Below are 144179 nucleotides of genomic sequence, written 5' to 3'. Positions count from 1 at the left end.
ATTGTGCTAATTGGTGTATTTGATGTATACTCCCTTTCTATTGTACAGCGCTGTGGAATGCATGTGTATAATATTAATAATAATAAGTAACACAGGTATAGGATCCCATTATCCAGAAAACTCCGAATTGTGGCCATCTTCCATGGAGTACATTAGAAGCAAATAAGTCTAAATTTTTACAAATATTTATGCTGTACTAATAAGACAGTATAGGGGTTTTATATTTTGTAGGGAAGCATCTGTCATTACTGTAATACGGATCATTTTTTCTTTTTATGTAGAATAGCACCACCTTCTGGCAGTTTGTGAGAAGACATTCAGTTTGAGAGAGGACTCCTTTCAGTTTCTAGTCTGAATGAGCCAATCCTATCGCAGCCTCTCTGGGTGAGGGGAGAAAGTGGGTGCAATCGGGGAGCCTGGCCCTGAGGATGGAGGCGTAACTGGACTCACTGCAGATCCAAGCCAGCCTATTACATCTGGTCAGGAAAAGTCATATTTTACCAATTATGGTCTCTAAGTGCAGCACCAGGCTCTAAATAGCAACTAAAATAGTATACACCAGATATATCAACAAACTCCATGTCATTGGGGGAGATAATGAACCACTCTAGGTGTAATTAAAGCCCTATCATATTAATAATAGAAGGATTGGATCATTATTTCCCTAAAGGCATGGTATTAGTTGGAATCTTGCCTTTACCCCAGGCCTCATGAATACAGAGGTACCAAACAGAGACAGCAATGTATTCACAGGGGGTGCAGGTTTCTAGTCTGCACTGTTAATTTCTGCCAGCCATACCTTCATCTGTACTTATAATCTCCAATAGTGATGGGCGAAAAGTTTCGCCAGGCATGGATTCGCGGCGAATTTCCGCGTTTCGCCATTGGCGGATTGTTTCGCGAAACGGATGAAAAATTTCGCCGCGGAAAAATTCGCCGCACGTCCAAAAATTGTCGCCGGCGTTAAAAAAGAATAGTCGCGGGCGACAAAATAATAGCCGCGGGCGACGAAACAATAGCGCGTGACAAAATAATAGCCGCGGGCGACGAAACAAGAGCCGCGCGACAAAACAAGAGCGGCGGGCGACGAAACAAGAGCCACGCGCGACGAAACAATAGCCGCGCGCGACGAAACAATAGCCGTGCGACAAAATAATAGCTGCGGGCGACGAAATAATAGCCGCGGGCGACTAAACAAGAGTCGCGCGACGAAACAAGAGCCGCGGGCGACGAAACAAGAGCCACGTGACAAAACAATAGCCGCGGGCGACGAAACAAGAGCCGCGCGCGACGAAATAATAGCCGCGCAACAAAACAATAGACGCGGGAGACAAAACAATAGCCGCGCGACAAAATAATAGCCGCGGGCACTAATTTTTTTTGTCGCACGACATTTTCGCCGTTTCGCGAATTTTTCGCCGTTTCGCGGATCTTTTCAAAGATTCGCGAATTTTTCGGCGAAGCGAAACGGAACAGATTCGCTCATCACTAATCTCCAACATTTGGCCTACAGTCTTCTGGGAACTAGAGCTCCAGGCATTCTGGGAATTGTATTTTATAGCAAGTGGAGAGATGGGGGGGTCAGACAGGCCTTTTCTGTACAGGTAAACAAAGAATAATAAAGAATAAGCAGACAATAACTATACATCAATGTTTAGTCTGAGTGATATTGATTTCAGTTTATTTACATTCATATGAATACAGCAGTCAATTTCTATTAAAAAGGAACTCCGGCTTCTGAACGAAAAATTGTTAAAGAGCCTCACCCAGCCCAGAAACCCCTAATATCCCTATCCCTGTAATCTGTTCCTTCAAACAGTAGGAATAAATACCATTTTTATATGCTGAAATCCAGCTGCAAAACTGTTCTTCTCTTTCTGCATCATAGCAGTTTTCGCATTTAAACCTAATGCACCAGGAGAAATAACTGCATTTGCTTTAACAATATCTTTTTTTTTTTATTATAAATTAACACTGAGAGATTATGTGTCAGCTACAGCTGTAATACAAGTAATGAGTCGCTTTGCAGCTTTTGTATTATTGTTTCTTTGTATTTATAACATTCAAGCAAATCGGCATCGAAACCCCAAAACATTGCAAGTAAAACAAATGCACAAACACCCCAGTAGCAGTGGGGGGGATAATAGCCTCTGGGAAGGGACTGGGGCTGTGGGATAGCAGGTATAGTAGGGAGAGATGGTGCCTATAGTAGCAGTGGGGGGGATAATAGCCTCTGGGAAGGGACTGGGGCTGTGGGATAGCAGGTATAGTAGGGAGAGATGGTGCCTATAGTAGCAGTGGGGGGATAATAGCCTCTGGGAAGGGACTGGGGCTGTGGGATAGCAGGTATAGTAGGGAGAGATGGTGCCTATAGTAGCAGTGGGGGGATAATAGCCTCTGGGAAGGGACTGGGGCTGTGGGATAGCAGGTATAGTAGGGAGAGATGGTGCCTATAGTAGCAGTGGGGGGGATAATAGCCTCTGGGAAGGGACTGGGGCTGTGGGATAGCAGGTATAGTAGGGAGAGATGGTGCCTATAGTAGCAGTGGGGGGATAATAGCCTCTGGGAAGGGACTGGGGCTGTGGGATAGCAGGTATAGTAGGGAGAGATGGTGCCTATAGTAGCAGTGGGGGGATAATAGCCTCTGGGAAGGGACTGGGGCTGTGGGATAGCAGGTATAGTAGGGAGAGATGGTGCCTATAGTAGCAGTGGGGGGATAATAGCCTCTGGGAAGGGACTGGGGCTGTGGGATAGCAGGTATAGTAGGGAGAGATGGTGCCTATAGTAGCAGTGGGGGGATAATAGCCTCTGGGAAGGGACTGGGGCTGTGGGATAGCAGGTATAGTAGGGAGAGATGGTGCCTATAGTAGCAGTGGGGGGGATAATAGCCTCTGGGAAGGGACTGGGGCTGTGGGATAGCAGGTATAGTAGGGAGAGATGGTGCCTATAGTAGCAGTGGGGGGGATAATAGCCTCTGGGAAGGGACTGGGGCTGTGGGATAGCAGGTATAGTAGGGAGAGATGGTGCCTATAGTAGCAGTGGGGGGGATAATAGCCTCTGGGAAGGGACTGGGGCTGTGGGATAGCAGGTATAGTAGGGAGAGATGGTGCCTATAGTAGCAGTGGGGGGATAATAGCCTCTGGGAAGGGACTGGGGCTGTGGGATAGCAGGTATAGTAGGGAGAGATGGTGCCTATAGTAGCAGTGGGGGATAATAGCCTCTGGGAAGGGACTGGGGCTGTGGGATAGCAGGTATAGTAGGGAGAGATGGTGCCTATAGTAGCAGTGGGGGGATAATAGCCTCTGGGAAGGGACTGGGGCTGTGGGATAGCAGGTATAGTAAGGAGAGATGGTGCCTATAGTAGCAGTGGGGGGATAATAGCCTCTGGGAAGGGACTGGGGCTGTGGGATAGCAGGTATAGTAGGGAGAGATGGTGCCTATAGTAGCAGTGGGGGGATAATAGCCTCTGGGAAGGGACTGGGGCTGTGGGATAGCAGGTATAGTAGGGAGAGATGGTGCCTATAGTAGCAGTGGGGGGATAATAGCCTCTGGGAAGGGACTGGGGCTGTGGGATAGCAGGTATAGTAGGGAGAGATGGTGCCTATAGTAGCAGGGGGGGATAATAGCCTCTGGGAAGGGACTGGGGCTGTAGGATAGCAGGTATAGTAGGGAGAGATGGTGCCTATAGTAGCAGTGGGGGGATAATAGCCTCTGGGAAGGGACTGCGGCTGTGGGATAGCAGGTATAGTAGGGAGAGATGGTGCCTATAGTAACAGTGGGGGGATAATAGCCTCTGGGAAGGGACTGGGGCTGTGGGATAGCAGGTATAGTAGGGAGAGATGGTGCCTATAGTAACAGTGGGGGGATAATAGCCTCTGGGAAGGGACTGCGGCTGTGGGATAGCGGGTATAGTAGGGAGAGATGGTGCCTATAGTAGCAATGGGGGGATAATAGCCTCTGGGAAGGGACTGGGGCTGTGGGATAGCAGGTATAGTAGGGAGAGATGGTGCCTATAGTAGCAGTGGGGGGATAATAGCCTCTGGGAAGGGACTGGGGCTGTGGGATAGCAGGTATAGTAGGGAGAGATGGTGCCTATAGTAGCAGTGAGGGGATAATAGCCTCTGGGAAGGGACTGGGGCTATGGGATAGCGGGTATAGTAGGGAGAGATGGTGCCTATAGTAGCAGTGGGGGGATAATAGCCTCTGGGAAGGGACTGGGGCTGTGGGATAGCAGGTATAGTAGGGAGAGATGGTGCCTATAGTAGCAGTGGGGGGATAATAGCCTCTGGGAAGGGACTGGGGCTGTGGGATAGCAGGTATAGTAGGGAGAGATGGTGCCTATAGTAGCAGCGCTTAAAACAACATTCTTCTCAGATTTGAACTCTTCATTACAGGTTCCTCTAAAGGGGCAACTTTCACCATCTTCTTTCCCAGTATACCTTTCTACACAGAGTCACCGGCTGTAAATACATGGTGGACATTTCACAAGAGAATATACTTGGATTGTCAGTCAAAACAGTTTCTGAAATAAAATATACAAACAAAATAACTCTTCTCCGTATGGATTTTTAGATGCCCCTGTAGCTTGGCACACCTCAGGAGGACCAAGTTGGCCACAGGGTGTAAAAATTCAAAAATACAAATTTTGAAAAGTTCTGCTGTCCCCATATAGTAGCCCTGCTCCATCCTGGCTTTTATGTATCTGTTCCTTCTGCTTTCAGATACTCAAGAGTCAATTCAAATTGTTAGGCAGTTAAGCCCAGATAGAAACTCATATTGTGCTGCTCTGAAGAGCCACAGGCAGAACATCTCATGGAGAAAAGGTGGTTGTGGTCTCCGTGTCCATGGCCAAAGAAGTTCTCTTGCTGGGCTTGGCTGAGGACCATTCTGAACATTTTTCCTGGCTCAGGCAACCGATATCCTTGAAGAGCTTGTACAGGTCATTCCTGAACTTAATTCCAATAATGGCATAGAGGAAGGGGTTGAGGCAGCACCGGAAGCAAGCCAGGCTATAGGTAACGTCGTCGGCAATGTCCAGATTCTTGCTTGTGTCACATTCAGTGCTGTTAGAGAAGGCCCTGATTAACATGACGCTATTGTACGGAAGCTGGAAAGCCACAAAGACGATGACGATGGCAATGATGACTTTTATCGCTTTGTATTTTTCGAAGTTGCGCGCTTGGAGCAGCTTCCTGATGATCATGCAATAACAGGAAACCATGATAAGGAGAGGTAGGAAAAAGCCGAAGAACATCTGGGAGATCTTCAACTTGGCGGTCAGGCTCTGAATGCTGTCAGAAAATATTATGCACATGTCTACCTTAGCGTTCTCCTTCACGCCGCTGTAAAGCAGCTCAGGAATGGAAAGCAGAAAGGCGAAGACCCAGATGCCAAGGCTGGACAGCTTGCTGATCAACACGGTCTTCGATCGGTGGCGGTGAGCCGATGGGGCTTGAACGATGGCAAAGTATCTTTCCATGCTGACGCACATGAGCAGGAACATCCCACTGAAGAAGCTCATCTTGTAGAGGCAGTAAATGATCTTGCACATCTCGTTGCCGAAAATCCAGGTCTTTGCTACGCTCACGGCCCAGAAGGGCAGGGTCAGTAGGAACACAATGTCCGCTATAGCCAGGTTTAGCATGTAGTAATCTGTTCCAGTTTTGAGCCGGTTAAAGTACAAATACCTGACCATCACCAGTCCATTGCCTGCCAGTCCCACCAGGCCAACGATTGCGTACATTGCGGGCAAGAAGGCCGAGCGAAAGTTACGGACTTCGACTTTTTCACAAACTGTCTGAAAGTCGCTATAATCCATGGTGGAGTATTCCACATTCTCCTCCGGGCTGAAGGTGTTGTCCCCTGCAGAGAGCTGGTCAACGACAAGAGAAAAGCTACATATGAGTATATTTCAAGTTAAAAATGGGATTAACCGTAACAAAATGCAAAAGGGGTGAAGACAGACTGAAAAGAAAGTTGTAGCATTAGCAGAAAACAGAAAAGACTCTTCCTTCAATGTTCAACAAGAAAATGGAGAATTCATCCAGTTAAGGTGGCCATACACGTTAGGATCCGCTCACCTGGTGAGGTCGCCAAGCGAGCAGATCTTCTCCCGATATCCCCACCTATGAGTGGGCGATATCGGGAAAATGTAGGCCTTGGGGCCAAACAATCGAATTCTAATGGCGGCAATGGCACAGTCGGCAACGAGCCAATGTGGTCCCCAATCTGACTAAATCTTTTAACCTGCCCGATCGATATCTGGCCAATTTTAGGCCAGATATCAGTTGGGTATGGCCGTCCAAGGGACCAATATTGGCAGCTACAATCAGCGCGTGTATGGCCACCGTTAGACGGGCATAGCCTACGTGGCTACTATCAATGTGCATAAAAAATCCACACATACTGTATGTCTAGATCAGGGAACCCCAACCTGTTTTACTTATGAGCCACATTCAGTTAATAAAAGTGTTGGGGAGCCACACAAGCATGAAAAATGATCTTTGGGGGTGCCAAATAAGGGCCGTAATTGGCTAATTGGTAGCCCCATATGGACCACTGGCCTGCAGGAGGTTCTGCTTGGAGTAAAACTGTGTCTCTTTGACTCCAAAGGTTGCGAGTCGCTGGTTGGGGATCACTGGTCTAGATAGTTACATAGTTACATAGGGTTGAAAAAAGACCATTGTCCATCAAGTTCAACCCATCCGAGTAAACTCAAAGTATGGCGCCCAAATGTTGCCAATATATAGTCTGGCCAAGCCAAGGCTGCTAATTTAAGAGTGTGTGTTACTCCTCAGAAGCAACGAAGGGGTAAAATATCTATAGAAAAAAAAGATAACTAGGGTTGGAAAAACAATGTGTGGTTAAGAAAGTATTGTAAAGGCAGAGGAAACTCTGCACTATTTAATATACTCACTGTGCTGTATCTGTGAGCAAACTGCACCAATAGACCACATCCTGCCTCACCTGGATACAGCTGCTCGGCTGATATTAGGGGTGGTGCACTGTTGGCTTTGCGCTTCCATATTGCACATTAACAGGGCCCATACTACTAGTATACTGTAGTTATAGTATGTTTTTACTAGTCCTAAAGTGATACTGTCGTGTTTTTGTTTTTGGGGTACTTTTTATTTCTAAATGACACTGTTACACAGCAAATAATTCCCTCTGCCATTTAACCTTTTATTTTTGAACCAACAAATGTATTTGTAGCTGTAATATTGGTGTGTAGGTGCCATCTCAGTGCATTGTGCCTGAGTCTGAGCTTTCAGCCAGCGCTACACATTAGAACTGCTTTCAGCTAACCTATTGTTTCTCCTACTCCCATGTAACTGGAGGAGTCCCAAGCCGGACTTGGATTTCTTACTATTGAGTGCTATTCTGATACCTACTGGGAGCTGCCATCTGTTAGCAGTCAGTAACCAATTAGTGACTTGAGGGGGGCCACATGGGACATAACAGCTCAGTTAGTTTGCATTTGAATCAGACCTGGGTGCTCACAAACTAACTGACAGTTATGTCCCATGTGCCCCCCCTAAAGTCACTGACTAACTAAGAGGTTAGAGAGTTGAAAGCAGGAAGTGGTGTTCTTACATAGTTAGTTACATAGTTACATAGGGTTGAAAAAAGACCTGTGTCCATCAAGTTCAACCCATCCAAGTAAATCCAGCACATCTAACCCACACCTACCAATCTATAGACTCACATACATAAACTATAAATACAACCACTAGTACTAACTGTAGATATTAGTATCACAATAGCCTTGGATATTCTGATTGATCAAGAACTCATCCAGGCCCCTCTTAAAGGCATTAACAGAATCTGCCATTGCCCCATCACTAGGAAGGGCATTCCCCAACCTCACTGCCCTCACCGTGAGGAACCCCCTACGCTGCTTCAAATGGAAGCTCCTTTCCTCTAATCTATAGGGGTGACCTCTGGTGCGTTGATTGTTTTTATGGGAAAAAAGAACATCCCCCAACTGCCTATAATCCCCTCTAATGTACTTGTACAGAGTAATCATGTCCCCTCGCAAGCGCCTCTTTTCCAGAGAAAACAACCCCAACCTCGACAGTCTAACCTCATAGTTTAACCCTTCCATCCCCTTTACCAGTTTAGTTGCACGTCTCTGCACTCTCTCCAGCTCATTAATATCCTTCTTAAGGACTGGAGCCCAAAACTGCCCCCCATACTCAGGGTGAGGCCTTACCAGGGACCTATAAAGGGGCAAAATTATGTTCTCATCCCTTGAGTCAATGCCCTTTTTATACAAGACAGCACTTTATTTGCTTTAGTAGCCACAGAATGACACTGCCTGGAATTAGACAACTTGTTATCAACAAAAACCCCTAGATCCTTCTCCATTAAGGAAACCCCCAACACACTACCATTCAGTAGATAGTTTGCGTTTATATTATTTCTACCAAAGTGCATAACTTTGCACTTATCAACATTGAACCTCATTTTCCAGTTTGCTGCCCAGTTATCTAATTTTGTCAAATCGCTCTGCAAAGCGGCAGCATCCTGCATGGAACTTATAGTTTTGCACAATTTAGTGTCATCAGCAAAAATAGAAACAGTACTGTCTATGCCCACCTCCAGGTCATTAATAAACAAGTTAAAAAGCAAAGGCCCAAGGACTGACCCCTGCGGTACCCACTAACCACACTGGTCCAATTAGAAAATGTTCCATTTACAACCACTCTTTGTACTCTATCCTTCAGCCAGTTCTCTATCCAATTACAAATATTATGTTCTAGGCCAATATTCCTTAATTTGATCATTAACCTTCTGTGAGGTACTGTATCAAACGCTTTAGCAAAGTCCAAGTAGATGACATCAACTGCCATTCCAGCATCAAGGTTCCTACTCACCTCCTCATAAAAGGCAACTAAATTAGTCTGGCAAGATCTGTTACGCATAAAACCATGTGGCACAAACTAATAGTATTGTGAACTGCAATGTATTCAAGTACCCTATCCCTTATTACCCCTTCCAAAAGTTTTCCTACTACTGATGTCAGACTAACAGGCCTATAGTTTTCAGGCTGAGAACGGGATCCCTTTTTAAATAACGGCACCACATTAGCAATCCGCCAGTCTCTTGGCACCATGCCAGACCTCAATGAATCCTGAAAAATTAAGTGAAGAGGTTTGGCAATCACAGCGCTCAGCTCATTTAATACCCTGGGATGAATCCCATCCGGCCCTGGACCTTTGTTTACCTTTACATGTTCAAGTCTCTTTTGAATTTCCTCCCGAGTGACCCATGCGCCAGTAGCTAAATTACTAGAACTGGGCATATTACAAGGGAAGCCTTCATTATCTGGCTCCTCAGATGTATAGACAGATGAAAAATAAGAGTTCAAAATTTCAGCTTTTTCCCCGTTCTCATCAACCAACTTACCCCCCCGTGATAATAAAGTTCCCACCCCTTCTTGCTTCATTTTTTTACTATTCACATAATTAAAAAATAATTTTGGATTCTTTTTACTCCTAGCTGCAATATCCCTTTCCATCTCTATTTTAGCTTGCCTGATAGCTTTTTTGCTGCTTTATTTGCTTCCTTGTACCTGATGAAAGTTTCCGCTGTCCCAGCTAACTTGAATGCCCTAAAAGCACGTTTTTTCTTACCAACCTCGACAATAACACTTTTATTCAGCCATAAGGGTTTTGCTTTGCGATGCCTCTCCTTGCTTACTAGGGGGATATACTGCTGTGTATACCTACAAAGCAATGTTTTAAAGATGTTCCATTTTCCTTCTGTGTCTAACCCCATGAAAAGCCTTTCCCAGTTGACACATTGCAGAGATGCCCTTATACTGGCAAAGTCTGCACGTCTAAAATTGAGCGTTTAGTTACTCCCTTATAGAGCTGTCTCTGTAGCATTATCTCAAAGGAGACCATGTTGTGATCACTGTTCCCCAAATGCTCCCCCACACAAATGTTAGAGATAAGTTCATTATTATTAGAAATCACCAGGTCCAAAATAGCGTCATTCCTAGTGGGTTCTTGAACTGCCTGAAATAAAAAGTTGTCATTTAGCATATTTACAAACCTACTAGCTTTTTCTGACTTAGCCACCCCATTACTCCAGTCAATGTCCGGATCATTAAAGTCCCCCATAACAACAACTTGACCCAGTTTTGAAGCCTCCTCCATTTGCAACAATAGCTGGGCCTCATCCCCCTCATCTATACGGGGTGGTTTATAACATACACCAATGATCATTTTCTTTGTGACCTTCAGCCCTACTGAAATTTCTACCCAAAGAGATTCGACATTTTCATTGGTAATGTCTTTATTACATGGCTTTAAATCTGACTTTACGTAAAGACAAACCCCTCCACCCTTTTTAATCTCTCTGTCCCTCCTAAAAAGTGTATAACCATTTAAATTCACAGCCCAGTCGCATTTATCATCCCACCAGGTCTCAGTGATACCTATTAAATCATAATTTTCAATACATGCAATAGCTTGCAGCTCCCCTAATTTACCCGACAAGCTACACGCATTACCCAGCATGCAGCGGAGATTATTACTTCTCCCTCTGATGTTTACATTAGCTAAGGGAGAATTAGAGCTAAGGCAATTATGAGACTGCTTTCCTTGTAACGGAAGCTCCTTATCTGATAAACTATATGCCCCCCTTACTCCTCCCCCACAACCCTTTGCTAGTCCCCCTACCCCGTCTACACTAATTTTCCCATGGAATTCTAGCTCACCCACCCCCCCCTTGTCTAGTTTAAACACTCCTCCAACCTCTTAACCATTCTCTCCCCTAGCACAGCAGACCCCCTTCCATTGAGGTGCAATCCGTCAGGGCTGTATAGATTGTACCCCAAGGAAAAGTCAGCCCAGTGCTCTAGGAACCCAAACCCTTCCTTCCTACACCAAGACTTTAGCCACGCATTTAGCTCCCTAAGCTCCCGCTGTCTCCCTAAACTTGCACGTGGCACCGGCAGAATTTCCGAAAAAATGACATTGGAGGACCTTTGCCTAATCTTAGAGCCTAGATCCCTGAACTCACTCTTTAAAGTCCCCCACCTACCGTTCATTTTGTCGTTAGTACCGATATGTACCAAGACAGCCGGGTCATGCCCAGCCCCTCCCAATAATGTGTCAACCCGATCAACCACATGCCGAACCCTGGCACCAGGAAGACAGCAAACTGTCCGGTTGAAGCGATCCGCTCGACAGATTACCCTGTCCACTTTCCTAATGATCGAATCCCCTATAACCACCATCTGTTTAGGCCTAGCTCTGCTCTCCTCCCCACCACTACTAGAGAAACTGGTCTCCCGGCTGTTAGAGAGATCAGCCTCACCTAGAACCGCCAATCCAGAGTTCACACTCCCATCTTCTTCACACAATCTGGCAAATCTGTTGGGATGCGCAAACCCTGGAGCAGCCTCCCTTTTCCTTTTCCCCACACTAGATTTTCTAACTGTCACCCAGCTTACTGCCCTATCATCCTTTTGCTGCTCCCCTCCCCCCCCTACTATCTGACCCCACTAGTTCTTGTTCAGTTAACAAGAGACCCCTCTCAAGATTGTTGATTGAACGCAGTGTTGCGACGTGTTCCTCTAGGACTCTAACGCGAGCCTCTAAAGTGGCAATTCGCTCACATCCACAACAGAGGTATGCACTTTGGAACTGTTGTTCCACAACTGCATACATGTGGCAGGCTGTGCACTGTGTCAGACCTTCAATGTTGCTGCCACTCATTCTCCCAGTTACAAGAACAGTTAAACAAAAATAGGTGTAAGGACTTGTAGTAAATACCTTGTTTTACCTTGTTTTTAACTCCCTTAGTGTTTAACTCCCTGAGTTTATAACTCCACTTACAGAGTCCCCACTAACTCCTGAGTTTATAACTCCACTTACAGAGCCCCCACTAACTCCTGAGTTTATAACTCCACTTACAGAGCCCCCACTTAAAGAGCAAACACTTACAGAGCACCTACCACCAGAGCAAGCTCCACTGGAGTGCCTGTGGTTCTATTTATGCAGTCTGTAAAGGTGAACTAATCAAACCCCACCCTCCTCAAGCTGAGGGTAATTACAAGGGAATGTAACCTGCTGTAAGCCTATGGATCCCACAAACTTTGTAAATTAGCTCCAAAAACAACAATTACTTATGAAAAAAAAAAAATAAAACCCAACAGTAAAAAAACACAATGTTTTTGATAAAGTTAGTAAAGAATACTTATCCCTTTTTAGTTGAAATGAAAGCAAGTTGATTCAACCAGCCACCAGCCTGTTAGTAAGCAGCTCACTGGAGTGCCTGTGGTTCTATTTATGCAGTCTGTAAAGGTGAACTAATCAAACCCCACCCTCCTCAAGCTGGCTATTATGTTAGACATCTGCCCACTCCAGCCTTTATAGATGACATTTTTGCCTAACTAACTATATTACAAATATTTTTTATTTTGCACAGTCTGTCTATTTTGTTATTTTGTCCAGTTTCATTTTTACACTGAACTGTTGCTTTAAGCACATCACTCCATGTTCCAGGACAAACAACTGGCGCCAAAGGGCAATTCCAAAGGTGGGTGGGATTTCCCTACATTATGTAATTGTCACAATAAACACAGGGGATCCCCCTGCTTGGAATTGCCCTTTCTAATTGTTTGGGGACCCATAAGTGCACGGCAAGTACCGGCATGTTCAGTGTTGTACCAACCAAGCTTGACCAATTGCCACGTCATAGCCCCGCCCCCACAACATAACTGCTCCGCCTAGTGACATGATGTCCCGCCCCACTGCCCAGGGTTAGCCATGGCAAAAGGTGGCAACCCTATTCGGATCAGATCTGGGCAGGGTCAGACTGGGGGGTGCAGGGCCCACTGGGGCTGCCGCCCCAGGTGCCCTGCAGGTTCCCCAGCCGGCAACATCCCCCACACCCCGCAGGGCCCCCACTGAGCATCCCTTACTCCCCACAGGGGCCCCCTAGCCCACCAAAGGGTCCCCTACCCGATGTCCTCCCCTGAGCATCCATAAGTTTAACGTATCAGGGAAAGAACGGTCGGCAGGGGGAGCGCCAGCAAGGGACGGGCCTGGGGTTGGGTCTGGGTCAGCAGGACCCACCTGTTTTTTCCCGGGGTCCCTCCACTCCAAGTCCAACCCTGGGTCTGGGTCAGCAGGACCCACCTGTTCTTTCCTGGGGTCCCTCTGGCCCAAGTCCAACCCTGGGTCTGGGTCAGCAGGGCCCACCTGTTTTTTCCCGGGGTCCCTCCGGCCCAAGTCCAACCCTGGGTCTGGGTCAGCAGGGCCCACCTGTTTTTTCCCGGGGTCCCTCCGGCCCAAGTCCAACCCTGGGTCTGGGTCAGCAGGGCCCACCTGTTTTTTCCCGGGGTCCCTCCGGCCCAAGTCCAACCCTGGGTCTGGGTCAGCAGGACCCACCTGTTCTTTCCTGGGGTCCCTCTGGCCCAAGTCCAACCCTGGGTCTGGGTCAGCAGGACCCACCTGTTTTTTCCTGGGGTCCCTCTGGCCCAAGTCCAAACCTGGGTCTGGGTCAGCAGGACCCACCTGTTTTTTCCCGGGGTCCCTCTGGCCCAAGTCCAACCCTGGGTCTGGGTCAGCAGGACCCACCTGTTTTTTCCCGGGGTCCCTCTGGCCCAAGTCCAACCCTGGGTCTGGGTCAGCAGGACCCACCTGTTTTTTCCCGGGGTCCCTCTGGCCCAAGTCCAACCCTGGGCATGTGGGATCCGGACCTGCTTAGTTGTCAAGGTTACAGCATGATATGACCAGCATGGACCAATGAACTAGCGCCATCGCATGCCCAGCCGCTCCCTCAGAGCCCTTATTTGCATGTCTCCGCCGCAATCTGATTGCAGTTACACCGGGGCACTGATTCTGCGGTTAAAGCCGGTTGCTCGGGGCACGGTGCGTTTTTCTTAGAATTGTTATTTTTTTTCCATCTTTACTGTACGAGTGCAGAACAGAAGCCTTTGTGTCTTTTATCTGCAAAACAAAGCCGTCGCTGCTCAAGATCTGCCCTTTGTGTTACGGGTGAGCGGCGCATCTTCACCAAACCCAACACCGCATCCTGTCTCACCGGCAAACTGTTCCTCAAGTGAAAGGGCGGAAGCCACAAACTGGCTGCACAGTTACTTGCATTAAGCACCTACTGTTGCATTGACTCGAGTGAGTCTTGAACACTACACGGTCATTTATCAACACTGGGCACAATTGCTTGTGGGCAGTAACCAATCACTGATTGGTTGCTATGGGTTACTGCCCATGGGCAATGTTGATAAATGAGCCCCAGAGCCCCGCAATGGGGAAAGCAGGCTCAGTAGCTGTTTGGGGGGTGCTGGGAATATAGAGAGGTCACTGACCAACCTTGGGACTGTTACTTAGGCCTACCAGCCATTAGACCAACCTGTAGCCCTGCACTTTATCATAGGGACCGTTCGTTTGCTACCCTGAAATATGATAAAAACCCCCATAAATGGGTGGTCCACCTTCAGGTAAGCTTTAATATGTTATAGAACTGTCTATTCTTAGCAACTTTTCTATTGGTCTTAATGTTTTATTTTTTATTGTTTTTGAATTATTTGCCTTCTTCTTCTACCTCCATCCTCTTGTGTCTTTGACTCTTAACTTGTTGCAACTGTACCTTGTATTTATTGTTATACTTTGTATTTATCTATTATTATCTTAATAACCCCCTGTTTGTATTAATGTATTCTACTGTATATAAAGATAAAGATATACATACATATACATAACTCTTTCCAGATTCCAAATGGGGGTCACTGACTCCAGCAACCATTGCTCCATGAGGCTACAGTTTTATTGTTACTGTTAAGGTGCCCATACACGGGCTGATTGGCGCTGCTAATATCAGTCCCCTAGAAAGATTTGGCAGCTATTCAGCCCGTGTATGGGCACTACCGACAGGCCTGCCCGACCGATGTCTGGCCTGAAATGAGGCAGATCTCAATCGTGCAGGTTAAAAAATTTAGTCGGATTGGGAACCGCATCGGCTCGTTGATGCAGTCCCCAAACCGACTGCGCCCATTGCCGCCATTATAATTCGATTGTTTGGCCCCAGGGCCAATTAGCCTAAATTCCCCCAATATTGCCCACCCGTGGGTGGGGATATGGGGAGAAGATCCGCTTGCTTGGCGACCTCGCCAAGCAAGCAGATCTTAAAGTGTATGGGGACCTTTACTTTTTATTCCTTATCTTTCTATTTAGGCCTAACACCCCTAAACCCGTAAGGCTCTGGCCTTGTCTAATTCTTTTAATCAGAGAAAATAAAAACGTACTATTTCATTCTATTGGAGGATTGGGCTGCTGTCCATTATTCTGATAGTGAAGTCTCTTTTTTTTTTACCTGTCAGCAACATTTAAATCTAAAAAAGGTTGGGGAGCAATTCAAGCATGGAAATGGTAGCCCCTATGGGGACTGGCAGCCTACAGGAGGCTCTGTTTGGCAGTACAACTGGTATTTATGCCTCCAAAACTTGCCCCCAACCCAGGAATTCAATAATAAGCAGCTGCTTTGAGGCCACAGGGAGCAACATCCAAGGGGTTGGGGGGCAACATGTTGCCCCTGAGCCACTGGTTGGGGATCACTGCCCTAATGTGTTACAATGGCTAGATGCCTTAAGGTGGCCATACACGTAGCAATTCTGATCTTACGTACAATCATTGGTTCCCACCCTCCACTGACGTTCAGGGGCTGAATATGGCGCCCAATCAAAATCTTTTAACCTGGCTGATCAATGAGTCGACCGATATCTGCAGCCTTCTGCGAAATCAATTGCCTCTTTGAGCCACCAACGTACGAAACAAGGTTTCATACGATAATATCGGTGTGTGTATGGCCAGCTTTAGATTAGCTGTGCACTGACCTCAAGATAGTGAAGTGAGGTAGGCCAGGTAGGGGGGACAGGCAGCTAATCCCCAAGGGCAAGTTCAGCCATCGGTCTAGTCTTGAACCCCATCCTACGGCTAGTAATAGCAAAAGGAAAATAGGAAATATTCCTTGTGTCTTATACAAGCTAGTATCCCGACTAAAGGAGGCCATACACGTTAAGATCCGCTCCGTGGCGAGGTCGCCAAGCCAGCGGATCTTCTCCCTGGCCCTGGAGCCAAACGACCGAATTAGAACACCGGTAATAGGCACAGTCGGTTTGGGGACCGCATCAACGAGCCGATGAGGTCCCCGATCCGACTAAATTTTTTAACCTGTCCGATCGATATCTGCCCGATTTCAGGCCTGTCGTTAGTCCCCATACATGGGCCGATAAGCTGCCGAATCTGTCTAAGGGACCCATATCGGCAGCTACAATTGGGCCGTGTATGGCCACCTTAAAATTGGCCATACACGGGCAAATTTCAGCTGCCAATTTGGGTCCAACAAGCTTATCTGCCTGTTTATGGGGTGCTCTGACAGGCCTCCCCGACCAATAAGTGGCCAAAATTTTTCCAGATCTCAATCGGACAGGCTTGATTTTTTTTATCAGTTTGGGGACTGAATTGGCTCATTGATGAGACCCTCAAACCGATTTTCCTATGCCCTTTATTGCCCGATGATTGCACCAACCCCAAAAAGGGCATATCAGGGGAAAGATTTGCCCCCTTAACCCTCATTTATAGAAAGAATAAATCTTGATTGCAATGGCTCGAACTGAAAATGTGTTGGTAAGTAGCCTCCGGTTTATAAGGACATTTTTATATTTATGTTTAAGTACAATCATACATTTAGGAAGGAGCAGTTTGTATTGTAACTATAATTGTCCTTTGACAAAGGATGTGCGGTTTTATTATCCTTCTATCTGGGTGTAGTCTTTCCTTCACACAAGACAGGGTATGAAGAACGTGCCAGAACGAAGGAGGCACAGGAGGTGGGGGAAGGAAGTGGTATATTGAATTATTATTGTGCCTTCATAACAAAGAGCCTGGGTTACAAAGGAAAAGGATATTCTGCTGTAATTGTAAGTGAGAAGTAGAAGGTAGATGTGAACGGGAGGTGAAGTAGGACAGTTGTGGTAAAGACAAAATCATTTCTATATCTGATATTCTAAACTGGCAACTCTACTCCCTACTCATGAATGGCCGGGGTGGGACCGACTTGCCCCAATTCCAGAGGGTTAGGCACTAGCCCAGGAGTCCCAGCCAAAGAAAATTCTAATCAGCCCTTTCTTTATCTGCCCATAAAAATATATAGTACAGGTATGGGACCTGTTATCCAGAATGTTTGGGATCTCTGGTTTTCCTGATAAGGGATCTTTCCATAATTTGGATCTCTCTTATGTCTAATAAAATCATTTAAACATTAATTAAACCCAATAAGGCTGTTCTGCCCCCAATAAGGGGTAATTATATCTTAGTTGGGATCAAGTACAGGTACTGTTTTATTATTACAGAGAAAAGGGAATCATTTAACCATGAAATAAACCCAATAGGGCTGTTCTGCCCCAATAAGGGGTAATTATATCTTAGTTGGGATCAAGTACAGGTACTGTTTTATTATTACAGAGAAAAGGGAATCATTTAACCATGAAATAAACCCAATAGGGCTGTTCTGCCCCCAATAAGGGGTAATTATATCTTAGTTGGGATCAAGTACAGGTACTGTTTTATTATTACAGAGAAAAGGGAATCATTTAACCATTAAATAAACCCAATAGGATTGTTCTGCCCCCAATAAGGGGTAATTATATCTTAGTTGGGATCAAGTACAGGTACTGTTTTATTATTACAGAGAAAAGGGAATCATTTAACCATGAAATAAACCCAATAGGGCTGTTCTGCCCCCAATAAGGGGTAATTATATCTTAGTTGGGATCAAGTACAGGTACTGTTTTATTATTACAGAGAAAAGGGAATCATTTAACCATTAAATAAACCCAATAGGGCTGTTCTGCCCCAATAAGGGGTAATTATATCTTAGTTGGGATCAAGTACAGGTACTGTTTTATTATTACAGAGAAAAGGGAATCATTTAACCATGAAATAAACCCAATAGGGCTGTTCTGCCCCAATAAGGGGTAATTATATCTTAGTTGGGATCAAGTACAGGTACTGTTTTATTATTACAGAGAAAAGGGAATCATTTAACCATTAAATAAACCCAATAGGGCTGTTCTGCCCCCAATAAGGGGTAATTATATCTTAGTTGGGATCAAGTACAGGTACTGTTTTATTATTACAGAGAAAAAGGCAATCATTTTTAAGAATCAAAATTATTTGCTTATGGGAAATTGCCTTTGTGTAATTCTGAGCTTTCTGGATAACAGGTTTCTGGATAACGGATCCTATACCTGTACTATCCTTCCAAGAAATGAAATCTTTGCTCTGTGGGCATAATTTGTGCAAACAGAGGTGACATGTCTTATACAGGCAACCAACTTTTAGAACTATAATTGGACTTATCATCTCCTGCTGTTACTTACCTTTAATACACCCATGGCGATAGAGAGGATGAGGAAGATGTGTATTCGGCCTACAGACAGAGAAGGAACATATATTATAGGCTGCACCATTATTAGCTCGCTGCTACAAAACCATAGCGTGCAAAGCAAGAGCCCCCCCTTCCCAGAATGCAGTGGGTTTGTATTATATTATTTAACTGAAATTGTCTATTTTTAACCCTTCTTTTCACCCAGCAGCTACACTGTAACATGTAAGATATAGAAAAAATTATAGTTACTACTAAGTTCTAGTTACTATGAGTGCGTTGCTCTTACCCCATTTTGCTTCATGTATTTCTATTTGCCAGAAGCCCTAGAAGCCACTCACACCGGCTTATTGGTTTCCATTAACGAAGTAAAGGCTCTCTATATATATTGAGGCTCCTGTAAAACTGCGTTATGAGCTTAGATATAGAGCCCTGCAACTGTCAGCTTAGTCTGCCATCTCCATCTGAATCTGACGCAGTCGGGCTGCGGTTCATATTAATGAAGTCTGTCCAACATAATGAATTAAAGGGAAACTCCACCCAAACACGAGCATTTTGAAAAGTCAATATAATTTCAAGCAACTTTGCAATATACATCAAATAAAAAATATGCAGCCTTTTCATGATTATTAATGTAATAATATGGTTTGGAACAGTTCCCTAAGCCCCACCCCCATTCCCCAAGCCCTGCCCCTGTTCCCTAAGCCCCACCCCCTGTTCCCCTGCTGATCCGGCTGACTACTTTGTGACTCAAATAAACTGTAACAGTAGCGCCTGTCCCTCAGCCTGCCTCCTCCCAATCCCACAATCCCCTGCTGCACACGTGATGTCAATAAGGAAAGGAACATCCCAGTGCAGTGCATTGTGGGTTATGTAGTTCCTGCATGCTGTCTGTAAGCTGGGGGGAAGTTGTTACAATTTGTAACATCAATGTTTTAGTCCCTCCTCCCCTGCCAGGATTACAAATGATGAAGAAAGAGAAGAACAGTTTTGCAGCTGGATTTGAGCATATAAACATGTGATTTATTCCTACTGTTTGAAGGATAGTTGGAGAAGTTGTGGCTATTGGTAACATCAAAGTTTTAGTCCCTTCTGCACTCTCAGGGGCAACACACAATGACATACACTATACTTTTGTACTAGGCTCCGCCCCTTCATGCTGTGCACCCCCACGCTTGGTTTTAGTGTTCTGCACCCCATGTCCCTCATAGACTTTAGACTTCTAATCTGTCATTCAGTAGCACGGCCGCTCTCTGTCGCCCACTATAGAAGGGTGAGAGACTTCAAGTCCCAGAATCCATCACTTCGCAATGGGAAAAGGTGAGCGATGGGTTGGATGACTCTGTGAGCCTAAGGGGAGCTGGGAAATGGTTTATGCAAGTCAGATACAGTATATACTATTATGTTTCCTTCCATTTGTGGAAGCAGGTATCTCTGTGTATTTATTTATAGCACGTTGGGGTCTGTTTATGCACCTGTTCCACAGCTGAATGGTTTCATACATATGGGGGTATATTTGCCTTTGAATTCAAATTTTAATTCTCCTTTTACTTTTGTCCACTGCTTCCTTTTACTAAGTGAAATTGTTATAGACTGTAATAGCAACACTGCTATCTGCTTATTATCTTTCTATCTATCTATCTGTCTGTCTGTCTGTCTGTCTATCATATCTATCTATCATCTATCTATCTATCTATCATCTATCTATCTATCTATCTATCTATCTATCTATCTATCTATCATCTATCTATCTATCTATCATCTATCTATCTATCTATCTATCTATCTATCATCTATCTATCTATCTATCTATCTATCTATCTATCTATCTATCTATCTATCTATCTATCTATCTATCTATCTATCTATCTATCTATCTATCTATCTATCTATCTATCTATCTATCTATCTATCTATCTATCTATCTATCTATCTATCTATCTATCTATCTATCTATCTATCTATCTATCTATCTATCTATCTATCTATCTATCTATCTATCTATCTATCTATCTATCTATCTATCTATCTATCTATCTATCTATCTATCTATCTCTATCTATCTATATCTATCTATCTATCATCTATCTATCTATCTATCATCTATCTATCTATCTATCTATCTATCTATCTATCTATCTATCTATCTATCTATCTATCTATCATCTATCTATCTATCTATTTATCTATCATCTATCTATCTATCTATCTATCTATCTATCTATCTATCTATCTATCTATCTATCTATCTATCTATCTATCTATCTATCTATCTATCTATCTATCTATCTATCATCTATCTATCTATCTATCTATCTATCATCTATCTATCTATCTATCTATCTATCTATCTATCTATCTATCTATCATCTATCTATCTATCTATCTATCTATCATCTATCTATCTATCATCTATCTATCTATCATCTATCTATCTGTCTATCTATCATCTATCTGTCTGTCTGTCTGTCTGTCTATCTATCTATCTATCTATCATCTATCTATCTATCTATCTATCTATCTATCATCTATCTATCTATCTATCATCTATCTATTTATCTATCTATCATCTATCTATCTATTTATCTATCATCTATCTATCTATCTATCTATCTATCTATCATCTATCTATCTATCTATCTATCTATCTATCATCTATCTATCTATCTATCTATCATCTATCTATCTATCTATCTATCTATCTATCTATCTATCTATCTATCTATCTATCATACTCTGCCTGCCCTTAGTTGCCTGTGTGTGCCATACTCTGCCTGCCCTTAGTTGCCTGTATGTACCATACTCTATGCTGCCTGTATGTGCCATACTCTGCCTGCCCTTAGTTGCCTGTATGTGCCATACTCTGCCTGCCCTTAGTTGCCTGTATGTGCCAAACTCTGCCTGCCCTTAGTTGCCTGTATGTGCCATACTCTGCCTACCCTATGCTGCCTGTATGTGCCATACTCTGCCTGCCCTTAGTTGCCTGTATGTGCCATACTCTATGCTGCCTGTATGTGCCATACTCTGCCTGCCCTTAGTTGCCTGTATGTGCCATACTCTGCCTACCCTATGCTGCCTGTATGTGCCATACTCTCCCTGCCTTATGCTGCCTGTATGTGTCATACACTGCCTGCCCTTAGTTGCCTGTATGTGCCAAACTCTGCCTGCCCTTAGTTGCCTGTGTTTGCCGTACTCTGCCTGCCCTATGCGCCTGTGTGTGCCATACTCTGCCTGTCCTATGCTGCCTGTATTTGCCATACTCTGCCTGCCCTTAGTTGCCTGTGTGTGCCATACTCTGCCTGTATGTGCCATACTCTATGCTGTCTGTATGTGCTATACTCTACCTGCCCTTAGTTGCCTGTGTGTGTCATACTCTGCCTACCCTATGCTGCCTGTATGTGCCATACTCTACCTGCCCTTAGTTGCCTGTATGTGCCATACTCTACCTGCCCTTAGTTGCCTGTATGTGCCATACTCTGCCTGCCCTATGCTGCCTGTATGTGCCATACAGTGACACAATGCTGGCACTGCTCCTACAGTCTGTCTAAGGTGTGAACAGATGAATAATGTGAGTGTTTACTGTCTGAGCCTGAGGTGTGAACAGTGCAAAAAATAAGAGGTGTGAACACCACAGGGGATTACATGTATAAACAATACAGGAGTTTACAGCCTGAATCTGAGGTGTGAACAATGAAGAGGGGCAGTTAATCTCAGTACTGATACCATTTAAAGCTTACACAAGGTAAGTACTCACAGCAGCCAGACAGGTGGGGGGCCGCCAGTTGGACAGCCCTAAAGGTATGGGACCTGTTATCCAGAATGCTTGTGAACTGGGGATGTTTCCATAATTTGGATCTCCATACCTTAAACGTACTAAAATCATTTAAACATTAAATAAACCCAATAGGGCTGTTCTGCCCCCAATAAGGGGTAATTATATCTTAGTTGGGATCAAGTACAGGTACTGTTTTATTATTACAGAGAAAAGGGAATCATTTAACCATGAAATAAACCCAATAGGGCTGTTCTGCCCCCAATAAGGGGTAATTATATCTTAGTTGGGATCAAGTACAGGTACTGTTTTATTATTACAGAGAAAAGGGAATCATTTAACCATGAAATAAACCCAATAGGGCTGTTCTGCCCCCAATAAGGGGTAATTATATCTTAGTTGGGATCACGTACAGGTACTGTTTTATTATTACAGAGAAAAGGGAATCATTTAACCATGAAATAAACCCAATAGGGCTGTTCTGCCCCCAATAAGGGGTAATTATATCTTAGTTGGGATCACGTACAGATACTGTTTTATTATTACAGAGAAAGGGAATCATTTAACCATTAAATAAACCCAATAGGGCTGTTCTGCCCCAATAAGGGGTAATTATATCTTAGTTGGGATCAAGTACAGATACTGTTTTATTATTACAGAGAAAAGGGAATCATTTAACCATGAAATAAACCCAATAGGGCTGTTCTGCCCCAATAAGGGGTAATTATATCTTAGTTGGGATCAAAGTACAGGTACTGTTTTATTATTACAGAGAAAAGGGAATCATTTAACCATGAAATAAACCCAATAGGGCTGTTCTGCCCCCAATAAGGGGTAATTATATCTTAGTTGGGATCAAGTACAGGTACTGTTTTATTATTACAGAGAAAAGGGAATCATTTAACCATTAAATAAACCCAATAGGGCTGTTCTGCCCCCAATAAGGGGTAATTATATCTTAGTTGGGATCAAGTACAGGTACTGTTTTATTATTACAGAGAAAAGGGAATCATTTAACCATTAAATAAACCCAATAGGGCTGTTCTGCCCCCAATAAGGGGTAATTATATCTTAGTTGGGATCAAGTACAGGTACTGTTTTATTATTACAGAGAAAAGGGAATCATTTAACCATTAAATAAACCCAATAGGGCTGTTCTGCCCCCAATAAGGGTAATTATATCTTAGTTGGGATCAAGTACAGGTACTGTTTTATTATTACAGAGAAAAGGGAATCATTTAACCATGAAATAAACCCAATAGGGCTGTTCTGCCCCAATAAGGGGTAATTATATCTTAGTTGGGATCAAGTACAGGTACTGTTTTATTATTACAGAGAAAAGGGAATCATTTAACCATGAAATAAACCCAATAGGACTGTTCTGCCCCCAATAAGGGGTAATTATATCTTAGTTGGGATCAAGTACAGGTACTGTTTTATTATTACAGAGAAAAGGGAATCATTTAACCATTAAATAAACCCAATAGGGCTGTTCTGCCCCCAATAAGGGGTAATTATATCTTAGTTGGGATCAAGTACAGGTACTGTTTTATTATTACAGAGAAAAGGGAATCATTTAACCATGAAATAAACCCAATAGGGCTGTTCTGCCCCAATAAGGGGTAATTATATCTTAGTTGGGATCAAGTACAGGTACTGTTTTTTTTATTACAGAGAGAAAGCTGGGAGGTGAAATTCCTGTAATTCAGAGCTTTCTGGATGATGGGTTTCTGGATAACAGATCCTATTCTTGTATATGTATAATGAGTGTTACACTCTGCTGATTAGTACCATATATTCCCCTGTATTGCTCACGTTCTGGATGATATCAGACAGAAACTGATAAATCTGCACGCTTCCCTTTCCCTCACATACCCACATAGAGACTCTCAGTGAGCGCTGTTTTCTCTTTAACCCCTGAGAACTTTCTGTTTCGCTGAGTGTATCACTTTTTTTCCATTCAAATAACCGAACTGTATCGTTTCAAACAAAAAAAATCTGCTTCTTGAGAAAAACATCTATTTTAGAATTCCCCCGACGCTCCCTGGTAATTTCACAAAGTCGTATGAGAGTCACATGATACTTGGGATTTGATCTGAGTTTTTAACCCTTGTGCTGACTTTATAATAATATAATAAAACAACAATAAAAAGTCCCTTAAATCTCAAATTTCCCCTTTGCCATAGTAAAGTCATCATGGGCAGCACTGATATACGTATTCTGGTCTCACACAGAAAAATGAACTCCAAAAGCAGAAATAGTTGGTTCCTGGAACCAGGTTGGAACTGGGCCAATTGATTGCCCCAGGCCCTAATTAATGAGCAATTTTAATACAGGTATGGGACCTGGTATCCAGAATGCTTGGGACCTGGCTTTCTGGATCAGCCTAAGGCTATTAAAAATCATTAAACGTGAAATAAACCCAATAGGGCTGTTCTGCCCCCAATAAGGGGTAATTATATCTTAGTTGGGATCAAGTACAGGTACTGTTTTATTATTACAGAGAAAGGGAATCATTTAACCATTAAATAAACCCAATAGGGCTGTTCTGCCCCCAATAAGGGGTAATTATATCTTAGTTGGGATCAAGTACAGGTACTGTTTTATTATTACAGAGAAAAGGGAATCATTTAACCATGAAATAAACCCAATAGGGCTGTTCTGCCCCAATAAGGGGTAATTATATCTTAGTTGGGATCAAGTACAGGTACTGTTTTATTATTACAGAGAAAAGGGAATCATTTAACCATTAAATAAACCCAATAGGGCTGTTCTGCCCCAATAAGGGGTAATTATATCTTAGTTGGGATCAAGTACAGGTACTGTTTATTATTACAGAGAAAAGGGAATCATTTAACCATGAAATAAACCCAATAGGGCTGTTCTGCCCCCAATAAGGGGTAATTATATCTTAGTTGGGATCAAGTACAGGTACTGTTTATTATTACAGAGAAAAGGGAATCATTTAACCATTAAATAAACCCAATAGGGCTGTTCTGCCCCAATAAGGGGTAATTATATCTTAGTTGGGATCAAGTACAGGTACTGTTTTATTATTACAGAGAAAAGGGAATCATTTAACCATGAAATAAACCCAATAGGGCTGTTCTGCCCCCAATAAGGGGTAATTATATCTTAGTTGGGATCAAGTACAGGTACTGTTTTATTTTATTTAATGGTACTAGAGGTTTGTTCTCATGTTATAGAATGGGCCATTCTAAGCAACTTTTCATTTGGTCTTCATTATTTATTTATTATAGTTTTTTAATTATTTGCCTTCTTCATCTACCTCTTTCCTGCTTTAAAATGGGGGTCACTGACCCCGGCAGCCAAAAACCTATCGCTCTGTAATGGCTACAATTTTATTGCTAATGTTACTTTTTATTAGTTATTTTTCTGTTCAGCCCCCTCTTCTATTCATATACCAGTTTCTCATTCAAACCACTCCCTGGTTGCTAATGTCATTTACACCCTAGCAACCAGATAACTGCTGAAATGTCAAACTGGAGAGTTCCCAAACAAAAAGTGAAATAATGAAAAAAAAACCCAAATGATAAAAAAATGAAGACCAATTGCAAATTGTCTCATAATATCACTCTCTACATGATACTAAAAGTTAACGCAAAGGTGAACAACCCTATTAATAAACAAAACAAAAAGGAATTAATTCCCCCCAAAACATAAAACCACAACTTACCTTGGGTTTGCATGTTGTTCAGCTTTAAAACTTTAACAGAGGAAAAAGGGGCGAGCAATTGTCTGTACGTGGTTGCACGTGGCCGGCTGAGTGATGTGTGGTCTGATGGGAAGGGGAAGAGTCATTTCTATACGCGCAGACAGATATCTATTATAGGCAAATGGTGGGACCTCCCTTTCTGTCAGGTGTTTCCTGGGGGACAATATTAAAGGAAAACCGCACCTAAAATGATGGCACTCCTGTGTTCGAGGGGCCGGCGTAGCGCAGGGGCTTCCGCAAATTAAAGCTATTAATCTTGGCATTTGTTGAGATGGTGTTTAAATAGACAAGACTTACAGCTCAGTTTAAAGGAACACTGTCACGGGAAAACGTTTGTTACAAAACCCATCAGTTAATAGAGCTTCCCCAGCAGAATCCTGCATTGTAATCTGTTTTTTCCATGGGGCTAGCCATATTCTTCATTTCCCAGGGTGCCACAGCCATGTGACCTGTGCCCTGATAAACTTCACTCACACTTTACTGCTGCGCTGCAAGTTGGAGTGATATCCCCCCCCCCCTCACCCCCAGCAGCCGATCAGCAGAACAATGGGAAGGGAGCAAGATAGCAGCTCCCAGTAGGTATCAGAATAGCACTCAATAGTAAGAAATCCAAGTCCGGCTTGGGACTCCTCCAGTTACATGGGAGTAGGAGAAACAATAGGTTAGCTGAAAGCAGTTCTAATGTGTAGCGCTGGCTGAAAGCTCAGACTCAGGCACACTTTACTGCTGCGCTGCAAGTTGGTGTAATATCCCCCCCCCCACCCCCAGCAGCCGATCAGCAGAACAATGGGAAGGGAGCAAGACAGCAGCTCCCAGTAGGTATCAGAATAGCACTCAATAGTAAGAAATCCAAGTCCGGCTTGGGACTCCTCCAGTTACATGGGAGTAGGAGAAACAATAGGTTAGCTGAAAGCAGTTCTAATGTGTAGCGCTGGCTGAAAGCTCAGACTCAGGCACAATGCACTGAGATGGCGCCTACACACCAATATTACAGCTACAAATACATTTATTGGTTCAAGAATAAAAGGTTAAATAAGAGGGAATTATTTGCTGTGTAACAGTGTCATTTAGAAATAAATAGTGCCCCATAGAAATTATGATGGAATCCCTTTAAATAAATACTGTAAATTAGGTGCACAGTTTACTCTCAAAGCAAATACTAGAGCAAGAACTTTATGTGCAATTTGACTGATTTGCACCAAAGTGTGAGCAGTGCCACTTTAAGGTACCAATGGGCCCAGGGCAAATAATCTATTGGTGGGTCTTCAATAAATGGACTACTCTCAAGCACTAAACTTAAATATAGATATAGGCAGGAAATAAAGGAAAAAGCTGATACTCAGTCAAGTGGGAACAAGAACCAGACAGGCTGCCCTGGGCCAACAGGATTGTATACAGATAAACTATAATTACAAATACAGCTATGGAGCCTGTTATCCTGAATGCTAGGGACCTAGATAAGAGATCTTTCCGTAATTTGGATCTCCATACCTTTTGGAGTTTCTCCGTACCTTTTTGAAGTTTGCTAAAAGTAATTTAAAAATGGGTTTATTTAAGGTTTGCATGATTCCCTTTTCTCTGTAATAATAAAACAGTACCTGTACTTGATCCCAACTAAGATATAATTACCCCTTATTGGGGCAGAACAGCCCTATTGGGTTTATTTCATGGTTAAATGATTCCCTTTTCTCTGTAATAATAAAACAGTACCTGTACTTGATCCCAACTAAGATATAATTACCCCTTATTGGGGCAGAACAGCCCTATTGGGTTTATTTCATGGTTAAATGATTCCCTTTTTTCTGTAATAATAAAACAGTACCTGTACTTGATCCCAACTAAGATATAATTACCCCTTATTGGGGGCAGAACAGCCCTATTGGGTTTATTTCATGGTTAAATGATTCCCTTTTTTCTGTAATAATAAAACAGTACCTGTACTTGATCCCAACTAAGATATAATTACCCCTTATTGGGGGCAGAACAGCCCTATTGTGTTTATTTCATGGTTAAATGATTCCCTTTTCTCTGTAATAATAAAACAGTACCTGTACTTGATCCCAACTAAGATATAATTACCCCTTATTGGGGGCAGAACAGCCCTATTGGGTTTATTTAATGGTTAAATGATTCCCTTTTCTCTGTAATAATAAAACAGTACCTGTACTTGATCCCAACTAAGATATAATTACCCCTTATTGGGGGCAGAACAGCCCTATTGGGTTTATTTAATGGTTAAATGATTCCCTTTTCTCTGTAATAATAAAACAGTACCTGGTACTTGATCCCAACTAAGATATAATTACCCCTTATTGGGGCAGAACAGCCCTATTGGGTTTATTTCATGTTTAAATGATTTTTTTAGTAGGCTTAAGGTATGGAAATTCAAATTATGAAAAGACCCCTTATCCAGAAACCCCCATTCACCATTTGATAAATATGTTTCTTAATATCCCATAGGAATGAATAATGGGTGAGTATTTCTGTTCTAAGCTCCAATCTCACATTTTGACAATTCTGCCCCCGTTGGTGTCTGGGTGACAATGATCGGCCCCATATCCAACATGGTGTCTAGCTCCAACCCCCGAGCCCTCCAGTTGTGTTACCTTTCTGCTGACTGAATAACAAGGGCTTCTTTAAAAATAATTGTTCCTTAAAATAATAATAATAATCATGTAGCTCTGATCTAATACTGTGGGGCTCTCCCTGGAGCATTAAAAAACAGAACTGTGAAAGTTTTGCCCTGTTGAAGTTTCAGAAGTTTCCTGAAATAAATGTCATTTCTGAGTGTATAGGGGCCAACAGGGGGAAGGACTTGTTTACTGGTGATGAAACGGTTAGTAAGGAGTTCGGCACAGCGGTGTAACCCTTTCATTCCTGATAGCCGAGCGGCTCCCAGTGTTATTATGGTGCTTATTTACAGGTTTCAGTTCTTATTTCAGGATCCTACGCAGATATTCTGCACTTGCTGATAGTTCTGCTAAGGACAGAAATCTACTTCAGCCATAATGTACCTTATGAGGTTCTTTCAGTGCAGCCATCGTGTAAGCCAGGGGTCCCCAAACTTTTATACCCCTGAGTCAAACTCACCTGTAAGTGAAGTTGGGGAGCAACACAAACATGCAGAAAGTTCCTGGTTGTGTCAAATATGACTTGTGATTGGCTATTGGCAGCCCCTATGGGAACTGGCAGCCTACAGAAGACTCAGTTTGGCAGTACAATTGGTTTTTATGCAACCGTATAATTACCCCTTATTGGGGGCAGAACAGCCCTTTTGGGTTTATTTAATGGTTAAATGATTCCCTTTTCTCTGTAATAATAAAACAGTAGCTGTACTTGATCCCAACTAAGATATAATTACCCCTTATTGGGGCAGAACAGCCCTATTGGGTTTATTTAATGGTTAAATGATTCCCTTTTCTCTGTAATAATAAAACAGTACCTGTACTTGATCCCAACTAAGATATAATTACCCCTTATTGGGGGCAGAACAGCCCTATTGGGTTTATTTCATGGTTAAATGATTCCCTTTTCTCTGTAATAATAAAACAGTACCTGTACTTGATCCCAACTAAGATATAATTACCCCTTATTGGGGCAGAACAGCCCTATTGGGTTTATTTAATGGTTAAATGATTCCCTTTTCTCTGTAATAATAAAACAGTACCTGTACTTGATCCCAACTAAGATATAATTACCCCTTATTGGGGGCAGAACAGTCCTATTGGGTTTATTTCATGGTTAAATGATTCCCTTTTCTCTGTAATAATAAAACAGTACCTGTACTTGATCCCAACTAAGATATAATTACCCCTTATTGGGGGCAGAACAGCCCTATTGGGTTTATTTCATGGTTAAATGATTCCCTTTTCTCTGTAATAATAAAACAGTACCTGTACTTGATCCCAACTAAGATATAATTACCCCTTATTGGGGGCAGAACAGCCCTATTGGGTTTATTTCATGGTTAAATGATTCCCTTTTCTCTGTAATAATAAAACAGTACCTGTACTTGATCCCAACTAAGTATAAATTACCCCTTATTGGGGCAGAACAGCCCTATTGGGTTTATTTAATGGTTAAATGATTCCCTTTTCTCTGTAATAATAAAACAGTACACTGTACTTGATCCAACTAAGATATAATTACCCCTTATTGGGGGCAGAACACCCTATTGGGTTTATTTCATGGTTAAATGATTCCCTTTTCTCTGTAATAATAAAACAGTACCTGTACTTGATCCCAACTAAGATATAATTACCCCTTATTGGGGGCAGAACAGTCCTATCGGGTTTAATTAATGTTTAAATAATTTTTAGTAGACCTTAAAGTATGGGGATCCAAATTATGGAAAGATCGCTTATCTGGAAAACCCTGGGTCCCGAGCATTCTGGCTAATAGGTCCCATACCTGTATTCTGTTTAAAGGGGTGGTCCATTTTTAAGTGAACCTTTAGAATGCCTTAGTCGTAGCAACTTTGATTTGGACATTATTATTTATTCTTTATAGTTTTTGATTTATTTGCCTTCCTCTTCTGCCTCTTTTCAGCTTTCAAATGGGGGTCACTGACCCCCCCGGCAGCCAAAAACTATTGCTCTGTGAGGCTACAATTTTATCATTATTGTTACTTTTTATTATTTACCCTCCTATTCAGTCCCTCTCCTATTCATATTCAGTCTCTCCTTTAGACACATGCCTGGTTTCTATGGCAAATTATACCCTAGTAACAAGACAGCTGCTAAAATACCAAACTTAATAACTGAAAAACCACCAAAAAAATATGTAAAATGAAGACCAAGGGCAAATAATCAATGTTTACATCATACTAACAGTGAATTTGAAGCTAAACTACCCTTTAATCAGTTTATTTTCCCCAAATGTAATGGGCTGCTTAATCCCTGGAGAGATTTGCCTCATCACATAGTATTTTACCTATATTTAGCAAGTATTTTATTTTAGAAACTTAAATTAGTGATCCAAAAAGGGGACTTTATTTACGCAGCTAAATGTACATAGCAGACACTCTCAGTAATTCATTAGGCGCCTCGGTGGAAATGCCAGTCCCATGACTGCCAGTCGTGCTTTCACTCATTCCCTTTACTATTTTAACTGATTCAGGGTTGGAATAAATATTATTAACTCATTCTGATGAGCACTAAGGACAGCCTCCTGGGCACACACCCACCCATTTCCTGTCAGCTGATCTCTGAGGGAGCACACAGCCCAGCACAAAATGGCGGCTCAAGGGAAAGATATAAAAGAGCAATATTTACTGATATATATATTCCAGTTTGGGGAGATTCTTTAATAGGACACTTAATATGATATAAACTGTCTGTTGGTTACATATTGATTTTGTGAGAAGGACAGAAGGGGATCAGTGTGCTGATTGGCAAGAGCTAATGAACATTACATAACCCCTTCTTGGCTGTAACCAAGCCAACAGCACGGCTAGATAGGTTTAGAGCATGGGGTACACACGACTGGATCCTCCAGGATAGGCCTTCGCTAGGTGGAAGGGCCAAATGGAACTGTGGTGTAGTGCAACTACAACCCACTGTAGCTGTGTGCAGTGCAGAGTAACAAATGGGCGCCAGAAGGTTCTTGCAGTTGAACAATAGAATCAGTTTATTGCCAGAGACAATCAGTAACAGACAGGGTTAGTGCAATATAGAAGTTAGAATAGTAATACTCTGAGGACAGCACAGAGAGAATACCCACTTGTTGCTCCCAACTCCTCTTGAGTCTGGGCAGGGTCAATGCCACCTGGTCAGTTAATCCACCCTTTGGAACAGTCAGCTTGGATACCACACTCCTCAGGTTGAACACCTCTAGCCCTCAGGGTCCCACAGCAACTCTGGATCAGGGTTCCAATACTGCCTGTCTCCTATGTCTAAACCGTGGCCCTACGCTAAGGCAACAGTGCCTGTATGGAAGGTACTTCCAGCTACTTTCCTTGGTGGAGCCAAAACTGCTCGTCCTTCCTTCCCTCTCTATCTGACTTTCCTAGAAAGTGCTCAACACAACTTACTATCTAACTGGTCCTTATTTATGGGGTCCCTGTCCCTCACTTCTGAGAGTAGATGAAGACTCTAGGGTGAAAGACTTTACTGGGGCCCTGTTGATCCCAAGCTCTTGCCCCCTTCTGATGCAAAAAAAACAAAGGACAGAGGGGCAAGGGGGGGGGGGGGTGTGCATCCCCTAGGCCACAACAGGGTAGCGCTAGAGGCTGAAATGCCCCTGATGGGGTTAAGCATGTTATTTTTCAGAGGTGAATATTGAGGCTGTAAGTCAGTGATCCCCAACCAGGGGCAACATGTTGCTCCCCAACCCCTTGGGTGTTGCTCTCAGTGCCCCCAAACCAGGGAGTTATTTTTGAATTCCTGACTTGGGGGCAAGTTTTGGTTGAATAAAAACAAGATGTCCTACCAAATAAAGCCCCTGTAAGCTGATAGGGTGCATAGAGGCCCCTAATAGCCAATCACAGCCCTTATTTGTCTCCTCCATGAACTTTTATGGTGCTTGTGTTGCTCTCCAAGTCTTTTTACTTTTGACTGTGGCTCCCGAGTAAGAAAGGTTGGGGGCCCCTGGTGTATATATAGTATATAAGTCAATGCATGATAATGATAAATGTATGCAACAGCGCTAGAATTGGACCAAATAAGGGTCATACGGGCCCCACACACTCTCCGAATGACCATTAAACTTGTAAATTGTAAATATGAAGAGTTAGTCATCTGCCCAAGGGGAAGTTATTGTTTCTCCTTCTTTAAGAAAAACATTCACAAAACAAGAAATTAGATCATAGGAAGTTTATGGAAATCCCTCCACTGTCCCCAAACACTGCCCCAAAAGAAAAGGCCCAAGAATCACTGGGGAATCCCCTCCGGTATCTTCTATCATGTAACACAGCCAAGGAACTGGGGGAAGATTATCATCCATTTAGTTTCTGTACTTCTGAGTATGAACAGGGAAAGGACCAGCAAATAGTGATGAGCGAATCTGTTCCGTTTCGCTTCGCCGAAAAATTCGCGAATCTTTCAAAAGATCCGCGAAATGGCGAAAATGTCTATTGTTTTGTCGCACGGCTATTGTTTCATCGCCGCGACTATTGTTTTGTCGCACGGCTATTGTTTCGTCGCACGCGGCTATTGTTTTGTCGCGCAGCTATTGTTTCGTCGCCCGCGGCTATTGTTTCGTCGCACGGCTATTGTTTCGTCGCACGCGGCTATTATTTTGTCGCGCGGCTATTATTTTGTCGCACGGCTATTGTTTTGTCGCCCGCGGCTATTGTTTTGTTGCACGGCTATTGTTTCGTCGCACGCGGCTATTGTTTCATCGCCCGCGACTATTGTTTTGTTGCGCGGCTATTGTTTCGTCGCCCGCGACTATTGTTTTGTTGCGCGGCTATTGTTTCGTCGCATGCGGCTATTATTTTGTCGCGCGGCTATTGTTTCGTCGCCCGCGGCTATTGTTTTGTCGCACGGCTATTGTTTCGTCGCACGCGGCTATTGTTTTGTCGCGCGGGTTACACAAGTGTAAACATTCCCCAAGGCCTCACATGCTTATGTGTAATAACCACCTACGCCAACTAACAAATCACGTGCCAAGTCATATTTATACATGTCATGCAATTGTGTGCCTCCTGTTGCATCGCACTATAGAGTGAAGCCCATTAAACTGTACCACATGATGAGCTTAAAACTTCAACTCCACTCCCCAGCATCCTGCAGCTCCCCACCCTAGCATTCATCCCAACATCCTCCAACTCCACTCCTCCGCATCCTGCAGCTCCCAAACCCTAGCATCCTCCTCAACATTCTCCAGCTCCACTCCCCAGCATCCTCCAGCTCCACTCCCCAGCATCCTGCAACTCCCCCCAGCATCCTGCAGCTCCCCCCCCAGCATCCTGCAGCTCCCCACCCTAGCATCCTCCCCAACATCATCTAGCTCTACTCCCCAGCATCCTGCAGCTCCCCCCCAGCATCCTCCAGCTCCACTCCCCAGCATCCTGCAGCTCCCCCCAGCATCCTCCAGCTCCACTCCCCAGCATCCTGCAGCTCCCCACCCTAGCATCCTCCCCAACATCCTCTAGCTCCACTCCCCAGCATCCTGCAGCTCCCCCCAGCGTCCTGCAGCTCCCCACCCTAGCATCCTCCCCAACATCCTCTAGCTCCACTCCCCAGCATTCTGCAGCTCCCCCCCCAGCATCCTCCAGCTCCACTCCCCAGCATCCTGCAGCTCCCCCCAGCATCCACCAGCTTGACCCCCAGCATCCTCCGGCTGCTTCTGTCCACCCGGCTCTCAGCTGCATCGTTTTATATGGTTGCGCCCCATGTGTGCTGACGTCACACGCACGCACAGGGCACAACCAATCAGGGCCCGTATTTCTTTTAAGGGGCCTGTGTTGGCGGGCCGGATTAAAAAGGCCAGCGGGCCGTAGTTTGCCCACCCCTGGCTTAAAGGAAAATTATACCCCAAACAATGTAGGTCTCTAGAAAATATATTGTATAAAACAGCTCCAATGTAAAAACCCTGCTTCATCTAAATAAACCCTGGGATCATAGGATTCACAGTGCACACAAACAAACCAAGGCACACATACATGTTTCGGTGGCCATACACGGGTAGATTTTAGCTGCCGATCCAGGTCCTTCAGACCAATTGGGCTGCTTATCTGCCCATGTATGGGCACCCCTGATGGGCCTACCTGACCGAGATCTGGCCTAATATTGGGCATATCAGGAGAAGAAACTTTTTTGGCAACCTTATGACCTTATGGCCACCTTTAGGTCACAACAGCCAATGAATGGACAGAGTTCTGCCTTTTACTCCCCACACTACTTCCTGTTACAGTTAGAGCTGCATTATTTCCTGTCAGCTGATCTCTGAGGGAGCACACAGCCCAGCACAAAATGGCGGCTCAAGGGAAAAGATGTAAAAGGGCAATATTTACTGATATATATATTCCAGTTTGGTAAGATTCTTTAATAGGTCACAAATATACACACACAGCTAAAAATACACAGTGTGCCTGATCTTTATCGTAATATCATTTCTAATCTTCAATATATACAAATATGGGCCTAACAGATTGACACAAAATCTGAAATTCTGGTGAACACTTGGCGTGAAATGCGTGTGATGAGTGAGATTGTGCTTCCAGATGCAGATAGTTGCCTTCCTGTCTAAAAAGAAGAATGCCGAGATGCACAGAAAACAAAAAGCCACTTAAAAGACCCGTAAATGTCACAGAGAAGTGAAAGCAGAGAGGTGAGCGACGCAGGTGGGGAGGAAAACAAAGGCAGGGTGGGGCGGCACTGAGAGGCTGTGCACATAATAATAGGATAGATTCTTATGGCAAAGGGCCGTCTTATTATATATATATAAATGGATTTGCATAGATATGACAAAGAATAATAAAACAGAATGTTCCTTCTCTGTATAGTTTAAAGCAACACTGCCATGGGAAAACAGGTTTGTTTCAAACCCCATCAGTTAATAGAGCTTCTCCAGCAGAATCCTGCATTGTAATCTGTTTTTCCCATGGGGCTAGCCATATTCTTCATTTCCCAGGGTGCCACAGCCATGTGACCTGTGCTCTGATAAATTTCAGTCACACTTTACTGCTGCGCTGCAAGTTGGAGTGATATCACCCCCCTCTCATCCCCAGCAGCCGATCAGCAGAACAATGGGAAGGGAGCAAGATAGCAGCTCCCAGTAGGTATCAGAATAGCACTCAATAGTAAGAAAATCAAGTCCGGTTTGGGACTCCTCCAGTTACATGGGAGTAGGAGAAACCATAGGTTAGCTGAAAGCAGTTCTAATGTGTAGCACTGGCTCCTTCTGAAAGCTCAGACTCAGGCACACTTTACTGCTGCGCTGCAAGTTGGAGTGATATCCCCCCCCCTTCACCCCCAGCAGCCGATCAGCAGAACAATGGGAAGGGAGCAAGATAGCAGCTCCCAGTAGGTATCAGAATAGCACTCAATAGTAAGAAATCCAAGTCCGGCTTGGGACTCCTCCAGTTACATGGGAGTAGGGGAAACAATAGGTTAGCTGAAAGCAGTTCTAATGTGTAGCGCTGGCTGAAAGCTCAGACTCAGGCACAAGGCACTGAGATGGCGCCTACACACCAATATTACAGCTACAAATACATTTGTTGGTTCAAGAATAAAAGGTTAAATGGCAGAGGGAATTATTTGCTGTGTAACAGATCTCTTACCTGTATAAGATCTAAAACCTTGTTATGAGCCAAGAGGGGACCTCATTAAAAGTTTGGCACTTGAACCAAAAAAGTCCAACAACCATGGATTAAATATATAAACTGAAAGAAACTAAAGACTGTTCTGGGACTTTCTCAGTGACTGATTGTTTTATCAATATAGATTGACTCCCAGAACATCCGGCTCCTTACTATATGGGGAAAACCAACCCAGAACACTTCTAAGATACGGGATAGCAGCAATGGACGCAAATGGAAGTAATTCACCATAAAAAGGGAAGGGAAAAAGAATACCCTTCTCTAGAGAAGCAATAGTTTTAGTAAGTAAATCCAGTTTGCGCTACAAAAAGGCCATTAGTCAAGCTCAGAAGACAGGGTTTTGGATTAGTGTGTTTTTTTGCCCGGCATTTATTCGATTTCCCACACAAATAGTAAATATTATTGCCAATAATATTCATGTATAGTCTGTAGAGCAGGGATCCCCTAACCTTTCTTACTCGTGAGCCATGGTCAAATGTAAAAAGACTTGGGGAGCAACTCAAGCACCATAAAAGTTCATGGAGGAGCCAAATAAGGGCTGTGATTGGCTATTAGGGGCCTCTATGCACCCTATCAGCTTACAGGGGCTTTATTTGGTAGTAAATCTTGTTTTTATTCAACCAAAACTTGCCCCCAAGTCAGGAATTCAAAAATAACCCCCTGGTTTGGGGGCACTGAGAGCAACATCCAAGGGGTTGGGGAGCAACATGTTACCCCTGAGCCACTGGTTGGGGATCCCTGCTGAAGAGGATTGGAGAGGTTTGTTTAGGTACGGAAGTAGGAAATGGATGGCAGGAATAATGGAGAAGGTTGGAGAGGGTGTTTGGAAATAAGGGACAATAAATGTATAGTTAGAAGGTTGTCAATGAGCTTTAATGACAAAACAATAAAACAGAAGGGATTAAGGTTTGAAGCCCTTTATACTCCAGGTCATAAAAGTACCTTACATGATATGTTCCATCCATATACCAACTTCTGTGTAGAGGAAGGCCTGGTCCTAGCAGTGGGGTGGGGGGTGGGGGTCATATATATCCTGAAATGTCGTTTTTTTTAATCAGGTACAATATCTGCCAGCTTTTTTATTATCTAGTACCCAATTTATCTTTGAAATGTTACATGAAAATCAGAGGAAATAGCCATATTTTGATGATTGGCTATAGTTACAGTGATCACAGTAAATATATAGGCTGTGATTAGTGTTTGAGGGAACTTGAAGATGTTAGACTCTAGTATAGAGTGCTTTGTTTAAGCCGATCCTACTTAAGGGCACCTGTCTCATATAGATAGTGAGTGGTTTAGCAGGGGGAGATGTTATCTGGCTTCCTCCCTATTGGGAACCCAAGCCAAAGCTGCTGGATTTGGATCTGATCCAGGATAGAAGCCTCCATTTTAATCCATCTCTTCATACAAGATCTAAATGATGAGTATCTGGGCTGCCCAATAATATTGTAGATATTGTGAACTGGTAACAGGAAAACAGGTTGAAGGGAGATATGTTTCCCCCAGGTTCATCTCCTACTCCCTGATGTATAGCGGTTCTGAGTGGGTTAATTCCCCAAGGGAGTCTCACCTGGGGAATAATTAGCGGGCTAGATCTGCCTGCAGTCAGAGAGAGTGAGGGGCTGAGACTGAAATTGGTGTGTGAGGGCCTGTGTCTGCCTGAAGCAGCTTGGAGTGTTTTCTCCCAAACAAAAGGACCTTCTCAAGGTACTGTGACTCTGTGGAGTTGTGCAGGTTTAGCCGGTAATCCCAGTAGGGAACAGGTAATAGAGAGGGAAAGCCCCCTATGTCTTAGTTAGAGCCCAAGTGTGGCAAGGGTTTTGTTTACTTTTGTTTTGCTTATGCTCCTGCTTGATACCAGGGTCGGTTACTGTACTTAATAAATGGACTTTGCTCACCTAATGAACTGTCTGTATGTCTGATCCAGGACTCCCTGTCCTCCTTTCATTCTTGTAGCCATCATGAGGGGCCAGGAGTATATGAATATATGTGTAAATGGAGAGTAACAACCAAATGTTTCAGGTAAGATTCCTTCCATGAAAACACAAAGGTGTATTTAACTCTTCAGATTTAGCATGGTTGATCTTTAGGTCGGAAAGGTGTCCAAAGTGTTAGTGAGGTTTAGACAGTTGTCTATCCTTGAGATGTCAACACACCTTTCTTCATTGTGAGTTCTGTTGTACAGTTGCTGACATGATGTATTTTCCTTTTGTGCAAATTTGCTTTTTAAGATGTGTCATGGTGGGACAGCTGAGCTGGAGTCAGACCACATATATGTGAAAAACAAATGTACATCACTTATTGGAACTGAGAATTTGTGACTTGGCAGAGTCACAGTCACATCAGAACCGTTGAGGGAATGACACTTATACTGAGAACATCTCACCGTTGAAGGCGAACTGATTCATTTGTAGAGTCAATGCTCTTCTCATCAGTTCACCAAAACCTGCCCATACACTGTCCTAAGATCAGAATACAGGTATAGGACCCATTATCCAGAATGCTCGGGACCAAGGGTATTCCGTAATTTGGATCTCCATACCTGAAGTCTACTAAAAATTCAATGAAACATTAAATAAACCCAATGGGATTGTTTTGCATCCAATAAGGGGTAATTATATCTTAGTTGGGATCAAGTACAGGTACTGTTTTATTATTACAGAGAAAAGGGAATCATTTAACCATGAAATAAACCCAATAGGGCTGTTCTGCCCCCAATAAGGGGTAATTATATCTTAGTTGGGATCAAGTACAGGTACTGTTTTATTATTACAGAGAAAAGGGAATCATTTAACCATGAAATAAACCCAATAGGGCTGTTCTGCCCCCAATAAGGGGTAATTATATCTTAGTTGGGATCAAGTACAGGTACTGTTTTATTATTACAGAGAAAAGGGAATCATTTAACCATTAAATAAACCCAATAGGGCTGTTCTGCCCCAATAAGGGGTAATTATATCTTAGTTGGGATCAAGTACAGGTACTGTTTTATTATTACAGAGAAAGGGAATCATTTAACCATTAAATAAACCCAATAGGACTGGTCTATGGGAGACAGGCTTTCCGTAATCTGGACCTTTCTGGATAACTGGTTTCCGGGTAAGGGATCCAATACCTCTACCTACAAGTATGGTTGATGTTTCTTTACTTTGACTTGAGAGCAAAAAAAATAAGGGCACAGATAATTTTTTGTGTAGAAATCTTCCTTCTCTCCATTTATACCGGTGATCCCCAACCAGTGGCTCAGGGGTAACATGTTGCCCCCCAGCCCCTTGGACGTTGCTCCCAGTGGCCCCAAAGCAGGTGTTTAATTTTGAATTCCTGGCTGGGAAGCAAGTTTTGGTTGCATAAAAACCAGGTGTACCCACAGATTGCCAGTCTGGACCTGCTCCTTGAGGTTTATGTAGAAACACAGGAAAAGGCTGCTCTGGTCCAGCAATATACTACTACCCCTATAGAATTCAATCTACTGAAGCTTTTAGATTTCGCTGGTGTAGCTCAGTTACACTTATAGAATATGGGCATTCTGACCACTGCTGGCACAGAATAGTAGCAGTCAATTTGTCCCTCTCCATCTGCCATGGCTGGTAATATAGTTAAATCAGATGGGCTACAAGCACACAAAGCGGTGATCTCCACTCAAAAAGGTTTATGAAGCAAGAATGTGAAAGCTGCTATGGTTTGATGGACCACGTTAGACCTTTCCTTACGAGTAAGTAAGACCATTTCTCTTTAGGTTTCTCATTGGTGATCTGGCCTCCACAATCCATGTTAGGCCCATAGATGGCCTTTGTGTATTATTAGCTCTGTGCTTCTTCAGCGAGGTCCAACCTAGTCAGTAAATAATCCTATATACTAGTAGAGAAACTAGGCTTAGAACAGGATCCCCAACCTTTTTACTCATGAGCCACACTAAAGCATGAAAAAAGTAATTTGGGGATGCCAAATAAGGGCTGGGATTGGCTATTTGGTAGCCCCATGTGGCCTGCAAGAGGCTCTGCTTGGAGTAAAATGGTGTCTCTGGGCTTCCAAAACTTGGGAAGCTACTTTGAGGCCACTGGAAGCAACATCAAAGATGGGGGGGGGAGCAATATCTTATTCACGAGCCACTGGTTGGGGTTCAATGGCTTAGAACATATAGAATGAGCTGGGGCTCATGAAAAAAAATCATATGTTTATGACCAATCAGATGCTTGCTTTCAGACAGGTAATGGAATACTAGAGCTTCTGCAAGCCCTACCACCTTGATACATTACAACATGCAAGTCTAAATTGGCTCAGAGGGAATGGTGCAAGGGCCCCTGCAGAGGATGAGTGAGACCTCAAATCATCGAAAACATGTTTTTCTGCCGGTGACATAATTTCTGTCACCACAAACATGAGATCTGAACAGCATTTCCCCAACATCAGCACGTTATAAACCATGGTAGAGGCTTTGTCAAACTAAATGGAACAATGTTTGCAGTAGTTTATTTTGCTTTGAGGCACAAGCGCCATTAGAACAGTAACTGCGGCTGGTTTAGGAGAAGGACATTGTTAGGGATCAGTGTGGGGCACCATCATGAGCTGGGATTGTCAGTCTCCCTGGTGGTCCCACCACGAGCTCCCAGGCAGCCACAGTGAAGCATTTTACTATATCACTATATGGTTTGAAGAAGAAATAGATTGATGAGCCAGAGGAAGGAGAAGAAAATTCTGGAGTCAGGGTCGGACTGGGCCAGCGGGACACCGGGAAAAAACCTGTGGGTCCCGTCGGCCCAGACCCAATCCCTATTGGCCTCCCCTGATTGTTACTACTTATGTGTGCTTGGGGGGGGAGAGGCAGGTGTATGTGTGCGGCAGAAGCCCCTGGGGGTGTAGTAGTCCCAATGGGCCCACACCCCCCAAGTCCGACCCTATCTAGAGTTACCACAATTAAAGCAAACCTATACCCGAACAATGTAGGCCTCTACAGTTGGTTAAGTATTCATTCTGAGGGTATAGTTTTCCTTTAATACATATTATTATAGAGATGGTGGGGCCTATGTGTGCCACCTATAAGGGTACAGTATGCTCTACTCTGCTGGGCAACACTGGGGTGCAATAAAGACAATACTGAGCAGATGTCTTTATACGTAGGCTCACCCTGAAAAATGATCATAGAATCCAATATAACACATTGCTGTACTGGCAGAAGAACTTCACTCGGTACCCCAGCGGCACAATGTTTAAATTGCTAAAAGTTGGCATACACACACCAATATTATCTCGTTTCATATTCAGTGCATGTATGGTGAGAGATGAGGCGACCGATATCAGCGAAATCCCTGGATATCAGTCTTGCCGATTGGACAGGATGGACCAATGGCCATGGGAAGGATCCTAAATGTAATGTGTGTGGGCGCCTTAAGAAAGAATATTTGTCATTCAAGCTCCAAAACCCAGCACAGGAGCCCTAGTATATGTATAGTATATGTGCACTGCTTATATTGGAGACATTATCCTAGTCATCTCTTCTATTCTAAGGAAGTCACACAAATGACAATCCTTCATCTTTAACCGTATATACTCGAGTATAAGCCGAGGTACCTAATTTTACCTAAGAAAACTGGAAAAGCCTATTGACTCGAGTATAAGCCTAGGGTTATTTAATCATTAAATCAATTTCAGAGCATGATTATTGAGCCAATTTGATATATTTCCACTCATATATACAATCAGGGGAGTCTTAAATAGTCACATTCAGTGTGTATACACTTATGGGGGAGGGACACTGGTGTTAGATACAGGGAATGGTCGTTATAATTAATACTATTGTACGGCCATGAAATAATTCATGGATAAATTGTGCACATAAACATAGTGCACTCGATCATTAGGAGAGAAGAGAAAAAGGGCTGCATTATTGAGTGGTGCAGGCTCAACGGATGCGGAACATACCTTTAATCCAATGCTGTTGCTGATTTAAGTCCCAGTGCGCAAGCCTCTCTCCTTGACCGCCACCCAACCGCTGATGCCGTCTATCAACAAGGAGGCCACCTGTTGCACTTCCATTTCAACTGCAGCCGCTTCTACTTCCCCAGCTAGACACCGGGGCTAAGGGCTCTCCCTCCACCCTCCCCATTACACACATAGATAACGGAGCAGCGAGCGCGTGACGTCACTTTGTCACACGCAAGGAGCCAGGAAGGAGCAGCGCACAGGGAATCAGGCAGCAGGGGTTCCTAGCTGGAGGGACTCGAGTATAAGCCGAGGGTTAATTTTTCAGCACATATACTCGTATATATATACAGTACATTCCTGTTTTTTACATGGCTGCATTCTAAAAACTAGAATCTAGTTTTAGGTCAAGACATGATAAGATGCACCCTAAGCTTAAATGGGTTAAAACAACAACAAAACAGAAAAAAAAGAAATGATGCAACCCCAGGAATCCTCAGATCTGAGCTCTGATCACAGCGTTGCTCTTGCTTCCTGACGACCCAACTTCCCATGATTTTATCTTGGCCTGATTTTAGAGCTGAAGTTCACACAAAGCCATTAACCTCATTTCATCTCTATAAAAAAAACGTGCGTAAAAATAGTTTATCAGTGAGAGAAGTGAAGCGGGTATTGCTACTTGTTTTTAGAAACAAGCATCTTAGGGTAACGCAGGCCGAGAATCAGCCCCTATGTTGGCTTTAGCCTTCCCCCTAGGTTGGCTTTAGCCTTTCCCCTATGTTGGCTTTAGCCTTTCCCCAACGTTGGCTTTTGCCTTTCCCCTACGTTGGCTTTAGTCTTTCCCCTATGTTGGCTTAAGCCTTTCCCCTACGTTGGCTTTAACCTTCCCCCTACGTTGGCTTTAGCCTTTCCCCTACGTTGGCTTTAGCCTTTCCCCTACGTTGGCTTTAGTCTTTCCCCACTTTGGCTTTTGCCTTTCCCCTACGTTTACGTTGGCTTTAGCCTTTCCCCTACGTTGGCTTTAGCCTTTCCCCTACGTTGGCTTTAGCCTTTCCCCTACGTTGGCTTTAGCCTTTCCCCACTTTGGCTTTTGCCTTTCCCCTACGTTTACGTTGGCTTTAGCCTTTCCCCTACGTTGGCTTTAGCCTTTCCCCTACGTTGGCTTTAGCCTTTCCCATACGTTGGCTTTTGCCTTTCCCCTACGTTGGCTTTAGCCTTTCCCCACTTTGGCTTTTGCCTTTCCCCTACGTTTACGTTGGCTTTAGCCTTTCCCCTACGTTGGCTTTAGCCTTTCCCCACTTTGGCTTTAGCCTTTCCCCTATGTTGGCTTTAGCCTTTCCCCACTTTGGCTTTTGCCTTTCCCCTACGTTTACGTTGGCTTTAGCCTTTCCCCTACGTTGGCTTTAGCCTTTCCCATACGTTGGCTTTAGCCTTTCCCCTACGTTGGCTTTAGCCTTTCCCCTACGTTGACTTTAGCCTTTCCCCTACGTTGGCTTTAGCCTTCCCCTACGTTGGCTTTAGCCTTTCCCCTACGTTGACTTTAGCCTTTCCCCTACGTTGGCTTTAGCCAAGGGGGTGGGTGATGATGTCTGTGTAGGCGTGGTAGGGCATGTGACATCATAAAGGGACAGGAAGCTATAGAGAGGATCGAGGCAAGATCGGGGAAGGGCAAGGGTAAGATCTGAGCAGGTTGAGGGCGGGCCAGGAGCAAAATTAAGGGATATTACAAAATGGGTAAAAATCCGAATCTGGCAATTCGCCAGCTAAAACGCCTCGAGATCGTGTAGAAGTCAATGGCAGATGTCTCTGCAGTCCCCCGGAGAATCCTTTTTTAGAGGTTTTTGAATTTTTGATGCTGTGTTTTTGTGCGACAATTCAAAAAAGTAGAGGTTTCAGTGATACAATTTAGAAAACGTACCTTTTTTTGCGCTAAAAATACAAAAAAGTTGTGCAAGCGTCAAAAAAGTCGCAGAAGATACACTCATTACGAAAAAAACGTGTTCGGACACATTCAGAGCGTTCATGGATTAGTAAATGTGCCCCTTTATGTATTAAGCTCTAAACTCACAGTTTGATAAATCTGCCCATCTAAACTCTCACCTTCCCCAGACAATTAGGTAACAGAGCGGATTTTATTTATCTGTAACGATCTGACTCGGCTTTGCTGTATCATTGTTCCTGTTGTATAAAAGTCATTGTTTGGGTGAATCTTAATATTTCCGCTCACACTGCCAAAGCCACAGCTGCTTTTTATTGTCCCTTGTACTGGGAAACTTCTCTGCAACCCGGGTAACTATAATCAGCCCACTAACCATGCTCGGTCTGCTGGTGGCTTTGCCTTCATTGCCTGATCTCACAGAGATATAACTGTCAGCTGATTTCGGTTATAGTTTGTCAGCTGCCCGACAAATACACGGGTTTCATAACAATGTAACATTTTGTCAACGTTTTTTTTTTAGATTTTAGCATTTAAAGAGCAACAGAATAAATGTTGTTACTCTTTGAACATGAACAGTTGCCGAGACCTTTGGGAGTATTTGACTGATGTACAGATATGGGATCCGTTATTTGGTAACCCGTTATCCAGTGACTTCTGAACAACAGAAAGACTCTCCCTTTTCTCTGTAATAATAAAACAGTACCTGTACTTGATCCCAACTAAGATATAATTACCCCTTATTGGGGCAGAACAGCCCTATTGGGTTTATTTAATGGTTAAATGATTCCCTTTTCTCTGTAATAATAAAACAGTACCTGTACTTGATCCCAACTAAGATATAATTACCCCTTATTGGGGGCAGAACAGCCCTATTGGGTTTATTTCATGGTTAAATGATTCCCTTTTCTCTGTAATAATAAAACAGTACCTGTACTTGATCCCAACTAAGATATAATTACCCTTATTGGGGGCAGAACAGCCCTATTGGGTTTATTTCATGGTTAAATGATTCCCTTTTCTCTGTAATAATAAAACAGTACCTGTACTTGATCCCAACTAAGATATAATTACCCCTTATTGGGGGCAGAACAGCCCTATTGGGTTTATTTCATGGTTAAATGATTCCCTTTTCTCTGTAATAATAAAACAGTACCTGTACTTGATCCCAACTAAGATATAATTACCCCTTATTGGGGGCAGAACAGCCCTATTGGGTTTATTTAATGGTTAAATGATTCCCTTTTCTCTGTAATAATAAAACAGCACCTGTACTTGATCCCAACTAAGATATAATTACCCCTTATTGGGGGCAGAACAGCCCTATTGGGTTTATTTAATGGTTAAATGATTCCCTTTTCTCTGTAATAATAAAACAGTACCTGTACTTGATCCCAACTAAGATATAATTACCCCTTATTGGGGGCAGAACAGCCCTATTGGGTTTATTTCATGGTTAAATGATTCCCTTTTCTCTGTAATAATAAAACAGTACCTGTACTTGATCCCAACTAAGATATAATTACCCCTTATTGGGGCAGAACAGCCCTATTGGGTTTATTTAATGGTTAAATGATTCCCTTTTCTCTGTAATAATAAAACAGTACCTGTACTTGATCCCAACTAAGATATAATTACCCCTTATTGGGGGCAGAACAGCCCTATTGGGTTTATTTCATGGTTAAATGATTCCCTTTTCTCTGTAATAATAAAACAGCACCTGTACTTGATCCCAACTAAGATATAATGAATCCTTGTTGGAGGTAAAGGTTTTACAAATTTTTGATGTTCAGGAATCCTCTTTGGTTTCCTCACTTGCATCTTTGAAAACAATAATTTGTTCAAGTTGATATTGAAAATGTGCCAAGGACTGGCTGTCACTAACTATTCTATTTCTTCATGTTTTTTTACAATGAAAAAAAGATATGAAAAATTCAAATATTAAAAGCCTCCATAGGGCTCCAAATTATGGAAAGATCCCTTATCTGGAAAAGCCCAGGCCCCAAACATTCTGGATAACAGGTCCCATACGTGTATAAGCAGCTATAGGTATTTTTGTTCATCTGCTCTTCACCCACAATGCAATAGCAACAGCAGGATTATATTTGTGTGACTGTATCCCCACCCTCCTGTATATACAGAGCTGTTGGGAGAGAAAGATTTATTATTGACACCTCAGAAACATTCACTGGAGAGAAAGCATTACCCCGGGTGAAAGGCCCCTCAGTACTTTGTTTATAAAGCTCTGTTTGTGCTTAATAATACACCTGCTTTGAGTGGGGGCAGATGTTTGATTTGACCCTGCGTTACTTCCTGTCAGCTGATCTCTGAGGGAGCACACAGCCCAGCACAAAATGGCGGCTCAAGGGAAAGGATGTAAAAGGGCAATATTTACTGATATATATATTCCAGTTTGGGGAGATTCTTTAATAGGCCCCTCCCCTAGCAGATAGTTGGTTGGGGCAATTGGTTCTGACCTCTATTCTTCTGCAATGTCCCTTGCACTCAGACACCCCCACTGCCCCCCACTCACTCATTTCCATGCTGTATCCCAGCTCTTTCCCCAAACCCTCACACATTTCCTTCCCTAGTCTCCATGCTGCCCCCTTCACTGCTTTCAGCTCCCGCACCTATGGCTGCACAGCAGCAGCAATGTGCTTTACTGCAGGGCTGTAATGGTGTAACACTGTTGTTTTGTGTGCACCTACATACTGTATTCTACAGATTATTTGCTCCTTTATGGATAATATCCGGGAGTAGAGATGTAGAGAACTGTTCGCCGGAGAACTAATTCGCACGAAAATCGGGTGTTCGCAAGTTCGCAAGTTCGCGAACTTTTAGCGAAGTTCGCAATTTTGGGTTCGCCTTAGCTGGAGCCAAATTTTGACCTCTCACCCCAGAGCCAGCAGATACATGGCAGCCAATCAGGCAGCTCTCCCTCCTGGACCACCCCCGGACCACTCCCTTCCATATATAAACCGAAGCCCAGCAGCCATTTTACATTCTGCCTGTGTGTGCTTGATGAGTTAGCATAGGGAGAGAGCTGTGCAGGGGTTTGAGGGACAGTTTAGGTAGCTTTGCTGACTAGTAATCTACTTTCTACTGCTCTGTATGTAGCTGCTGGGGGCAGCTGTCCTGCTGATCTCATCTGCTGTAACCCAATAGTCCTTGTAAGGACTGCTTTTATTTTCTGATTACTGTTACTCTTCTTTTCATTGTGTACTGCAGCTCCGTCTGTGTGTGTTGGAGACAGGTGTGCTGCTCATAGTAGTGCACTAAGCACCAACCACACATTCACATCATTTTTTTTCATTTGTGTTTTTTTACTTTGCTACTGTAATTTATAGAACCCAGTGCTATTAGTCTAGCTGTGTTGGGGACTGGTGTGCTGCTCCTAGTAGTTCACCCCCAGCACCAACCAGAGATCACTTTTTTTTTATTATTATTTTTTTTTTTTATTTATCTTACTGTTCTTTAATGTGTCCAGTGCTGTTTGCTGTTATTCATAGTAGTGCACCAAACACGTTACACATAGTAGTGCACCAAACACGTTACACATAGTAGTGCACCAAACACGTTACACATAGTAGTGACATTGCTTTGCAATAAAATCACCTGAGCGATGTTTTTCCACCAGCAATAATATATTCCGTATCCACTACTGCGGCGTTTTGTCTTTGCGTGTGAACCGGCTGTAACCTTTACACGACTTGATTGGCATGTAGGCGCCGGATGTTTTAAAGCAGTTTATTACACAAGTTTAGAAATGTAGAGTGATTTCTGCCTTTTACAGCACGAAACGCAACGCTGTGTCAACAACGTATTTTTCAGAGAAGTTTTTGCCCTTGATCCCCCTCCTGCATGCCACTGTCCAGGTCGTGGCACCCTTTAAACAACTTTAAAATCAGTTTTCTGGCCAGAAATGGCTTTTCTAGGTTTTAAAGTTCGCCTTCCCATTGAAGTCTATGGGGTTCGCAAAGTTCGCAAAAGTTCGCACTTTTCGGCGGAAGTTCGCAAACGGGTTCGCGAACTTTTTTTGTGAGGTTCGCTACATCTCTATCCGGGAGCACTTGTTGAATGGAATCTGAGCAGGGTATAAATATGCAGAGGGTCACGCTTTAGGGCAGGGGTACATGGGGAGATTAGTCGCCCCGAGACAAATCTTCATTGTTGCGGGAGACCAGTGTCGGACTGGCCCACAGGGGTACCAGGAAAATTCCCGGTGGGCCCAGGTGTCAGTGGGCCCTCCTGCTTGTAGCCATTTGGCCCAATTCATTACTTATTTTTCTATGGAAACAAAGCAACTAAATAAATAGAAGAACAGATTATAATAGTATATAAAGATAAAAAAAACGTAGAAAATATACATACACAGTAAGAAGTGGATGAAAAATAGTTTGGAGAGTGGGCCCACGGTCTAAGGTTTTCTGGTGGGACCCTGGGGTCCCAGTCCGACACTGCGGGCGACTAATCTCTCAGCAATGCTAGAATGTAAATCGCCAGTGGGATGGCATATGCGTCGCTGCGGTGTCCCGCAGTCGCCCGAATTTTCCCCCGAAGATAACTTCGGGCGACTGCGGGACATTGCTGTGAAGCAAATGCCATCCCACTGGCGATTTACATTCAAGCATTCCTGAGAGATTAGTCGCCCGTGACAATGAAGATTTGTCGCGGGGGGGACTAATCTCCCCGTGTACCATTGCCTTAAAGTTCTCCAGCCCTGGACTCAGATTAAGGGGTATATTTATTAACATTGGAGACAAACATCACCAGTGATGTCGCTCATAGCAACCAATCAGCAGTTAGATGTTAAAAGTAACCTACAAGTTAAAAAAACAAAAGCAAAGATATGATTGGTGGCTATGAGCAAGATCACCGGTAATGTTTGTCTCCAATGATAATAAATATGTCCCTAAGTCTCCCAGTCAGCTTGACAACTCAAACATTGTTTATACTTGTCCTTTTCAGTACATGTATGGGACCTGTTATCCATAAGGCTCAGGATATGGGGTTTTCCAGAAAAGGGGTCTTTTCATAATGTGGATCTCTATATCTTAAGTCTATTAAAAATGATTTAAAAATGAAATGGAAAAGGGAATCATTTAACCATGAAATAAACCCAATAGGGCTGTTCTGCCCCAATAAGGGGTAATTATATCTTAGTTGGGATCAAGTACAGGTACTGTTTTATTATTACAGAGAAAAGGGAATCATTTAACCATGAAATAAACCCAATAGGGCTGTTCTGCCCCAATAAGGGGTAATTATATCTTAGTTGGGATCAAGTACAGGTACTGTTTTTATTATTACAGAGAAAAGGGAATCATTTAACCATGAAATAAACCCAATAGGGCTGTTCTGCCCCCAATAAGGGGTAATTATATCTTAGTTGGGATCAAGTACAGGTACTGTTTTATTATTACAGAGAAAAGGGAATCATTTAACCATGAAATAAACCCAATAGGGCTGTTCTGCCCCCAATAAGGGGTAATTATATCTTAGTTGGGATCAAGTACAGGTACTGTTTTATTATTACAGAGAAAAGGGAATCATTTAACCATGAAATAAACCCAATAGGGCTGTTCTGCCCCCAATAAGGGGTAATTATATCTTAGTTGGGATCAAGTACAGGTACTGTTTTATTATTACAGAGAAAAGGGAATCATTTAACCATGAAATAAACCCAATAGGGCTGTTCTGCCCCAATAAGGGGTAATTATATCTTAGTTGGGATCAAGTACAGGTACTGTTTTATTATTACAGAGAAAAGGGAATCATTTAACCATGAAATAAACCCAATAGGGCTGTTCTGCCCCAATAAGGGGTAATTATATCTTAGTTGGGATCAAGTACAGGTACTGTTTTATTATTACAGAGAAAAGGGAATCATTTAACCATGAAATAAACCCAATAGGGCTGTTTCTGCCCCCAACTAGGGGTAATTTATATCTTAGTTGGGATCACGTACAGGCTACTGTTTTATTATTACAGAGAAAAGGGAATCATTTACACCATGACAATAAACCCAATAGGGCTGTTCTGGCCCCATAAGGGGTAAATTATATCTAGTTAGGGGATCAAGTACAGGTTACTGTTTTATTATTACAGAGAAAAGGGAATCATTTAACCATGAAATAAACCAATAGGGCTGTTCTGCCCCCAATAAGGGGTATTATATCTTAGTTGGGATCAAGTACAGGTACTGTTTTATTATTACAGAGAAAAGGGAATCATTTAACATGAAATAAACCCAATAGGGCTGTTCTGCCCCAATAAGGGGTAATTATATCTTAGTTGCGATCAAGTACAGGTACTGTTTATTATTACAGAGAAAAGGGAATCATTTAACCATGAAATAAACCCAATAGGGCTGTTCTGCCCCAATAAGGGGTAATTATATCTTAGTTGGGATCAAAGTACAGGTACTGTTTTATTATTACAGAGAAAAGGGAATCATTTAACCATGAAATAAACCCAATAGGGCTGTTCTGCCCCCAATAAGGGGTAATTATATCTTAGTTGGGATCAAGTACAGGTACTGTTTTATTATTACAGAGAAAAGGGAATCATTTAACCATGAAATAAACCCAATAGGGCTGTTCTGCCCCCAATAAGGGGTAATTATATCTTAGTTGGGATCAAGTACAGGTACTGTTTTATTATTACAGAGAAAAGGCAATCATTTAACCATGAAATAAACCCAATAGGGCTGTTCGGCCCCCAATAAGGGGTAATTATATCTTAGTTGGGATCAAGTACAGGTACTGTTTTATTATTACAGAGAAAAGGGAATCATTTAACCATGAAATAAACCCAATAGGGCTGTTCTGCCCCAATAAGGGGTAATTATATCTTAGTTGGGATCAAGTACAGGTACTGTTTTATTATTACAGAGAAAAGGGAATCATTTAACCATGAAATAAACCCAATAGGGCTGTTCTGCCCCAATAAGGGGTAATTATATCTTAGTTGGGATCAAGTACAGGTACTGTTTTATTATTACAGAGAAAAGGGAATCATTTAAACCATTAAATAAACCCAATAGGGCTGTTCTGCCCCAATAAGGGGTAATTATATCTTAGTTGGGATCAAGTACAGGTACTGTTTTATTATTACAGAGAAAAGGGAATCATTTAACCATGAAATAAACCCAATAGGGCTGTTCTGCCCCCAATAAGGGGTAATTATATCTTAGTTGGGATCAAGTACAGGTACTGTTTTATTATTACAGAGAAAAGGGAATCATTTAACCATGAAATAAAACCAATAGGGCTGTTCTGCCCCCAATAAGGGGTAATTGTATCTTAATTATATCTTACTTCCTGTTACAGTTAGAGCTGCATTATTTCCTGTCAGCTGATCTCTGAGGGAGCACACAGCCCAGCACAAAATGGCGGCTCAAGGGAAAGGGTGTAAAAGGGCAATATTTACTGATATATATATTCCAGTTTGGGGAGATTCTTTAATAGGCCCCTTAATATGATATAAACTGTCTGTTGGTTACGTATTCATTCTGGGGGTGTAGTTTTCCTTTAATGGAAGCTTATTTAGCCACCCCTCACTGAGCCCTATAATATGGGGGGACAGAGCATGTTAATTGGTTGAATACAGATCCTCTTGCACAACCGTCTGGGTTATGAAACACCTCGTTATGTTGGTGGTTTCGCCTGCAGTCTGTGCTGGAAACTGTCCAGCCTCGGGCTTTTCTTGCGGCCAGAGAGGTACTGCCCATATAAGCACCATGAGGTCATTACTCAGACCTTTAGTTTCACTTACAATTAGGGGGATTTTTGCAATTTACAAGTAACACAATCTTAAAGGGCTCCTGGCCCAGCCTGATGTTACAGTGTCAGTCTCCACATCATAAAATAGTTTTTAGCAAGTTAAATGCATTTTTTACAAATAATTCTGCCCTTTGTTTCACCCTTGGTTCCTTTTAATGCCTCTCCTTGCCCCATGTCTGTCAATTATTAACAGGGTTGGACTGGGGCTACTGCCCCAGGGGTGTCAACACCCCCCCAGGTTCCCCTACCATTGCCCCACACCCCCAGCAGCCCCACCCCCGGCACATGTACATTATATGATCAGGGGAGGGAAATCAGCAAAGAAGCGGAGGGGGGGGATATCGGGTCTGGGTCGGCCCAGTCCGACCCTGGTTATTAAGGTGGTAGTACATACAACGCCACCATAAGTTGCACCCCCTTCAGTTTCTTTGCAGGTTACTAGAGATTGTGGCATTCCTCAACAAGAATCAGTAATATCACATCCAGGTTAACCCAAGCTTGTGCTCCTACCTAGCTGAACACCTAAACCACAGACACCCCCAAAAGACAAAGTAAAACCTAAAGGAATCTATCATCAGTCTGTCTATCATCTATCTACTATCAATCAACATATCTATCTGTCTATCTATCATCTATCTATCTCTCTATCTATCTATCATCTATAGTATACAAGCTGTGCAAATGAAACATGTATGTGTTTAATATATAATTACAGTCGGAGTGGCGGCCCCGTTGGGAGAAAGTGAAGGGAGTGGGTTTCACCACAAGAGAATCTCTCGCATTCTCGCATGTTTAGTGTTAACCATTATCAGGGTCAGCGACATCCGCCCTCACTAACCCGACATTATTGTGTGGTAAATGAAAGTTACTCGATGAGTTCAGGAAATTTAGACACAACCAGACTGTCCCAGTTTCAATTATATGAAATGAGCAATAGGAACCCAGCAATGTATAAGCACATTGTATAAACAGCATGGTGGCTTGGCTACAGCCTCAGCGCTGAGTAAGGGAGCGCTGAGTAGGGAGCGCTGAGTAGGGAGCGCTTAGTAGGGAGCGCTGAGTAAGGGAGCGCTGAGTAAGGGAGCGCTGAGTAGGGAGCGCTGAGTAAGGGGGCGCTGAGTAAGGGAGCGCTGAGTAAGGGAGCGCTGAGTAAGGGAGCGCTGAGTAAGGGAGCGCCGAGTAGGGAGCGCCGAGTAGGGGGCGCCGAGTAGGGGGCGCCGAGTAGGGGGCGCCGAGTAGGGAGCGCTGAGTAGGGAGCACTGAGCAGCACTGAGTAGGGGGCGATGAGTAGGGGGCACTGAGCAGCACTGAGTAGGGGGCGATGAGTAGGGAGCACTGAGCAGCACTGAGTAGGGGGCGATGAGTAGGGCTTGAACTGGGAATGGCTTCTGCCTATTCATTTTGTTAGTAAAGAAATACCACTTCTACTCTTTACATTTTTCAGGGCTTAAAGATTATACTTAAAGGGGAACTCCACCCAAAACTGTAAAATGTAACAGTAGTTGCCTGCCTTCAGCCTGCCCCCTCCCAATCCCACAATTCCCTGCTGCACACGTGATGTCAATAAGGAAATGAACATCCCAGTGCAATGCATTGTGGGTTATGTAGTTCCTGCATGCTGTCTGTAAGCTGGGGAGAAGTTGTTACAATGTGTAACATCAGTGTTTAGTCCCTCCTCCCCTGCCAGGATTACAAATGATGCAGAAAGAGTAGAACAGTTTTGCAGCTGGATTTCAGCATATAAAAATGGTATTTATTCCTACTGTTTGAAGGAACAGATTACAGGGATAGGGATATTAGGGGGTTCTGGGCTGTGTGGGGGGTTCCCCATTTATTTACACGCTACATGCTTACTCACTTCTAAGAACAAAGTAGTTACATTACAGCGCATGTGGGGAAGGGAAGGATTTACAAGGATGTGGATGATTCGTTCAAACAAGCGATATTTACTGAGCAGTGTTACAGAATCGCGGCGAAATTTATTTTGTGAGCATTGAAAATTTCTGAAAATCTGTGCTAGTATTTTGCCATGACTTTTGTTTTGTGTTATAAAGAAAATGCCCATTGCCAAAAGCATATCGGGGAGGTTAGTCGCCTGCCGTAGTGAAGTTTCTTGCTCCCTTCCCATTGTTCTGCTGATCGGCTGCTGGGGGGGAGGGGGGGGGATATCACTCCAACTTGCAGCGCAGCAGTAAAGTGTGCCTGAGTCTGAGCTTTCAGAAGGAGCCAGGGCTACACATTAGAACTGCTTTCAGCTAACCTATTGTTTCTCCTACTCCCATGTAACTGGAGGAGTCCCAAGCCGGACTTGGATTTCTTACTATTGAGTGCTATTCTGATACCTACTGGGAGCTGCTATCTTGCTCCCTTCCCATTGTTCTGCTGATCGGCTGCTGGGGGAGGGATATCATTCCAACTTGCAGCGCAGCAGTAAAGTGTGCCTGAGTCTGAGCTTTCAGCCAGCGCTACACATTAGAACTGCTTTCAGCCAACCTATTGTTTCTCCTACTCACATGTAACTGGAGGAGTCCCAAGCCGGACTTGGATTTCTTACTATTGAGTGCTATTCTGATACCTACTGGGAGCTGCTATCTTGCTCCCTTCCCATTGTTCTGCTGATCGGCTGCTGGGGGTGAGGGGGGGGATATCACTCCAACTTGCAGCGCAGCAGTAAAGTGTGCCTGAGTCTGAGCTTTCAGCCAGCGCTACACATTAGAACTGCTTTCAGCTAACCTATTGTTTCTCCTACTCCCATGTAACTGGAGGAGTCCCAAGCCGGACTTGGATTTCTTACTATTGAGTGCTATTCTGATACCTACTGGGAGCTGCTATCTTCCTCCCTTCCCATTGTTCTGCTGATTGGCTGCTGGGAGGCGGGGCAGTGACGTTATTGGGGGGGCTATGATAAAGTGATTGGTGATTGGCCGATCACTACGTTAATCTCAGTGAGTCCTGAATTTGGAATACTGGGCAGGAGGTTTTGACCCAAATAAGCCTTCCGAAAATGGGCCGTCTGGACAGATGGCATGCCTATATAGAATGGCCAATTCTAAGCAACTTTTCAGTTGGTCTTCATTATTTATTTTTTTTATAGTTTTTAGCTTTTTGCTGCTGAGCAAAAAGCTAAATAACTGAAAAACCATAAAAAATGAAGACCAATTGCAAATTGTCTCAGACTATCGGTGTCTACATCATACTAAAAGTTTATCAAAAGGCGAACTGCCCCTTTAAAGCAGAAGGAACACTTTCTTTTTAATGTCCCTTTGAAGGAAAGCTATAGTCACGTGACTTTTAGAGCGACTTCTGGACCATTCCGCTTGTGGGACGGGGCCCCGGCGGGTCTCGTACTTCTGTCGCAATGAACAGTCATAAATGTCCTGTGGTTAATGAGCTCCAAATGATGATTTACAGAAAGGCTTCTTGCTCTTCTTCCTGAGAAATGAAATGTTATAGGATGTGGTCGGAGAAACATACAAATGCCACGTCTAATTGCCCCACTTACACTCGCTTTCTTTCTGAGCGTTTCCTGATGTATAAGCTCCTCCCAGTTTCTGCATCTCGTCATTTTAACCCCTCCATGGGCAGATTGTTCCAGTTGTTCCTCTGGGAGATACATGGAACCAGGGTCGGACTGGGCCAGCAGGACAACGATAAAAACCCTAGTGAGCCCCGGCTCTTATGGCTCCGCCCCTCATGGGCTCTACCAATCCAGACCTGCTCCCTGCTGCCCTCCCTGACCTGATTGGGACAGATTATGAAGGTGGCCATACATGGGTGATTGTAGCTGCCGATATTGGTCCCTTGGACTGATTCTGCCCATGTAGGGGCACTTACGACTGGCCTGCCTGACCGATATCTTGCCTGAAATTGGCCTGATATCGATCGGGCAGGTTAAAAGATTCAGTCGATGCGGCCCCTGAACCGACTGCGCCCTTAACAGTCATTCTAATACGATTGTTTGGCCCCAGGGCCACACGACCGAATTAGCCTAAATTCCACCGATATCGCCCACCCGTAGGTGGGGATATTGGGAGAAGATCCGTTCACTTGAGGACCTCGCCAAGCAAATGAATTGTTACGTGTATGGCCACATTAAGCAGCGGTGCCTCGGGGGTCAGGTTGATGCCGCCCCCCTGGCTCCCCCTGCATTTAGCTTTTTTACACCAGAGGGGGGCGCATCGCTAGAAGAGACAAAATTCCGATTTAAGGCAACTTTGTGCAACTTTGGGAAACCAAAGTGATGCATTGGCCTTTCCACCAGTGTCTCTCCAAGGAGCATCAGCCTTAGGTGCCCATACGCGGAGCAATAATGATCTTTTGGTTTGAGCTCAAACTGCGGGGCTATTTCCTGAGGGCAGGGATCCCCAACTAGTGGCTCAGGGGCAACATGTTGCTCACCAACCCCTTGGGTGCTGCTCCCAGTGGCCTCAGATTAGGAGCCATTTTTACATTTCTGGCTTGGGGGCAAGTGTTGGAAGCAAAGCTTTACCCCAAGCAGAGCCTCCTACAGGCCAACAGCCCACCAAATAGCCACACAGCCCCTATTTGGCACCTCAAGGAACTGTTTCCATGCTTGTGTGGCCCATCAACACTGGCTGACAAATAAAACCGGCTGGAGATCCCTGCCTTAGAGTGACACTAAATCTGTAGATCAAGGGACCCAGTATGAAGTAATGGTGAGACTTGAGCTCAATGCCTATTTGCTGCCCAAGAAGTCTCTGGAAGGGTGAGATCTGGGATAACTATTAGTGATGAGCGGGTTGAGAAATACTCGACCCGAACCCCAAAACCCGACCCGGCTTCCTCCCTCTATTTATAGACCCGCGCCCACTCCTGCAATGACATCACAAAAGGGGGCGGAGCATGGCGGCAAGCGCCTATACATTAGAGAGCCGGCAGTGTAAGGTTGCAGCGGGCGGCCGGGCGGAAAGGGTGAGCGGAACTCAACCTGAACCCGCCCATAACCTACAGTTGATGTGGTATATGGCCACACATCACAGCATCCAGCTGCTCAACCTGATTGGTCAGTTACATTCAAGGTCCATCATTGTATGGCCACCTTACATTGGTTATCATTAAGTGACTATTAGTCCAGTGGGTCACCTTCCGGTTAACTTTTAGTATGTTATATACTTAGCAGCTTTTCAATTGGTCTTCAATATTTATTCTGCATAGTTTTTCAATTATTCACCTTCTTCGTCTGCTTCTTTCCAGCTTTCAAATGGGGGTCACTGACCCAGGCAGCCAAATAACTATTGCTATGTGAGGCTCCAATTTTATTATTATTGTTACTTTTATTAATAATCTTTGTAATTAGCCCCCCCCCCCCATTCATATTCCTCTTTCAAATCTCAGGCTGGTCGCTAGCTTAAATTGGACCCTAGCAACCAGATTGCTGCTGAAATTCCAAATTGGAGAGCTGCTGAACAAAAAGCTAAATAGCTGCAAATAATACAAAAATGAAGACCAATTGCAAATTGTCTCAGTGTAGCCTTCTCTACATCATACTAAATGTAAAGGCGAACAACCTCTTTAATGGAAGAGAAAATTGGGGTCGATCCCAACTGGGGTCGATCCCAACCCAAATGTGTTGGGTATCGGCTACATATTCAATGGCTGCTCATCACCACTAGGTGGCGATCCTGCTTTACCAAAGTTGCAGGAGATCTGCCCTGAAATTAATTACCTTCCGGAAACATATTGCGCTTAATGAGTCTCTGAGTTTGTCAGATGTCTCTTATCCAAAATGTGCCTCCTGGGAGGAATTACAGATGCAACAAACAAGGCTAAATTACACCAATTTGCTGCTCATTTGCTTCATGCCAAGGGTTGGCACTGCCATGTTACCTGCCAGTCACTGTGACACCTGTGTGATTGATAGGGAAAAGATATATATTATATATATAGGAACTGTTTCTTTTCAGAAAAGGTAGAAACCTTATGTAAAGGGGTCACAGGCTGGAGCTGGGGAAGGGTTGGGGGGCTAATTTGCTTTTTCGTTGATCAATGGTGCAGGACTTTACACATGTTGCCCCAAAGGGGTGCCCCCCCCAAATCTGCTTCCATTCTTTTTAATGTGATGGGACTGCGCCAGTGGGAAACCGGGTACCAGTGGACCTGATCCCTGCCTACCCTCCCCCAATGGCCGGGGGGGGTGTTGAAGGGGCTGGATCCCGGGAAAAATCCCGGTGGGCCCCGGCGGCCCAGACCCGACCCTTGCCGGAGCTCCCCCTGCCCGACTGCTCCTGCCCCGATGCATTAAATGTACGCGCTCAGGGGAAGACGTCGGGTGGGAGACCCTGCGAGGGGGGGTTAGGGGACCCCTCCGGGGGGAGGGCTATGGGTGTGAACACCTGCAGGGCCCCAGGGGCGGGAGCCCCGGTGGGCCCTTCACCCCCCAGTCCAACCCTGTGGGTGGGCACAGGGGCCCCAGAGGGGGTGTGGGAGCCCCTGAGGTAGCAGCTCCAGTGGGTCATGGACACTGCAGAGCCAACCCTGGGTGCCATTCACATTAAGCTGATATTTAGGGGCTTCTCTAACAGGGCAGGAACAACACTACAGCCAGGCCCGGACTCAGGGCCGATTAAATAAATGGGCAAAAGGGGTATAAGATTCAACAGAAACATTCTGCAGAGGCAGTAGGCCCCTCATTGTAATCAGCAGGGACAGCTCTATAGCATGGCTATTTAAATGTTTTTGTCATTTATTTGCTCCCATGGCTGTGGTTCCAGGCTGGCACACCAGGGGGCGTAAGAGTAGACCATTTCTTTGCTGCCTGCCAAATTATATTGAAGTTCATGTGCTTTAGGGTTTTTCCTGCCACAAAGAAGAAACAATGCCCGTCAAAAGGTCCTGAGGAGAAAGCTGGCCAGTGGGGGCCCATCAATAAAATCTATGCCCAGGGCCCGCTTAGGCCCCTGCCCCAAAGTGGCAATCTGCCAGAGGGGCTGTAAGGTGCCACAGACAGTCACTATTTATTGGGCTGGGGGGGGGCTGTTTGTGCCTCTGGGTACTGGGAATGCCAGGGGGGCTGTAAGGTGCCACAGACAGTCACCTATTTATTGGGCTGGGGGGCTGTTTGTGCCTCTGGGTACTGGGATGCCAGGGGGCTGTAAGGTGCCACAGAAGTCACTATTTATTGGGCTGGGGGGGGGCTGTTTGTGCCTCTGGTACTGGAATGCCAGGGGGGCTTGTAAGGTGCCACAGACAGTCACTATTTTATTGGGCTGGGGGGGGGCTGTTGTGCCTCTGGGTACTGGGAATGCCAGGGGGGCTGTAAGGTGCCACAGACAGTCACTATTTTTGGGCTGGGGGGGGGCTGTTTGTGCCTCTGGGTACTGGAATGCAGGGGGACTGTAAGGTGCCACAGACAGTCACTATTTATTGGGCCTGGGGGGGGCTGTTTGTGCCTCTGGGTACTGGGAATGCAGGGGGACTGTAGGTGGCCACAGACAGTCACTATTTATTGGGCTGGGGGGGGCTTGTTTGTGCCTCTGGGTACTGGGAATGCCAGGGGGGCTGTAAGGTGCCACAGACAGTCACTATTTATTGGGCTGGGGGGGCTGTTTGTGCCTCTGGGTACTGGGAATGCCAGGGGGCTGTAGGTGCCACAGACAGTCACTATTTATTGGGCTGGGGGGGGCTGTTTGTGCCTCTGGGTACTGGAATGCCAGGGGGGCTGTAAGGTGCCACAGACAGTCCACTATTTATTGGGCTGGGGGGGGGCTGTTTGTGCCTCTGGGTACTGGGAATGCCAGGGGGGCTGTAAGGTGCCACAGACAGTCACTATTTATTGGGCTGGGGGGGGCACTTTTATTGGGCTGGGGGGCTACTGGGAATCTGTGGTGCCCTGTAAGGTGCCACAGACAGTGGGCTGGGGCTGTACCAGGGGGGCTGTAAGGTGCCACAGACAGTGGGCTGTAGGGCCCAGGGGGGCTACTGCTGCAGGGGACTGTAAGGTGCACAGACAGTCACTATTTTGGGTGGGGGGGCTGTTTGTGCCACTGGGAATGCCAGGGGGCTGTACACAGACAGTCACATTTATTGGGCTGGGGGGGCTGTTGTGCTCTGGGTACTGGGAATGCAGGGGGGCTGTAAGGTGCCACAGACAGTCACTATTTTATTGGGCTGGGGGGCTGTTTGGGCCTTGGGTACTGGAATGCCGGGGGGCTGTGAAGGTGCGACAGACATCACTATTTATTGGGCTGGGGGGGCTGTTTGTGACTCTGGGTACTGGGAATGCCAGGGGGGGCTGTAAGGTGCCACAGACAGCACTATATTGGGCTGGGGGGGGGCGTTTGTGCCTCTGGTACTGGGGAATGCCAGGGGGGCTGTAAGGTTGCTCCTATTTATTGGGCGGGGGGGCCTGTTTGTGCCTCTGGGTACTTCGGGCTACTGGGAATATGGGGCAGACAGTCATTATTGGGCTGGGGGGGCTGTTTTGTGCTCTGGGTTGGGAAATGCCAGGGTGTAAGGTGCCAGACAGTCACTATTAATTGGCTGGGGGGCTGCCTTCGGATGGGTGAGAGCAGTTTGGCTGTAGGCCTATAGCTATAGGTGCGGGTGCAGCGAGTGAGTATTGGACAGGCTGCAGCGGGCTTTAGCAGACAGGGGATGGGTGGGTAATGAGCCCCCTGGATGGTTTTTGTCATTTAGGAAATGGTTGGGCTATAAGCACACAAGGGTGCAAATGGGGAGCCGTGTATACAGTGAGAGCTGTAGTTGCAGTTATACAGGCCTCTATACAGGGCACCTTATCTCCACTAGGTGCAACTACAACTCTCAGTCTCTCCCTTTTTTTTGGCCTAATCCCCCAAAAATCCGCCCTCCAACACCATCGCACCGGCAGTCAACTCCCCGCCCACATTACTGCCCCCCCCCCCATAAGCAGGCTGGTATTTATATTTACAAAAGGTGGCAACCCTACCCGCATCCCCACCGGTCCGGTCTCTACTTGTCCCTCCCCAATTACACCCCAAGTACATACCTCTTGTATGTGTACCCCTCGTTCCATCCTCGTTCCCATAACTTTTAGTATGATGTATAGAGTAATATTCTGAAACAATTTGCAATTGGTCTCCATTTTTTAGTTGCAGTTCTTCAAATGATTTAGCTTTTTGTTCAGCAGCTCTTTGGAATTTTGGCAGCTGTCTGGTTGTTAGGGTTCAGTTTAACCTAGCAACCAGGCAGTGATTTGGAATTTTGGCAGCTGTCTGGTTGTTAGGGTCCAGTTTAACCTAGCAACCAGGCAGTGGTTTGGAATTTTGGCAGCTGCCTGGTTGTTAGGGTCCAGTTTAACCTAGCAACCAGGCAGTGGTTTGGAATTTTGGCATCTGTCTGGTTGTTAGGGTCCAGTTTAACCTAGCAACCAGGCAGTGGTTTAAAAGTGAGACAGTGAAATTAATAGAGGAGGGCCTAAACAAAAAGTTCTGTATTAAAAAGTAACAATAAAGTTGTAGCCTCGGGGTTTGAAAAGCTGGAAAGAGGCAGGAGAGAAAGGGAAATCATTCAAAACTATAAAAAGTAAAAAGAAGACCAATTGAAAAGTTGCTAAGAATAGGGCCATTCTGTAACATACTAGAAGCTAAACTGAAGCCCTGTTACAGTGACAGACACCCTTTTCCTCTATTTCCTGGGTTAAACCCCCCCCCCAGCAGGCTTGCCCCCCCACACGCTCAGCCCCCCCGGGTTACTTTATGTTCTTCCTGGTATAAGGTTTGAGGCAAAACCTCATGTGAAACTGAGAGGCGGCTGATTTCTGAATACTCGGCTGTTACGGCTCAGTAGAACATAAGAGAGGGTTCTAGGCTGTCTCTAATGCAAAAAGCAACTGTCAGAATCCCCACAGGTGATAGTGCTCGGGGCTGCTGCTGCGCTACACTGAGCGCTAACGCACAATAGCCCAAAATAGCATCCAGCTACTCAAACAGAAAAATGCTCCTATCAGGGTCGGGCAAGTCTGGATAAATAGGGAAAATATGGGAATAAATAGGGAAAATATCCCCCAGGATTCCCTACTTCCAAGTCAGTGCCCAAGTTTAGAGTCATTACGTACAAAACAACTACAAGATTCACTCAAGAGTGTCTGAATGAGGCCATTTAGTGTCAGGTAACCAGAGAAATCCGGGGACAGGAAGGGGCTACGGTGCAGGCACCAAACGGGGAAAATGTCGAAATGCCACGCCTACTTTTTGGCCACTCCCTCCCATTGCCATACACCCACTCAACATCAGAGCTACATATTGTAATCTCAATATATTTCCCTAGAAAAGCTCAAATAATTTTATACAAATTCCTTCCTTCAGTAACAGAAAAGCTGGTGCGGGGAGTTGGGAGGATGTGGGAGGGGTCGGGGACAACAGACCACTCCTTCCTGCCTCCTGTACTGGAATAGCAATGATGGGCTGGGGGGTGACTGTTGCCATGGGGACAGCTTTCAGAGGTGGGGACAGAAACGGGGTCAGTCCCCCTGAAATGGGGATGGTTGGTAGCCTTATGTTCGAGGCTATATTGGGATGTCCATAAGTATAAGATCTGGAGATAGGCGGGGCCTCAGCACCATAAAGCAGTGATTGAACATCTGATAGGAGTCCTAGAAAAGACCCAGTCACAGATGAGCATACAGGGGACTTTAGGGAGCAGCTTCTTCTCTCCCAGGAACTGGGTATGTTCTGTTCTAGATTGCCTACCTAGAACTCCCACCATGAGTTAATGCTTGTCCTTTTATTGTTCCCACTGATATTACCGCACTGGTTGCAGGAGTGTTTTAAAGGCAAAGGAAAGGTACAGGGAGGCAGTGTTGGACTACAGAGTCAGGGGCCCAGACTTAAAGGGCCCCCGTTGGAACATCAAGAGCCCCCCCCAATACTCTATGTAGGTTTTACCTTACTTGTAGCTGTGATCTGTTGAGGGGGGGGGCTATTCCTTTCCTTCTCCTTTAAAGGGGTTGTTCACCTTTGAGTTAACTTTTAATATGATGTAGAGAGTGATATTCTGAGACTATTTGCAATTGGTCTTCATTTTTTATTGTTTGTAGTTTTTTTTTTTTTTTTAGTTATTGGACTAGTTATTGAACTTCAGCAGCTCTATAGTTTATACATTCAGCAGCTACTGGGTTACTAGGGTCTAAATTATCTTGGCAACCAGGCAGTGGTTTGAATGAGAGACTGGTATATGAATAGGAGAGGGCCTGAATAATAAGCTACAAAAAGTAACAGTAACAATAAAACTGGAGCCTCACAGAGCAATAGTTTCTGGCTGCCGGGGTCAGTGACCCCCATTTGAAAGCTGGAAAGAGGGGAAAAAAAAAAAAAAAAGGTAGATAATTCAAAAACTATAAAAATAATGAATAAAGACCAATTGAAAAGTTGCTTAGAATTGGTCTTTCTATAACATACTAAAGTTAACTTAAAGGTGAACCGCCCCCTAAAGCATTTGATTGGTTAGATTCAGCACAGACTCCCAGCACCAGCGGGCAGTGATACCAGCTCAGTACCACGGAGTGCCCGGCTGCTGCTAGAGGGCTACAGGAAGGAGGACACTTGGGAAAGGCACAATAAAGGTCCCCATACATGGGCAGATCCGCTTGCTTGGCAATATCCCCACCTTATGGGTGGGCGATATTGGGAGAATCCAGGATAATTTGATAGTTTGGCCCTGGGGCAAAACGATTGAATTATAATGATGGGTATAGGAAAAGTCGGTCCGGGGACCACATCAACGAGCTGATTCGGTCCCCGATCCGACTAGATTTTCTAACCTGCCCGATCGAGATCTGGCCGATTTCAGGCCAGATATCGGTCGGACAGGCCCGCCGTTAGTGCCCATACACTGGGCTGACTAGCTGCCGAATCTGTCTAAGGGACCCATATCGGCAGCTACAGTCGGCCCATGTATGGGGACCTTAAGCCCTAGGTATAAGGTGAATGATGTGCAGCGCAAACCTCTCCGACTTGGCATTTCCCTCCAGCCCCGGCCACGGCCGCCACATTACAACATAGCTGGAAGCTGTAATAAATCAGCGAGCGAGGCACGGCTGCAGTAACGCGGTGTGCTAGTTCCCAGACGCTGGCGTGGGAGTTGTTTAGTCATTAAATGGAACAGGGCGTGTATACGTATTCCCTTACATTAATTAGAAAGGCTTCCCTGAATGTGTAACCCAACATAATGGGAAAATGATCCAGTAAAGCAATAAAGCTGCCAGCCCCGCCATGATGGATGTATCACTATACACTTCCATTCTCATTTATACGGCAGCCATAGCCATGGTAATACCCTAGCAAAACCAACTACTACAGCATGTGGGATCCCTTATCCGGAAACCAGTTATCCAGAAAGTTCCAAATTATAGATAGCCCACCTCCCATAGACTCCATTATAAGCAAATCATTCTAATTTTTAAAATTTTCCTTTTCCTTGTAATAATAAAACAGTACCTGTACTTGATCCCAACTAAGATATAATTACCCCTTATTGGGGGCAGAACAGCCCTATTGGGTTTATTTCATGGTTAAATGATTCCCTTTTCTCTGTAATAATAAAACAGTACCTGTACTTGATCCCAACTAAGATATAATTACCCCTTATTGGGGCAGAACAGCCCTATTGGGTTTATTTCATGGTTAAATGATTCCCTTTTCTCTGTAATAATAAAACAGTACCTGTACTTGATCCCAACTAAGATATAATTACCCCTTATTGGGGGCAGAACAGCCCTATTGGGTTTATTTCCTGGTTAAATGATTCCCTTTTCTCTGTAATAATAAAACAGTACCTGTACTTGATCCCAACTAAGATATAATTACCCCTTATTGGGGCAGAACAGCCCTATTGGGTTTATTGAATATTTAATTGATTTTTAGCAGACTTAAGTTATAGAGATCCAAATTATGGAAAGATCCCTTATCCGGAATACCCCGGGTCCCGAGCATTCTGGATAACAGGTCCCGTACTTGTACTACAGCTGGTGGGATCCATAGCCAGCCAGAATATGGAACCAAAGAGCTGACAATTACATCTGAGGGTCAGAGGCTCTTGGCTAGAGTGCATGACAGACACGGGGGATGTTTGATGGAATCATTTATTTGGAATTCATTTGCTACAAAATGTAAAAGTATTAAAAAAAAAAGTTAATTTTCTATTTCTCCGACCTATCCAGCTCCCAAGTTGATCTGCAGCGCTGGCAACTGCTTGACTGGGTAATACCATATGCCCCACCCCCCATAGGGCTGAAGGAAACCTCTCTCTGGGACTCCTAATTTTGCCGTGGGGAGTGAATAAAAGCCGAGGGGCCCAGGTTAAGCCCGTGTGTGTCCCCCCCCAACGCTAGCCGAATACATTTAGGAAAGCGTTTCCCCACTGCCCCCCATGCAGACACAGATTACAACACAACAAAACAGATGTAGGTGAATGGGGAGTGTTCAGTTCTTGCGGTCGGTCTCTTCCGCTACAGAGTCTGTGGTGGGTTCCTCCACGGTGCCGCTGTTGCTCTCCGACCCAGTGTTGCTGTCGCTTGTACCTTCATCTAGGGTGCTGTCCACCGCCTCCTGCCCGCTCTCCTTGTCGTCGGGGGTGGAGGTCCCCTCTTCGCCATTTTGTTGGCTCTCGCTGGTTTCCTCTGCTGGGGGCAGGGATGGGGTGTCTTCTGAAATGAAAATAAAAGACATTAAAATCTGACATTAGGTCGGCAAACTTCTCCATTGATTTGGCGCAGCTTTTTACACCATTTTTTCTGTGGATTTCATTTTATACAGCATAATAAATAGGCCCCTAAACCTGTGCTAGGGATGGCAGGGACAGGTAAGCAAGATGGTGGCACAGCAGCATAAGCTAGCGATTACATTCACTGGGAGGGGGTGGTACCAAAGATACTGGCACCTCCCCAAGGTAATTTGCCTTTTCCCTGTGCTATAATAATAATAATAATAAATAATAACATAATGACAAGTTACCCTTGGAGCATTCTCCTGATATGCAGGTTAGATCCAGACTTTAAAGGGGAACTAATGGTCCCCAAAGTACTTTCACTACCAACCTGCTACTGGGGGCAGCGTACCCTACAATAACGTATTCAAACAGGGCGATAATGATTCTTATTTCAGTATCAGGAATGGGTTGGACGTGAGAGTGAATGAAATAACTCTGCACCAATAACAGCTCAATGCCAGGAGCAACTCCCTGCACTGCTCAAACCAGAAACTCCCAGGCCCGTACCTGTCTCCATAGGGGCCTCCTCCTCTTCACTCTTTTCTTCTGGTTTTGCCACCTCTTGCTCTTGCTCTTCCTCAGCAGCCGCCACAGCTGCCACAGCTGCTGCCGCCGCCGCTGCTGCTGCCGCCACGGCTGCTGCGTTCTGACTGCGCTCTGCTTGTTCTGCGGCCTCCTTTTCCCGCTCCTCCTGGCGCTTCCTTGCCTGCTCTTCTGCCTGGGCTATCTCTGCCGCAATCTTATCCATATCCACCTCCACCTTTAAAGTACACAGCTTGGCAAGGAGACAGAGCAAACCCATGTTAATTTACACAGAACCCACAAAAACATTTCTCAGCAGCCCAAGACCAACTAATGTACCAAATCAGATTGTAAGCTTTTGTGCACAGGACCCTCTGAGGTCATTTTTATTCTTCTAAATTGCTTGGAATAGTTTAGAGATTTAGCGGTGACACTACAAAGTTACTTTTTATTCTCTTACAATATTTAGGCCCTCTTCTATCCATTTTCAACACACTGCCTGGTTGCTGGGTTAAATTGGCCCCTAGCAACCAGATAGCTGCTGTAATTTCAAACGAGGGCTGAATAAAAACCTCAAATAAAATAAAGACCAATTGCAAAATAGTTTCAGAACAGCAGAAAATCCTCCCTTTATACAGCCGGGCACCCCTGTAAGTACAGGGTTTGCACAAAGGCTAATATGCTGCCCCTATGTAAAAGGATTCAGAACCCACACTATAACCTTCTGTTATGGGTTATGCTAGATCACAATAAGGTTCCAAAGGTTCTGTATAAATAAACACTGAATACACCAAAAACAGAAGGAGTGCAAGTTATTTCTGAGAATGAAGAGGCTTAACTGCTGCATATATGGATAATTACCCGCTTCAGCTCATTGTTAAAGGACTCCGTGCTTTCTAAGAATTTCCTCTTCTTATCCTGGTGGCGATCCTCTATCTGTAACAATTCTGCCTCCAACTTCCGCTGGTGAGAAAAGAACAAAAAAAAAAAAATTGGAGCAAGTTTGTATCACAGTTTCAGACTTGTGTTACACTTTTTTTCCCCCAAAACCCATCAGTTAATAGAGCTTCTCCAGCAGAATCCTGCATTGTAATCTGTTTTTCCCATGGGGCTAGCCATATTCTTCATTTCCCAGGGTGATAAGTGATAAACTTCAGTCACACTTTACTGCTGCGCTGCAAGATGGAGTGATATCCCCCCCTCACCCCCAGCAGCCGATCAGCAGAACAATGGGAAGGGAGCAAGATAGCAGCTCCCAGTAGGTATCAGAATAGCACTCAATAGTAAGAAATCCAAGTCCGGCTTGGGACTCCTCCAGTTACATGGGAGTAGGAGAAATAGGTTATCTGAAAGCAGTTCTAATGTGTAGCGCTGGCTCCTTCTGAAAGCTCAGACTCAGGCACACTTTACTGCTGCGCTGCAAGTTGGAGTGATATCCCCCTCACCCCCAGCAGCCGATCAGCAGAACAATGGGAAGGGAGCAAGATAGCAGCTCCAGTAGGTATCAGAATAGCACTCAATAGTAAGAAATCCAAGTCCGGCTTGGGACTCCTCCAGTTACATGGGAGTAGGAGAAATAGGTTATCTGAAAGCAGTTCTAATGTGTAGCGCTGGCTCCTTCTGAAAGCTCAGACTCAGGCACACTTTACTGCTGCGCTGCAAGTTGGAGTGATATCCCCCCCTCACCCCCAGCAGCCGATCAGCAGAACAATGGGAAGGGAGCAAGATAGCAGCTCCCAGTAGGTATCAGAATAGCACTCAATAGTAAGAAATCCAAGTCCAGCTTGGGACTCCTCCAGTTACATGGGAGTAGGAGAAATATAGCTGAAAGCAGTTCTAATGTGTAGCGCTGGCTGAAAGCTCAGACTCAGGCACACTTTACTGCTGCGCTGCAAGTTGGAGTGATATTCCCCCCCCCCACAGTCCCTGCAAGCTAGAGGCAATGGTTTCTAAATGTATATTTATTTATTTATCAAGATATTTCTGAAATTAATAAGGATATACTAAAAACCTAGTTTTATTGGAGTCTTTGTTTTGTCCAGATGTTTGCAATTGCTGCGGCAGTTTATTTGCCCTCTGACAAAGGGACACACGGGCTGGTAACTGGGACTGTGGAAACAAACTCACAGGAGTGTTCTCATCTTGAAATGAGTTGCTTATTTTGGAGCAATGGGCTTTGGGTTAATTATGTGCACGCAGACTACACCCAAGGGAGCGGCTCGCTTCTGCCCTGTTTCTAGTTGTGACACAGAGTGGAGAGACAGGTTTACTAATAAAAGAAAGGGCATGCCTAATGTAACACCTGGAATTAGAGCCCTTCTACACCCAAAGGTTCTAAAGTAGGGGCCCCCCATCTGCTCAGCAGTACTGAAAGTAGGGGCACCCCATCTGCTCAGCAGTACTGAAAGTAGGGGCACCCCATCTGCTCAGCAGTACTGAAAGTAGGGGGCCCCCATCTGCTCAGCAGTACTGAAAGTAGGGGGCCCCCATCTGCTCAGCAGTACTGAAAGTAGGGGCCCCCATCTGCTCAGCAGTACTGAAAGTAGGGGGCCCCATCTGTTCGGCAGTACTGAAAGTAGGGGGCCCCATCTGTTCAGCAGTACTGAAAGTAGGGGGCCCCATCTGCTCAGCAGTACTGAAAGTAGGGGGCCCCATCTGTTCAGCAGTACTGAAAGTAGGGGCCCCCATCTGTTCAGCAGTACTGAAAGTAGGGGGCCCCATCTGTTCAGCAGTACTGAAAGTAGGGGGCCCCCATCTGTCAGCAGTACTGAAGTAGGGGCCCCCTCTGTTAGCAGTACTGAAAGTAGGGCCCCCAGCAGTATGAAAGTAGGGGGCATCTGTCCAGCAGTACTGAGGGGGGCCCCATCTGTTCAGCAGTACTGAAGTAGGGGCCCCATCTGTTCAGCAGTACTGAAAGTAGTACTGAAAGTAGGGGGCCCATCTGTTCAGCAGTGAAAGTAGGGGGCCCATCTGTACTGAAAGTAGGGGGCCCCATCATACTGAAAGTAGGGGGCCCTGTCTGTCAGCAGTATGAAAGTAGGGGCCCATGTTCAGCAGTACTGAAAGTAGGGGCCCCATCTGGCAGTACTGTAGGGGCCCCAGCAGCCAGCTGAAAGTACAAAGTAGGGCCCATCTGTTCAGCAGTACCCATCTGTTCAGCAGTACTGAAAGTAGGGGGCCCCATCTGTTCAGCAGTACTGAAAGTAGGGGGCCCCATCTGTTCAGCAGTACTGAAAGTAGGGGCCCCCCATCTGTTCAGCAGTACTGAAAGTAGGGGCCCCCCCATCTGTTCAGCAGTACTGACAGTGGGGGGCCCCACCTGTTCAGCACTAAATGCATTCACCTTCATTTAGCACCAAAGGCACGTAATGCAAAACTGCTTCCCCTGATATTAAAGGCCAAATCAAACAAACTGCAGTGAAACCAATAGAAATGTAATTTCCTTACCTGGTGCACCATGAGAGACTGAACTTGTCTTTTCAGAACCTGCATTCGAGCGGTCGTGACCACGGAGCGGACGTCGGGCACCACGCTCTCGCTGAGAATTTCACTGATGAGCCGGTGGTTCCTCTGGAAACGGGCAGCGGCGCTGTGCTTCATGGAGAAACCATCGTCATAATCTGGGGGGGACAGTAAGGGAGAAGTTCAGGGTCTGAAGCTGCAGGGGAATGTTAGTGAGAAATGGTTCAGCCCAAAAGGCTATGGGTCCAAAGCTCCCAGCTCAGTTAGCCGTCACTAGGGTAGTGCTTACCCTAGCAACTACAGTGGTTTGAAAGACAGATGGAAAGATTCTCATTAAAAGGCAGCGCTCACCCTAAAAACCAGAGAGAGAGATGTGCTCTGATAAATACACATCAAAGTGTTTGGTCTGTAATGATTGGGGGCATATATATGACCCCGGCCCCTCCCTAGTTCCTCCATAGCTGGTACAAACAAAATACATTCTATCATCTGGAAACCCATTGTTCAGGAAGCTCTGAATTACAGAAAGGCTCCACTATAATCAAATAATTCTAATTTTTTTTTAAATGATTTCCAATAAAACAGTACCTGTACTTGATCCCAACTAAGATATAATTACCCCTTATTGGGGGCAGAACAGCCCTATTGGGTTTATTTCATGGTTAAATGATTCCCTTTTCTCTGTAATAATAAAACAGTACCTGTACTTGATCCCAACTAAGATATAATTACCCCTTATTGGGGGCAGAACAGCCCTATTGGGTTTATTTAATGGTTAAATGATTCCATTTTCTCTGTAATAATAAAACAGTACCTGTACTTGATCCCAACTAAGATATAATTACCCCTTATTGGGGGCAGAACAGCCCTATTGGGTTTATTTAATGGTTAAATGATTCCCTTTTCTCTGTAATAATAAAACAGTACCTGTACTTGATCCCAACTAAGATATAATTACCCCTTATTGGGGGCAGAACAGCCCTATTGGGTTTATTTCATGGTTAAATGATTCCCTTTTCTCTGTAATAATAAAACAGTACCTGTACTTGATCCCAACTAAGATATAATTACCCCTTATTGGGGGCAGAACAGCCCTATTGGGGTTTATTTCATGGTTAAATGATTCCCTTTTCTCTGTAATAATAAAACAGTACCTGTACTTGATCCCAACTAAGATATAATTACCCCTTATTGGGGCAGAACAGCCCTATTGGGTTTATTTCATGGTTAAATGATTCCCTTTTCTCTGTAATAATAAAACAGTACCTGTACTTGATCCCAACTAAGATATAATTACCCCTTATTGGGGCAGAACAGCCCTATTGGGTTTATTTCATGGTTAAATGATTCCCTTTTCTCTGTAATAATAAAACAGTACCTGTACTTGATCCCAACTAAGATATAATTACCCCTTATTGGGGGCAGAACAGCCCTATTTAGATTTCTATTCAATATATAAAGGGTAAATAAAACGAAGGCAGTGAGGAACATTGCTAGGTTCCATACTGAGCCGGATCACGTTGCTGACACGGAGTTATAGTCAGACAAACAAGGACTATTAAGGACGCTGCAATTAAAGTGTTTGGTAACACGCAGGAACACGCTCTGCTTGAATAAAGATAACGCCTAGAAATTATACCTGTGTAATCACAACATTCCCGAGTCAAAATGTGCCAGCTGTTAGATTTACTCAGGGCGAGTGCCCGGCATTCTACTGGCGACAAAAATATGCGCTGCAACTCCCAGCTACTGACTCATGTGCCCCTCTGACAACTGAGGCTATTGGGGACTGCTTAGAGCTCTAACTGACAGGACTTTAACCCCCATATGTAATAAAAAGCACTAAGTTTGCCCAGAAGCAGTAACCCATAGCAACCAATAAGATGCTTGCTTTTAAACAGGTGACCCACAAATTCTACCTATTCTTAGATTGAGATTTATCTCTCCTTTATAATACAGACATTGGAGCGGTTATCCAGAAAGTTCAGGATTTGGGGTTTTGCAGATAAAGGATCTTTCGGTAATTTGGAACTCCATAACTTAAATCTTTTAAAAAAAATAATTTAACCATGAAATAAACCCAATAGGGCTGTTCTGCCCCCAATAAGGGGTAATTATATCTTAGTTGGGATCAAGTACAGGTACTGTTTTATTATTACAGAGAAAAGGGAATCATTTAACCATGAAATAAACCCAATAGGGCTCTTCTGCCCCAATAAGGGGTAATTATATCTTAGTTGGGATCAAGTACAGGTACTGTTTTATTATTACAGAGAAAAGGGAATCATTTAACCATGAAATAAACCCAATAGGACTGTTCTGCCCCAATAAGGGGTAATTATATCTTAGTTGGGATCAAGTACAGGTACTGTTTTATTATTACAGAGAAAATTCCATTTTTTTTTTTTTTTAATTAATTTCCTTTATTTGGTTAATATGGAGTCTATGGGAGACGGACTTCCCGTAATTTACAGCTTTCTGGATAATGGATCCCAAACCTGCACTCCCTTCCTAAACTAACTTTAGAAAAAATGGCTACACTTCGAAGCAAATTAACAGTGAATAAATTTAGTTACTTTATCCAATATATTTTAAAGGGCTGGAAAATCAAGAGACATCTGACAGGGACTTTGTGACTGCAGGAACTGCTTTCAGGCAATCAGAGAGCAATTTCTGGCTGTGCTTATAATGCACCAAAGAGCTGAAACTGCCCTACGTGAAGCCATAAGTCTCCATTATTTATTTGTTATAGTTTTTCAATTGTTTGCCGCCTTCTTCCAGCTCTTTAAATGGGGGTTGCTGACCCAATCCGTGAAAAAAAAAACAAAAAAAAAAAAAAACAATGCTCTGTGAGGCTACAGTTTTATTGTGATTTTTAACTTTCTTTTCTAATCAGTCCCTCTCCTAATCATATATATCAGTCTCTCATCCAAAGCAATCCCTGGTTGCTAAGGTAACTTGGACCCTAGCAACCAAATAGCTGCTGAAACTCCAAACTGGAGAGCTTCTGAACTGAAAATGAAATGAAATTACCTATTTAAAGTCACAACTGCTGGGGGCGACAAAAGTTAGCGCCCCCCAACCCACCCAGATACCCCAGGCCAGTGCCCGTTAGCAGAAAACCACACGTGCCAGGGCAGTTTTCTGTTAATAGGAGCCCCAGACCAGGGTATTAGGTAAGTGAATACAATCACTGGGGGGTGTCTCACTTGTGGCGGCCCCTAGTAATTGTGATTTTACTTCTCTTTCCTTCCCCTTTAAGCTCTTGCTTTATTCCTACAGATCAGAAACAGCAATATAATTGGGATGTGCTGAAAGCCCAACATTCCTGAGCAGCTACTGAGAGTTCTTCTGTTGGGCACAAGAGGGAGCTGTAACACGGTATTAGCCAGTCATAACTATATTAATGTACTTACAAACTATACTTAAGATTCTTGTTAAATTGCTGACATTTTGGCTGCGAGTTTGTTAAAGGGAAACTCCACCCAAACACAACTTTTTGAAAAGTAAATATAATTTCAAGCAACTTTGCAATAAACATTATAAAATATGCAGCCTTTTCTTGATGTTTAATGTAATAATCTGGTTTGGAGCAGTTCCCTAAGCCCCGCCCCCTGTTCCCTAAGCCCCGCCCCCTGTTCCCCTGCTGATCTGGCTGACTACTTTGTGACTCAAATAAACTGTAACAGTAGCACCTGTTCCTCAGCCTGCCTCCTCCCAATCCCACAATTCCCTGCTGCACACGTGATGTCAATAAAGAAAGGAACATCCCAGTGCAATGCATTGTGGGTTATGTAGTTCCTGCATGCTGTCTGTAAGCTGTGGGGAAGTTGTTACAATCTGTAACATCAGTGTTTTAGTCCCTCCTCCCCTGCCAGGATTACAAATGATGCAGAAAGAGAAGAACAGTTTTGCAGCTGGATTTCAGCATATAAAAATGGTATTTATTCCTACTGTTTGAAGGAACAGATTACAGGGATAGGGATATTAGGGGTTTCTGTGTTGTGTTCCGCTTAGAACAAACCTCTTTTAATAAAGAGGGAAAAACCCCTATCACATCCATGATAGTTTAGCCACTATAAAAGACACCTATTTTTGAGTCTTTGCCTCCCTGTTAGATGTCAGGCCGTCTGATATCCTACAGGTAGATTTGGTACACAAGCTTTATAGATAGACAAGGTCACTAACCGTCCGGATCCTCGGCCGGCTGGATGCTCATGTACGGCTCCCCCTTGTCCATGCGCGACTGCCTCTGGCGGCTTTCCTCCTCGAGGGCAGCTTCAGCCCGGCTTTTGGCATTGATGTAGGCAAGATAAGCAGGAGAGTTGTGGTAAGTCTTCATTGATTCGTTGTACTCAATCTAAAGAGGGGATAAAAACAAAAAAAAAAATAAAGAAATGATAAGCACCGAATATATAGTGATTATATCAGCATTTTCCTGCCTGACTGCAAATCAATACTTTCAAATGGCAATGAAATGCTCTATTCCTTCACCCCCTCTATACACCACAGTGCATGATTTTCAGGGAAAATATCTTTACTTTACTTTCTATTAGACAGACCTGAGCCTGAATGGGTGTGTTTGCATGTACACCATAGATTTAAAGGGGATTTAACCCCTATCCCAATTGTGCACCAATAACTGCCCCTATCCTGCAAACCCCTTAGTATTTGGAATGCTTTAAAAGAAAATACCTGTTAAAACTTGGCTTCCTGTCAATTGAACTAAGGAGATACGGTGAAGGAAGGAGCAGCATCAACTATGCGACGATTGATTGATCCAGCCTAGCCTTCTTTCTGTATAGGAAGGAGTCAGGCTAGACTCGATCAATCGATCGTCGCATAGTGGATGCTGCTCCTTCCTTCACCGTATCTCCTTAGTTCAATTGACAGGAAGCCAAGCTTTAGCAGGTATTTTCTTTTAAAGCATTCCAAATACTAAGGGGTTTGCAGGATAGGGCAGTTATTGGTGCAGGGTAGAATAGCCTTTTCACTTAAAAAATGTTAGTGTTACTTTTCCTTTGAAGCCGGGCACACATGCACCGATAATATCAAATGAAAGCTGTGTTACTTTTCCTTTGAAGCCGGCCACACATGCACGATAATATCAAATGAAAGCTGTGTTACTTTTCCTTTGAAGCCGGCCACACATGCACGATAATATCAAATGAAAGCTGTGTTACTTTTCCTTTGAAGCCGGCCACACATGCACGATAATATCAAATGAAAGCTGTGTTACTTTTCCTTTGAAGCCGGCCACACATGCACGATAATATCAAATGAAAGCTGTGTTACTTTTCCTTTGAAGCCGGCCACACATGCACGATAATATCAAATGAAAGCTGTGTTACTTTTCCTTTGAAGCCGGCCACACATGCACCGATAATATCAAATGAAAGCTGTGTTACTTTTCCTTTGAAGCCGGGCACACATGCACCGATAATATCAAATGAAAGCTGTGTTACTTTTCCTTTGAAGCCGGGCACACATGCACCGATAATATCAAATGAAAGCTTGTTTTGTATGATATTCGGGGCGTGTATGGCGGCTCAACGATGCAACCAATATCCCAAAAGGCTGCGGATATCGGTCGACTCGTCAATCGCCCAGGTTAAAAGATTTTGATTGGGCGCCCAAGCAAAATCTACATTCAGGGCTGAATCGGCAGAAGGAGGTAGAATTTCTATTGTTTCTACCTCCATATCCGACTATTCAGCCTGTGGAGGGAACAATCTTTTGTGCGACCAATGCTACGTGTGTGGCCACCTTAACTTGGTAAAAAATATTTACACACAGCCAGCACATGATGGATTCTTTAGCATTATATTAGCTTGCAGCTGGAGGGTTGTAGCAATGATTTGTGCCTAGTAGTAGCATGTAGGGTTAAGTGAGCCTGGTTATTTTCCTTTCAAACAATTGTGGGGCTTATGACTCCTGTCTGTCAGAGATCTAAGTACTGATTGTGCCATTTCCTGGCTATTAAACATCCCAACCACATTCCTGATGCATCAGGGCTACTACTGGTTAGTTACAGGCAACACACACCACCCGTGCCTTAATAGCATTTCTGCACTTTGGAATTAGTTATTAAAGCTTGATTGGGAGTCTATTTTTTTTTTTATTTTGAGTAAAAAATGATTCAGAAGTCACTATTGTACATCAGAAACATTTTCTGAACGGGGCAAATGCAGAAAGCACCAGTAAGCAAATGAAAAGTGGCCAATGCTAGCCACATATGCAACATTATAGAGCCAGTCTCTTGCCCCAACCTTGCCTGACTCTGTAAAAGAAAACTATCCCTGTAAGATGGAGCTGTAAAGTTGTTAGTCTAATTTCAGTTTTGTGCCGCTGCTTTCTGCAGTCCCCCCCATTGTGTGATTAAAGACATGCAAATGACTAGCAAAAATTCATTTTAAGAAAGAATGCGTCTCTAGAAGAGAAATAAAATAATTTAGGCTTAAAATTAAATGTGGGCCCTTACGGGGGGGGGGGGGGGTTATTTATACAGATTTCTTGCTGCAGTCATATTACAAGGCAACTACTGTAGTTGGTAATATGAAACATTTGAACCTTATTACATAGTGTCATGAATTTTAGAATTTGTCTTAAACAGTTGGGTCTGTCTTAGATTAAAAACTATGCGTTTGTAAGCCTAAATTATTTTGGAAAAATCTTTGCTGAAGTGGCACTGATGGAAACCTACAGTGTCATTATATAAATAAGCATACAGGTATGGGACCTGTTATCCAGAATGCTCGGGACCTGGGGACCAACAGGAGTGTTTTGCCTCCAATAAGGGGTAATTATATCTTAGCTGGGATCAAGTACAGGTACTGTTTTATTATTACAGAGAAAAGGGAATCATTTAACCATGAAATAAACCCAATAGGGCTGTTCTGCCCCCAATAAGGGGTAATTATATCTTAGTTGGGATCAAGTACAGGTACTGTTTTATTATTACAGAGAAAAGGGAATCATTTAACCATTAAATAAACCCAATAGGGCTGTTCTGCCCCCAATAAGGGGTAATTATATCTTAGTTGGGATCAATTACAGGTACTGTTTTATTATTACAGAGAAAAGGGAATCATTTAACCATTAAATAAACCCAATAGGGCTGTTCTGCCCCAATAAGGGGTAATTATATCTTAGTTGGGATCAAGTACAGGTACTGTTTTATTATTACAGAGAAAAGGGAATCATTTAACCATTAAATAAACCCAATAGGGCTGTTCTGCCCCCAATAAGGGGTAATTATATCTTAGTTGGGATCAAGTACAGGTACTGTTTTATTACTACAGAGAAAAGGGAATCATTTAACCATTAAATAAACCCAATAGGGCTGTTCTGCCCCAATAAGGGGTAATTATATCTTAGTTGGGATCAAGTACAGGTACTGTTTTATTATTACAGGGAAAAAGGAACATTTTAAAAATTAGAATGATTTGCTTATAATGGGACATGGCCCATGAAACTTTCTGGATAACGGATCCCATACCGGTAATTATTTTTCTATTCAGTCCTATTCATACACCAGTCTCTTTCAAACCACTACCTGGTTGCTAAGGTATCTGGATCCTAGCAAGCAGATAATTGCTGAAATTTGAAAATTGGAGAGTTGCTGAATAGTAAAATTAAATGAATTAAAAGAGCACAGAAAGAAAAGATTACTTCTCTCCATATCATATACTAAAGGCTGAACAACCCATTTAGGCTGAGCACACACAGCACTTTCAACTGTGTACGACTGAAAGAAAAAAAAAATTAACAGGTTGACAAATGATCCCCTGTCTATCGGGGTCACCGACCAATCAGAACCCCCCCGCAATTCAGTAGTGAGCTAATTAGTCTGCAACCTGATCCAAGCAATTCAGCTAGATTTAGTGTGAGCCAAGGTGGTTATAAAGCATATATCCTCTTACCTGAGATCATTTACAGCATAAATCTTCTTTTGTAGGGATCATTGCACCTCAGAAATATATTTAACCAACTTGTAAAAACATTTGCAATGGCTAAAAAATCTGATTATTTTCCCCATCACAAATGTGGCTGCATAAATACAGATGGCCCCCACCACTCACCCACGTTCTATTCATTCCTATGGGATTTTTAGGTGTGTTTTTATCAATTGGTGAAAGTTACAATTCACCATTTGATAAATTATTTTTCATAGGAATGAATAATGTGTGCGCTTTAATCTTTGCAACTGACTGAACTGCTGAAGAGACTGCTGCTATGGAGGTAATAAACATCTAGGCAGGGCAGAGATCAGAGGGGTAAGTAGCCAGTGGGCAATACCAAGCTGCACCGACTGTGGGGGCTGAGAAAGCAACAAATAAAAAAACAAATCTATATGAAACTATTGTGAGGGCTGTTTAATGCAAGTATACAATGGGGAAAGCTTAATATGAATAAATCTTAGCTTGAACCCATTAAGAAAAAAGACCCCATTGTCAATTTGTCCTTTTAAAAGACCAGCCCGCCAATGACTAACATGGAGCTTTAATGATTTGCTATCCCTTTCAGATACTGGAAAGCGGATGTTTTTCCAGCCTGGGACCTAGTGAACAGAACTGGCAACCCTCACATTTCAGAGAAAACAAGAGTGGCAAACGTAAAGGCGCTACTGGGATGGCATTTGAAAAAAAAAATATTGGATTTCTTTGATTTGGTTGGTCTGCTAAAGCTAGTTTCCTCGTACCTTTTCGGCTTCATATTCGTTCAAGTACTCTTGCTTCTCCTCATCGGTTAGGTCTCGCCACATCCCACCAATGATCTTGCCAATCTCCCACAACTTAAGGTCAGGGTTGGAAGCCTTCACTTGGTCCCAGACCTATTCAAAGACATTGGGGCATGGAGAGGGTTTTATTATGGTGGCTAGTGTTTTAACTATATATTTATCGGGTGCAGTTTAGTGGCAGTAAGTGGGGCCCTGGAATTTCATATTAGTGGTGCAGTCTCCCCATTCCCCAAACTGGTCACTCACCTTCCTGCTGTATCTCATATAGGGCATCAGTGGCTTATCTGGAGGCTTAGGTGGCTTTGGTATTGTAATGCCTGATGAAGCCTAAAAAAATAAATGAAAAACACAAAAGGATTAACAGAAAGTCATGACAAATCCCATTTCTAACCTTTATTTCCCGTTGTATTTGTTCAGAAGTCTTCTTCACTTCCCATAACGGTAAACACAGGGGTAAAATGCATATACCATTAATAAAATACTTTTCTGCCTATTAATGGCATCATGAAATGTAAGGCTTACAATGGATTCCAGTTTATGTGCACTGAAATCACATACAACATATATATTCTTTATTCAAACTATATATGCACATAGTTTAGGCACAAATGGAACGGAGACAGATGCTACATTACCAGTTGGATTCATAATAACTGATAATAAAAGACAGCCCTAAGCAGGCCAATCACTAGACCCTGATAATTAACTATGTTACCAATCACCATTAACTTTTAGTGGGATGTAGGCCATTTTCAACTGGTCTTCATGTTTTATTATTTGTGGTTTCTGAATTATTTAGCCTATTAGTTCAACAGCTCTTAAGTTTAAGCAGCTATCAGGTTGCTGGGGTCCAAATCCTAGCAACCAGGCAGTGGTTGAATAAGAGGCTGTTATATGAATAGAAGAGGGCCTAAATAGAAAGATAATGAATAAAAAGTAACAATAACAATAAAATTGAAGCCTCACAGAGCAATAGGTTTTGGCTGCCAGGGTCAGTGACCCCCCATGTGAAAGCTGGAAAGAGGCAGAAGGCGGCAAATCATACAAAAACCATAAAAAATGAAGACCAATTTAAAAGTTGCTAAGAGCTGGTCATACTACTACATAGTAAAAGTTAACTTAAAGATGAACCACCCCTTTAATAACCAAACCACCTAATAAAACTGAAGCTTCACAGTATTACAGCATAGAGACAAAGATGAGGAAAGTCCAACACCTTTTTTTTTTATTTGCCTATTATATTAAGCTGAATATATATATTTCATTGCATTTTCTTCATTCCTACCACCATTCTGTTTAGGTATTGCTAACATTCCTAATTCCTATTCATTGCAGCCTGGCAGCAAACCCCACATTCCAGGGGGTGGTGCTGTATTTATATTATAAATAATTTATTATATAACACCATTAAAAGCAGCCAGGACAAATAGTATGGTTTAATATCAGGGACATGGGCAACTGAATAGCCCAAGCAGCATTTACATAGCAGTGATTACTCCCTGGGTTTTCCTCTTTATGCTAAAATGGATATTCCCCTCTTCTTTACTATAAAATGTGAGGGTTTAGCATCCCTTTTTATGTACAGTACTACACATGTAAGTACCTACAGTTCCAACTGTGGCCTGCAGATGGCGCTCATTAGCTATGTTTTCTTTTTCATAATAAATCACCTTTTGTGACAGCCATTCATTACTGAACTGTGTCACCTTTAGGAAGTGTGGGGGCTCATTGTATTGTGTTTTTGATACCCACCAGTAAAAAGCTTTCTATTGGTTACTTCCGTAAAAAAAAAAAAAATAAATCTGTTGTCCAGAGGATTAAAGGAGAACTAAAGATATAATCACTGGAGGGTGCCAAAATGTTAGTCCCCGGACTGACTTTTCCTATGCCCATTATCCTGGATTCTCCCGATATTGCCCACCCGTAGGTGAGGATATTGGGAGAAGATCCGCTTGCTTGGCGACGTCGCCATCGAGCGGATCGGCCCATGTATGGGGACCTTTACCTGATACCTTTCCTTTTTTCTTTGTTTTTTTTTTTTTAAGTGTTACTGTTGCTTTAAGAATGAGGGGCCCCTCCATAAGATAGATTGCTTTGTTTTTATGGTTTAGGGTATTTTGCAATTAAGTATAAATATCGATTTTTTGTATTATGCTTTGGGTAATGTTACTAATCAAGGAATTAGTCCCTTATCTTTTGTATTAAAATTGTCACTCAACGCCAAGTTTCCTTCCGCTGTGTTTGCGCAGAATGGTAAATAAAAGCGGGACTTTTTGCGTCTATGTTTGGCTTTCATGTACACCGTGGCCGGAACAAAAAGCAGATGGAAGAAGCAGATGAGGATGATGATGAAACGAGGAGCTTGTACAGAAATACCCTAGTGCAGTTTCCAGGGAACAGGAGGTACAGGGGTATTAAGTGACTAGAGATTATAATGACCGCGGGGGGGATTATACCTTTAGTTCTCCTTTAAAGGAGAAGGAAAGGTAAAAACTCAGTAAGCTTTATCAGAAAGGTCTATGTAAATACAGCCATAAGCACTCTATCAAAAGATTTGTTGTGTCTGTTTTCCTGTGCCAGAGACACACAGCTTTCTGTTCTCTGCTCTCTCCTCCCTCAAGAATGCTAAGAACTCACTCCCCCCCTTAGAAATTTGGATCTGAGCCAATCAGCAGGAAGCCGACTCAGTCTTACTAACTGAGCATGTCCACTTGGTCTGGGTGTCTGTGCAGGAGTGAGGCATTATGGGAACTTTCTTTACACAGCTCAGCGTTTTTTCTTCCTGTTTGGCTTCTGATCATCTGAACGGGAGAAATATGGGGAGACTTAAGGGCACTATTGAGAGAACTGAAGGTATGCCTGCGGCTTGAGATTAACTCTTTACTAGCCTTTCCTTCTCCTTTAAAGTAATGCAAGAGTTTGGATTAAGTTCAGCTGAACATTTAGGATGCAGGCAAATCTGAAAGTGGGCTGGGTGTATCCCTACTAACACTGCTTATTTCAATAATCGTATGGGGCATTTATGGAAAATGTGCAATTTCCAACCTAAAAACAAAAGTAGAAACAACAGACTTTCCTTCACTGCTGCAAAAGCAGAGAGTATATTCTTTGCACACCTAGAAAGGACTATTCATTGTATGCAGAGATCTGCTGCACCTACATGTACCGGTATGTTATATTTCATATTCCGGCCCAATTGCCTAATGTGTCGACTGCCATGCACAGATGGGGGGAACTCAAATGACCTTTAAAATAACATTTAGCGTGATTTAAGGTGGCCATACACGCTGAGATCCGCTCGGATCTTCTCCCGATATCCCCACCTACGGGTGGCCGATATTGGGCTAATTTGGACGTTTGGCCCCATTAAAACAACGGGCATAGACGCAGTTGGTTTGGGGACCACATCGAGCCAATGCGGCCCCCGATCTGACTAAATTTTTAAAATTGCCCAATCGAAATCTGGCTGATTTCAGGGCAGATATCGGTCAGGCAGGCCCGTCGGTAGTGCCCATACACGGGCCGATTAGCTGCCAAATCTGTCTAAGGGACCCATATCGGCAGCTAGAATCAGCCCGTGTACGGCCACCTTTAGCCATTAATATTCAAAGACAATTTGCAACCGGTTTTATTATTTTGTTCAGCAGCTGCCTGGTTGCTAAGGTTGAGTTTACCCTAACAACCATTCAAATAATTCATTGAATTCAAATAATCAATAGACTTATTTACCAATTTTTCGAGTTTGTGAATTCAAGTTTTTCTAAAACAAAAACTCGCTTAGTAAATAATCTTTTATAAATAAGCTTGTTCCAATAAAAAAAATTTCACATTTTTCGAGTTTCCAGTTGCCTAGGACAACTCCCATTGACATCTTTAGAAACTCCCAAGCTTTTAAATGGCAAATTTTTACATTTGACTTTTCGGGGGGGTTTTTTTGCACTTAATACTAGACATTTGAGTTTTCCAACCGCAACTCAAATTTGAGTTTAAGCTCAGAAATAAGAAAAAAAAAATGGGTTTAGTGTTCATATTGAGGTGGGTTCGGCAGTCTCCTTTATTACATTCAGAGCCACCTACTTCTTTCCCAAACTCACACCACTATATAGTTTGGGATGGTAGGTATGGGCCCCACTGATGAGACCCCCCCCTGCAGGTTTATTTGTAAGGACAAATCCCTGTTCCTAAAGGTTCAGAATAAAATCTAAGATTATAAAGCAAGAAAAAAGCGTCTGGTTAACTCTTTCATGCCATTGGTCTGAGCATTATGGGCAAAATGGGCCAGAGCAGCGCCATTTTGGAAAGCCCTCTCTTGCCTTATGCCATGAATTCAGTATATGGGCCACTGTTCCATAGGAAAATAAAGGACAAAGTTGCCCTCGGGCGCATTTATCCCCCCAAATCACACAATAGGGCCTGTCATTAACTGAATGGGAAACATCATGCCTGCAGCACACTTTACCCACTTGTTCAACATGAGCACAATGAATAGGGCTTGGGAGTAACATAGTTACATAGTTACATAGGGTTGAAAAAAGACCATTGTCCATCAAGTTCAACCCATCCGAGTAAACCCAGCGCACAACCTATACTAACCAATCTATACACTCACATACATAAACTATATATATACAACCAGTAATACTAACTGTAGATATTAGTATCACAATAGCCTTGGGTATTCTGCTTGTTCAAAAACTCATCCAGGCCCCTCTTATAGGCATTAACAGTGATTGTATTAAAACAAATTGTCTTTTTTTACTTTTTACGTTTTGGAGCTAATTAGCCAATTTTGAAACTACTCCATGTTTCCTGGTCCATGTGTGGTATATAATTAGATTATGAGAACACAAATATATATAACGGGTGCCTGCGAATGTGTAAAATACACAGATGGAACGGGTGTTTTGGTTTATTGTCTCTATTAACTTGCTAATTAGAACGGAGGTAGAACATGTAAATGCAGAACAATTCTTTATAACAGGCTTACATAGTAACATAGTAAGTTAGGTTGAAAAAAGACATACGCCCATCATGTTCAACCATAATGCCTATATATAACCTGCCTAACTGCTAGTTGATCCAGAGAAAGGCATAAAACCCCATCTGAAGCCTCTAATTTGCCTCAGAGGGGGGAAAATTCCTTCCTGACTCCAAGATGGCAATGGGACCAGTCCCTGGGGCAACTTGTACGGAGAGCTATCTCCCATACCCCTGTATTCCCTCACTTGTACTGAGAGCTATCCCCCCTACCCCTGTATTCCCTCACTTGTACTGAGAGCTATCTCCCCATACCCCTGTATTCCCTCACTTGTACTGAGAGCTATCCCCCCTACCCCTGTATTCCCTCACTTGTACTGAGAGCTATCCCCCTACCCTGTATTCCTCACTTGTACTGAGAGCTATCTCCCATACCCCTGTATTCCCTCACTTGTACTGAGGGCTAGTATTCTCACTTGTACTGAGAGCTATCCCCCCCCCCCTGTATTCCCTCACTTGTAACTGAGGGTGTACTGAGAGCTATCCCCCTACCCCTGTAGTACTGAGAGCTATCCCCCCCCTGTATTCCCTCACTTGTACTGAGAGCTATCCCCCTACCCCTGTATTCCCTCACTTGTACTGAGAGCTATCTTACCCCTGTATTCCTCACTTGTACTGAGAGCTATCCCCCTACCCCTGTATTCCCTCACTTGTACTGAGAGCTATCTCCCATACCCCTGTATTCCCTCACTTGTACTGAGAGCTATCCCCCCCCTGTATTCCCTCACTTGTACTGAGAGCTATCTCCCATACCCCTGTATTCCCTCACTTGTACTGAGAGCTATCCCCCTACCCCTGTATTCCCTCACTTGTACTGAGAGCTATCCCCCCTACCCCTGTATTCCCTCACTTGTACTGAGAGCTATCCCCCTACCCCTGTATTCCCTCACTTGTACTGAGAGCTATCTCCCCTACCCCTGTATTGTACTGAGAGCTATCTACCCTGTATTCCCTCACTTGTACTGAGAGCTATCTCCCCTACCCCTGTATTCCCTCACTTGCTAAGAAGCCATCCAGCCCCTTCTTAAAGCTATATAATGTATCAGCCAGCTCAACTGATTCAGGGAGGGAATCCCACAACTTCACAGCTCACAGTAAAAAATCCTTTCCGAATATTTAAACGGAACCTCCCTTCTTCTAAACGGAACCTCCCTTCTTCTAAACGGAACCTCCCTTCTTCTAAACGGAACCTCCCTTCTTCTAAACGGAACCTCCCTTCTTCTAATCGGAACCTCCCTTCTTCTAAACGGAATAGGTGCCCTTTTGTCCGTTGGAAGGCCCTACTGGTAAATAAAGCATTAGGGAGGCTTCTCAATCAGCTTTCAGCAATTCGCCAATGGGTAAATATTTCCATATTTTCTTACTACTCAAGGACCAAATCACTTCAGATCAGATAATGTACTCTGTATAAACAAGCTCCTCCACTTGCACGGCTGTACAGTGTATGTGTACTGAGCTCATTATACAAAAGGGAGGAGTAATGTGATTACCTGATTACCTTTTATAGTATCTCTGAAGAACCGTGGGTGAGAAATAAAGTGTAAAGTTAAATTACTCTCATTTGCTCAGTTTTGGACTCCTTTGTGCAAAAGAATCTTAAAACATTACGCTCCAGAGGCCCTTTTTCCTTAACGGGACAGTAACACCAAAAAATGAAAGTGTATAAAAGTAATTACTATATAATGTAATGCTGCCCTGTACTGGTACAACTGGGTGTGTTTTCCTTAGAAAGACTACTATAGTTTATATAATAAAGCTTCTGTGTAGCCATGGGGGCAGCCATTTACAGGAGAAAAGGCACAGGTTACTTAGCAGATAACAGATAAAACCCCATTATATTCTACAAAGCTTATCTGTTATCTGCTATGTGCCTGTGCCTTTTCTCCTTTTTCCCAGCTTCAATGGCTGCCCCCATGTTGACATAGCAGCTCATTTATATAAACTATAGTAGCATTTCTGTTGCAAACTTACCAGTTTAACCAGCGCAGGGCAACTGTACATTATATTTTAATTACTTTAAAACACTTTCATTTTTTGGTGTTACTGTTCCTTTAACACAGGTATATGCTGTACCTTTAAACTGAACAATTTATCTGTGTAAAAATGACATTTTGCTAGCAAACAAAAGGCAAGAGTACAGCAATAATGGAAATAAAATTATCAGAGAATAAGTCCCCTATGCTTTGGAAGTGAATAGGGCCTACAACATAAACAGTGGTGTTGCCTTTCAATCATGGGGGATCTATTTTCTCAGACTCTCCTGTAAAATTCCACAATTCCCACAATGCAATTTGAATAATTCATGTCACGGACAAAACACCGCAGTAAATATACGGCAACAGCATTGCCTTTGCTAGAGAAATCCATAACTGGATCCCCTTTAGCTTCCAAACCAAAAAATACAAGTCATACAATACAACTTGAGAGCTTCTTGCACAATGTAAATAATACATATAATGCAGAATTAAAGAAATAGTCTTAACGTGGCCATACATGTGTCGACCACTGCCACTCCCAGATGAAATGTTCAAACCTGCCCCATAGCTGAACTGATAGATACCTACAGTAAATGTATAGCAGTCTAATGGCCACATTATTCCTAAAAGGAATCCATGTTTCTCTAATGAAGAATTTCCCAATCTTCCATAGGCTCACAGTGTAATACAACCCCCCCCCTTACCTTCTACTGTAAAGTGATGAGATTCTGGGACTTTATGTAGCTTTTATAGTGGGTGATGAAGAAATATCTCTAGGAAGTAGAGGGACTCAAGTCTCAGAATTCATCACTTCATAATGGAACATGGTGAGGGAGGTATTTACACACTGAGGGGGCTATTGGTCTTAAAGAGCACTGAGACAGACTATCATGGTTCCTTTTCAATCTGTGGAATCAGGTATGTCTGTCTAAAGTTCATATAACTGTTGTGCGCTTTTTTCTTTTAAAAATAAAAGCCTGAATCATGTCTAATGAAACGGTAAATAGTCCTGTAACAGACGGGGAGATCAGTCGCCGTGCAACAAATCTCCCTTGTCGCGGGTGACTAATCTCCCTGAAATGCCATCCCACCAGCTAGAATGTAAATCGCCGGTGGCATGGGTAATGCGGCATGGCGTTTTGCCAAAATTGCCTTGATAGGAAACTTTGCCGATTTCGGCACCGCGTTTGCCATCCCACCCCTAGCCGGTGGGATGGCATTTCAGGGAGATTTGTCCCACGGTGACTAATCTCCCCGTCTGTCACAGGCCTTTTACGGAAAAAAACCCCACACCATTAGCACTGATGCTTCACAGCGCAAATGTCCTGGATTAAAATCCAAAAAAAAAAAAAAAAATATACAAAATGAGTAAAACTTTCACACTCCAGATTTAGATCTTAATTAATGTACAGAGCTATGTAGCTTGCCGGCGCTATATAAATACATGTCTTTCACTGAAAATAAACAGATGGCTTGTCAGAGGCTGAACTGTGCAGATAGTAATTATGGTAGGATGCAGAGACCCCTTTGATTCTTCATAACATAATTCTGTACATATAAATCAAGGCCTGTAGCCTCAAGGTTGCATTGCGGATCCTATTAATGGCCAGAAGCAAAAACCAGTTGAACCGACTCATAGGATAATGGCAAATTTAGAGGCTAGCATAGTCAATTTGTTTGAAACTCTGCCAGTGTGCATGCAGGGTAATTCTCTATATCCCCCAAAATAATGACAATGTGCCCAAACATGATGGCACTACGGAAAGTGCACACATTACCAGACTTACTAGCATGCTCCAAATTTGGTGAAATATAGGTAAGAAGGTGGCCCTTAACATGAAGTGCTGGCTACCAGCTATAAAATGCCTATGTAAGTATTGCCCTACTGAGTAAGGCTAATGCCAGACGAGGCGCAGGGCAGATATTTTCGGCAAGCAGAAAAGCACTTGCCGAAAATACCACACTACTCCTCCTACATGTGCCTGCACCCGAATGAATGGAATACGCTCGGGTGCAGGCACATGTAGCCGAAATATGAATAAAAACACGAGACTTTCAAACTCTTGCGTTTTTATGTGTATTTCCTGCACCTGAGTGTATTCCATTCATTCGGGTGCAGGCACATGTAGGAGGCGTAGGGCAGAATTTTCGGAAATCGTTTTTCCGCTTGCAGAAAATATCCGCCCTACGCCTCGTCTGGCATTAGCCTAAAACTTAAGGCTTGTGAACAGCATGTAAATCACCAACCCCAGTAAATATGGCTCACAAAATTATTTGTAGGTGCCCTTAAGGCACAGCAGGAATTAACCCTGCCAGAAAGCCAAAAACTAAAATGCACAGCTAATCAGAGGTAACCAGCTCCTTTACAAACCAGTACAGCAATTAGCTGGGGCTGGAGTGAAGGGCAATGGCATTCAATGCATAGACCTTAAGTTTAAATGTAATAAACATTCATGCAATATGATTATTTACAGCCCCTAGGCAACATAACCTTTAACTTCAGAACAATCTTATGTTAGTATAATCTACAAAGTGAAAATACTGTGCAAACATGGATAAATGCAATGCATTCATTTTTTAGGCACAAATAGCCACTACTGGGTTAAATATCACCCCCCCAAACACCAGCTTTAGCTGTGCAGAAACGCCAAGAGTGACGTATCTGTTCATTCTCCTACCGTTACCCTGCTGTTGCTGCCTGCGTTCCCTCCCAGCCTGTAGTTGTTGTAGGCAAGATGGCTGTATGGATTGTATCCCACAAACCCTGGTGTGCTGGGCATTTGCTGATGGAAACAAATGAGACAAAAAACACAAATGAGAAATGAGCTCAAACTAGTGGGAAAAATTCTATATTAAAAAATAAATAAATTCTGGAGATAAAATAAATAGAACACAAATGAATGTGATAAGCGTATGGCATGTAAAAGCAGCTGGGACCTTCAAAGGTGAATGTACAATATTCCGAGGGTTAAAAGGAAATTTAATCAAATTTATTGGTGTCAGACTTTAAAGGAGAAGGAAAGGTAAAAACTCAGTAAGCTTTATCAGAAAGGTCTATGTAAATGCAGCCATAAGCACTCACAGAAACGCTGCACTGACTTCTTGTGTCTGTAATTCATGTGCCAGAGACATGCAGCTCTCTGCTTTCTCCTCTCTCCTGCTTCCCCCTCCCTCAAGAATGCTAAGAGCTCACCCCCCCCCCAAGGAATGTGGATCTGAGCCAATCAGCAGGAAGCTTCCTCATAATCTAACTGAGCATGTACACTTGGTCTCGGTGAAGGAGTGAGGAGTGAGGCATTATGGGAACTTTCTTTACACAGCTCAGCATTTTTTCTTCCTGTTTGGCTTCTGATCATCTGAACAGGTGAAATATGGGGAGACTTAAGGGCACCATTGAGACAACTGAAGGTATGCCTGCGGCTTGAGATTAACTCTTTACTAGCCTTTCCTTCTCCTTTAAGGAACCACAATGAATTTGTACATATACAGGCCTGGCTGGGGGCTTGGGCCTACAGCCTGCTCAGAGGCTGCCTAGATTTCTTCGATATCATTTTAATATAACCTGGCCTGACAGAAAATCAGTACAGTAGGTTGGTGTGAGCACTTCATTTCTGCAGCTGTAAAATACACTACCAATATTAATTGTAAGAGTGCCATATTGACTAGTGGCCTTTCCCAACCACGTTTAAGCTTAAAAGATCAGGTTGTACTTAATGAATCGTGCAGAGTAAAATGGGCTTAAAAAAATATTGCCGATTATCTTACATATTTCACAAGAGGGACTGAGGGAAAAAAGCAAAAAAAAAAAATCACACTTCACAAACGCACACAATGACAGCACACATCACACTGACGCTTAATGTGTATTTTATGAGAAGCAGGTAAGGGGATTTTATTCTATTATCCGAAATAATTGTATTGCCCATTAAAATATATTTTCTAATTTTAAGCCACAGAATTGTGTTTTAAAATTAGTGCACATCCGTCTATTGGGTTTAGGATTTGAGCTCAGTTTGTCTTGTGTGTAAAGTATGGCACAGCTGTAGCTGCATTTGCAAACTGTAACTATCATACAGGAAGCCATTTCACAAGGCCATTTGGGTCCGTTTGCGAACAGACTCGAGTCTAATGTTGTCATCTGGCACCCAAACAATCTTATGCAATAGCACCATTGATTCATTACAGTACTTATTCCTTTATCATACAATATTTGACAATTTCCTTCTACTCACTGTAGTGGGGGCCGGGGCTGGAGGTGGAGCATATGATGGTCGCTCTGTAGAAAACACAATTACACATGATTACATTTTTTTTTAATGCAGATCTTTAGCACAGTTATTAATGAAATGGCCTCATATGTATTTTCCTATTCTTACATGGGTTTTTATGATCAATAATGCACTATTTATTCAGATACTAAAATCCAGGTATCTATATTTGGCCTACGCGTTGGCCTTGGTAACAGTCTGAAGAATTAATATGAATTTGATTCTCCCTTTGCTGCTATAAAGGCTTCTATTCCACTGGTAAGGCTTTTAACTAGAAATACTGTTGTTGAGATTTACGTCTATTTAGCCACAGGAAGAGGGAGGGTCAGACTGGGGGGTGCAGGGCCCACTGGGGCTACCAACCAAGGGGCCCAGGAGGTGCCCCTACTGGCCACATCCCCCATCCTGGACAGGCCCCCGCTGAGCTTCCCTAACCCCCCTGCAGGGCCACCCTTACACCCCAGCAGGGCCCCCCACGCAATGTCCTCCCCTGAGCATGCATAAGTTTAACGCGTCAGGGGATGAATGGTCGGCTGGGGGAGCACCGGCAAGGGTTGGGTCTGGGCTGCCAGGGCCCACTGGGTTTTTTTCCCGGTGTCCTGGCAGCCCAGCCCGACCGCAAAGCAGGAAGCACAAAGGGGATTATGGAAATCAGAGGCCTTAGCAGAGACAGACCAATTTATTCTCCACCAAACTTTTCAGCTGACATTAAATCTTCAGCATACTTATGGTGGCCATAGAGGTTAAGATCCCCTCATATAGTGATGTTGCCCAAAGAGCAGATCTTTGTCCCTAAGGTGGGCATATCAGGTTAATTCAATTGTCTGACCCTAGGTCTAAACAACCAAATTACAACAACGGGCATAGGAGCTGTCCCTGATCCGGAGGGAAAATCAAAGCTGCCCAATGGACATCTGGTTTCAATTTTCAGTCGGATATCGGTCAGGGAGGCCTGTCTAGCAGTGGTGTAACAACCTATACAGCAGACCCTGTGGCAGTTGGGGGGCCGGGACCGCAGGGTTCCCTTTCCCCAAGCCTATCCTCCCCAGGACATTCGGTGCCATGAAGGCCTGGAGGGAGGAGTGACTGTTCACACCAGGAGTTCTCAAAAGATTTCTTTGCAAGGGAACCTGGTGCAATCAAGTTACGCCACTGCAGCCTAGGGACGCCATACACGGGCTGCAGACAGGGTCGGATCGGGATGCCGGGAAAAAACCCAGACCCAACCCCTGCCGGCGCTCACCTGGCCGACCCTGTCTGCAGCTTATTTGCCTGTGTATGGGGCCCCAAGGGGAGGGGGGGGTTAGTGGTACGAGGCCAGTGGGGCAACTGCAGGGCCCCTGTGACGCCAGCCCCTGTGGGCCCTGCACCCCCCAGTCCAACCCTGGCTGCAGAATTGGTCTGAAGGACTTGAATCAGAAGTTTAATTCTGCCCGTGTATGGCAACCTTTATGGCAGCCCAGGTGTAACCAGCAAGCCAGAAGGTAAAGCTCTGTTTAGCCCATGTTCTGTACGCGGTACCTACCTACATATGAACCGTGCCGCTCAGCCTACATGACATTTACTATTCTTCCATGTGTTTTTATGATCAATAATTCACTATTTATTCAGATACTAAAATCCTAGTGTCTGTATTTTTTTTTTCCCCAAACCATTTCGGCAAAAGGGAAACTTACTTGACATTTTCGCAGATTTTATTCAGTCCTCTCCCATAGAACCTGCAATGTAAAACAGAATGAAGTTAAAAATACATGCAAAACACACAATGTATATGGATAAAGCAGCTGAAGCTCCAATTTTATTGTTACGTTATATTACTTCTCTTACTATTCAGACCCGCCTCTATTCATACTCCTGTCTCTTTAAACCTGGTTGCTAGGTTAAATTGAAGCCTAGCAACCAGAAAGCTGCTGAAATTCTCAACTGGGCATTTGCTTCACAACAATACAAATAAATTGAAAAAACAATGACCAATTGCAAATGGTCATACAAAAAGTGAATTTATATGTGACCAGCCCCTTTTGATCAAATGGTTTGAGGGATAAGTAGAAGGTTGTGAGATTGCAGCCTAATCCCTATAAAATGAGGCCCATACTAAATGCACAAACTGCAATAGTTTAAACGTTTAGTGAGAGCCCAATGCAGTCTGTAACTATTGTTGCCATGTATAAAATCAATGTAGCCAATTTTAAAAGTGTTGTTGCTAATAATAATAACATTGTATAAGTGAGAGAAAAAATAAAGCAGGAATAGCACCCCACAGATGAGTTTCCCACCGAATACTGCATAGCCTTTGCCCCCCTCAGGCCTGCTGGGCCTCGGCTTCCCAAACCCCTCTGACTCCCAAAATGCCGCCATCCTTCCCCACATACCAAGCACCTCACTCTGTTTCCTCCGGCAGAACCTCCCACAGTACCACCGACCCGCTCCCCAGCCGCACTAACCTCACACCCCGCTCTGCCCTCCTAGCCTCTTTGTTCCCCTCACAGGAACCAGCGCCGCTATCTCAACTTCCGCTTCCGTACTTCCGCTACATCCGAACACTAGGGAGTAGGTACTATTGCATGCTGGGAAATGTAGTGCGCAAAAGCTGAGTATAGCGCACCAGCGTTGCCAGGTTGGCGATTTTTCCGCCAAATTGGGCTACTAATTTAATGCCCTGGCGGGTTTTCAAAGTATAAACCCGCCAAGGTACAGTTTTGGGCTTTTTTTTGGAGCCTTGGAGGGTTTGTAGTTTGGAAACTAGCCAAGGTTTTTTCTGCCTAGTGTGCCTGTTCCACTGCATGCTGGGTAATGTAGTTTGTATTTAATAATTAGCCTACAGTTAAGATTAATATAAACTACAATACCCAGCATGCATTTAGACAGTATATAGAGGCTCTGTTTTGTATTCCCTTTTGCTCTTTCAGGCTCCACCTGTATGTTTTACAACCTGCTCCCTGCTCCCTGCTCTATAGCATTTCCTTTGTCAGCAGACAGAACCTGAAACCAAACCATATGTGTGAGCATTCACAGCAGGGACTCTTCCCACACTGGGCATTTTTTCTCCAGAAAATGCAACCTTGCTGTTCAAAACTGGTTGATAATGACAACCACACTTTTTCTGCTTATACCCAACTGGGCAGGACCAGGGTTGCCAGGTTGGCGGTTTTCCCACCAAATTGGGCTACTAATTTAATGCCCTGGCGGGTTTCCAAAGTACAAACCTGCCAAGGTACAGTTTTGGGCTATTTTTTTGGAGCCTTGGAGGGTTTGTAGTTTGGAAACTAGCCAAAGTTTTTTCCGCCTAGTGTGCCTGTTCCACTGCATGCTGGGTAATGTAGTTTATATCTAACAATTAGCCTACAGCTAGGATTCATATAAAACTACAATACCCAGCATGCAATTGGACACTATAGACATAAATAATAATAAAAAAACAACAAAACACAAATACAAGAGTATTGTAGAAATGATACCTATATTGGCTAACAATAAAAATACATTGCAAGCTTTCGGAGCTCTAAGGCCCCTTCATCAGGCAAAATACGTGTTTTTTTATTATTATTTTTGACACTGGCTAACACGGTACTACAGTTTTTGTTTTGTGACACTATAGACAGAGGCTCTGTTTTGTATTCCCATTTTGTTCTTTCAGGCTCAACCCGTATGTTCTTTAACCTGCTCCCTGTCAGCAGAAAAAAACCCTGGCAGAAAAGGTGCAGACAGAACCTGAAACCAAACCATATGTGTGAGCATTCACAGCAGGGACTCTTCCCACACTGGGCATTTTTACTCCAGAAAATGCAACCTTTGCGTTGGGACATAGGCTGTTCGAAAGTGGTTGATAATGACAACCGCACTTGTGAAAATTACCAACTAAACTTGTTACTCTGCCTCCATATGTTTTTGGCGCTTGACTTTTTCTGCTTATACCCAACTGGGCGGTACCAGGGTTGCCAGGTTGGCGGTTTTCCCACCAAATTGGGCTACTAATTTAATGCCCTGGCGGGTTTCCAAAGTACAAACCTGCCAAGGTACAGTTTTGGGCTATTTTTTTGGAGCCTTGGAGGGTTTGTAGTTTGGAAACTAGCCAAAGTTTTTTCCGCCTAGTGTGCCTGTCCCACTGCATGCTGGGTAATGTAGTTTGTATTTAATAATTAGCCTACAGTTAGGATTAATATAAAACTACAATACCCGGAATGCAATTGGATTTTATAGACAGAAGCTCTGTTTTGTATTCCCTTTTTGCTCAACCCTTATGTTCTACAACCTGCTCCCTGCTCTATAGCATTTCCTTTGTCAGCAGAAAACCCCCCCACAGAAAAGGTGCAGACAGAACCTGAAACCAAACCATATGTGTGAGCATTCACAGCAGGGACTCTTCCCACACTGGGCATTTTTTCTCCAGAAAATGCAACCTTGCTGTTCAAAACTGGTTGATAATGACAACTGCACTTGTGAAAATTACCAACTAAACTTGTTACTCTGCCTCCATATGTTTTTGGCACTTGACTTTTTCTGCTTATACCCAACTGGGCGGTACCGGGGTTGCTAGGTTGGTGGTTTTCCCACCTAATTGGGCTACTAATGTAAAGCCCTGGCGGGTTTCCAAAGTATGAACCCGCCAAGGTACAGTTTTGGGCTATTTTTTTGGAGCCTTGGAGGGTTTGTAGTTTGGAAACTGTTTTACAACCTGCTCCCTGCTCTATAGCATTTCCTTTGTCAGCAGAAAAAACCCCGACAGAAAAGGTGCAGACAGAACCTGAAACCAAACCATATGTGTGTGGGCATTTTTACTACAGAAAATGCAACCTTTGCGTTGGGACAAAGGCTGTTCAAAACTGGTTGATAATGACAACCGCACTTGTGAAAATTACCAACTAAACTTGTTACTCTGCCTCCATATGTTTTTGGCGCTTGACTTTTTCTGCTTATACCCAACTGGGCAGTACCGGGGTTGCTAGGTTGGTGGTTTTCCCACCTAATTCGGCTACTAATGTAAAGCCCTGGCGGGTTTCCAAAGTATGAACCCGCCAAGGTACAGTTTTGGGCTATTTTTTGGAGCCTTGGCGGGTTTGTAGTTTGGAAACCAGTCAAAGTTTTTTTTACCTGTAGTGTGCCTGTTCAAATGTATGCTGGGTAATGTAGTTTGTTTCTAACAATTAGCCTACAGCTAGGATTAATTTAAAACTACAATACCCAGCATGCAATTGGACAGTATAGCCAGAGGCTCTGTTTTCTATTCATTTTTGCTCTTTCAGGCTCAACCTGTCTGTTCTGCACCCTGCTCCCTGCTCTATAGGGTGTGTGACTGTACTGTTACTTTCTACTGGGATGTGGGGCAGTTCTACCCCCTGCTCTATAGGGTATGTGATTGTACTGTTACTTTCTACTGGGATGTGGGGCAGTTCTACCCCCTGCTCCCTGCTCTATAGGGTATGTGATTGTACTGTTACTTTCTACTGGGATGTGGGGCAGTTCTACCCCCTGCTCCCTGCTCTATAGGGTATGTGATTGTACTGTTACTTTCTACTGGGATGTGGGGCAGTTCTACCCCCTGCTCTATAGGGTATGTGATTGTACTGTTACTTTCTACTGGGATGTGGGGCAGTTCTACCCCCTGCTCCCTGCTCTATAGGGTATGTGATTGTACTGTTACTTTCTACTGGGATGTGGGGCAGTTCTACCCCCTGCTCTATAGGGTATGTGACTGTACTATTACTTTCTACTGGGATGTGGGGCAGTTCTACCCCCTGCTCCCTGCTCTATAGGGTATGTGACTGTACTATTACTTTCTACTGGGATGTGGGGCAGTTCTACCCCCTGCTCTATAGGGTATGTGATTGTACTGTTACTTTCTACTGGGATGTGGGGCAGTTCTACCCCCTGCTCCCTGCTCTATAGGGTATGTGATTGTACTGTTACTTTCTACTGGGATGTGGGGCAGTTCTACCCCCTGCTCTATAGGGTATGTGATTGTACTGTTACTTTCTACTGGGATGTGGAGGCAGTTCTGCAGTTGATCCTTAAGATATAACTCTCATATAACTCTCTTGGGACTGCTGAGAGTTGTAGTTCAACACACCCATATGTATATAATGTCTGGGGTTAATGCAACATTCTGAATCCATTTCTGTAGTGACTTCCCAGCTGGACTGGGCACAGAGGGAATTATCAGCCATCCCAGTAACTGGGTAGTGATTATACACTTTAAAAAGGCAGGTTTTCCCATATATACTTTTATTTTTTTAGATTTTTTTCATTGCACATATTGGGCTACTTTCAAAGTGGCTTTTGGCTAGTTTTGGGCTGGTTTTAGAACTGATCGTTTGGAAAAATAAATCTGGCAGTTTTGAATCTGGCAACTTGTGTGGGCTGATGACGGAACTGGACAGGGCAGCACTGTACAGTTTAAGGGCCAAAAAAAAACCATATGTTTAAACAGGAACTGGGGCAGGTCAGGGGAGGAAAGGGAGGGACTTACAAATTTACTGGCAAATACATTGCCATTCAGTTTATAATACTGGCTCCTGCCTTGTCTGGTGGCTGGGTGGCAACTCTATGCACAATTGAGTATAATTCATAACTTCAAACTAAATGGGTGAACAACTTGCTAGGAGCATGTATGGGGACACTTACCTTTGTGTATAGCCACTTGTTAATGAACCCTATTGTCTCCTTATGGGTCACGTGATCCAGCAATAGGATTGTATTGATGTAGTTGAAAGGAAAGGCATTATGGCATTTTATTACCAATAGATTAGTCACAATAGTGCAAGAATGCTATATTCATTTGCAGAAAACTTTACCATACCTGAGTAATCAGCCCTAGAAACTCCTCTCTGTTTGTTTAAGATAGCAGCTGCCATTTTAGCTTGGTCTCAGTAGCTTCCGTGCTGCTGGTATCTCAGATTACCACACAGTTGGGAGGGGGAGAGAGAGGTGATGTGAGGGGGAGAGAGGAGCAAATTGAGCAGACTCATGCCGTGCCCTGAAGGATTTTTCAGAGAGAAGGAAGTCTGACACGTAAGAACATGTATATACAAAAGAAGAAAAGAAATCCTGTGTTTCTTTTGACAGAGGACTCAGAGCAGCATTTCTGTGAGTGCCTATGGCTGTATTTACATAGTCCTTTCTGATAAAGCTTACTTAGTTTTTACCTTTCCTTCTCTTTTCGGTTAGGTATGCCAAATCCAAAGAACTGGATTCGGTGCATCCCTAATACTAATAGCGATGTACATTATTAGTAAAGTACCATTCTCCCCACCTGAAGTGAAGCTTGTTACCTGTTACTAAAGTATGAAGTAACTCGATATCTCAATGAGGAGGCTTATAAGGGCAAACACCATTGGAACAGAGCTTTAGCTGCACTCCATCTTATCCTTGACTAATGTAAAAACAAAATCAATGGCTGATTTAGCATCAATATTTATTTATTTCTGTTTAGGGATTTACCAAATCCATCATTTTAAACATGTATCCCCACTGTATACGGAATCCACCCCAAAAAGACCTGGCCAATATATAGATGCATTTTTATTCCATGGCAAGTAGAATATTGCTCATATTGGTTCTCACCTTGTCAACTGGTCAATGCTACACACACACACTAACACAGCAAAAATATATTACTGGTATGTACATCCCACTCAAAAGCACCTTAAAATCAAATGCTTGAAATCCATTGTAGTGAAATGATAGGATTTATCAAATAAAATAGTGCATTCTGATTAAATAAAGCTCTACATTATGTTCATTCTTACCCTAACACATTCTGTACACATAAATGGCTCACCTTGCAAGGCAGCATTTTTTGAAAATCTGTTACTACTTGATACAGGTATGGGACCCCTTATCCGGAAACCCGTTATCCAGAAAGCTCCGAATTACGGAATGCGTGTCTCCCATAGACTCCATTTTAATCAAATAATTCAGAAATTTTAAACTTATTTCCTTTTTCTCTGTAGTAACAAAACAGTACCTTGTAATTGATCCCAACCAAGATAGAAATAATCCTTATTGGATGCAAAACAATCCTATTGGGTTTAAATAATGTTTTATTGATTTTTTAGTAGACTTAAGGTATGGAGATCCGAATTACAGAAAGACCCCTTATCCGGAATACCCTTGGTCCCAAGCATTCTGGATAACGGGTCCTATACCTGTATATATAAATGGCAGAACTTTAAAGCATTTTCCCTCAATATCTCACAGTATTCACTTAAGGATGAAGACACACAGAGCTACTAGTAGCAGCTACTTGTCGTGGCTACTAAAATAGACAATGCTGATCATTTACTGATAATTGTCTCTACGTGTGTTTTAGCAGAGGCAATTCTCAGTATTGTCTATGGCAGGGGATTTTCTGGAGTTTAGTAGCCGTGAAAAAGTAGCTGCTACTAAGTAGCTCCGTGTGTCTTCACCCTAAAGCAGATTAAAAGTACTATTATTACCTTACTAAGAGCACCAAAGTTGGAGCTATTTGGAGATCTGGGGGGAGATCAGAATATTCCTAAAAAAAACCTTTGTATAATAAATAGGACTTGGGCTGAAATTCCATTCTGCCTAAAATCCTCATGGTTATATTTTTATGCCATTAAAAAGCACTAATTTGAAAGTTGGGCAATTTCACTGACCTTATCCCCCCCTCTTCCTATATAAACAGGGCAATTTGTTCAGGGCTCCCTATCTACCTTGAACAAACAAACCCCAACCTTCTCTAATCAGCATCCTACAAGCAGTTGATTATCAGGGGCTTCGCAGTGGAATGGTAATTCGTTTTATCAGCTCTTTTGAAGTTCTTCGGGATTGGGAAATGATAGGAAGTGATAATATGAAACCATAGATATTTCTTAATGAAAACAATAGGCAAAAAGTATGTTCAGCACAAGCCTTATTCACTGAGCTAATGTGGAAAAGGGGTGTATACTGACCCCTTTAAAGAGAATATGAGGTGGTGATCACTGCCCCTTTTACTTCGGCATAATTTCATTTTACTTTTACCCTGAAAAATAGTCCCCTTACCTGATTTTCCCCTTAACAGATCCCAACTGTCTACCCATTCTTTTACCCCCACTGTCACCTAAGCTGCTACAATATAATGTCCATGACCGGATCATTGGAATCTCTTTCATGGAATAAAAAGTAAATTACTATCTTGCTCCCTTTACAGAATTATTAGCCCCAACGTACATCAGCCATGGAGCAAAGAGGAGCCAGTGAGAATAATATTTGAAATAAAGCTTAAAAAAAAAAAAATACATTCAAGACGTTAACATTCCATTTCCTACTATAGAGGAATATACGGTATGCATTTCCTTTGGTATGATTTTGCATAGCACTGATACATTCAAGTTTAATTTATAAACAGGAAACACATGGTAAAGATAATTGTTATTCATTATTACTAAAACGCAGGTCATCTTCATCCAAGTCCTCTTGTTTCTTCAAGGTTCAAATCTATCTCTAGACTCTTGTCCAGGAAATGACATCAGGATAAGGTTTTGGGTGCCCCAAACAATGGTGTAACCCTAAATATTGGGGGATAAGGCATTTTTTATTAACCTATTGAAATTGCTTTTGAGCCAGTGCCCCATTGGGAGCCCTATACCTCCTAGTTATACCCTTGGCCCCAAAGCTCATAGCTCCATGATTCACATATGAAAGGAGACTCCATGTTGGAGTCATTTCCAAGCACAAACACAACCTTACCCGGTAACTATCTCTCACATATCATTGAGCAAGTAAAGAAAAATCATTTGTATTGGATGCTTTGCTCTAAAGGGAACATCTGTTTGCCTGTAGATAGCAGATCAAGGTCCTCGTCTGTTGTGATAGGTTCTTCTTCAAAGAAGGCCTCCAGCCTTATTTATTTAACAGTGAGCCAAATGTAAAAAGACTTGGGGAGCAACACAAGCAAGAAAATGGTTCCTGGGGGTTCCAAACAAGCGCTGTTGTTGGCTATTTGATATTTGGCATATGGACTGGCAACGTACCGGAGGCTCTGTTTGCCAGTTCAGCTGGTTTTTATAAAACCAAAACTTGCCTCCAAGCCAGGAATTCAAAAATAAGCCCCTGCTTTTAGGCCACCGGGAGCAACATCCAAGGGGTTGGGGTGCATATGGTGCCCCTGGATAACTGGTTTAAGCTATAATATTCAACATAAGTTGAATGGGTTTTGATGGAGTCAATAACACGTTTTATTTGCCTGGAGCTGTTTATCTTACCCCCCTTACTTACCACTAGTGGAGAACTATAGGACGTTAATAGTAGGATTATATTTCCCCAACTTTGTTGTCGGAGTGGACAAACAACAAGAGGGGGCTGTGGGAGAAGGAAGTATAAAATGGAGGATGCTGACCAATAACCATAAACCTACGCATTTTCCTTTTCTTTTTATATAGTGTAACATGTATAGTATCACCTAAGTTTTTGTTGCAGGAACAAACATAGCTCCTTTCATCTTGTCGTAGTATCGATGCACTTAAACACAAAATCCATTTTGTCCGTTATCTTTGGATTCGTTGGAAGCATCTCACGGGCTCATAGTAGGAATGCTACACGAGCGTCTCATTATCAACCGGACTTCTATGTCTTTTAAATTGACCTCTTTGGCTTGAGGTCTTTTCTCGTCAGCCGCAGCCAAGTGAAGGTCAAATCTCAGGGACACCGATTTCTTCCTCAGTTTGGGGTTATCTTTGAAGAACGATCCCTCCCATTCCTTAATGACTTTGTCCACTTTCTCCGTTCTGCAAAAGTGAGTTAGCAATGTGAGCACATTCTTCCGAATGTATGACTGTCGTATGACTTTTATTTGATTTATTTATTCCACCCAAACACAGCTTAAGCTTTTTGAAAGAAAACATAATTTCATAACTTTGCAATATACATCAATTAAACAATATGCAGCCTTTTCATGATGTTTAATGTAATAATCTGGTTTGGAACAGTTCCCTAAGCCCCGCCCCCTGTTCCCCTGCTGGTCTGGCTGACTACTTTGTGACTCAAATAAACTGTAACAGTAGCGCCTGTCCCTCAGCCTGCCTTCAGCCTGCCTCCTCCCAATCCCACAATTCCCTGCTGCACACATGATGTCAATAAGGAAAGGAACATCCCAGTGCAATGCATTGTGGGTTATGTAGTTCCTGCATGCTGTCTGTAAGCTGGGGAGAAGTTGTTACAATGTGTAACATCAGTGTTTTAGTCCCTCCTCCCCTGCCAGGATTACAAATGATGCAGAAAGAGAAGAACAGTTTTGCAGCTGGATTTCAGCATATAAAAATGGTATTTATTCCTACTGTTTGAAGGAACAGATTACAGGGATAGGGATATTAGGGGTTTCTGTGCTGTGTGAGGCACTTTAGAAAATTTTGGTTTGGAAGCTGGAGTTCCCCTCTAATCTTTATCATCTTTTGAGGTATACAGATACTGGGGGTGCAGGGCCCAACAGGGTCTAACCCCCCCCCGCAGGGTCCCCCACCCGACGTCCCCCCCCGAGCGCGTGTAAATTTAACATGTCAGGGAAGGAACAGTCGGGCAGGGGGAACGCCATAGGGTTGGGTCTGGGCCGCCGGTCCGACCCTGGCCTGAAGGGTAATGTGCCCATACAGGGATGTGAGTGTGACTGGTATTCCTTACATATGTACTGAATGAATTTTGACCAGGGATTTGACTAAAGACAATAACACAACCTCAAAACCAAAACTGTCCCTGCTGCAGAAAAATCTTATAAACGGCATAACCAGCCCCTCCTCCCCCACCCCCCTTCTGGTCCCTCTCACACCGCACCTCCCAAACCTGTCCACGCCGCTATATTTAAAAGTTGGGGAGACCCTGCAGTCTGCCCCCCCCCCGTGTCTGCGGGGTCTGCTGTATACATAGTTATGCCACTGCTTAAGATATAGTAAATAATGTACCCCCTGTTGGAAAATATAAGAATATTATAGGCCACTGAGGAGTTCCATGACCATATAAAGGCAAAGTCCAAAGGTTAAGTACTTTTATACAGGTTATAGAACTTTGGGGTGGCTTCTAATACCCTTATATTTTACAACAGGGGGTACATGATTTATTATAATACACACGTTTCAGTGACAGAAATTACAACAGTGAGCACTGATTAGAACTGATGACATTGCTAAGAACAGATTATACCTATGCTCCTGTATATTAAATTATGAAAAACATTTAAATACAAACTTACTGAACCGTTCCGCTTGCTTCTAAACCTTCTTCCTCGATTTTCCCGTTAAATAGCGGCCACTTTGGTTTGGATTCATTGTCGCTCTCAGCAATCTTATCGACACTTGAGCCTGTAGGAAGACATGTATTTTTTACTGTGGGATTTCTCACTGAAAATGTTAAATTAAGCCATATTGGAAAGTTGCTAAAAATTACATTTCGTTCATTATGCCAAATAGTTTTGGGTGGTGTTCCCCTTTAAAGGGAAACTATATCCCCAGAATGAGTACTTAACTAACATGTAGTTTATGTCATATTAAGTGGCCTATTAATGAACCAAATTTGAAAATATATATATATCAGTAAATATTGCTTTTTTACATCTTTTCCCTTCAGACGCCATTTTGTGCTGGGCTGTGTGCTCCCTCAGAGATCAGCTGACAGGAAGTGATGCAGCTCTAACTGTAACAGGAAGTAGTGTGGGAGTAACAGGCAGAACTCTGTCCATTCATTGGCTGATGTGACCTAAAGGTGGCCATAAGGTTGCCAAACTAGTATCTTCTCCTGTCCATTCATTGGCTTATGGGGCCTAGCATGTATGTGTGCCTTGGCTTGTTTGTGTGCACTGTGAATCCTATGATCCCAGGGGGCGGCCCTTAGTACTTAAAATGGCAGTTTTCTCTTTAGGAATGGTAATGAAAACTTATATATATGAAAATGGTTTATTTAGATGAAGAAGGGATTTACATATGAGCTGTTTTATACAATATATTTCTAAAGAAACCTACATTATTCAAGGGTTCATTGTAAAGTGATGATTTTTGGGACCTAAAGTCCTTTTGCTTAGCCACCACTTAGTGGGTGGTGCACAGATTCTCTGGGAAGCGGAGAGAATATAAGTCCCAGAATTCATCTCTTTACAATGGACCAGATAAAGGCAAGGTTGCAGTAGAATGATGCAGGGTCGGACTGGGCCGGCGGGACAAACCCAGACCTGAACCCAGTTGGGAAGCATCATCGCTCCCCCGCTGACCCTTATCCAATTGTGCGTAGGTAAGTATAAGCTATGAATGCTGGGGCGGGGGGGGGGGGGAATGGCCATGGTTGGGTGGCAGGGGCACCTGGGGTGATGGGGGGCCCCCTGGGATGGCATAGATCTGGAAATACATAAATATAGATGGCATATGCTGCAGACTTATCACAACAGTTTTGAATGCGGGCCCAGTTTTAGGACCCTTTGGTCCAAACCCTGTTAGCTTTCCCCTGCTTCTACGAAACAACCCAGTTCTGGCAATTGTGTTCCTTAGGTTTGCCTTACTTTCATCATCCTCGCTGAACCAGCTCCCAGACTCCTCAATGCACGTTTCACTCTGATTCTGTGAAGCCTCCTGCTCAGCATCCGTCTCCGAATCCCAACTAGTACCTACATCAACCAACGAGGTTAGACACCCATACATGTTTAATACATCTTATTTACATGGTTATTTACATGTTTATTGCATCTTATTTATATGTTTATTTATATGTTTACTACATCTTTCAATAAGGTTTCACAGTGACAATTAGATAACACAACCCTCCAGCTAATACTCTTTTTTATGAAAGACAGCTCTTTATTGGCTTTATTAGCCACTGTGACATTGTCAGCCCCAAGTATGTTCTGTTCCAGGCAATTATATTGGCCTATCATGGCAAGGGAAGGGATGGGACATGTAGCATTGACTTCTACATGATCTTGGCAAGTTTTAGCTGGCGAATTTTCGAACTGGGATTTTTAGCCCAAATATTAAATATCGGAAAATTTGAGTTTTATTTTTTAGAGCTAAAAAATCTGAATCGGAAAAAAAAAATTGACAGTTAAGAGGGAGCATTTGCTAATGTTTGTATTCCTTTTTTTCCCTTTATTTATTTGTGGTTTAAGGGCAAAAACACAGGTGGCGAAGTCACTGCAACTAATGCACTCAGAAAAAACTGCGCACGACTAGTTGCAGCAACTTGTGTATTAACCTATGGTGGGAAAGTCGGCGCAAAAAGTTGCTGCGACCGACTTTTTTACAATGCACAATAGTGCAAGCTAGAACCCTTTAGGGCTCTGGCACACGGGGAGATTAGTCGCCCGTGGCAAAACTCCCTGTTCGCGGGCGACTAATCTCCCCGAGTTGCCTTCCCCTTGCCATCCCACCGGCAAACATGTAAGTCGCCGACGGGATGGCAGACGCGGCGGCGCGATTTCGCGCAAATCACCGAAAAAGACTCGCGATGGCAGGGGGAAGGCAACTCGGGGAGATTAGTCGCCCGCGAACAGGGAGTTTTGCCGCCGGTGACTAATCTCCCCGTTTGCCAGAGCCCTTATTCTGCAGAAAGCTTTACCATACCGGAGTAAACAGCCCTAGAAGCTCCCTGTGTTTGTATAAGATAGCAGCTGTCATTTGTTCTCCTTAGTTTCCATGCTGCAGCTCTGGCTGCTGATTGCTCAGATTACACAGAGTTGGGTGGGGGAGCAAATTCTGAAGGGGAGGGGGAGGAGGAAAAGGAGCAAACTGAGCAGACTTGTGCCCGTGCCCTGAAGGATGTTTCTAAGAGAGAAAGTCTGATATGGAAGAATATGTATACACAAAAGAAGACAAGAAATCCTGTGTTTCTTTTGATAGAGGACCTTTCTGATAAAGCTTACTTAGTTCTTACCTTTACTTCTCCTTTAATGGAGTAGAAATGACATAAATGATGACTGATAATTGTTGTCAGATATACATATATATACAGTATGTCCAAATACAAAATCAACCTCTGATGCCAGCACTTTGTATTACATATATATATGTGTGCGTATGTGTACCCCCTTCTGGTGCGGCAGTTTCAGAGAGTAGAACTTATCTGGAGAGACTCACCCGGAGGAAAGGCAAAGGCTATTCTGCTTGTGGATGGTTTTTGCTCTTGAAATTTCCCAGTATCGGTGCCAATCAACCTAAAATGTAAAGAAAATGTTTTAGTATTTATTAGACATTGAATATTCCGACATTGTGCAAACAACTGCCTGCAAGGTATCTCCGGGACTGGAGAATGTTCAGTCATAGGGAGAGGTTTTTTAATGGACCATCTTATCCAAAGTCATCAAAATATTTTAATAAAACTTTTTTGAACTGTTTCAAAAGAGAGAACCAAAATGTGTTAAAGAGCCCCACACAACACAGAAACCCCTAATATCCCTATCCCTGTAATCTGTTCCTTCAAACAGTAGGAATAAATACCATTTTTATATGCTGAAATCCAGCTGCAAAACTGTTCTTCTCTTTCTGCATCATTTGTAATCCTGGCAGGGGAGGAGGGACTAAAACAGCGATGTTACAAATTGTAACAACTTCTCCACAGATTACAGACAGCATGCAGGAACTACATAACCCACAATGCATTGCACTGGGATGTTCCTTTCCTATTGACATCACGTGTGCAGCAGGGAATTGTGGGATTGGGAGGAGGCAGGCTGAGGGACAGGCGACTACTGTTACATTTTATTTGAGTCACAAAGTAGTCAAAGTTATACCTAAGGCATAGATGCGGGGCAGGCAATATATGATTGACAGCTGTGATTTTTAAATGCCTTTATAATAGGTATGGATATGTTAATAAAAAAAGGAATTGGGTTTCATGTTTAATTTGAAAAGGGCTTTTATTATAATGATGTCTGGGTGACAGGTCCGCTTTAGGGGTATTACAAATTGCAACTACATTGCTGGTAAATTTGCAGTACTGGCCCTGGCCTTGAAAGGTGTTTTACCAGCTAGGCCTGTAAAAATACTGGACAGGTAGCAGGGTTGGACTGGGGGGGGGGGGGTGCAGGGCCCCCTGGGGCCGCCAGCTGTGTCCCCGCACCCCCTAGGGGCCCCTGCTGCACCTCCTAACCCCCTAAATGACCCATTCTAGCTGCCAATATCGGTCCCTTAGACCAATTCGACAGCTAATAGGCCCGTGTATGGGCACTACCGACGGGCCTGCCCAACTGATATCTGGCCTGAAATCAGCCAGATATCGATCGGGCAGGTTAGAAAATCTAGTTGGATCGGGGACCGCATCGGCTCGTTGATGCGGTCCCCAAACCGACTTTGCCTATACCCGTCGTTATAATTCCCCAGGGCCAAATGACCTAATTAGCCTGGATACTCCCGATATCGCCCACCCGTAGGTGGGGATATCGGGAGAAGATCCGCTCATTTGTTGACATCGCCAAGCGAGCGGATCTGAAGGTATATGGGCACCTTTAGTTTAACGTGCCTGGTGAGGAATACCGTAGGCCGGGGTCAGGTCTGGGCCGCTGGGGCCCACTAGGGACAGGGCCCACCGGGTTTAATCCCAGTGCAGCCTAGTCCGACCCTGCCAGGTGGTAACCCTAGTAAACAGGTCATAAAGTGCAGGGACCTTGATTGCCCAGGAATAAATCACAGCCAGTAATGTAGTACGCAGTATTCTTACTTAAAATAAATTCACCTCATTTCTTCTCTCTCCAGTAGGGTTCGATAGGCAGAGATCTCATGCTCCAGCTTCATGTTGGTATTGAGGAGCACCTTGTGCTTCTGGAGTTGGATGCGGATCCCTTGCCTCACCTCCTTCAGCTCTTGCTCCAAATCAGCAATCACGGCAGCCAGATCCTTCAGTTGCTTCTGGTGCTGCTGCTTGGTAGCGTGCAGGGTGTACTTCAGGCTCCTTTCCTTTAAAACAGCGTCAGTGAGATCGAGAATATTATCATTCCAAAATAATGGTGCCTTTTAAATAATTTTGTTATGGAAACTGGGAGTTTTTTTCTTATTGTTTTTCTCACTCAAAATGCATTAAAGGAACACTGTCATGGGAAAACATGTTTATTTCAAAACCCATTAGAGCTTCTCCAGCAGAATCCTGCATTGTAATCTGTTTTTCCCATGGGGCTAGCCATATTCTTCATTTCCCAGGGTGCCACAGCCATGTGACCTGTGCTCTGATAAACTTCACTCACACTTTACTGCTGCGCTGCAAGTTGGCGTGATATCCCCCCTCACCCCCAGCAGCCAATCAGCAGAACAATGGGAAGGGAGCAAGATAGCAGCTCCCAGTAGGTATCAGAATAGCACTCAATAGTAAGAAATCCAAGTCCGGCTTGGGACTCCTCCAGTTACATGGGAGTAGGAGAAACAATAGGTTAGCTGAAAGCAGTTCTAATGTGTAGTGCTGGCTGAAAGCTCAGACTCAGGCACACTTTACTGCTGCGCTGCAAGTTGGAGTGATACCCCCCCCCCTCACCCCCAGCAGCCGATCAGCAGAACAATGGGAAGGGAGCAAGATAGCAGCTCCCAGTAGGAATAGCACTCAATAGTAAGAAATCCAAGTCCGGCTTGGGACTCCTCCAGTTACATGGGAGTAGGAGAAACAATAGGTTAGCTGAAAGCAGTTCTAATGTGTAGCGCTGGCTGAAAGCTCAGACTCAGGCACAATGCACTGAGATGGCGCCTACACACCAATATTACAGAATAAAAGTTTAAATGACAGAGGGAATTATTTGCTGTGTAACAGTGTCATTTAGAAATAAAAAGTACCCCATAAATATCATGACAGAATCCCTTTAAAGTCTCTGAGTGAGTTTTTGCTCACTCCAAATGCATTAAAGTCTATGGGCAATTTGGGAGAGATGCCTAGTAGTAACACTATACCTGGTATAACTGCTGTGCCTGACTACTAAGTGCATCGCTACCTAATTCATAACTAGTGTTTCTGGTTTATGACTACTCACACACTTCAATGCTTTGTAATATATACCAAAGCTTGGAGAGTGTCAATCTCTGCTTGGAGGTTTTTCCACTGTCTCCTGGCTTCATTGAGGTTGGCTCTGGCTTCTCTCAGCTCCTCTTCTTCCTTCTCCATTCTCTTCTGTGCTTCTTCTTCTAGCTGTGAATGAAACGGATACTGCGGTGTCAGGTTCTCTCTTTACAATGCAGATTTGAAGTCTGCTTAGAATCTTGAACATAAGCCTCTATAAAAGTGATAATCATAGTATGAACTATAAATGAATGTAATATTTTTCAAACTCATACTTTAGTACTAAAGTAAAAATGATCATCAATGTACCTTGCTGTCCCCATAGGCCCACAGTATAATCAGTACATGGATAGCCAAATCAGGCAAAGATCCGCTTGTTTGGTCATATCACCAAACCAACAGCTCTTTACATGTATGGCCAGAGGAGAAGGAATGGTAAAATCACTGGGGGTGCCAAAATGTTAGGCAATGTTAGGCACCCCCCAGTGATTGTAATCACTTACCTTATACCCAGGGATGTTGCTCGTTAGTAGCAGCTACTTGTCATGGCTACTAAACTCCAGAAAACCCCCTGCCATAGACAATACTGAGAGTTGCCTCTGCTAAAACATACATAGAGACAATTATCAGTTAAGGATCAGCATTTTCTATTTTTGTAGGCGTGACAAGTAGCTGCTACTAGTAGCTCTGTGTGTCTTCACCCTTAACATTAGTAGAGTGGATGAACAATCTTTCCAACAACCAGGGTTGGACCTGCCGGCCCAGACCTGATCCCTACCGGGCGCTTCCCCGGGTCTCCCTCCCCTGACGTGCTGAAAGTAAGTTTAACTTACACATGCCCAGGGGAAGGCATTGGACGGGGGGTTAGGGGGCACAGCGGGGGCTCCTGTGGGGGGTTCAGGGGATGCGGTGGGGGCACCTTGTGTGGAGCAGGGGCCCCTAGGGTTGCAGCCATGGTGGGCCCTGCATCCCCCAGTCCGACCCTGCCAACAACCAATGGTCATGGAAAGAAATTGTAGTTGTAGCGTGTGTGGCCAGCTTCAGCCTGGTGAGTAAGACAAAGAGATATCTAAAATTGCATAGAAACCAGAGATGCAAAGCTAAGGGGGAATGCACATAGTAATTGCAGCAGTGTAACTGTATAACTGCTTAATTGGCAGCCTTGGGGCAAAGTACAAGTGTGCAGTTCCCTATGGTGCGAAGATACCTGCCAAGTATCAGTGGTTGGTCCTAAAGAGAAAGATCCGGGATGGGGGGTAGAACTTGGCATATTGTGAATATGCAGCAGCAGAAAGGGCCAACTTTACTTGTGCATGTACAACAAAACTGCAGCAAATCCTCAGCAACATAACATAGGAAACAGCTTGCTTTTCTGCTTGAATTTCATAGAAAGTTCTAGTGGGCCGGAACCATGAACAGATTTGCTTGCAAAGTCTCCTGCACAAGGTCACTGGGTCAGAACATACACAGAATGGATACAAGTTAGCTGAGCATTGCAGAGTCAGTTCCATGGCTCCCTCTCGTACAATACAATGTTATTCTATAGAGAAACTCCAATTGTAAATACAGGCTGAGGGCATAATGGCAGTGGGGCACAAGGAAGCATTTTACCAGGCGTCCATAAAAAAGGCCCACAAGACTAAATAACAACAGCTTTTCATTTTATAATGTACTGGTATTAGTGGCAGCTACTGGGTTAATTTACCTTCAGAAATACCATGGGCCAAACGGAAAAAAAAGCTGGTTTATTATAAGAGGGCCCCACCTTATAATAAAACCACTGAACATCCCACAGTGAATAAACTGGATCTAAAGTCCAATATCACTTCTTTATATACACGGTGCTACCAAACAGGTACAAATAATTGTGCCAAGCCACCAAAAGGAGCAATACCTAATAAGTCTTAGGGCACACACCGCACAAGCATCTTTAAAAAGTCATAAATGACCCACGTCCCCTCTCGAAGGATTATTCTATTTGGCTGTCAGAAGTATGGACTCTTTAAAAATAGGATGGACCTACCCTAAGCAGGGAAGTCTATGGCAGCTAGTCGGGAGACAAAGGAAACATTAACTGATTTATACAGGTATGGAATCCATTATCCTGAAACCCACTATTCAGAAAGCTCCAAATTACAGAAAGTCTGTCTCCAATACTAATAATTCAAAATAAATAATAATAAAACAGTACCTTGTACTTGATCCCAACTAAGATATAATTACCCCTTATTGGGGGCAGAACAGCCCTATTGGGTTTATTTCATGGTTAAATGATTCCCTTTTCTCTGTAATAATAAAACAGTACCTGTACTTGATCCCAACTAAGATATAATTACCCCTTATTGGGGGCAGAACAGCCCTATTGGGTTTATTTCATGTTTAAATGATTCCCTTTTCTCTGTAATAATAAAACAGTACCTGTACTTGATCCCAACTAAGATATAATTACCCCTTATTGGGGGCAGAACAGCCCTATTGGGTTTATTTCATGTTTAAATGATTCCCTTTTCTCTGTAATAATAAAACAGTACCTGTACTTGATCCCAACTAAGATATAATTACCCCTTATTGGGGGCAGAACAGTCCTATTGGGTTTATTTCATGGTTAAATGATTCCCTTTTCTCTGTAATAATAAAACAGTACCTGTACTTGATCCCAACTAAGATATAATTACCCCTTATTGGGGGCAGAACAGCCCTATTGGGTTTATTTCATGGTTAAATGATTCCCTTTTCTCTGTAATAATAAAACAGTACCTGTACTTGATCCCAACTAAGATATAATTACCCCTTATTGGGGCAGAACAGCCCTATTTGGGTTTATTTAATGGTTAAATGATTCCCTTTTCTCTGTAATAATAAAACAGTACCTGTACTTGATCCCAACTAAGATATAATTACCCCTTATTGGGGGCAGAACAGCCCTATTGGGTTTATTTAATGGTTAAATGATTCCCTTTTCTCTGTAATAATAAAACAGTACCTGTACTTGATCCCAACTAAGATATAATTACCCCTTATTGGGGGCAGAACAGCCCTATTGGGTTTATTTCATGGTTAAATGATTCCCTTCTCTCTAATAATAAAACAGTACCTGTACTTGATCCCAACTAAGATATAATTACCCCTTATTGGGGGCAGAACAGCCCTATTGGGTTTATTTAATGGTTAAATGATTCCCTTTTCTCTGTAATAATAAAACAGTACCTGTACTTGATCCCAACTAAGATATAATTACCCCTTATTGGGGCAGAACAGCCCTATTGGGTTTATTTCATGGTTAAATGATTCCCTTTTCTCTGTAATAATAAAACAGTACCTGTACTTGATCCCAACTAAGATATAATTACCCCTTATTGGGGGCAGAACAGCCCTATTGGGTTTATTTCATGGTTAAATGATTCCCTTCTCTCTAATAATAAAACAGTACCTGTACTTGATACCAACTAAGATATAATTACCCCTTATTGGATGCAGAACAGCCCTATTGGGTTTATTTAATGGTTAAATGATTCCCTTTTCTCTGTAATAATAAAACAGTACCTGTACTTGATCCCAACTAAGATATAATTACCCCTTATTGGGGGCAGAACAGCCCTATTGGGTTTATTTCATGGTTAAATGATTCCCTTTTCTCTGTAATAATAAAACAGTACCTGTACTTGATCCCAACTAAGATATAATTACCCCTTATTGGGGGCAGAACAGCCCTATTGGGTTTATTTAATGGTTAAATGATTCCCTTTTCTCTGTAATAATAAAACAGTATCTGTACTTGATCCCAACTAAGATATAATTACCCCTTACTGGGGGCAGAACAGCCCTATTGGGTTTATTTCATGGTTAAATGATTCCCTTTTCTCTGTAATAATAAAACAGTACCTGTACTTGATCCCAACTAAGATATAATTACCCCTTATTGGGGGCAGAAAAGTCCTATTGGGACATGAGGTATGAAGATCCAAATTACAGAAAGACCCCTTATCTAGAACCATCATGTACCGAGCATTCTGGATAATAGTTTCTATAGCTATATATAGAATGATACATTATGGAAGATGAAATAATAAAAAATATAAAGTAAGGCTTCATATCCAGCAGGGCAGATTTCGTATGATGCATAAAAAAGTGAACAAACTATTATCCTCTGCTGCAATGGGCCAGAATGTAGCACCGGGCCTACTGATATCCTTAAACCAAATAGGCATGGGTCCATCGGATCATGCCAGGGGGTGTATATAATCAGCATTCGGTGTTAGAGTTCCGTGCCCTCTGCAGTGGCGCTCCCACCCCATCACTGCTGGCACTAAGGCAGCAGAACGAGAGCAGAAGAAAAGCTGAGTCAGGGAGGGGGATGACTGTGCACGGATTCCCCCCCGGGGGTCTCAATCACGGCCGAGTAAAATTCTTACCTGGGTGCTGGTTGGAAGGTCGTTGGGTACGTGAGTGCTGCTGATGAGCGATTCATAGTGTGTCCTGATCTCATTGAGGAGCTGGGACAGTTCCATCCTGCTCCCATCCTCCACCACGGCAAACTGAATCTCATCGATAGGGTGAATTAACTGCTGCACAGCCTGGACTGCCTGCAGTCATTAGGAGAGACAGCGTGAAAACAAATACAGTTCATTCTTCCCGTTCTCTCCAGAAGTAAAATAGCCCCCCCCCCCTCCCATTTAGGCTTATTTACAGCCCTTAGTATTATAAAAGATTTTAATTTGCACATGGCTTCTACTCTGTAATGGCTAAAGGCAGAATAAAATAAGATGAAGTAAATTGTCTTCCCCCTGGATTAACTGAATCTATGTAAAACATGTACAGGTGTGGGATCCAGTATCCTGAAACCTGTTATCCAGAAAGTTCTGAATTACAGAAATCTCCAATAGACTCCAATTAAAAGTGAATAATTACATTTTTTTAATGATTCCCTTTTCTCTGTATTAATAAAACAGTACCTGTACTTGATCCCAACTAAGATATAATTACCCCTTATTGGGGGCAGAACAGCCCTATTGGGTTTATTTAATGGTTAAATGATTCCCTTTTCTCTGTAATAATAAAACAGTACCTGTACTTGATCCCAACTAAGATATAATTACCCCTTATTGGGGCAGAACAGCCCTATTGGGTTTATTTCATGGTTAAATGATTCCCTTTTCTCTGTAATAATAAAACAGTACCTGTACTTGATCCCAACTAAGATATAATTACCCCTTATTGGGGGCAGAACAGCCCTATTGGGTTTATTTCATGGTTAAATGATTCCCTTTTCTCTGTAATAATAAAACAGTACCTGTACTTGATCCCAACTAAGATATAATTACCCCTTATTGGGGCAGAACAGCTGTATTGGGTTTATTTAATGGTTAAATGATTCCCTTTTCTCTGTAATAATAAAACAGTACCTGTACTTGATCCCAACTAAGATATAATTACCCCTTATTGGGGCAGAACAGCCCTATTGGGTTTATTTCATGGTTAAATGATTCCCTTTTCTCTGTAATAATAAAACAGTACCTGTACTTGATCCCAACTAAGATATAATTACCCCTTATTGGGGCAGAACAGCCCTATTGGGTTTATTTAATGGTTAAATGATTCCCTTTTCTCTGTAATAATAAAACAGTACCTGTACTTGATCCCAACTAAGATATAATTACCCCTTATTGGGGGCAGAACAGCCCTATTGGGTTTATTTCATGGTTAAATGATTCCCTTTTCTCTGTAATAATAAAACAGTACCTGTACTTGATCCCAACTAAGATATAATTACCCCTTATTGGGGGCAGAACAGTCCTATTGGGTGTATTTAATGTTTATATGAGTTTTAGCAGACTTAAGGTGCAGTGATACAAATTATGGAAAGCCCCAGGTCTTGAGCATTCTGGATAACAGGTCCCATACCTATATCATGTTCCCAGTTACACTGACTAGTACTACCAGTTGCAGAGTAGCCCCCCACCATTGTGGGCACATTTTACACCACAACCCAGTTCTGGAACTTGAGTCCAAAGACATTTGCCAATGGTTTCCCATCCTCTCTCCTCTAATGAAAGGGGGGCAACTGTTCCAACTGAAGCTGTGGGGACCATAGAACTAAAACCAACCTGGTCCCCTAGCTCTAGGGTTTCCACACCGGAATGCATCGGTAGCCATACCAGATTTTCACCCAGTAAATCAGAGGCAAACAGCATTTAAAAAACACGCTCCGACCCCCCACTAGGCGCCCAATTTATGTTTTGACTTATTGGGGCGCAATTGCAGGGGACACAACTGGCTGCAACAGGGGCAGCAGATGATAGTTTTGGTTGGGGGGGGCTAGGGGAGGGAGGATTTTTGACCACGCCCACTTTATACGGCCAAAGAGAGCCCCTCCCAAGCAGCCCATCCTTCCGCCTCCATCTCTACAAGTCTGCGGCAGTTTAGCCGCGACTTCCAAAACCAACACCTGGTTCTGATGCCTATGGGCTGCAATCACTCTGGAATTATGTGCATTATGGGTAAAAAAAACAACATTTTGTACCATTTGTGCCCGAAATAGCATTTGGGTTTATAAATGACCCCTAAAACACAAACCTACATTCCCTATTCATTTTCTGTGTTGCGCTCCCTGCAGATACTATAGCAGCCGGTGCTCATTTATTCCAGCAAATGAAAAGCTTGGCTGCCAGCCGGCATTAAACATCTAAGGCAGGGTCATGGGCTCCTGGTCTATCGTATAAATATTTTATCAGCGGTTCTCCTTAATGGATTAAACACAGTTTTCTAGTAATATTATTAACTATGCACAATACTGGAAGGTTCTGCTTTGTCCTGGGGCAGTTATCTGACACAGCATAGGTTCTTGGAGCACATTATAGTAATGTTCAGTTACACAGAAGCCTATGGAACCCTTTAGCAGGCTGGGGGCTATTAACATTCCTGGGAAACCTATGGGAACCCATAATACTGTTCTTCCAGGTTTAATATTTTATAGTTCAATAACAAATCATTTACAGAGCTGTAAAAATATACAAATATACAAAAAACAGTGTTTTCGGGTCTTCAGTTATAATGTCCGGTTGGGTTTTTGTTCTTGTTTTTTTCAAGCATCGGGAGCCTCTTTCATTCAGACAGGGAAGCGGAGCTGCTGACAGTGTAGGAATTTTAGAAACACGGAATTTTTCAGTTCACTTCCCAATGTCAATGAATAGGGCTGTTGTTTGGTCTCTGTTTAAATAATAGGGCAAGCGTAGCAGTCAGGGCCAATACATGGGGTCTTGTTGGATAATGCCGAATGTCAGAGATCACCGGCTACTGATAATAACAATAACCAGGGTTGGACTGGGGGTGTGCAATCCCACAGGGGCTGCCACACCCCCCTGCACAGGGGCCCCCAACTCATGCACATGCCCCCCCCCATGCACAGGCCCCATCCGCCGCTAGTACATGCCCCCCACAGGGGCCCTGTCCATCCCCTGAGAGAGTATCCCACTGGGGGCCGGGGCCCAGTCTGACCCTGAAAATAACCAGTTGGCATGGGCAAACAAGTATAAGTAGGGCTCATACTCATGAGCAGCTCCAGATTTCTACTGGGGGCGCCCGAGGCTGCCCCCATTCTGCGCAAAAGAGAGGTCCCCATTACTCCGTATGGGAGCAGAATTTAAAAATTTTGCTGCGGCGGGGCAGCATGCCACCCCTAAGATTGTGCCGGCCTAGGCCCGGGCCTTTCTGGCCTTGTCACAAATCTGGGCCTGCTCATGAGCGTCTGTTTCTGTGTTCAGGGTCGGACTGGGGGGTTTAAGCCTGCAGGTGCCCCCGCAAGCCGTGTCCCCCCTAGGGCCCCCTCTGAACCCCCTAACCCCCCACAGGGTCCCCCGCTGAGCTTCCCTAACCTCCCGTAGGGGCCCCCAGCCAAAGACCTCCCTTGAGCGTGCCTAACCTTAACGCGTTAGGTCACATCAGCCAATGAATGGACAGAGTTCTGCCTTTTGCTCCCACACTACTTCCTGTTACAGTTAGAGCTGCATTACTTCCTGTCAGCTGATCTCTGAGGGAGCACACAGCCCAGCACAAAATGGCGGCTCAAGGGAAAAGATGTAAAAGGGCAATATTTACTGATATATATATTCCAGTTTGGTAAGATTCTTTAATAAGCCACTTAATATCATATAAACTATCTATTGATTAAGTGTTCATTCTGGGGGTATAGTTTTCCTTTAATGACAACTACAACAGCCTGGCAGGTTCCTCTGCGGTTACAGCAAGAAATGTATGTCTGAATGACCCTCTGGATATAAAGAAGACGAGCATTGGTTTATAGTGCTTTGGTACTGCAGCCAATTGCTTCCTGTGCATTTCAAATGGAAGAAAACAAAGAAATAACTGAACCTACTTCTTGGTGACTCAGCTGTAAGTCTCTCAGTTCAGCCATCTTGTCCTTTATTGCCAGTTCTACGTCTCCCACGGAAAGGTTGATTTCCACAAACACCGACTCCACAAGTTTCTTTTTGTATAAAATGTCTTTGTGCTCATATTGCTCATGATAGCGCCTGAAAAAGTGTATGTATTATAATTATTAGTTATATATCCGTATGTTTAGGCAGAAGATTCCAGTGGGAGGAGGCTGTATGTGCCAAAAAGCAGAATAAAAAGGTTGCAATTTTTTTTTTCCGGGAATGTATTTATTTATTTAAACCTGGGCAATCTAGTCATTATGGTTCACCCAATTTGAACTCATAGGTATAGAGTAGGGTTACCAGTATTTGACTTGCCCAGCTTGAAAATCACCAGCTATGGCCGGGGCTGGAATTACACATTTACCAACAATGTAACTGCCAATAAATTTGTAAAACTCTTCCTTCTCTGACTCTCTCCTTAGATGAATTACCCCTTATAAGGCCAGACCTGCCTATACAACATTCATTTGCCTGCCTCCCCCACACCCATTCCCTGCCCCCACACCCTTATCTCTCTATTTTCCTTGAAATAAAATATACATAAAGGTATGGGATTCCTTATCCGGAAACCTGTTATCCAGAAAGTTCCGAATTACGGAAAGGCCATCTCCCATAGACCCCATTATAAACAAATAATTCTAATTTTTGAAAATGATTTCCTTTTTCTCTGTAATAAGAAAACAGTACCTGTACTTGATCCCAACTAAGATATAATTACCCCTTATTGGGGGCAGAACAGCCCTATTGGGTTTATTTAATGGTTAAATGATTCCCTTTTCTCTGTAATAATAAAACAGTACCTGTACTTGATCCCAACTAAGATATAATTACCCCTTATTGGGGCAGAACAGCCCTATTGGGTTTATTTCATGGTTAAATGATTCCCTTTTCTCTGTAATAATAAAACAGTACCTGTACTTGATCCCAACTAAGATATAATTACCCCTTATTGGGGCAGAAGAGCCCTATTGGGTTTATTTAATGGTTAAATGATTCCCTTTTCTCTGTAATAATAAAACAGTACCTGTACTTGATCCCAACTAAGATATAATTACCCCTTATCGGGGCAGAACAGCCCTATTGGGTTTATTTCATGGTTAAATGATTCCCTTTTCTCTGTAATAATAAAACAGTACCTGTACTTGATCCCAACTAAGATATAATTACCCCTTATTGGGGCAGAAGAGCCCTATTGGGTTTATTTAATGGTTAAATGATTCCCTTTTCTCTGTAATAATAAAACAGTACCTGTACTTGATCCCAACTAAGATATAATTACCCCTTATTGGGGGCAGAACAGCCCTATTGGGTTTATTTCATGGTTAAATGATTCCCTTTTCTCTGTAATAATAAAACAGTACCTGTACTTGATCCCAACTAAGATATAATTACCCCTTATTGGGGGCAGAACAGCCCTATTGGGTTTATTTCATGGTTAAATGATTCCCTTTTCTCTGTAATAATAAAACAGTACCCGTACTTGATCCCAACTAAGATATAATTACCCCTTATTGGGGGCAGAACAGCCCTATTGGGTTTATTTCATGGTTAAATGATTCCCTTTTCTCTGTAATAATAAAACAGTACCTGTACTTGATCCCAACTAAGATATAATTACCCCTTATTGGGGGCAGAACAGCCCTATTGGTTTATTTCATGGTTAAATGATTCCCTTTTCTCTGTAATAATAAAACAGTACCCGTACTTGATCCCAACTAAGATATAATTACCCCTTATTGGGGGCAGAACAGCCCTATTGGGTTTATTTAATGGTTAAATGATTCCCTTTTCTCTGTAATAATAAAACAGTACCTGTACTTGATCCCAACTAAGATATAATTACCCCTTATTGGGGGCAGAACAGCCCTATTGGGTTTATTTCATGGTTAAATGATTCTCTTTTCTCTGTAATAATAAACAGTACCTGTACTTGATCCCAACTAAGATATAATTACCCCTTATTGGGGGCAGAACAGCCCTATTGGGTTTATTTCATGGTTAAATGATTCCCTTTTCTCTGTAATAATAAACAGTACCCGTACTTGATCCCAACTAAGATATAATTACCCCTTATTGGGGGCAGAACAGCCCTATTGGGTTTATTTCATGGTTAAATGATTCCCTTTTCTCTGTAATAATAAAACAGTACCTGTACTTGATCCCAACTAAGATATAATTACCCCTTATTGGGGGCAGAACAGCCCTATTGGGTTAATTTAATGGTTAAATGATTCCCTTTTCTCTGTAATAATAAAACAGTACCTGTACTTGATCCCAACTAAGATATAATTACCCCTTATTGGGGCAGAACTGCCCTATTGGGTTTATTTCATGGTTAAATGATTCCCTTTTCTCTGTAATAATAAAACAGTACCTGTACTTGATCCCAACTAAGATATAATTACCCCTTATTGGGGGCAGAACAGCCCTATTGGGTTTATTTCATGGTTAAATGATTCCCTTTTCTCTGTAATAATAAAACAGTACCTGTACTTGATCCCAACTAAGATATAATTACCCCTTATTGGGGCAGAACAGCCCTATTGGGTTTATTTCATGGTTAAATGATTCCCTTTTCTCTGTAATAATAAAACAGTACCTGTACTTGATCCCAATTAAGATATAATTACCCCTTATTGGGGCAGAACAGCCCTATTGGGTTTATTTCATGGTTAAATGATTCCCTTTTCTCTGTAATAATAAAACAGTACCTGTACTTGATCCCAACTAAGATATAATTACCCCTTATTGGGGGCAGAACAATCCTGTTGGGTTTATTCAATTGTTAAATGATTTTTAGCAGACTTCAGTTATGGAGAAATTACAGAAAAATCCCTTATCCGGAAAACCCCAGGTCCCGAGCATATTGGATAACAGGTCCCATAACTGTATTAAGTATACGTAGGCCTATAAAATGCTTGACACATTGGCAAAGCGAAAAAAAGACAAAAGCCGACCTTTCCTTAAGTAGCGTGAGGTCCATGAGGTTATTGTCGATGTCTAGAGAGATCGTAGCATTTTGCATAATGGTGTCTCTAATCTGCAGAGGAAAAACAATGGTGTCGTGATTGAAGGGAAAGCAAAGCCAAAAACGATGCAATATATCAGAGTCAGGCGCTAATAGCCGGCATTGATGTGCCAGGTATGATTCATGATCTTTATAGCTTTCTGGCACCCAAGGAAAGGATTACAAATAATTATCCGAGTACTAATAACAGACAGGGAGCTGTTTAACAACTTTATTAGGAAATCAATTTGTTAGTAGCGACGGATACAGTTCAAGGCCAACTTCTACCTCAGAGCCAATTGAGGACGAGCAGGTAGCAGACTGTGTTAAGATGGGGGTTGCTTCTTACTTATGGGGCTTTATCTAGGGGTTTGTTCTGTTGCTTGCTTGTGTTTAAATGATGCTCCAACTATTCCCAACAAACTCTGTATATAGCCTTAACGTCAGCAACATCAGCTTGCTTGCAGGGGTAATATGGGCCACTGCTTCACTGTTTTTATGGGGTAATTTTTATTTCTAAATTACACAGTTACACAGCAAATAATTCCCTCTGCCATTTAACATTTTAATCTTGAACCAACAAATGTATTTGTAGCTGTAATATTGGTGTGTAGGCGCCATCTCAGTGCCTTGTGCCTGAGTCTGAGCTTTCAGCCAGCGCTACACATTAGAACTGCTTTCAGCTAACCTATTGTTTCTCCTACTCCCATGTAACTGGAGGAGTCCCAAGCCGGACTTGGATTTCTTACTATTGAGTGCTATTCTGATACCTACTGGGAGCTGCTATCTTGCTCCCTTCCCATTGTTCTGCTGATTGGCTGCTGGGGGTGAGGGGGGGGATATCACTCCAACTTGCAGCGCAGCAGTAAAGTGTGCCTGAGTCTGAGCTTTCAGAAGGAGCCAGCGCTACCCATTAGAACTGCTTTCAGCTAACCTATTGTTTCTCCTACTCCCATGTAACTGGAGGAGTCCCAAGCCGGACTTGGATTTCTTACTATTGAGTGCTATTCTGATACCTACTGGGAGCTGCTATCTTGCTCCCTTCCCATTGTTCTGCTGATCGGCTGCTGGGGGTGAGGGGGGGGATATCACTCCAACTTGCAGCGCAGCAGTAAAGTGTGACTGAAGTTTATCAGAGCACAGGTCACATGGCTTTGGCACCCTGGGAAATAAAGAATATGGCTAGCCCCATGGGAAACTTCAAAATTAAATATAAAAAAATCTGTCACAATGTGACAAACACCTCTCAGAGAACTTATTCCATAGTGGCAAAATACTCCCAAAACAATGTTTGTTTTATTTGTATTGTATAATTCAGAAATACTGTATATGTGTTGTCTGGAATGTTCAGCTGAGCCCGTGTTCCCTGGAGGAAGAAATAGTTTATGCATACTGTTCCTCGCGAGCCAGAAAGTCCAGTTATAAGGCACCCGCTGCTTGTGGCGGCTGAGAAGGGAGTGGGTGTGCAGGAGGCTTTTGGTTTAAATTCATTTTATGAGCCTACATATTAGTACAGGTATCGGACCCCCTATCTGGAAACCCATTATCCAGAAAGTTCCAAATTACGGAAAGGTCATCTCCCATAGACTCCATTTTAATAAAATAATTCACATTTTTAAAAATGATTCCCTCTTCTCTGTAATAATAAAACAGTACCTGTACTTGATCCCAACTAAGATATAATTACCCCTTATTGGGGCAGAACAGCCCTATTGGGTTTATTTCATGGTTAAATGATTCCCTTTTCTCTGTAATAATAAAACAGTACCTGTACTTGATCCCAACTAAGATATAATTACCCCTTATTGGGGGCAGAACAGCCCTATTGGGTTTATTTCATGGTTAAATGATTCCCTTTTCTCTCTAATAATAAAACAGTACCTGTACTTGATCCCAACTAAGATATAATTACCCCTTATTGGGGCAGAACAGCCCTATTGGGTTTATTTAACGGTTAAATGATTCCCTTTTCTCTGTAATAATAAAACAGTACCTGTACTTGATCCCAACTAAGATATAATTACCCCTTATTGGGGGCAGAACAGCCCTATTGGGTTTATTTCATGGTTAAATGATCCCCTTTTGTCTGTAATAATAAAACAGTACCTGTACTTGATCCCAACTAAGATATAATTACCCCTTATTGGGGCAGAACAGCCCTATTGGGTTTATTTAATGGTTAAATGATTCCCTTTTCTCTGTAATAATAAAACAGTACCTGTACTTGATCCCAACTAAGATATAATTACCCCTTATTGGGGGCAGAACAATCCTATTGGGTTTAATTACTGTTTAAATAATTTTTTTAGCAGACTTAAGGTAAGAGATCCAAATTATGGAAAGACTCCTTATCTGGAAAACCCCAGGTCCCGAGCATTCTGGATAACGGGTCCCATACCTGTACTGCCCAGATACGTCCTGTTTGTGTGGAACACAGAATTATCCCTATTATGCTGCAATGATACAGAACTATGGGACTTACTGACTGTAGGAGGTCGTTGCTCTCTTTCTCCTTTTTCTGCCAGTCATACCCCACGGGGGCAAATTTTTTCACTCGTTCTTCAATCTTCCTTTGCAACATGCGATTTGACTCTTCTAGGTCGTAGCAGTGTTTCATAAAATCAGCCAGTCTCTCATTGAGGTCTCTCATGGTCCCCTTGGGATCGGAGATTGGGAAATCAGGATTCCAACCCAGAGAGTCCCCCATTGTGAAATCCATGTCGGCCTTGGGATCCGCTATCCACAAGACTGGGAACCTGAAAAGGAAAGATTCCCATTTTCACTAGAGATCATTTGTGCTCTATAATATACGCACATTGTTCTAATAGAGAGGGTACGGTACTTGCAGAAGGAACACCATGGTCATATGGAACTTCTTCATTGAGAAATGGAAATATAATGCAATATAAATCTCATAAAGGGGACCTTTCACCCAGACCATACTTTTCAAATTAAACATGATACCCATATTCCTTTTTTTTATTAACACATCCATACCCATTAGTAAGGCATTTGAAAATTCCAACTGTCAACCATATATTGCCTGCCCCGCCTCTATGGCTATAGGCGGGGCAGACCATAACTTTAACTTTCCATTCAGCACTTCCTAGATGTCACTGCAATACTTACTTCCCACCCTCCCTCCTCGCCATCTAGCCCAGGGGTGGGCAAACTACGGCCCGCTGGCCTTTTTAATCTGGCCCCCCAACACGGGCCCCTTAAAAGAAATATGGGCCCTGATTGGTTGCACCCCGTGCATGAGCTTGACGTCAGTGTGCATGGGGTGCAACCATATAAAAGGTTGCCGGGTGGACAGAAGTCAGAGGATGCCATAGGGAGCGAAGGAGCCGCAGGTCGCTGCAGATCCCTGGGGGGGTGATGGAGGATGCTGGGGGATAGCTGCAGGAAGCTGGGGCGGAGCTGGAGGATGTTGGGGAGAATGCTGCGGTGGGGAGCTGCAGGATGCTGGGGAGTGGAGCTGGAGGATGCTGGGGGGGAGCTGAAGGATGCTGGGGGGAGCTGAAGGATGCTGGGGGGAGCTGAAAGATGCTGGGAGGGAGCTGAAGGATGCTGGGGGGGAGCTGGAGGATGTTGGGGAGGATGCTGGGGTGGGGAGCTGCAGGATGTTGGGGAGTAAAGCTGGAGGATGCTGGGGGGGGAGGGGACTGAAAGGCCCACCCCTGATCTAGCCAGTACATAGGCACAGCATTTGGTCCTCCATTCTATCAAATAAACCAGATTCTGGGATGATACAAAGCTTGCCTTTATAACAGTGTCTACAAAATGGCAGCTCCCTGCTTGCTGTGATTGAGTAATTTCAAGATTGAAGAATCAGGATTTATATTATTTATATAGTGTAAGTGAAGTTTATTATGCTTGACAAGGACAATAGAAATGCATTTAGGATTATTTCTTAGGGCAACAAGTCCCCCTTTAACTAAACTAGCAGGGCAGAGGGGACCAAGGAGGAACTAATAAGTAAAGGAGAAAGAAGTCAAAGGGATTCTGGGAAGAAATTCCTTAAGGCTCTTAGAAAAATCCCATTTACATGGGTTTATCCTATAGGCTACAGCTCACCCACTGGGTTTTTAAAGCAGAAGGCAGGATAATAGCTGATCAGATTCCCAACTACAGACCGGTTTCGCCTTTCTTGGGGCTCATCAGTGTAGCACAGGGTTTTCTGATCAGCTTAGGGAGAGTCAGGAGTTGGGATACACACACACAAGCTAAAAGGGTTGAGGAGACCGCCTCATATGTATGCAAATAAGTCAAAGGGATTCTGGGAACAAATTCCTTAAGGCTCCCCATTTTCATGGGTTAATCCTATAGGCTAAAGCTCACCCACTGGGTTTTTAAAGCAGAAGGCAGGATAATAGCTGATCAGATTCCCAACTACAGACCAGTTTTGCCGTAGTGCAGGGATTTCTGATCAGCTTAGGGAGAGCCAGGAGTGAGGATACACAAACAAGCTAAAAGGGTTGAGGAGACCGCCTCATACGTATGCAAATAAGTCAAAGGGATTCTGGGAACAAATTCCATATGGCTCCCCATTTACATGGGTTTATCCTATAGGCTAAAGCTCACCCACTGGGTTTTTAAAGCAGAAGGCAGGATAATAGCTGATCAGATTCCCAACTACAGACCAGTTTCACCGTTGTGCAGGGTTTTCTAATCAGCTTAGGGAGAGCCAGGAGTGAGGATACACAAACAAGCTAAAAGGGTTGAGGAGACCGCCTCATACACATGCAAATATGTCAAAGGGATTCTGGGAACAAATTCCTTATGGCTCCCCATTTACGTGGGTTAATCCTATAGGCTAAAGCTCACCCACTGGGTTTTTAAAGCAGAAGGCAGGATAATAGCTGATCAGATTCCCAACTACAGACCAGTTTCACCGTTGTGCAGGGTTTTCTAATCAGCTTAGGGAGAGCCAGGAGTGAGGATACACAAACAAGCTAAAAGGGTTGAGGAGACCGCCTCATACACATGCAAATATGTCAAAGGGATTCTGGGAACAAATTCCTTATGTCTCCCCATTTACATGGGTTAATCCTATAGGCCAAGGCTCATCCACTGGGTTTTTAAAGCAGAAGGCAGGATAATCACTGATCAGATTCCCAACTACAGACCAGTTTCACCATTGTGCAGGGTTTTCTAATCAGCTTAGGGAGAGCCAGGAGTGAGGATACACAAACAAGCTAAAAGGGTTGAGGAGACCGCCTCATACACATGCAAATATGTCAAAGGGATTCTGGGAACAAATTCCTTATGGCTCCCCATTTACATGGGTTAATCCTATAGGCTAAAGCTCACCCACTGGGAGAAGTAGAGAGAGGGAGGGAGAAAGCATGGAACAGGGGAATAAAATATACAGAACTCGTACCTACTACTTCCTGGAGCCGACCGGGCCTCAGCAACCCAGACCCAATGCTATTGTTATTCCCAGGACGCCAGTTTAGCATGCCTGTGAGTTTGCGGCTAATGAGCGAGCTACTGATTAAACACAGCCAGGAGGCAACCGAGGGTGGGGCAGGGAGTTTCCATGTAACCCTTTTACCTTCTTGGCATGGAAGCTGAACTAACCCAAAGCGTCGCAGTGTAACGTAAGCCTCATGCCTTGGGACTATTGCAAAACTATTTAAGGGAAAAGCACTCAAACATAAAAAAAACGGTTTAAACGTTAACTCGTTTTGCCGGGTTTGTCATTAATGAGATTGTTTTAATTGTTGATAGTCATTGTCTGTCAAAGGGGGGGCGTTAAACCTTCCATAACAGCAATGTCTAGGAGCTGTAGTCCAGAAATGTAATAAATGGCTTCTTAAAGGGGACCCGTCACCCTAAAAGATAATTCCAAATCCTTTTCTATCATGTTAGTGGAGCAAAAGAAACTTTACTTGCACCGTATAAACGATTTCGTTTTTTTTCCCTTCAGTCTTGGAATTTACTGTTACAGTTAGCAGGCCGGCGCCATTTTGTGGGCACTGTTATTAAGGGAAGCTGTGTATCCCCCCGAAATCTTATGCATTTGCCATCTAGGTGATATCTAGGAAGTGCTGAATGGAAAGTGAAAGTAATTGTAGTTAAAAATCTGAGCTGTCAATCATATATTGCCTGCCCCGCCTCTATGCCTGCGGCATAGAGGCGGGGCAGGCAATATATGATTGACAGCTCAGATTTTTAAATACATTTATAACAGGTATGTTAGTCCAGGGCAGCACCTCTGGGCATCATGAATTTTAGGGTTATTCTATAACAACAATTTTTGGGGCAGTTGGGGCCCACCAATGACATTTAACCTAGGCCCTACAGGTACCTTTTAATTCTAGATGCTCAGGGTCGGACTGGGCCGTCGGGAAAATACCCGGTGGGCCCCAGCGGACCCGACCCGACCCTGTTGCTGCTTCCGCTGGCCTCAGATGTCCTCCCCTGACCTGATTCACATATGGGTTCAGGGGAGGATGTCGGACAGGGGCCCCTGCGGGGGGTGGGTTTAGGGGTGCGCGGCGGGGGACACGGCCGGAGGAGGCTCCTTGGACGCAACCCTGTAGATCAGCGGGCCCCAAACTACAGCCTGCGGGCTGGATCCGGCCCCCCAGAGGAATTTACCCGCCCCCCCGCAGCGTTCTCCCAACTGGCATTGAAAAGAGAGGACTCAGGGGGGTAATGTTTCAAGTTTATTGTCATATGTGAACAGTCTGGTTTGATGGAGAGGGTGGTGGTGGTGGGCGGGATATGAAAGAGGATGTGGGCTAATTCACCAGCACCACCCCCGGCGGCGGCGGGGGGGGGGTTCTGGGGGTCTGGCCCCCCAACAGTCTAAGGGGCCCTTGATCCGGCCCCTTGGGTCAGAAGTTTGAGGACCCCTGCTCCAATGAGAACCTGCTCTGTTTACAGTCACTTCCCTCCCTGTTTTGTTCCCATAAATATCCCAGGGAAATAAATCATTTTCATAGCACCGAACACCACAAACACCACTATATCTGCCCCCCTGATGTTTGATTAAATGCCCCGTCGGCTCAGCATCATTGCACTCTGTCGCCTCTATCTTAGATAACAAAATGCGCTGGTAAATAGGATTCAGGTTGGAGAAAATCTCAACTGGCCTGAGGCACGGAATCCCTCAGCAGCTATGGGCAATGGGATCCAATCAATAGAAAATATCAATATTGGTCAAATCCCCTTTCCAGGAAGTGCAATGACATTTTCCAAGAAGACTCTTTCATTAACCTATACAATTTATAACAAATCACTTTGGTCCATTGGATGTATTGTTGCAGTAATAAGTTACACTGGCTGTTCCAATCAGATTGCAATTGATTGTTCGGAAACAATGGTAAATCTGCCGCTGTGTTATAGAAAGACTCCTGTAGATTGTAAGCTCTTTTGGGCAGGGCTCTCTTCACCTCTTGTATCGGTTACTGATTGCTTTATATGTTACTCTGTATGTCCAATGTATGTAACCCACTTATTGTACAGCGCTGCGGGATATGTTAGCGCTTTATAAATAAATGTTAATAATAATATATGCGCTAGTGATGTATGGTACCCACTGCATGAACCTGTAACAAGTACCTTTCCGCTGTGCAGCCATGTAACAGGTCGGGACTGAGATTCAAACTAGGCCCTGGCAGTAAAAGAGGCCCAAACAGCCCCCCCAGCCCAATAAATAGTGACTGTCTGTGGCACCTTACAGCCCCCCTGGCATTCCCAGTACCCAGAGGCACAAACAGCCCCCCCCCAGCCCAATAAATAGTGACTGTCTGTGGCACCTTACAAGCCCCCCTGGCATTCCCAGTACCCAGAGGCACAAACAGCCCCCCCCCCAGCCCAATAAATAGTGACTGTCTGTGGCACCTTACAGCCCCCCTGGCATTCCCAGTACCCAGAGGCACAAACAGCCCCCCAGCCCAATAAATAGTGACTGTCTGTGGCACCTTACAGCCCCCCTGGCATTCCCAGTACCCAGAGGCACAAACAGCCCCCCCAGCCCAATAAATAGTGACTGCCTATGGCACCTTACAGCCCCCCTGGCATTCCCAGTACCCAGAGGCACAAACAGCCCCCCCCAGCCCAATAAATAGTGACTGTCGGTGGCACCTTACAGCCCCCCGGCATTCCCAGTACCCAGAGGCACAAACAGCCCCCCCAGCCCAATAAATAGTGACTGTCTGTGGCACCTTACAGCCCCCCTGGCATTCCCAGTACCCAGAGGCACAAACAGCCCCCCAGCCCAATAAATAGTGACTGTCTGTGGCACCTTACAGCCCCCTGGCATTCCCAGTACCCAGAGGCACAAACAGCTCCCCCCCAGCCCAATAAATAGTGACTGTCTGTGGCACCTTACAGCCCCCCTGGCATTCCCAGTACCCCAGAGGCACAAACAGCCCCCCCAGCCCAATAAATAGTGACTGTCTGTGGCACCTTACAGCCCCCCTGGCATTCCCAGTACCCAGAGGCACAAACAGCCCCCCCAGCCCAATAAATAGTGACTGTCTGTGGCACCTTACAGCAGCCCCTCTGGCATTCCCAGTACCCAGAGGCACAAACAGCCCCCCCCAGCCCAATAAATAGTGACTGTCTGTGGCACCTTACAGCCCCCCTGGCATTTGCCAGAACCCACAGATTGCCAGTCAGGTCCTGCCATGTAGCCACCATATTTAGCAAAAATATTTACGTCAGTGTAATTGGGGTTGCTTTCCTTTGCAAGAACTTTCACATTTTGCTTCAGATATTTGTAGGAAAAACCCCTGTAATTAATACCATCTAAAACCTTTCTAGAGCAATTGCGATCAGGCAACCATTTTTCATTGATTTTAGCGGGAATGATTTTAGCAAATGAATATTCTCTACATTCTCAGGGCTGTATTTATATATAGGCACTCGAGGACCTGTACCTAGGGATGCATCTTTGGGGGGGAGGGCGGCCCTTGGGTGCCTATATAATAATAAAATAAAAAACCTTCCCAAACTTCTTGAAATATGATGACTGAAGGGGTACAGGGCAACCTTAGGCAGAACTGGCAAACCCTCACTAGTTTTTTGGAGTTACCCGCGCTCCCCCCCCCCCCCCCATCTCCCATTGGCCAATAGCATTCTCCTGATATTTTGCAATCTCGCAAGTGGTGACGACATTAGAAGCATTTGCAGATAGCAATTTTTCATTGTCAATGGGGCATTTCCGCATGTGTGTGACATCACTTCCTCCTTTAGCCATGTGCAGAGGAAGTGACATCACACGCAGGTGTGGTCTGGTGACTAATTGCTATGCACAAAGTATAGAAATGGATACAACTGGGCATGGTTTTTTTTATCCCACAATTCCAATGCAATAGCAGGGGCGTAACTACAGAGGAAGCAGACCCTGCGGTTGCAGGTGGGCCCAGGAGCAAAAGGGGCACAGTAACGCCATAATTAATGAATTCATTTCAACATATAGGCCAACTTCCTAATGTTTTGGGGCCCTAAATTGAATTTGCTTGGGGCCCAGTGACAAGTAGTTACACCACGGTAGAATGGTGATATCACTCCAAGCTTTCAGCTAACCTATTGTTTCTCCTACTCCCATGTAACTGGAGGAGTCCCAAGCCGGACTTGGATTTCTTACTATTGAGTGCTATTCTGATACCTACTGGGAGCTGCTATCTTGCTCCCTTCCCATTGTTCTGCTGATCGGCTGCTGGGGGGGAGGGAGGGGGGGATATCACTCCAACTTGCAGCGCAGCAGTAAAGTGTGCCTGAGTCAGAGCTTTCAGAAGAAGCTAGCGCTACACATTAGAACTGCTTTCAGCTAACCTATTGTTTCTCCTACTCCCATGTAACTGGAGGAGTCCCAAGCCGGACTTGGGTTTCTTACTATTGAGTGCTATTCTGATACCTACTGGGAGCTGCTATCTTGCTCCCTTCCCATTGTTTTGCTGATCGGCTGCTGGGGGTGAGGGGGGGGGGATATCACTCCAACTTGCAGCGCAGCAGTAAAGTGTGAGTGAAGTTTATCAGAGCACAGGTCACATGGCTGTGGCACCCTGGGAAATGAAGAATATGGCTAGCCCCATGAGAAAAACAGATTACAATGCAGGATTCTGCTGGAGAAGCTCTATTAACTGATGGGGTTTGAAAAAAAACTTTGCAATTGGTTTTCCATGTTTATTTTTTTATAGTTTTTTTAATTATTTGTCTTTCTCTTCTACAACTTTCCAGCTGCACCCCCATTTGTGACATCAGAGATGGGGCAGTTCGGGGGCAGGTCTATAAATAGATATGCGCCCGCGGATCAGAACAGGGGTGGATTTAGAAGGGTTGGGTGCGGGCCGACTGGCACATCACTAGTCTCTGACCCAAAAAACTATTGCTTTGTTTGCTTACTTGCTTATTGTTATTTTGTATTCTTTATCTTTCTATTCAGTCTACTCATATTCCTGTGTTTTGTTCCAACCACTGTCAAGTTGCTAAGGTAAAAAAGAGCCTAGCAACCAGGTACCTGCTAAAATTCCAACTGGAAAGCTGAACAAAAAGCTAAATAACTAAACAAAAAAAACCAACACAAAGTAGAAAATGAAAACCGTCTTAGAATATCAATGTCTATGTCATGCTAAAAGTTAATTAAAGGTGAAGAACCCCTTTAAAGAATGATTCCGCCACAGAAAATCCAGCTTTTTATTTACGACACTCACTGGGGCTCATTTATAAACACTGGGCAAATTTGCACTCATGGCAACCAATCAAATGTTTGCTTTCATTGCCAACCCGGAGCTGGTTGACAAAAGCCAATTGCTGTTAGGTTGCTATGGGTTACTGCCCCTCTGCAAATTTGCCCATTATTTCAAAATAATAATAATCTCGCTAGTATATAAACATGTCTGCACATACTCTTTTGCATCATTTTTTTGTTTTTGAAGCATCAGAATGTTTGTCACACAACACGGAATGACAAAAATGCAGAGCATTGTGACCTAACAACACAAATATGAAATTGTTACGGGACTAGTTACTCAATCAGGATTCAGCCTGTGTGTCGGCACAGGGTCGGGGAATGCTTACAGCATAATCACACACCTATGTAATTAATTTATTAGCTACACAAACAGAGCAAGTGATGCATCCATCTGCAAAATAGTTCCTATGGAAAAAGTCTTGCTCTGCTTTGCTGCAAGCAGTGGTTTTCTGCTTACCTTGGCAATCACACAATGAAAAATATGGTGATGTGTTATGGAGTGTAGTACGAGGAAGCCCCTAGTCTGCTAAAACCACCCTTTTAGGTGCAGTAGGAGGGCCCTGGCAACCCCCAGTTCTCATCGATGCCCTTTTGGGGCCCCGGACTTTCTGCTGTGTAGTAGATAGGGATCCTACACACAGCCAAGGCTGATACAGAGAATGTGGTTCAAAGGGATCAGGCAGAAGCAACGTCAGAGTCAGGGAAGAGCCGAGGGCAGGCAGCGAAGATTTATAGTCGAAAAACCAGACAAGGAGTCAAAACCAATAGAAACAACAATGGCAAAGGGTCTGGAAACACAGAGCCAGCTTGGGCAATGAAAACAAACAAGGCAGCGCTATTTATCCTTGAATTTGGGGGGTGATGTGTTATGGAGTGTAGTATGAGGAAGCCCCTAGTCTGCTAAAACCACCCTTTTAGGTATAGTAGGAGGGCCCTGGCAACCCCCAGTTCTCATCAACGCCCTTTTGGGGCCCCGGAGAAGATAGGGATCCTACACACAGCCAAGGCTGATACGGAGAATGGGGTACAAAGGGGTCAGGCAGAAGCAATATCAGAGTCAGGGAAGAGCCGAGGGCAGGCAGCAAAGATTCGTAGTCAGAAAACAAGACAAGGAGTCAAAACCAATAGAACCAACAACGGCAAAGAGTCTGGAAACACAGAACCAGCTTGGTAAATAAAAACAAACAAGGCAGCACTATTTATCCTTGAATTTGGTGCCAAAGTAATGTTTTTTGGGGGGGTGATGTGTTACGGACTGTAGTATGAGGAAGCCCCTAGTCTGCTAAAACCACCCTTTTAGGTATAGTAGGAGGGCCCTGGCAACCCCGGTTCTCATCAACGCCCTTTTGGGGCCCCGGACTTTCTGCTGCGGAGAAGATAGGGATCCTACACACAGCCAAGGCTGATACGGAGAATGGGGTACAAAGGGGTCAGGCAGAAGCAATATCAGAGTCAGGGAAGAGCCGAGGGCAGGCAGCGAAGATTCGTAGTCAGAAAACAAGACAAGGAGTCAAAACCAATAGAACCAACAACGGCAAAGGGTCTGGAAACACAGAGCCAGCTTGGGCAATGAAAACAAACAAGGCAGCGCTATTTGTCCTTGAATTTGGTGGGTTTTTTGGGGGGGGTGATGTGTTACGGACTGTAGTATGAGGAAGCCCCTAGTCTGCTAAAGCCACCCTTTTAGGTGCAGTAGGAGGGCCCTGGCAACATTGGTCCTCAACTAAACTAAAGAAGGTAAGCCCAGAAACACCTGTCCAAAGGTTTTATTGTTTCCTCCCGGTACCCTCAGGTTCTTCTGTCAAAACAGGCCAGTTGTAGCCCCAACTTCTTTAATAGGTTGATACCTTTGAGGTCCACCATTTGACCAGGACCTCTAGTAACCAATAAAAAAGTTACTTATCTATGAAAACAATGATAGTCACCCTCCTATAGTTCCAGGAGTATTCAAACCAGCAAATCAGCATGCAGCACACCTCTTACCCTGAGGCTGGACACCCTTCTCTAAGGTTTTGGACCCACCTGAGGGGACATCTTCACATATATATACCACCTCAAACCAAATTTGTATTCATGATTCCTCAATATGAAAAAGAATGGGGGAAATGAGATTCATATAAAAAGGAAATCCCTGCTATCCAAGAGTAACATTAATGTGTATTGCACATATGTAAAAGAAAAACGTCCAGATGATCCCCAAGCCTTTTGGGATAATGTTAAATGGTCAGACCTGTTATCCAGAATGCTCAGGACCTGGGGTTTTCCAGATAAGAGGTCTTCAATCACCATATCTCCAGTACGGATTAATTATATCCTTTTCGGGATCAAGTACACAGTACTGCTTTATTGATGCAGAGAATGATTTTAAAAAATTAGAATTATTTGCTTAAAATGGAGTCTATGGGAGATGGCCTTCCATCTTCGATCAGATAATTCAGAGCTTTCTGGATAATGGGTTTCTGGATAATGGATCACATAACTGTACTATACCACAGTCAAATGTAGTAGTAGTAGTTTGATGGTGCTGGGATGCTTTGCTGCCTCAGGACCAGGACAACTTGCCATGAATGGAGGAACCATAAATTCTGTACCATACCAAGAAATCCATAAAGATAATAACCTCTATATAGTAATATCTGCCTGTGAGCTGAAGCATTAGTGTATTATACAAAAGGCAATGATGACTTTTAAATGGCTGAGGAGCAATAAAAGTAGAGGTTTGGATTAGCCCTGGTCAGAGTCCTGACTTGAACCATCATAGTGGTTGAGGCAAGGACTGAAATGATCCATTCATGCATGAAAACCTATCAATGTGCCTGAATTACAGTAATTCCACAAAGAAGAATAGGTTCAAATTCCAAGGTTGTGAAAGACTGGTATCGAGTTATAGGAAGAGCTTATGATTAAGGGGGTTACTTATCACATGGCCGATGTGGAAAAGCTCAGAAACCATACACTGTGACAAAGGGTGACGGTAATGCCATATTGGGGGGAATCAGGAAGAGGGCAAATGCTTAGTGGGGTGCAGTTATAGTCAACTATACTATAATTACTATGAGCTTCGCCTAATAAAGATTTATTTTCTATCTTAGATTCCAGAGCCAACCCACTAACCTTCTAGCTCTTGTACTAGTTGTATTGCAATTCCCACAATCTCTCCCACACCATCTCTCCCACAGAACCTTTCAAAGGATTTTGGAGATATTGTTCAGCAAAAGCTACAAGTCAACCTATAGGAGCCTTCTTTTTGCTACTGTATGTGTAAAGGTGGCCATACACGGTATCTGGCTAAAAATTGGGCAGGTGTCAATCAGGCAGGTTTGATTGTCCCATTGGATTGGGTGCCACATCAGCTCATTGATGCAGTCCTTGGTCCAACAGCACCTATGCCCACTGTTGTTATTTGATCAGGAGAAGATCTCGCCAAACGAGCAGATTTCAACGTGTATGGCCACCTTAATGCAACAGCTAGAGAACGCCTGAATGTGTATCATCCCTAAAAATAAAACCTATGCTTTAGCCTTTGTTAAGGTGGCCATACATGGACAGATTTAAGCTGCCAATTTGGGTCCTTTAGACCAATTTGGCAGCTTATTAGCCGGTGTATCGGTACCCCTGACGGGTCTACCCAACCGATATCTGCCTAAAATTGTCCAGATCTCGATTGGGCAGGTTTGATTTTCCATCGGATCGGGGACCACATCGGCTCGTTGATGCGTCCCCTGATCCAACGGTGCCTATGCCCGACATTGTAATTCGATTGAATTAGCCCGATATTACCCACCTTTAGGTGGCCATATTGGGAGAGGATCCGCTCGCTTGGTATCCTCGCCAAACGAGCGAATCTTCCAGTGTATGGCCACCTTTAGGGCTGTGACACACTGGGAGATTAGTCGCACATGACAAATCTTCCTTGTCGCGGGCGACTAATCTTCCCGCAATGCCATCCTATCGGCTAGAAAGTAAATGGCCTTGAGAGGAAACTTCAGCGACTTCGGCAAATTGTTGTGCCACATATGCCATCCCATGGGCGATATACATTCTAGCCGATGGGATGGCATTTCGGGGAGATTAGTTGCCCGCGACAAGAAAGATCTGTTGCGTTGTGACTAATCTCCCCATGTGTCACAGCCCTTACTCCCTAGATTATTTTCAGTTCTGCAGTGTCGGGTAAAAGATCTCCTGTTTATATAAGCGTAGGGGCCTGTTTATCTTCTGGGCTACGAAAGACAAATGGAAAGTATACAGAGACCTTAACATGGCTCTAGCCATGCTGCTTCGCTTGAGTAAGATCATATAATGGTGCTACTAGCCGCTAAGCAGATAATATAATACAAAGTAAATAGTGACTCATTTGTACACCAAACACGTTTCTTTATGAGAGTAGAAGAATCTTGGAAAAAATGGTCAGTATTTCTAAGCAAAGAGCTGCAGGTTTTAGTCATACTAACTGTGCAACTGCTCCCTGCAATAGGATTACCGGGTCCAGGTCGGACTGAGGGGGTGAAGGGCCCACCGGGGCCCGCGCCCATAGCCCGCCCAAATGGACCACGCCCATAGCCTCCCCCCCCACAGGGGACCCCCTAACCCCCCCTCGCAGGGCCCCCCACTCCACGTCCTTCACCCAGCGGGTACATTTAACGCGTCATGGCAGGAGCGGTTCGGGCAAGGGGAGCGCAGCAAGGGTCGGGTCTGGGCCGCCGGGGCCCACTGGGATTTTTCCCGGTGTCCCGGAGGCCCAGTCCTACCCTGCATGATAGAATTAAGCCATACAATGCCTATAATGATCCCTGTGAGGCCCACTGCCCACTGATGCCCACTGGCAGAGCAAGGTGGCTGACTGGGTTGCCCAGGGCACCCAGTTGGCTCAGCCCAAAACTGAACAGACCCAGTGGGCGCAGGGGGGCCTGGGTCTGCTTCCACTGTAGGGTGACCTGAGATTTCAGCTGGAGGGGTCCCAGAAAAAATGTTTTGCAAAGGGGGGCCTGGGCCCCAAAAGTCACGTCACTGCCTTGCATCCTATTCTGTAAAGTAAGTTCAACCGGCACAAAAGAGTACAAGTAGGTGCAAGCACTTTTGTGAATGATGTTTGAACTAGTGCACCTTGCACTACACCTTGTGGTTGTAAAATGAGCCCTACTATAAGCTGTACTGGATCTCTTTCCACACCGCAACTGCGTATTGTCTGTACTTGATATGTTTTAGAGAATGTATACAAGTAGGGCTGTACAATTTCAACCTGAATGTTATTATTAGATTGTTGCATTAAAACGTACAATCGATACGCAAAGTTACTCTTATGACAACTAAAATACAGATTAATAATAACGACAATCGAACAAAAGTTATGTCAGGATATTGTCAGATACACATTCACAGATTTTATCCTTATCCTAACCTGTCTGATCGACATAACATCAATCACCATGGTGCGAAAACTGTTGGGACAATGATATATATGACATATATGCACCAAAGCCATAATTTGGATTTGGCAAACACTAAATCCTCCACATTTGGACACATACCAGACTGAATCTGTACACAAATCTGTATATTCAAATTGTAAAAAATGTTTAAAAATTGCATGAATTGTAAACAAAAAAATGGTCTCGTTCAACTGTGCGGAGCTTTATGGTGAAGACACACGGAGCTACTAGTAGCAGCTACTTGTCACGGCTACTAAAATACACAATGCTGATCATTTACTGATAATTGTCTCTACATGTGTTTTAGCAGAGGCAATTCTCAGTATTGTCTATGGCAGGTTATTTTCTGGAGTTCAGTAGCCTTAAAAAAGTAGCTGCTACTAAGTAGCTCAGTGTGTCTTCACCCTTAAAGTTGTATGATTGCAAGGGTTCCAATTCCGTTCAATACGAGGTCCTTGAAAAATGTTAGGATTGGCTAAATCCCAAACCAAATGCTACATACATGCACATATTAAGGGTGAAGAAACACAGAGCTACTTAGTAGCAGCTACTTTTTCATGGCTGCTAAACTCCAGAAAATCCCCTGCCATAGACAATACTGAGAATTGCCTCTGCTAAACACACGTAGAGACAGTTATCAGTAAATGATCAGCATTGTCTATTTCTGTAGCCGCGACAAGTAGCTGCTACTAGTAGCTCTGTGTGTCTTCACCATTACTGTACGCTCCGAGCAATTCATTGTGATGTTAGTCCGCTGTATAACCACAACAGCAATGAATGACAAAAGGCAATGCTACTGTATGTTTGTGTTTGTGCTGGAATACATAAAGCCCAACCCTTGTCTGCTATTGTTACCCTGAACCTTGATAGAGACAGATAAGGCAGTGACTGCACTACTTACAGATATCCAGGATCCAATGTAAAAGCTGCTTATTATAAAAGGATCCAGGGACGGGATCACTTCCTCTCAGTCGCTGCGGGAGGCAAAGGCATTTGTTGTAAGAGCTGCCACGCTGGACATTATGGAAAGTTTAACCTTCCTGAGAATGCGGCTTATAAATGTGTACACGTAAATAAGAATGCGGCTCATCTGGTTTTCAGCCGGTTCTAAATCCTATTGCTCTTCTTATTTCCTGGGGTATATCAAATTGGAGTATTTCTTGGCCCATCAGCAATAACTGAGTGGAATATTTCCAGTGATTGGTACAGAAATACAGTGAATAATAAACTGTAGCAACGAGAATATTCTGCAGCTTTTTAACTGTAAATATTGTAAATACTGTAAATACTGTAGTGAGCGAGTGAACCTGAGCTTTAATCCTATTAGAAAATCCTAATATATTAGATCTTGTTCATTCTAGCAATTTGGCAGTAACTTACAGTGCACAGTATGGTATGCAGTAATGCCATTACCCATACGGTCATATTAGTAAAAGAAATGTATTTTTTTGACTGATTTCTTTTTTTTTCTGCAATAATTTGATGTACAATTTAGTTGATGATAAAATGAATGTATGAATCCATGTTGGTGGCAAAACAGTCATATATTGTTGAATAATGCATTAAACAGAAGGCAAATTAAATATGGATATACATGTATGGCCTGGGACAGGGTACATGTCTAAACCTGGTCATACCTGCCGCTCAGACAGTCAGAGAAAAGGAAGTGAATAGGAGATGCAGGAAATGAATAGGAGATGCAGGAAGGGAATAGGAGATGCAGGAAGTGGAAAGGAGATGCAGGAAAAAAATATGAGATGCAGGAAGTGAATAGGAGATTCAGGAAGGAAAGAGGAGACGCAGGAAGGAAAGAGGAGATGCAGGAAGTGAATAGGAGATGCAGGAAGGAAAGAGGAGATGCAGGAAGTGAATAGGAGATGCAGGAAGGAAAGAGGAGATGCAGGAAGTGAATAGGAGATGCAGGAAGTGAATAGGATATGCAGGAAGGGAAGAGAAGTTACAGGAAGTGAATAGGAGATGCTGGAAGGAAAAAGGTGATGCAGGAAGGGAGGAGGAGATGCAGGAAGGAAAGAGGAGATGCAGGAAGTTAATAGGAGATGCAGGAAGGAAAGAGGAGATGCAGGAAGTGAATAGGAGATGCAGGAAGGAAAGAGGAGATGCAGGAAGTGAATAGGAGATGCAGGAAGTGGAAAGGAGATGCAGGAAGGAAAGAGGAGATGCAGGAAGTGAATAGGAGATGCAGGAAGTGAATAGAAGATTTAGGAAGGAAAGAGGAGATGCAGGAAGTGAATAGGAGATGCAGGAAGTGGAAAGGAGATGCAGGAAGTGAATAGGAGATGCAGGAAGTGGAAAGGAGATGCAGGAAAAAAATATGAGATGCAGGAAGTGAATAGGAGATTCAGGAAGGAAAGAGGAGACACAGGAAGGAAAGAGGAGATGCAGGAAGTGAATAGAAGATGCAGGAAGGAGAGAGAAGATGCAGGAAGGGAGGAGGAGATGCAGGAAGGAAAGAGGAGATGCAGGAAGTGAATAGGAGATGCAGGAAGTGAATAGAAGATGCAGGAAGGAAAGAGGAGATGCAAGAAGTGAATAGGAGATGCAGGAAGTGGAAGGGAGATGCAGGAAATGAATAGGAGATGCAGGAAGTGGAAAGGAGATGCGGAAAGTGAATAGGAGATGCAGGAAGTGAATAGGAGATGCAGAAAGTGAATAGGAGATGCGGGAAGTGAATAGGAGATGCGGGAAGAGAAGAGGAGATGCAGGAAGGAAAAAGAAGATGCAGGAAATGAATAGGAGATGCAGGAAGTGAATAGGAGATGCAGGAAGTGGAAAGGAGATGCAGGAAGAGAAGAGGAGATGCAAGAAGGAAAGAGTGACCTTAGTTTCTCTTTATTTCTTGGCTTTTGCAGCTCAACAAGATTAACTTGAACAACAACTCAGTTCACTGAATCCTATTTACTAAGAAACAGATGTCAGAATGAAGCGTGTTACTCAAAGGAACAGTTCAGTGCAAAAATGAATGCAACTGGCCAATCAGGAGGAGAGGAGAGGCTATTTGTAACCCTTCTGCTCATTGGCAAGTTGCCAGTGCAATTTGTTACTTGTAGTTACAAGTTGCTACATATTGTTGAATCCTGTTAGAAACTAACTGTTACCAGTTACCTCTGATTCCTTCCCTCTGTTCGGCTCCCCGCTCGGTTATTTCAAGCACCTTACTTGGGCATTTCACGCGGCCGCTCAGCTATTAAACGCGGCGGTGCTTGGCTATTAAACGCGGCGGTGCTCGGCTATTAAACGCGGCGGTGCTCGGCTATTAAACGCGGCGGTGCTCGGCTATTAAACGCAGCGGTGCTCGGCTATTAAACGCGGCGGTGCTCGGCTATTAAACGCAGCGGTGCTCGGCTATTAAACGCGGCGGTGCTCGGCTATTAAACGCAGCGGTGCTCGGCTATTAAACGCGGCAGTGCTCGGCTATTTCACACGGTGATTCCGCTCACCCTCACGTTGCCGCACTAATTAGGCGGGCCACTCAGCCCTCCATACTCCAGTGCTCATTCCCTAACAGTCCCATACACCCCCCCAACTGCCCCCCCACTCGACTGCTAACAGCTTATAGAGCTGTAAAGCAGGAAGTAGTGCTCTGGCTATTATGTTAGACATAGTTACATAGTTACATAGGGTTGAAAAAAGACCATTGTCCATCAAGTTCAACCCATCCGAGTAAACCCAGCACACAACCTATACTTACCAATCTGCCCACTCCAGCCTTTATAGATTACATTTTTGCCTAACTAACTATTTTGAAAATGTGTTTTTATTTTGCACAGTCTGTCTATTTTACCCAGTTTCATTTTCACACTGAACTGTTCCTTTAAACATCAACGTTTGACTTTGTAGGTCACCTGTTCATCCGTTAATCCTTTCTCACTACAAACAACTAATTCACCTAAAGGCAATGTACTACAATGACCAGTTAATTACATTTAATTAGTACTTCATTGGCTTAGATTAGTGGTTTTCAACCCTTTTTTCACCCATGTCACACCTTTCACATTCCAATCCTTAACACCAATATCTGAAACATCAAAGCCAAAATGACAGTTGAAGGCTACAGGTGTCTTTAAATACAACTGATACATATATTGTCACTACAACAAAAAGATGTAACCAGTTAATTAGAATACACTGTTATTTGCTATAAATACAAAACAAAGTCCATTCTTGTATTAAATGTTGAATCAGAAACCATTTGAGGGAGTAGAAATGTGTAGGTTCAACTATTTTTCAAGTTCTATTGGGAGCAAAGACTTGGGCTTGAACTCAGTTCTACATGAAACTCATATAATGGGAAAATGTTGTTTAGTAACGACGTGCCAGGCAGCAGCTGCAAGGGCAAACAGGGGTTTGAGCTGTATTAAAAGGGGTATAGATTCACGGGAGGAGGGGGTTATTCTTCCCCTTTACAGAGCGCTGGTAAGGCCCCATCTAGAATATGCTGTTCAGTTTTGGTCTCCAGTGCTCAAACGGGACATTACTGAGTTAGAGAGGGTCCAGAGAAGGGCAACTAAGCTGGTAAAGGGTATGGGAAGTCTCAGTTATGGGGAAAGGCTGGCCCAGTTGGGTCTGTTTATACTGGGGAAGGGGCGCTTAAGGGGGGGTATAATAACCTCTCTAATGCTTTATTTACCAGTAGGTCCTTTTTAAGCAATGCAGGTGTCAGGGAGCTGTTTTCTTGCTTCTTTCCTATTGTTCTGCTGATCGGCTGCTGGGAGGGGGGGGGAGGGAAAGGGAGGGGGGGTGACATCACTCCAACTTGCAGCGCAGCAGTAAAGAGAGAGTGAAGTTTATGAGAGCACAAGTAACATGGCTGAGGGCGCTTGGGAAGTAAAAACCTGTCTAGCCCCACATTAAATTTTAAAATAAAATATAAAATATGAATCCTATGATCCCAGTATTTAAAATGGCAGCTTTCTATTTAGGATTACCCAATGGCACATATTACTAAAAAAGTATATTATAATGAAACCGGTTTATTTAGATGAAGCAGGTTGTTACATGAGTTTGTTTATACAATATATACCCCCTACATTGTTAGGGGCTATAGTTTCATTTAATTATATTTATAATGACCCAGCAAATGATTGGTTTTATAATGTTTCCTTCACTAATAAGGATAATTGCAGACCTATAGCAACAGACGTTACACAGTTGGCTCCTTTCCCTCGTGGGATCATCTCCAATGACTAAATAATTAATATGACTTCTGTCATTACGAGAGGGAAGCGCAGCAGGATTCCAGACAGAGCTTTGTATGTCTGATCCCGAGCTCTTGGTGAAGGATAAGTAATTATATTGCTGCTGTAGGTTTATGTTGATGTTCTATATCTTAATCACTTTGGGAGAAGTCAAAAGCCTGGCAGAGGCATAGTAAGCGTTGAATGGGGTGGGATGTTCAACCCCAAACCCTTTCCTTTTAGAACTACAATTCCCAGAATCCAATCCGAGGCTGAAGGCTTGTAAGTTGGACAACCTCCCCGTTCTAGCCAAGGAATCCCTCTGTTGTTGGGGGCTTTGGGAAAACAACTTGTTTATATCTCCATACCTTAAGTCTACTAAAAAATCAATAAAACATCAATCAAAGCCAACAGGATTGTTTTGCATCCAATAAGGGGTAATTATATCTTAGTTGGGATCAAGTACAGGTACTGTTTTATTATTACAGAGAAAAGGGAATCATTTAACCATAAAATAAACCCAATAGGGCTGTTCTGCCCCCAATAAGGGCTCTGGTACACGGGGAGATTAGTCGCCCGCGGCAAAACTCCCTGCTCGCGGGCGACTAATCTCCCCGAGTTGCCTTCCCTCTGCCATCCCACCGGCGAACATGTAAGTCGCCGGTGGGATGGCAGACGCGGCGGGGCGATTTCGGGAAATCGCCGAAAAAGCCTCGCGAGTCTTTTTCGGCGATTTGCGCGAAATCGCGCCGCCGCGTCTGCCATCCCGCCGGCGACTTACATGTTCGCCGGTGGGATGGCAGAGGGAAGGCAACTCGGGGAGATTAGTCGCCCGCGAGCAGGGAGTTTTGCCGCGGGCGACTAATCTCCCCGTGTACCAGAGCCCTAAGGGGTAAGTATATCTTAGTTGGGATCAAGTACAGGTACTGTTTTATTATTACAGAGAAAAGGGAATCATTTAACCATGAAATAAACCCAATAGGACTGTTCTGCCCCCAATAAGGGGTAATTATATGTTAGTTGGGATCAAGTACAGGTACTGTTTTATTATTACAGAGAAAAGGGAATCATTTAACCATGAAATAAACCCAATAGGACTGTTCTGCCCCCAATAAGGGGTAATTATATGTTAGTTGGGATCAAGTACAGGTACTGTTTTATTATTACAGAGAAAAGGGAATCATTTAACCATGAAATAAACCCAATAGGACTGTTCTGCCCCCAATAAGGGGTAATTATATCTTAGTTGGGATCAAGTACAGGTACTGTTTTATTATTACAGAGAAAAGGGAATCATTTAACCATTAAATAAACCCAATAGGGCTGCTCTGCCCCCAATAAGGGGTAATTATATCTTAGTTGGGATCAAGTACAGGTACTGTTTTATTATTACAGAGAAAAGGGAATCATTTAACCATGAAATAAACCCAATAGGGCTGCTCTGCCCCCAATAAGGGGTAATTATATCTTAGTTGGGATCAAGTACAGGTACTGTTTTATTATTACAGAGAAAAGGGAATCATTTAACCATGAAATAAACCCAATAGGGCTGTTCTGCCCCCCAATAAGGGGTAATTATATCTTAGTTGGGATCAAGTACAGGTACTGTTTTATTATTACAGAGAAAAGGGAATCATTTAACCATTAAATAAACCCAATAGGGCTGTTCTACCCCCCAATAAGGGGTAATTATATCTTAGTTGGGATCAAGTACAGGTACTGTTTTATTATTACAGAGAAAAGGGAATCATTTAACCATGAAATAAACCCAATAGGGCTGTTCTGCCCCCAATAAGGGGTAATTATATCTTAGTTGGGATCAAGTACAGGTACTGTTTTATTATTACAGAGAAAAAGGAAATCAGTTTTAAAATTCTAAATTATTTGATTAAAATGGAGTCTATGGGAGACAGGCTTTCTTTAATTCTGAGCTTTCTGGATAATGTGTTTCCAGATAAGGGAACCCATACCTATAATACCACTACAGAGGGAATGTAGACCTGTAGACTCTACTCCCCAAACTGATGCAGCAAATTAGTATTTTATAAATTCTTAGATTTGATGTTATTGTACCCTTGCTCCTTGCCCGGCCATTATGGCAAACTAAAGGCTCTTCTGGAAATGAAGCCCTTAACACTCATTGCTGGAAACAAGTCCCTTTGGGAAAGTTGGTCATTGTACCATAGGTCCGAAAACATCAGCTCTGAATAGACTTCTCAGTCTGGGGGTCTGTTCTCTGTATTGTTCAGCTGGGGCTACAACTTGATTGGCCCGCTCTGGAAGCAGCCTTTGTGGTTTGAAATCCTGGCAGGGGAGGAGGGACTAGAACACTGATGTCACAGATTGTATTTTCTCCACAGCTTACAGACAGCATGCAGGAACTACATAACCCACAATGCATTGCACTGGGATGTTCCTTTCCTTATTGACATCACGTGTGCAGCAGGGAATTGTGGGATTGGGAGGAGGCAGGCTGAGGGACAGGCGCTACTGTTACAGTTTATTTGCGTCACAAAGTAGTCAGCCAGATCAGTAGGGGAACAGGGGGCGGGGCTTAGGGAACAGGGGGCGGGGCTTAGGGAACAGTTCCAAGCCAGATTATTACATTAAACATCATGAAAAGGCTGCATATTGTTTAATTGATGTATATTGCAAAGTTGCTTGAAATTGAAGTTGTGTTTGGGTGGAGTTCCCCTTGAAGTGACAGGCCTGTAGCACATTTTCACGCATATATCGTCACCCAAGGGGTTAAACACGTAGAAAAACACTTAACACATTTGCTAATAAGCAAGTCATAACTAAAGTGTCGAATGAATTATATCCTTACTCACCCAGAGATAAAGTCATTAAGAGAAGTCTCTTGTGTTGGGGCGTTGCCTCCTTGTTAAATGGCCGCTCCACATTATATGAACATTAACTACACACATTAGCCCTCAAATGCACTGTTAGAAAGGCTTTTATGGGAAGCAGGAATTTCCTCAGCCGCCCGAAACCTCGCACTCATAATAGGCGGGAATTATATATATATTTATGTCATCATATCTCATTGCTTCTGAGATGGGAAACGTATTACACATCACTTAATGCGCCGCTAAAAAAAGATTTTCATTTTAGAATATTGGATTGTGCAGAATGAGTTTGTGACTCACAAGATAAGGCAATATTTATATAAAAAAAATACAGGTATGGGACCCATTATCCAGAATCAAGTACAGGTACTGTTTTATTATTACAGAGAAAAGGGAATCATTTAACCATGAAATAAACCCAATAGGGCTGTTCTGCCCCCAATAAGGGGTAATTATATCTTAGTTGGGATCAAGTACAGGTACTGTTTTATTATTACAGAGAAAAGGGAATCATTTAACCATTAAATAAACCCAATAGGGCTGTTCTGCCCCAATAAGGGGTAATTATATCTTAGTTGGATCAAGTACAGGTACTGTTTTATTATTACAGAGAAAAGGGAATCATTTAACCATGAAATAAACCCAATAGGGCTGTTCTGCCCCCAATAAGGGGTAATTATATCTTAGTTGGGATCAAGTACAGTACTGTTTTATTATTACAGAGAAAAGGAATCATTTAACCATGAAATAAACCCAATAGGGCTGTTCTGCCCCAATAAGGGGTAATTATATCTTAGTTGGGATCAAGTACAGGTACTGTTTTATTATTACAGAGAAAAGGGAATCATTTAACCATGAAATAAACCCAATAGGGCTGTTCTGCCCCCCAATAAGGGTAATTATATCTTAGTTGGGATCAAGTACAGGTACTGTTTTATTATTACAGAGAAAAGGGAATCATTTAACCATTAAATAAAACCCAATAGGGCTGTTCTGCCCCAATAAGGGGTAATTATATCTTAGTTGGGATCAAGTACAGGTACTGTTTTATTATTACAGAGAAAAGG

The 144179-nt window shown here is 43.6% G+C and overlaps 3 protein-coding genes across 14 annotated transcripts; all 3 read right to left on the bottom strand.

The window, feature by feature from the left end:
• Positions 1–4277: 4277 nt before the first annotated feature.
• Positions 4278–25996, bottom strand: ccr7 (C-C motif chemokine receptor 7). Its single transcript, XM_004918693.3, has 3 exons — positions 25890–25996; positions 18416–18465; positions 4278–5872 (listed from the first exon to the last, which is right to left on the bottom strand). The coding sequence occupies exons 1-3, from the start codon at positions 25900–25902 to the stop codon at positions 4811–4813; spliced, it is 1125 nt and encodes a 374-aa protein (XP_004918750.1). The 5' UTR covers positions 25903–25996; the 3' UTR covers positions 4278–4810.
• Positions 25997–64891: 38895 nt separating this feature from the next.
• smarce1 (SWI/SNF related, matrix associated, actin dependent regulator of chromatin, subfamily e, member 1) lies at positions 64892–92083 on the bottom strand. 11 transcript variants are annotated; one of them, XM_031894026.1, is made up of 11 exons: positions 91985–92082; positions 91217–91258; positions 89505–89548; positions 87951–88055; positions 78506–78586; positions 78221–78352; positions 73708–73879; positions 69505–69677; positions 66919–67020; positions 66043–66310; positions 64892–65470 (listed from the first exon to the last, which is right to left on the bottom strand). In XM_031894026.1, exons 2-11 carry the CDS (start codon positions 91221–91223, stop codon positions 65250–65252), a joined length of 1305 nt encoding a protein of 434 aa, XP_031749886.1. In that variant the 5' UTR covers positions 91224–91258; positions 91985–92082; the 3' UTR covers positions 64892–65249. The 11 variants fall into 11 exon arrangements, with proteins under 11 accessions (XP_031749886.1, XP_031749887.1, XP_031749884.1 ...); XM_031894027.1 differs by having other exon boundaries at positions 64892–65473; positions 87957–88055; XM_031894024.1 differs by having other exon boundaries at positions 64892–65473; positions 91913–92023.
• Positions 92084–99030: 6947 nt separating this feature from the next.
• On the bottom strand, positions 99031–136109 carry krt222 (keratin 222). 2 transcript variants are annotated; one of them, XM_004918694.4, is made up of 11 exons: positions 135970–136109; positions 121411–121684; positions 118879–118961; positions 115858–116014; positions 111899–112069; positions 107487–107615; positions 106185–106405; positions 104591–104667; positions 103021–103125; positions 101725–101833; positions 99031–100270 (listed from the first exon to the last, which is right to left on the bottom strand). In XM_004918694.4, the coding sequence occupies exons 2-11, from the start codon at positions 121645–121647 to the stop codon at positions 100057–100059; spliced, it is 1503 nt and encodes a 500-aa protein (XP_004918751.1). In that variant the 5' UTR covers positions 121648–121684; positions 135970–136109; the 3' UTR covers positions 99031–100056. The 2 variants fall into 2 exon arrangements, with proteins under 2 accessions (XP_004918751.1, XP_031750572.1); XM_031894712.1 differs by lacking the exon at positions 135970–136109 and adding an exon at positions 124312–124385.
• Positions 136110–144179: the final 8070 nt, after the last annotated feature.

This window comes from Xenopus tropicalis, chromosome 10 (assembly GCF_000004195.4).
Source record: "Xenopus tropicalis strain Nigerian chromosome 10, UCB_Xtro_10.0, whole genome shotgun sequence".
Lineage (NCBI taxonomy): Eukaryota > Metazoa > Chordata > Amphibia > Anura > Pipidae > Xenopus > Xenopus tropicalis.
The sequence above is the reverse complement of the archived record's forward strand: the minus strand, read 5'-3'. Positions and strand labels throughout refer to the sequence as shown.

Bases quoted from the DNA above. Each gene is read 5' to 3' on its own strand.
- ccr7 (XM_004918693.3), bottom strand. The intron at 5,873-18,415 runs GTAAGTAACAGC...GTCGTTGACCAG, and splicing joins TCGCCATGGGTGTATTAAAG to CTCTCTGCAGGGGACAACAC.
- smarce1 (XM_031894024.1), bottom strand. The intron at 69,678-73,707 runs GTTAGTGACCTT...TGTCCCCCCCAG, and splicing joins GCCGGCCGAGGATCCGGACG to ATTATGACGATGGTTTCTCC. The intron at 67,021-69,504 runs GTAAGGAAATTA...TTTTCTCACCAG, and splicing joins AGTCTCTCATGGTGCACCAG to CGGAAGTTGGAGGCAGAATT.
- krt222 (XM_004918694.4), bottom strand. From the start codon at position 121,647: ATGGATTTCACAATGGGGGACTCTCTGGGTTGGAATCCTGATTTCCCA. The intron at 104,668-106,184 runs GTGAATTTATTT...TTTACATTTTAG, and splicing joins CTGGAGAGAGAAGAAATGAG to GTTGATTGGCACCGATACTG. The intron at 101,834-103,020 runs GTAAGGCAAACC...GTCTTCCTACAG, and splicing joins GTTCAGCGAGGATGATGAAA to GCTCAAGTGTCGATAAGATT.